The sequence below is a fragment of the Oncorhynchus tshawytscha genome, linkage group LG25 (genome assembly GCF_018296145.1).
Source record: "Oncorhynchus tshawytscha isolate Ot180627B linkage group LG25, Otsh_v2.0, whole genome shotgun sequence".
Classification (NCBI taxonomy): domain Eukaryota; kingdom Metazoa; phylum Chordata; class Actinopteri; order Salmoniformes; family Salmonidae; genus Oncorhynchus; species Oncorhynchus tshawytscha.
Genome location: NC_056453.1, coordinates 8869269 through 8983354, shown reverse-complemented (window position 1 = coordinate 8983354; position 114086 = coordinate 8869269). Strand labels below are relative to the sequence as shown.

The 114086-nt window shown below is 43.0% G+C and overlaps 3 protein-coding genes across 6 annotated transcripts in view; all 3 read left to right on the top strand.

The window, feature by feature from the left end:
* Positions 1-20516: 20516 nt before the first annotated feature.
* LOC112224748 lies at positions 20517-48164 on the top strand. 2 transcript variants are annotated; one of them, XM_042305917.1, is made up of 5 exons: positions 20517-22973; positions 28376-28493; positions 29119-29626; positions 30296-30787; positions 47685-48164. In XM_042305917.1, exons 1-5 carry the CDS (start codon positions 20682-20684, stop codon positions 47875-47877), a joined length of 3603 nt encoding a protein of 1200 aa, XP_042161851.1. In that variant the 5' UTR covers positions 20517-20681; the 3' UTR covers positions 47878-48164. The 2 variants fall into 2 exon arrangements, with proteins under 2 accessions (XP_042161851.1, XP_024244197.1); XM_024388429.2 differs by having other exon boundaries at positions 30296-30832.
* On the top strand, positions 48156-102636 carry LOC112224127 (PH and SEC7 domain-containing protein 1-like). 2 transcript variants are annotated; one of them, XM_024387448.2, is made up of 11 exons: positions 48156-48254; positions 48657-48769; positions 49833-49891; positions 51739-51828; positions 87344-87387; positions 94608-94801; positions 95115-95185; positions 96226-96383; positions 97387-97531; positions 97814-97957; positions 98165-102636. In XM_024387448.2, exons 1-11 carry the CDS (start codon positions 48190-48192, stop codon positions 98429-98431), a joined length of 1350 nt encoding a protein of 449 aa, XP_024243216.1. In that variant the 5' UTR covers positions 48156-48189; the 3' UTR covers positions 98432-102636. The 2 variants fall into 2 exon arrangements, with proteins under 2 accessions (XP_024243216.1, XP_024243217.1); XM_024387449.2 differs by lacking the exons at positions 48156-48254; positions 48657-48769; positions 49833-49891; positions 51739-51828 and adding an exon at positions 82137-83967.
* A 5930-nt stretch (positions 102637-108566) lies between these two features.
* Positions 108567-114086, top strand: part of LOC112224128 (inhibitor of nuclear factor kappa-B kinase subunit alpha) — a 24762-nt gene continuing 19242 nt past the window's right edge. Inside the window, exons 1-2 of one of the 2 annotated variants that reach the window (XM_024387451.2) lie at positions 108567-108973; positions 109200-109306. In XM_024387451.2, coding sequence (XP_024243219.1) covers positions 109202-109306 — 105 coding nt within the window. In that variant the 5' untranslated portion in view covers positions 108567-108973; positions 109200-109201. Of the gene's footprint in view, positions 109014-109199; positions 109307-114086 lie in introns of both variants that reach the window. The other variant, XM_024387450.2, reaches the window with a different exon arrangement.

Sequence of the window (114086 nt, the reverse complement as noted above, 5' to 3'; positions counted from 1 at the left end):
CTGAATGGATGCAAGTCCCCGCAGCAATGTTCCAACATCTAGTGGAAAACCTTCCCAGAAGAGTGGAGGCTATTACAGCAGCAAAGGGGGAACCAACTCCATATTAATGCCCATGATTTTGGAATGAGATATTCAACAAGCAGGTGTCTACATACTTTTGGTCATGTAGTGTATCTCTCTCAATATCACCATTATAGGGATTATATCAGTTTCGATGGAACTGATAGGCGCTTGGGGTAAGGATTAACGTGGCTGAACGACGATACGGAAAATATAGAGCTAGCGGGATTTTCCATGCACCAGCAGAACAGAGACGCTACCTCTGGTAAGACGAGGGGTGGGGGTGTGTGTCCATTTGTCAATAATAGCTGGTGTGCGATGTCTAATATTAAAGAAGTCTCGCGGTATTGCTCGCCTGAGGTAGAGTACCTTATGATAAGCTGTAGACCACACTATGTACCAAAAGAGTTCTCATCTATATTATTCATAGTCATCTATTTACCACCACATAACGAAGCTGGCACCAAGACCGCTCTCAACCAACTCTATAAGGCCGTAAGCAAAGAAGAAAATGCTCACCCAGAAGCGGTGCTCCTAGTGGCCGGGGACTTTGATGCAGGCAAACTTAAATCAGTTTTACCCCATTTTTACCAGCATGTCACATGTGCAACCAGAGAAAAAAAAAATCCTAGACCACCTTTACTCCACACACAGAGATGCATACAAAGCTCTCCCCTGCCCTCCATTTGGCAAATCTAACCATAATTCTATCTTCCTGATTCCTGTTTACAAGCAAAAACTAAAGTACAAGTGACTCGCTCAATACGTAAGTGGATGACGCGGATGCTACTCTACAGGACTGTTTGCTAGCACAGACTGGAATATGTTCCGGGATTCATCTAATTGAGGAGTACACCACCTCAGTCATCGGCTTCATCAATAAGGGCATCGACGACGTCTTCCCCACAGTGACTGTACGTACATATCCCAACCAGAAGCCATGGATTACAGGCAACATCCGCATCGAGCTAAAGGCTAGAGCTGCTGCTTTCAAGGAGACTAATCAGGATGCTTATAAGAAATCCCGCAATGCCCTCAGATGAACCATCAAACAAGCAAAGCGTCAATACAGTTTTAAGATTGAATCGTACTACACTGGCTCTGATGCTCGTCGGATATGGCAGGGCTTGGAAACTATTACGGACTACAAAGGGAACCCAGACACGAGCTGCCCAGTGAAGCGAGCTAAATGCCTTTTATGCTCACTTCGAGGCAAGCAACACGGAAACATGCACGAGAGCACCCGCTGTTCTGGATGACTGTGTGATAACGCTTTCAGTAGCCGATGTGAACAAAACCTTTAAACCTTTTCAACATTCACAAAGCCGCTGGCCCAGACGGGTTACCTGGACATGTACTCAAAGCATACTCCGACCAACTGTCAAGTGTCTTCACTGACATTTTCAACCTCTCCCTGACCGAGTCTGTAATACCTACATGTTTCAAGCAGACCACCATTGTCCCTGTGCCCAAGGAAGCGAAGGTAAAATGATTACCGCTCCGTGTCTCACGTCTGCCACACTGATCCTTAACACTGGGGCCCCTCAGGGGTGTGTACTTAGCCCCTTCCTGTATCACCCGTTCACCCACAACTGCGTTGCCAAAGATGACTCCAACACCATCATTACGTTTGCTGATGACACAACAGTGGTAGGCCTGATCACCGACAATGATGAGACTGCCTATAGGGAGGAGGTCAGAGAACTGGCAGTGTGGTGCCAGGACAACAACCTCTCCCTCAATGTGAGCAAGACAAAGGAGCTGATCATGGACTACAGGAAAAGGAGGGCCGAACAGGCTCCCATTAACATCGACGGGGCTGTAGTGTAGCGGGTCGAGAGTTTCAACTTCTTTGGTGTCCACATCACCAACAAACTATCATGATCCAAACATACCAAGACAGTCGTGAAGAGGGCACAACAAAACCTTTTCCCCCTCAGGAGACTGAAAAGCTTTGGATGGGTCCCCAGATCCTCAAAAGGTTCTACAGCTGCACCATCGAGAGCATCCTGGCCGGTTGCATCACCGCCTGGTATTGCAACTGCTTGGCATCTGACAATAAGACGCTACAGAGGGTAGTGCAAACGGCCCAGTACATCACTGGGGCCAAGCTTCCTGCCATCCAGGACCTATATAATAGGCGGTGTCAAATGAAAGCCCATAAAATTTCATGACACATTTTACTTCTGGTTAGAGGAACACGTTTTTATATTTTCTTGAATTATTAAAGTCACCCATATTCATTGCACAATATGTTTACATTATTTATGGTGCCTATGAATTGTAAATATGGCTATATTAACCCTAAACCTACAGCTCATGCTGAAGGTTTGTTATCATTTGTTTATTCAGGTATATTAGGTACATGTTTGGACGTGTGTGTGTTGAAAACTATTACTTTCCCGTAGTGAGTACCCTATACTACAGAAGCAGCATTGGTCAGGGTCTATCTGGCTATTGTTGTTCAAATCAAACAACAGGTGTAGACTTAGTTTAATGCTTACTTACGGGTCATTTTCCACCAATGCAGATTTAAACATAAATATTTAAATAATAATAATAATAATGACACGAGGAATAAATACACAGTGAATAACGAATAACAATAGCATGTAAAAAATAACATGGCTTTATTCAGGGAGTACCAGTACCGAGTCGATGTGCAGGGGTACGAGGTAATTGAAGTAGCTATTTAGAGTACATATAGTTAGAGGTGAAGTGACTAGGCAACAGGATAGATAAGAGACAGTAGCATTAGCGTATGTGGTGAGTGTGTGTGTGGCAGCATGCGCGTGTTATGTGTGTGTATGTGTGTGTTGGGGTGTCAGTTTAAGTACAGTCTGTATGCGTGTGTGGGTAGAATCCAGTGTGTGCATAGAGTTAGTGCAAGAGAGTTAGTGCAAAAAAGGTAAATGCAGGTAGTCTGGGTAGTCATTTGATTAGCTATTTAGCAGTCTTGTTTAGCCGTCTTATGGCTTGGAGGTAGAAGCTGTTCTGGGTCCTGTTGGTTCCAGACTTGGTCCACTTGTACCACTTGCCATGCGGTAGCAGAGAGAACAGTCTATGACTTGGGTGGTTGGAGTCTTTGACAAATTTTTTGACCTTCCTCTGACACCGCCGGTATGGATCCTGGATGGCAGGGAGCTCGGCCCCAGCGATATACTGGGCCGTACACACCACCCTCTGTAGCGCCTTGCGGTTGGGTGCCTTGTAGTTGTCTTACCATCACCATCCAGTCAAGATGCTCTCAATGGTGCAGCGTTAAAACTTTTTGAGGATCTGAGGGCCCAAGCCAAATCGTTTTAGTCTCCTGATGGGGAAGAGGGCACGACAGTGTGGGTGTGTGTGGGCTAGGGTTGCAAAATAAATTATCAGGTTTTCCAAAAATCCTGGTTGTAGGAATCTGGATTGCCTGCTTTTTTTTCTCTTTTAACCTATATTTAACTAGGCATGTCAGTTAACCTTGTCAGCTCAGGGATTCGATCTAGCAACCTTTCGGTTACTAGCCCAACGCTCTAACCACTAGGCTACCTGCCACCCCACTTATTTCCTCCTGATTCTGGGAACCTCCAACTGGGATTTCAGGAAAACCAGAGAATTTATTGAAAGTTCCAGGAATTGTGCAACCCTAGGTGGACCATGTTAATTTCTTAGTGATGTGGACACCAAGGATCTTGAAGCTCTCAACCCACGCCACTACAGCGCCCTCAGTGTGGATGGGAGCGTGCTCGTCCCTCTGTTTCCGGTAGTCCACGATCAGCTCCTTTGTCTTGCTGGCGTTGAGGGAAAGGTTGTTGTCCTGACACCACACTGTTCCTCTCCTAACTCCCTCCTGAACTCTATTCCACAAATCACTCTGCCCTTCTGCCCCAGTGCCCTCTGTGCCTAGAAATCAACCCTCAAACTACTGTACCCACCACCACACTCACTCCTACCCTTTACACAGTGTGTTTGGCAGAGTGAGAGAGCGGTCCAGCTGGTGTGCGTGTGCTGATTGGTTGGTGGTGCATTCGGTGGGTGTGGTCTGAGGCAGCGTTGCCTGCAGGGGAAAGCTGGCCAGTGTAGCAGCAGCCTGTAGTAGTAGTAATAGGGTAGTTCCATGGATCTACTGCATACTGCAGCCGGGTAGGGGAGGGAGGGAGGGAGTCAAGAAGACAGGCTAAGAAGTCATGTGGGAGGTGTAAATCCACTGTGGATGAGCGCGCTAAGAAGAGAAGAGGTGAGTATGTGATAGAGGAGAGACGAGAAGAGAGGCAGGGAGGAGTAGAGATTTGGCTCTGTGTGAGACTGCAGCTTCTGTCTCTGCCGCTGCTATTACTGTGCTGTGTGTGCACCGTCGATCAAGATAAGGCTTTTACTAGGAGAACAGAGAGCCCTGACAGAGGATGAAGTTGTATCTAATGTTTGGGCGTGATTATGATGACAAATGAAAGATACAATGAGATCCTATTAGTCAGAGCATGGTAAAGTAAGACTGCATGCTCCCATGGGTGTGTGTATGAGGTGTGTATGTACATGTGCGTGTGTGCGTGTGTGAGCGATAGAATGTGTTAGTGAGTGTGTACATATTCATGGGCGTATGCATGGGGCTATGTTTGTGTACACTCAGAATATGAGGCCATGTTAATGCATGCACTTTCAAGTAGTTTTTCTGTCCCACAATTATGGCTTTTACAGATAAACTGGGCAGGTTGAATACAGGTGTGTGTGAGTGTGTGTGTGTGTGTGTGTGTTTGTTATTGTCAATAGCAAACAGGTCAGTATAGGCATATACAGTGGGGCAAAAAAGTATTGTCAGCCACCAATTGTGTAAGTTCTCCCACTTAAAAATATGAGAGAGGCCTGTAAGTTTGCATCATAGGTACACTTCAACTATGACAGACAAAATGAGGGAAAAACATCCAGAAAATCACATTGTAGGATTTTTAATGAATTTATTTGCAAATTATGGTGGAAAATAAGTATTTGGTCACCTACAAACAAGCAAGATTTCTGGCTCTCACAGACCTGTAACTTCTTCTTTAAGAGGCTCCTCTGTCCTCCACTCGTTACCTGTATTAATGGCACCTGTTTGAACTTGTTATCAGTATAAAATACACCTGTCCACAACCTCAAACAGTCACACTCCAAACTCCACTATGGCCAAGACCAAAGAGCAACACCAGAAACAAAATTATAGACCTGCACCAGGCTGGGAAGACTGAATCTGCAAAAGGTAAGCAGCTTGATTTGAAGAAATCAACTGTGGGAGAAATTATTAGGAAATGGAAGACATACAAGACCACTGATAATCTCCCTCGATCTGGGGCTCCACGCAAGATCTCACCCCGTGGGGTCAAAATGATCACAAGAACGGTGAGCAAAAATCCCAGAACCACACGGGGGGACCTAGTGAATGACGTGCAGAGAGCTGGGACCAAAGTAGCAAAGCCTACCATCAGTAACACACTACGCCGCCAGGGACTCAAATCCTACAGTGCCAGACGTGTCCCCCTGCTTAAGCCAGTACATGTCCAGGCCCGTCTGAAGTTTGCTAGAGAGCATTTGGATGATCCAGAAGAAGATTGGGAGACACCCCCACACCCCCCTCCTTCTCCGTGGCCGACACAATGTCATATGGTCAGATGAAACCAAAATATAACTTTTTGGTAAAAACTCAACTTGTCGTGTTTGGAGGACAAAGAATGCTGAGTTGCATCCAAAGAACACCATACCTACTGTGAAGCATGGGGGTGGAAACATCATGCTCTGGGGCTGTTTTTCTGCAAAGGGACCAGGATGACTGATCCGTGTAAAGGAAAGAATGAATGGGGCCATGTATCGTGAGATTTTGAGTGAAAACCTCCTTCCATCAGCAAGGGCATTGAAGATGAAACGTGGCTGGGTCTTTCAGCATGACAATGATCCCAAACACACCACCCGGGCAACGAACGAGTGGCTTCGTAAGAAGCATTTCAAGGTCCTGGAGTGGCCTAGCCAGTCTCCAGATCTCAACCCCATAGAAAATCTTTGGAGGGAGTTGAAAGTCCGTGTTGCCCAGCAACAGCCCCAAAACATCACTGCTCTAGAGGAGATCTACATGGAGGAATGGGCCAAAATACCAGCAACAGTGTGTGACAACCTTGTGAAGACTTACAGAAAACATTTGACCTCTGTCATTGCCAACAAAGGGTATATAACAAAGTATTGAGATAAACTTTTGTTATTGACCAAATACTTATTTTCCAAATAAATTCCTAAAAAATCCTACAATGTGATTTTCTGGATTTATTTTCTAATTTTGTCTGTCATAGTTGAAGTGTACCTATGATGAAAATTACAGGCCTCTCTCATCTTTTTAAGTGGGAGAACTTGCACAATTGGTGTCTGACTAAATACTTTTTCCCCCACTGTACATGTATATAGGCATAGGCATCTGAAATCTTTTGCTTTGGCTCTCAGTAGGGAAATAGTGACCAGATGCTCAGTTTCCTTACCTTTGTCATAGCCAGTAGCTTTAGTCCCGTCATCAAGGTAGCGCATGTTCACTCTGTTCACCCAGATTAAGATCACTTTATTGGTCAATTACACACAAGGTCCAACAGATATTTGACCTTCGTTGTTAACCCAACCCGTCCAAAAGACACATACATATACAGGTAGTGGGGCCAACCAGATCCCTCGCTGGAAAACAGCGCTAATTGAAAACAACATAAACTCGTATTAGTTCTTATCGAGTCTTAAAAAATGCTATTGTTTAGGACATATTCACAGATTTTTTTTCTCCTGTGTTTGTCACATCTAAGAGAGTCAGTCTCCAAGGACTGAGTAGTTTTTCTTATGCATGAGATGTCTGTGGTACAAAGAAAGGAATAACAATTGAACACATTTAATCATAGTGGTGATGTAGATTCAATATGCGTTTTCACTCCTGCCTCCATATACAGCCACTAATAAAATGAATTTGACCCTCCTGGTAATAGCTCTGATGCTCCATGAATCAATAAATGGATGGACACATAATCCTCCTTTTAAACTGAACAGGTTAGTGCTGGCACAGAAAGAGCATTAAGTTAAAAAGGATGTTTCCTAGAAAGAAAATAGGTTTATTTGGACTGTGGGGTGTCTTGGTCACATTTTTACAAATATTTGTTTTTGTCATTCTTCATTATGTTTTTAAGAAGTCACTAAAGCAGGGAAGATTAGATTTTTAACTGCCACAAGGTCATGTACAACTTCATGACATTCCGCTAGTGAGTACTAATGGAAAACATGTATTTTCTCCATCTCTCTCTTTTCTCTATCTCTGACATGCACACACACACACAGACAGACAGACAGACAGACACAAAGACACACTCTCTCCCTGCAGGCATTACAGTTTTTGTAATGTTACCCGTAATGTTCCCCAAATGTTTGAGTGTTTTTCGTTGGTTTGGGGGAACAGTCTATGTTTGCAAAAAACCTTCTGAGAACCCTTTTAGCACGCTTTGGTGTAACAGTTAGAAGAACATTCCCTTAATGTAAAGCAGCTTATCTAGAAAGTGTTCACAATTTTCTCTGAATATACAGCATTAATGTTCTAGATGCCTGTTATGGGACGTTGCAAGAACATTCATGTGTCCAGTAACCTTCATTGTATCCATGACAAAGACCTAAGCCGGCGGGAGTACCGTTGAGGACGGTAGTGTCTCCGTATCACAGGTGAAGGATCAAAAGAGAGTTCTACAAGCAGCTGTGACAACAACAAGCTTCAAGTATTTTGTCCAAATACTGGTGGAGTCAACTAATAAAAGAATGGGCGACCTGACCAGAGAGGTCGAGGACCAGAAGAGCAGTTTACAGTTCTCCCATGGTCAGCTCGATGAGTTTAAACAGGACAACGGCAAGATGACAGCAATCTGTAAGTCATTGAGAGAGGACATCAGTTATGTATGTGAATCCATGATAACAATGACAGAGAAATCAGATTATCTCCAGGGACAATCAAGGCGGGAACAACATGATTGTGGACGGAATTGCAGGATCTCCACATGAGACCTGGACGGAGTCTGAGCACAAAGTGAAGGAAATGATCTTGGAGAAAGATGGACCACAGGAAGATTGAGGTGGAGTGCGCCCACGGGACTGGAAAACCCACCACCGGTGACAGCCCCAGGCCGGATAGTGGTGTCAAGTTCCTGAGGTTCCTGAGGTTCAAGGACAAGGTAGCTGTTCTGGAAAGAGCTAAGAACTTGAGAGGAATGTTAATCTTCATCAACAAGGATTATCCTGAAGCTGTGCACCAGACGTGGAAAGAACTTATCCCAGCCATGAAAGCCATGAAAGCTGCCAGAGCGCGTGCTTACATCCGCTATGAGAGGCTCATTGTCCACCCTCCCTCCCAAAAGCCTGGAAGGGATGAGAGAGCCAAGCCTATGGGATCGTAGCTTCAACCCTACAGCACAAACACACACTTACACACACCAACTGATTAATGGACTGGTGAATGTATTTAAAAAAAATCTTGCTATGTTTGCTATTTTCCATATTATGTCTATCTCTGATAGGCTAACCAGGAAAGGGAGGAAAATAGTCCATATGTAGCCTTAGAAATAAGGTTAATGAAATCAATAATTTGCTAACAACAGATAACTAAGTCAGAAATATAGGAATGTTAATTAATTTGATGATACAGCAGTAGCAATACAAGGATATAACATACAGTACCAGCCAAAAGTTTGGACACACCTACTCATTCCAGGGTTTTCTTTATTTTTACTATTTTCTACATTGTAGAATAATAATGAAGACATCAAAACTATGAAATAACACATGGAATCATGTAGTAACCAAAAAAGTGTTAAACAAGTCAAAATATATTTTACATTTGAGTTTTTTCAAAGTAGCCACAGCTATGCACACTCTTGGCATTCTCTCAACCAACTTCATGAGGTATTCACCTGGAATGTATTTCAATTAACAGGTGTGCCTTGTTAAAAGTTAATTTGTGGAATTTCAAGTTAAGTTTGAGCCAATCAATTGTGTTGTGACAAGGTAGGGGTGGTATACAGAAGATAGCCCTATTTGGTAAAATACAAAATCCATATTATGGCAAAAACAGCTCAAATAAACAAAGAGAAATGACAGTCCATCATTACTTCAAGACATGAATGTCAGTCAATTCAGGAAAATTTCAAGAACTTTGAAAATTTCTTCATGTGCAGTTGCAAAAACCATCAAGCGCTATGATGAAACTGGCTCTCATGAAGGCCGCCACAGGAAAGGAAGGCCCAGAGTTATCTCTGCTGCAGAGGATAAGTTCAATAGAGTTAACTGCACCTCAGATTGCAGCCCAAATAAATGCTTCACAGAGTTCAAATTGTAGAGTTTTGGTTCTAACCGTGTGTCTTTGTGAGACGCAGAGTAGGTGAACAGATGATCTCTGCATGTGTGGTTCCTACCATGAAGCATGTAGGAAGAGGTGTGATGGTGCTTTGCTGGTGACACTGTCAGTGATTTATTTAGAGTTCAAGGCACACTTAAACAGCTTGGCTACTACAGCATTCTGCAGCGATATGCCATCCCATCTGGTTTGCGCTTAGTGGGACTATCATTTGTTTTTCAACAGGACAATGAACCAACACACCTACAGGCTGTGTAAGGCTATTTGACCATGAAGGAGAGTGATGGAGTGCTGCATCAGATGACCTGGTCTCCACAATCACCTAACCTCAACCCAATTAAGATGGTCTACTTTCCTGGGGACCTGCATATTGACTGATTTTCATCAAGATGTCTGCTCAGGAGGAAGCTTCTCACTGTAACCAGTGCCTGTAATCTGGTTCAGGTTATTAGTCAACCTACCAGGGTGTTTACAAACACTACAGGAACAAGATCCTCTACATGTATTGATCACATTTTTACTAATACTGTAGAACTTTGTTCTAAAGCTGTATCCGTACCCATTGGATGCAGTGATCACAATATTGTGAAAGCCAAAGTTCCAAAAGCTGGGCCTAAAATAGTGTATAAGAGATCATACAATAGATTTTGCTGTGACTCTTATGTTGGATGATGATATTTTGTTGGTCTGGTGTGATTAAGCGGTATTCATACAATGCAATTGAAGAATTTATGAAATTGCTTCTTCCAATTCTTGAAAAACATGCGCTTGAAAAAATCCTAAGGGTCGACCTAGAGGAGGCTTTAAAAACATCCTGACCTTCGCAGCGAGGAAAAACATCCTCTTACAGTGGATTAATGACAAGGTCCCTTCTGTTAAGGATTGGTATGAGATACTACTTGAATGGGATCCATTAGAATATCTGACATGTACATTACATTCTAAAACAGATCAGTTCTACAAAATGTGGGAACCTTATTTAAATGACCTAGAACTTGATTTATCAGCTATTCTGCTGCAAGGATTTACTTACAATGGTGGTTGTTGACCTGTCTCAGGATTACACTGTAAATTCCATGTGTTGGACCCAATTCCTTTTTTAAACTGAGATTTTGTGTTTAATTAGTCTTAGTCTTTAGTGTTGTTTTTTGTTTCTTTGTTATTCTTATTTTATCTTTGTTACTATATCTCTTAATATGGGATAAAATTGTGAAATGTCAATAAAAATACTACTACAAAAACCATGTACTTTAAGAAACTGACTGTTAGAGCTGTTAAGGTTCCATTGTAACGGTTTTCTTCATCTGAAGGAGAGGTGGACCAAAATGCAGCGTGGTGGTTATTCATGTTTTTAATAAAGACTATACATGAAATAACTAACAAAAACAAGAAATGTGAAAACTCCAAACAGCCCTATCTGGTGCAAACACAGAGACAGGAACAATCACCCACAAACACACAGTGAAACCCAGGCTACCTAAATATGGTTCCCAATCAGAGACTAACACCTGCCTCTGATTGAGAACCATATCAGGCCAGACATAGAAATAGACAAACAAGACATCCAACATAGAATGCCCACTCAGATCACACCCTGACCAACCAAAACATAGAAACATACAAAGCAAACTATGGTTAGGGTGTGACATCCATGGATTGAGGAGGAATTGAAACTGTATGGTTGAAAGAGATTGGGCAAAAGGAGTGGCTAGCTAATAAAGTTACTGCAAATGGAGAAATTGTGACTAAACTCAAGAAAAAGAAGAAACACTTGAGTACTTTCAATTAAATTATGGGCAGAAAGACAAATTCTACTCCATCTTTCATTGAATCAGATGGCTTATTCATCACGAAACCATTTGATGGTCAAATCAAATCAAATTGTATTTGTCAGATGTGCCGAATACAACACCTTACAGTGAAATGCTTACTTACAAGCCCTTAACCAACAATGCAGTTTTAAGAAGAAAAAATAAGAAATAAAAGTAACAAATAAAGATCAGCAGTAAAATAACAATAGAGAGGCTATACACAGGGGGTACCGGTACAGAGTCAATATGTACATGTAGTTATTAAAGTGGCTATGCATAAATAATAAACAGAGAGTAGCAGCAGCGTAAAGGGGGGGGGGGGCAATGCAAATTGACATTTAATTAGATGTTCAGGAGACTTATGTCTTGGGGGTAGAAGCTGTTTAGAAGCCTCTTGGACCTAGACTTGATGCTCCGGTACCGCTTGCCATGTGGTAGCAGAGAGAACAGTCTATGACTAGGATGACTAGAGTCTTTGACCATTTTTAGGGCACTAGCTGGCACTCCTCTGACACTAGCTGGTATAGCGGTCCAGGATGGCAGAAAGCTTGGCCCCAGTGATGTACTGGGCCATACACACTTCCCTCTTAGGTGCCTTGCAGTCGGAGGCCGAGCAGTTGCCATACCAGGCAGTGATACAACCAGTCAGGATGCTCTCGATGTTGTAGCTGTTGAACCTTTTGAGGATTTGGGGATCCATGCCCAATTTTTTCAGTCTCCTGAGGGGGAATAGGTTTTGTCGTGCCCTCTTAACGACTGTTTTGGTGTGCTTGGACCATGTTAGTTTGTTGGTGATGTGGACGCCAAGGAACTTGAAACTCAACCTGCTCCACTACAGCCATGTCAATGAGAATGGGGGCATGCTCGGTCCTCCTTTTCCTGTAGTCCACAATCATCTCCTTTGTCTTGATCACATTGAGGGAGTGGCTGTGGCCCTGGCACCACACAGTGCCTGGCCATGCAGTCATGAGTGAACAGGGAGTACAGGAGGGGACTGATCACGCACCCCTGAGGGGCCCCCGTGTTGAGAATCAGCATGTGTTGTTATCTACCCTTACCACCTGGGGGAGGCCCGTCAGGAAGTCCAGTATTCAGTTGCAGAGGGAGGTATTTTGTCCCAGCGTCCTTAGCTTAGTGATTCGTTTTGAGGGCACTATGATGTTGAACGCTGAGCTGTAGCCAATGAATAACGTTCTCACATAGGTGTTCCTTTTGCAATAGAGATTGCATCATCTGTGAATCTGTTGGGGCAGTATGCAAATTGGAGTGAGTGTAGGGTTTCTGGGATAATGGTGTTGATGTGAGCCATGACCAGCCTTTCATAACACTTCATGGCTACAGACATGAGTGCTACGCGTCCGTAGTCACCTTAGTGTTCTTGGGCACAGGGACTATGGTGGTCTGCTTGAAGCATGTTGGTATTACAGACTCAGGCAGGGATATGTTGAAAATGTCAGTGAAGATGTTAGCTTGCCAGTTGGTCAGCGCATGCTCGGAGTACACTTCCTGGTGATCTGTTTAAAGGTCTTACTCATATCGGCTACAGAGAGCGTGATCACACAGTCGTCCGTAACAGCTGATGTTCTCATGCATGTTTCAGTGTTACTTGCCTCGAAGTGAGCATAAAAGTAATTTAGCTTGTCTGGTAGGCTCGTGTCACTGGGCAGCTGGCGGCTGTGCTTCTCTTTGTAGTCTGTAATAGTTTGCAAGCCCTGCCACATCCGATGAGCGTCGGAGCCGGTGTAGTACGATTCAATCGTAGTCCTGTATGTACGCTTTGCCTGTTTGATGGTTTGTCGGAGGGCATATCATGATTTCTTATAAACTTCCAGATTAGAGTCCTGCTCCTTGAAAGCGGCAGCTCTACCTTTTAGCTCAGTGCGGATGTTGCCTGTAATCCATGGCTTCTGGTTGGGGTATGTATGTACAGTCACTTTGGGGATGACGTCATCGATGCACATATTGATGTCGCCAGTGACTGATGTGGTGTACTCCTCAATGCCATCGGAAGAATCCCGGAACATATTCCAGTCTGTGCTAGCAAAACAGTCCTGTAGCTTAGCATCTTCTTCTTAGACACATCTGACCACTTTTTGTATTGACAGAGTCACTGGTGCTTCCTGCTTAAGCAGGAATCAGGAGGATGGAATTATGGTCAGATTTGCCAAATGGAGGGCGAGGGAGAGCTTTGTACGTCTCTCTGTGTGTGGTCTAGAGTTTTCTTCTCTCTGGTTGCACATTTAACATGCAAGTAGAAATTTGGTAAAACCGATCTAAATTTGCCTGCATCAAAGTCCCCAACCACTAGCCTCTGGATGAGCATTTTACTGTTTGCTTATGGCCGTATACAGCACATTGAGTGCGGTCTTAGTTCCAGCATCGGTTTGTGGTGGTAAATAGACAGCTACGAAGAATATAGATGACAACTCTCTTGGTAGATAGTGTGGTCTACAGCTTATCATGAGATACTCTACCTCAGGCGAGCAAAACCTTGAGACTTCCTTTGTCTTTAATAAAGAGTGGCTCTTCTTTTTTTAACATCACACTCCACAAAGCATGTCCTGCAGGCTCCTGTGTGACTGTATTGTGATGGAAGGTGTGTGGTTTTGTGTTTGGAAAAGTGTGGCATTAAGTGAGTGAGAAGGGAAATGGTTGCATATCCAAGAAGCAATGTGCGTGTGAGCAGGGTTTGTGAGAGAGAGCTTTCAATTTTGATGAGGGATATACATTTTAAAATAAATTATACATCTAATTTATTTATTTGTTGTCCTATCATTCTGGAACGGTCCCCAACCCTATACCCTAGACACCCACCTGAGCGACCCAGACACTAAAGATAAGTCCTTATCGGTTTTATGGGCCTGCTGTAAGTTGCATATAGTTTATGTAGCCAAAACAGAAAGTTAAATGTGATCAGAGACCTACTAGAGCAGCACAGCCCCTTTAAGATGCTGAGCCTGCCTGGCAGTGTTGGTCCTACAAAGCCAAATCCCTCTGATGGGAGAGCATAATATACAACAAAAATCTAAAAGCATTGACAACCTTGAATTCTGGTGGGGTATCCCCACCCAGGTAGTGGCAGTGCTGGCAACACCGGCTCCAGTAACCCATTGGGAGGGGGTCACACTCAGACATTCAGAGAGGCACAAAATAATCAAAGGTCTGACTGCACAGAGATTTTTGCGAAAATGGTCACAATGGGGGACCAGCATATATGTGTTTCAGGTGAAGGGGGTGGATCTGATTTTTGCACATTTTTGCTCAATCTTGCATGCTTTCTCGAACAGCTGTAACTGTATATGCATTCATAAATCATGTCCTTTCTTGAGTTGGGCTCTTGGATGTAACATCCGTTGAGCATCTGAGCTTAGGGTTGATTGTGAGGGAAAGGGGTTATGTATGTGTGTGTGTGTGTGTGTCCCACATCTGTTGCAAGAGGGTAAGGATGTTAGGGACAATATAGGATGAATAACAATACTTGTTTGCTAAATAATAATTGCTTAACAAAAATGGCGACATCATTACGCATATTAATTGTTAATGATGGAAATTATGACACGCAAGATTTTTGAATATATATATAATTTTCAGCACTATATATAAAGCAAATTGAGGTGAGAGCATTGGAAATACTTATAGCAGTTGATCTGCTTCTGTTCTGTGGGTGGCACTCTGTGCTCTTTTTGAAGGATGGGTCCTGGCCTCTCGGGAGGCCTATGGATCCGGGGGGACGGGTGTGGTCTGCCGGTCACTAGGATGACAACCCAACTTGGGATGGGGAGGGCTTTCGTGTGTGGAATAGTGGAGAACAATTGGAGGGTTACTTAGTAGCAATGCAAATATCATGGTACAGCTACTGTACCAGTACCAGTCAAACATTTGGACACGCCTAGGTAGCAAGTTTTAAGTTCCTCGGCATACACATCACAGACAAACTGAATTGGTCCACTCACACAGACAGCATCATGAAGAAGGCGCAGCAGCGCCTCTTCAACCTCAGGAGGCTGAAGAAATTCGGCTTGTCACCAAAAGCACTCACAAACTTCTACAGATGCACAATCGAGAGTATCCTGTCGGGCTGTATCACCGCCTGGTACGGCAACAGCTCCGCCCACAACCGTAAGGCTCTCCAGAGGGTAGTGAGGTCTGCACAACGCATCACCGGGGGCAAACTACCAGCCCTCCAGGACACCTACACCACCCGATGTTACAGGAAGGCCATAAAGATCATCAAGGACATCAACCACCCGAGCCACTGCCTGTTCACCCCGCTATCATCCAGAAGGTGAGGTCAGTACAGGTGCATCAAAGCTGGGACCGAGAGACTGAAAAACAGCTTCTATCTCAAGGCCATCAGACTGTTAAACAGCCACCACTAACATTGAGTGGCTGCTGCCAACACACTGACACTGACACTGACACTGACTCACTCCAGCCACTTTAATAATGGGAATTGATGGGAAACGATGTAAATATATCACTAGTCACTTTAAACAATGCTACCTTATATAATGTTTACATACCCTACATTATTCATCTCATATGCATACGTATATACTGTACTTTATATCATCGACTGCATCCTTATGTAATACATGTATCACTAGCCACTTTAACTATGCCACTTTGTTTACATACTCATCTCAAATGTATATACTGTACTCGATATCAGCTACTGTATCTTGCCTATGCTGCTCTGTACCATTACTCATTCATATATCCTTATGTACATATTCTTTATCCCCTTACACTGTGTATAAGACAGTAGTTTTGGAATTGTTAGTTAGATTACTTGTTGGTTATTACTGCATTGTCGGAACTAGAAGCACAAGCATTTCGCTACACTTGCATTAACATCTGCTAACCATGTGTATGTGACAAATAAAATTTGATTTGATTTGATTTGCACACTCATTCAAGGGATTTTCTTTATTTTTATATTTTCTACATTGTAGATTTATTGTGTGGAAATCAAAACTATGAAATAACACATGGAATCATGTATTTAACCCAAAAAGTTTTAAACAAATCAAAATATATTTTATATTTGAGATTCTTTAAAGTAGCCCCCCTTTGACTTGATGACAGCTTTGCACACAAAAAAGTCCTGCAGGCTCTTATCTTGATTATTGTCCAGTCATATGGTCAACTGCTGCAAAGAAAGACCTAGTTAAACTGCAGCTCGCTGAGAACGGAGCGACATGTTTTGCTCTTCATTGCAATCAGAGGGCTAATATTAATACTATGTATGCTCCGTGTTTTGTTTTCCCGCATAACTGGTGTTTTGTGTGTACTATTTAATGAAGCTGCCAGTTGAGGACTTGTGAGGCATGTGTTTCTCAAACTAGACACTCTAATGTACTTGTCCTCTTGCTCAGTTGTGCACCGGGGCCTCCCACTCCTCTTTCTATTCTGGTTAGAGCAAGTTTGCACTGTTCTGTAAAGGGAGTAGTACACATCTTCAGTTTCTTGGCAATTTATCACATGGTATAGCTTTCATTTCTCAGAACAATAATAGACTGACAAGTTTCAGAAGGAAGTTATTTGTTTCTAGCCATTTTGAGCCTGTACTTGAACCCACAAATGCTGTTGCTCCAGATACTCAGCTAGTCTAAAGAAGGCCAGTTTTATTGCTTCTTTAATCAACAGTTTTCAGCTGTGCTAACATAATTGCATAAGGGTTTTCTAATGATCAATTAGCCTTTTAAAATGATAAACTTGGATTAGCTAACACAACGTGCCATTGAAATACAGGAGTGATGGTTGCTGATAATGGGCCTCTGTACGCCTATGTAGATATTCCATGCAAAAGCAGCTTTTTCCAGATACAATAGTAATTTTCAACATTAACAATGTCTACACTGTATTTCTGATCAATTTGATGTTATTTTAATGGACAAAAAATGTGCTTTATTTTCTTTCAAAAACAAGGTAATTTCTAAGTGACCCCAAACTTTTGAACGGTGGTGTATAATATATGCCATTAGCAGACATTTTTATCCAAAGCGACTTGCAGTCGTATATGTAGCAATTGTCCCAGGAATTAAACCCACTATCCTTTCGTTGCAAGCACCATGCTTTACAAAGTGAGCAACAGAGGATAAGTAAGGAACATTTTAACCCACGTAACTCCAACATATCCCCAAGTTTTCATCATTATTGTAAAGCCCTAGTTATTTTGTTGCTTTGATATTTCATATGATATGGGATGTATTTACATTTTCCCCTAAGGTCATCCCTGTTACATGAACAGAACTTTCATTGTATAGATTTTTGTTTCTTCCAAAGAAACATAGACCATCTAATAGTCAAATCATAGTGTAAAATCAGGTGAGCTGGTTCTACTCTTTTTGGCCATTTCCTGTTGTTTTGTGGTTGAAAACTGAGTGTGTCCAGCATACCACGTCAACCCTGTTACCCATAGATAGAAATGTTTTGACAAGTGTAAATGTTTTGTTACGCTTGCATTTAATTGCTCCTCCCTGTTGCACACAACAAGCTTTTATTCCCCCTGTCACAAGGGGAGCTATAGCTAAATTAAGATGACATTTTCAACCTTGTTATGGTCAACCCTGTCACTTTTATAGTCATATTTCTTAATATAACCTCTTAAGTTGGGAAAACATGTTTGTTATGAAGTTGAACGTGTGCTCTTTATGACATAGGGTATAAAGTAGGTGAAATAATAGTTACCCAAAATGCACTCTTCATGGAATTACACTGATGTGGAGAGAAGTTGGGGTCAGAGAAGGGAGATAAACTATTAGTGGGATAGAGGAGTAGTTTTTGGAAAATGCTTTGTGTGTTTGTGTGTGTGTGTGTGTGTGTGCGCGTGCACGAGCTTTCATGTGTATGTTTGGCATGCCAAGTCTCAAATACATTCCCTTTGATCTGTCAAGTCCTATTTGCGCCCCACAAATGCACACTCTCTCAAGTCCTAACTTCAATTTGTCACTCTTTAGCTACCCTCTTCCTCTCGAGTTCATTGTCCTCGTTCTTTCTACGTAGCTTCTCAGAGTAACATGTGAAACAAAACTTCTGATAGTTTGACAGCAAGTATTGCTTAACTCAAAGCATTTTGTTCAGCAAATAGTTAGACTTGCTTTAAAACCTCTTACGATCAGACCCTTTTTTTTCCAATTTCCTCCTAAAATAACATACCCAAATCTAACTGCCTGTAGCTCAGGACCTGAAGCAAAGATACACATATTCTTGATACCATTTGAAAGGAAACACTTTGAAGTTTGTGGAAATGTGAAATTAATGTCGGGGAATATAACACCTTAGATCTGGTAAAATATCTAATATGTTTGAAATTAAAGAGAAAGGCCAGACACTGATGTAGGATTATATGTGTAATTCAGATATTGCCCACAAGATGGCAGCAGTGTGTGTACAAAGTTTCAGACTGATCCAGTGAAGAATTACATCACTACAGAATATTTTGTAACAAGTCTGCCAGGAGTTTGCCCAAATGTGCCGAATTTGTCAATTTATACATTTTGAAGTACATAACTATAGAGAACATGCAAAAAAAACTACGTTTACACACTCCCAGGAATGTCATACACGATGGATCATTAGCTTCCCTACAGAAAAGGCACTAACCTTCACACATCTGGATGGCCGCGCGGGGTGGTTGTGGAGCCAGAGACAGGAGTGGGGTCAAATTGTAGAACCCAGTTCCTACATTTGAATATAAAAATGTATTTTATCAAACAAAACTACACTACATTTTATCCCTCAGGATGACAAATCAGAGCAAGATTACTGAATGTAAGTACATTATTTACCTTCAGTGGTGAATGTATCAAACCAGTTGCCATGATACAAGTGTTTTGTTGATGTGCACTATCCTCAAACAATAGCATGGTGTTTTTTCACTGTAATAGTTACTGTAAATTGGACACTGCAGTTAGATTAACAATAATGTAAGCTTTCTGCCCATATAAGACATGTCCATGTCCCGGAAAGTTGGCTGTTGTTTACAATGTTATTCTAGTCACATTATCGCATACTGAGCAACAACTGTCCCGGTTTAGGGACACCGATCTGATAGAGGTATGGTGAGTTGAAACTTTTGTGATGACAGAGGGACAGCATGGTGTATGACATGCTGACATACATAGCCAGTTCTATGTTTTGAAGAAGAAGAATATCGGGAAGCAATGACAAAAGTTATAGAGTCCCTAGCCTCCTTCCCACTGCATCAATGTCAAATTGATTCCTCTGAAGAAAACCAAGCCTTAATTTCCTTCAGCTTAATGCTTCCTAAACTGAATCCCCTTCAAGTTGTCTTGTCAGAATATATACTGTGCTTTGCTCTGATTGGTTTTATTCAGTGTTCTGACTGCAAAGTGTTTCAGCTCCTGTGTTATCATATATGAGTCAGCGTTCAGGAGAGGAAGTGAGGTGGATGATCCACCTGGCTGACCCTCAATATCCTCAATGAAAACCACATAAATATATCACCCTATAATACTTAAGGCATCATCCTATATTTACAGTATATTTCTACAGATGTAACATTATTACTAAAGAGATGTTGTATTTGTTACAGTAGGTCCAACCCCCTCAGTATTTGTCATTTGGTGTGAAAAAAGGCATTGAACATGGGTGAGATAAGGACGAAAGGCAGGAGATGATGGATCTAGAGTGGTCATTCAATTTACTATAAATAGCATCTTACAAACTGACCTGACTGATCCAGGAGTTGTTGTTGTAGCGACCCCCATGGCAGTGGCCCTGACAGAGGGTCTGTGTAACAGCCAATCAGGATAATGTGTCATTCTCAATTACTAGGGCACCTAATCCACTGTTTTAAACTTGTAGAAAGCCAGAAGGGTGGCATTTAGTCATCAGAAAAATCAAATTTTCTTTGTTATTGATTAAGCCAATTATCTCAAAGTTGTAAAGTCTAGATTGGAAAGGTTTAAAGTCTAGATTGGAGGATCAGAAATGCTTGTTTGTACCTCTGTCTGCAGGAGTGTACAGTATTCTATAGCGATTATGGATTACTTTTCTAGGTTATCTGAGGCTGTTCACCCTTTATTGTACTACTGCTACTCTCACTCATTCACCTCCTTACTATCTTATTCAGTAATTTCACTACCTCAGTTCTTTACTCTTACACTTAATCCTCCAGTCATCGCTTCACTCATTAACAGACAATAGCTGTTCTCCATGTGTAACACACATGATCAGAAAAGTATGACTTCTCACTACCTACTGTTTGCTTTGTCTCTCTCTCTCCATCCATCCCTCCCTCTTTTACAGATATGGTGACTAGAGATCTGCTGGAAGCGACTTATGGGCCTGTTCGTCCCATTTGTCCACGATATCCTTATTCTTACTGAGTAGGAAAGAAGATATCCTCAATATACACTCCTCTCTCTTCTTTATCATTCTCTCTCTTCCTGGCCTCATGATGTGCAGAGTGTGAGGTCATGTCCCAGTCTGGAAAAGTCATTCATCTGTATGTGGAGGTGAGGTCAGCCCCAGAGCAGGATGGGAAGGGGGGCTTGGGAGGAGGAGTGGAGGGGCTTGGGACTGGGAGTGACTCAGCGTCAGCACAGGATCAGCCAGCGGGGCTTTTGTCCCAGCTAGCCTGCCAGACAAAATGCCAAACTCCTAGCAAAGCTCCAATACACCGCCTGGCCCATAACTTCACCCACACCCAGTCTCCCTCCAGACACAAAGTGAGCTTCCAGCTCCACCAAGGTAATGGCACCCAATCGCCTAGCATCTCCCAGCAACAGAGTTTACCAGCAGCACTGACCCACTCCCCAGCCTTTTCTGGGATTGGGAAGACCACCACCCCACACAAAGATCACCACCCCTCCAAAGGGCAGGGGGTGGGGGGCAATGGCAAACGGTCGGTGGTCACCTTCAGCTACATTGAGAAGGCTAACGTCAAGACAGTGGAGAGCCCACAGAACTCAGCCTGTCAGAGGAGGTGTGGGGAGGAGCTGTCGTCCCCACCTTCCCACCCCCGGAATAAACTCAGCGACCCCATCTGGTTGGGTAGTCCTGGCTCCTCATGCAGCTCCAGTCCCAAACTAGCGTTTCGTCCCCCAGGGGGTCACCAGCAGCAGCCGACAGCCTCCCCCAGCCTCCGCCACCCTGTCTTGGATCCTGTCGGTATTGCGGCCACCCAGCGTGCCCTGGAGGAGTTTGGGTTTGGTTCCCCCCTGTTCAGGAGTAAGATCATCCATGGGCTTGAGCAGAGTCCCAGGGGCTCCCGCCACAACCAGCAGGCCCGCTGCCTGTCCTGGGCCGGCGGTTCTCCTGTCCAGCACCACAGCGCCTGCAATAATCTCCACAATAATCACGCTGTGGATGCAGATAGAAACCGGGCTATTTGCGGGCCATTACCCAGGAGCTCAGCCTCTGTCCAGCTTTCGTCCCATGCTAGGCAGGCCACTCTGGGCATGTCTCCTTACTCAAGACCCAGGTCGTGCATGGGGCTCCAGGCCCAGAGCCCACACCACTGGGCAGGTCAGGACAAAGCTTTAGCAGGTAGTCCAGCCACACAGAGACAAGTGCACAAGCCCTGTAACAGTAGTTCCTCCTCTCAAGGGACCATCCTCCAACTTAAAAATAAACTAGGGAAGGGAACTGTACTGAATCAGCTAAGTTGTAGCAAACCCTCCTCCCCAGCCAACAGCCCTGAAGTGGCCCGGAGGCTAGCCGAGGAGGCTACTAAAGTATCCTCTATTTTAGCAGAGGTAAAGAGGAACTCATTGACATTGCACAATGCTTTAGACGAAGTAGAGAGACCCAACTCTGGATGTATGTCTGGAGAAGCTGACAGTTCTGTCTCAAAAGTACAACAGCAACATTTGCAGCATCAGACAGTTAAGATGAATATCCCTTTACACGGCCAACACACACCAGCGTCAAACGACATTGACTCTCACCGGGCTGGAAACTTTTTAGCATCGTCACGCACACAGGACTCAAACTCTCCAACAACAACCAATCACGGGACACAGCATGGAAGAGGGCAGGCTCAGAGCTCCATTCTATCAGACACAGTAGTGGGTGTAGGAGGGTCCCCTGCCCTGCCTTCACGCTTCATCCGTCCATCTCTTCCCCCAGCCGAGACCAGCTCCCCTCTGAAAGACCCCAGGCTGCTGAGAGCCCAGCTCAGAGTCACAGAAAGCCCCACACTGCATCGCTGCCAGCCCCCTCAGTACACTAGAGATTTCTGGTCCTTCGAGCCGGACGAGAGAGCCGACTTCTCCTGCTTTGATACAGGGGATAGTGCCGAGCTGGCCCGTAGGCTCTATATACGCCAAAGTGTGGTGGAAGCCCCTGTCAGCTGGACCTCCAGGCAGCCCTGGAGCCACCTGGTAGAGGAGGAGAGCAGAAACTCCAGTTCCAGCCCCATACACGGACCTGGACCTGGGGAGCAGCCCCTAAGCGTGGCCCAGCAGAAAAGAGCCGAGCATAGGAGGAGGGAGGTTCTGCTGCTGGGCCCTGTGGTGCTGGACTCGCCAGAGGAGGATGAGGGCCTGAATGGGGATGGGGAAGAGGTTCACGGACCAGGGCAACAGCGAGGCCTGCTGAGGGTTGAGGAGCCTCCAGAGGGGGAGCAAATCAGGGTAGCAGGATCCTCATCACGCAGCTCCAGCGGGGTGACCGGTAGCCTGGGGGAAAGGGACTGTGTGTCCCCAGAGTCCAGTCAGTCCAGTCACCAGAGCAACGAGACAGGGGCTGCCACCTCAGGGATACAGGTGAGACATTCTTCAAATAAGTTGCATTGAAATATTAATTTTAATATATTGATGTTAACTAAATATATTTTGTATTTTGTTAATTTTACCATGTGTGTGTGTGACGGTAAAAGAGTGCCACCAACCGATAGGCATGCCGGTTTAGATATAGGTGTAACTGTCCCAGCTCCCCGGTTAAAGGACAAAAATGACAGGTAGGAGACAGATGTACGGAACACACGTTTATTACCACACACCAAACAAGGAGGATAGACAACATCTGTTGTCTATGCACCCCTGTGTCCAACTAAAGAACTGTCAGGAAAAGGGGTCTGTTACCTCAACTAATAGGGCCTGTGATTGGCTGACCAGGTCAGCTGACTGCGTTCCTTGGCAACCTGGTCCCCAACACAGAGGTGTAAAGTGCCCTATGCCCCTGAACAATAGGTCGGGCTGAGGCAGAGAATGGTAGCTTCCTTGGCAGTAAAAGGCTACAAAAGGTGTCTCTCCAAATCAAATCAAATTGAATTGGTCACACATATTTAGCAGATGTTATTGTGGGTGTAGCGAAATTCTTGTGTTACTAGCTCCAACAGTGCAGTAGTATCTAACAAGAATACACACAAATCTAAAAGTAAAAGAATGGAATTAAGAAATATTAGATTTAGCAATGTCGAAGTAGCATTGACTAAAATACAGTAGAATAGAATACAGTATATACATATGAGGAATAGAAGAAGACCGAACCGAAGAATGCGGTTCATTGACTATAGCTCAGCCAATCACAGGCCCTATTAGTTGAGGTAACAGACCCCTTTTCCTGCCAGTTCTCAGCATTTAAACATTGTTTAAACATTATTAAAGTGACCAGTGTTCCATTTTTAAAGTTTCCAGTGATTCCAAGTCTTTGTATATGGGGCAGCAGCCTCTAAGGTGCAGGGTGGTGTAACCGGGTGGAAGCCGGCTAGTGATGGCTATTGAACAGTCTGATGGCCTTGAGATAGAGGCTGTTCTTCAGTCTCTTGGTCCCAGCTTTGATGCACCTGTACTGACCTCACCTTCTGGATGATAGCGTGGTGAACAGGCCGTGGCTCGGGTGGTTGATGTCTTTGATGATCTTTTTGACCTTTCTGTGACATCGGGTGGGGTAGGTGTCCTGGAGGGCAGGCAGTTTGCCCCCAGTGATGCGTTGGGCAGACCGCATCACCCTCTGAAGAGCCCTGTGGTTGCGGGCAGGGCAGTTGCCATACCAGGCGGTGATACAGCCCGACAGCATGCTCTCAATTGTGCATCTGTAAAAGTTTGTGAGGGTTTTAGGGGCCAAGCCAAATTTCTTCAGGCTCCTGAGGTTGAAGCGCTGTTGCGCCTTCTTCTGTTGTGTTTTCTTCACCACAATGTCTATGTGGGTGGACCATTTCAGATTGTCAGTGATGTGAAGGCAGAGGTACTTGAAGCTTTCCACCTTATCCACTGCAATCCCATCAATATGGATTTTAGCGTGCTCCCTCTGCTGTTTCCTGAAGTCCATGATCAACTCCTTTGTTATGTTGACGTTGAGTGAGAAGTTATTTTCCTGGCCCCACTCTCCAAGGGCCCTAAGTTCTTCCCTGTAGGGTGTCTCGTCATTGTTGGTAATCAGGCCTACTACTGTTGTGTCGTCTGCAAACTTAATGATTGAGTTGGAGACATGCATGGCCATGCAGTCATGTGTGAACAGGGAGTACAGGAGGGGGCTGAGCACACAGATGGGGCCCCTGAGTACAGGTGGGGCCCCTATGTTGAGGATCAGCAAAGTGGAGGTGTTGTTTCCTACCTTCAACACCTGGGGATGGCCCATCAGGAAGTCCAGGACCCAATTGCACAGGGCGGGGTTCAGATCCAGGGCCCCAAGCTTAATGATGAACTTGGAGGGTACTAATGGTGTTGAATGCTGAGCTATAGTCAATTAACAGTATTCTTCTATTCCTCTTGTTCAGATGGGATAGGGCAGTGTGCAGTGCGATGGTGATTGCATCGTCTGTGGATCTAATGGGGCAGTAAGCTAATTGAAATGGGTCTAGGGTGCCAGGTAAGGTAGAGGTGATATGATCCTTACCTAGCCTCTCAAAGCACTTAACGATGACAGAAGTAAGTGCTAAGAGGTGATAGTCATTTAGTTCAGTTACCTTTGCTTTCTTGGGTACATGAACAATGGTGGACATCTTGAAGCAAGTGGGGACAGCACACTGGGATAGGGAGAGATGAACATGCTTACTCACGTCGGCCACGGAGAAGGAGAGCCCACAGTCCTTGGTAGCGGGAAGCGTTGATGGCACTGTTTTATTCTCAAAGCGGGCGAAGAAGGTGTTTAGCTCGTCCAGAAGCAAGACGTGGTATCTGCGACGTGGCTGGTTTTCCCTTTGTAGTCCCTGATTGTCTGTAGACCCTGCCACATAAGTCTCATGTCTGAGCCGTTGAATTGCGTCTCCATTTTGTCTCTGTACTGACGTTTTGCCTGTTTGATTGCCTTACAGAGGGAATACAGTGGGGCAAATACAGAATACAGTCAGTCACCAATTGCGCAAGTTCTCCCACTTAAAAAGATGAGAGAGGCCTGTAATTGTCATCATAGGTACACTTCAACTATGACAGAACAAATGGAAAAAAAATCCAGAAAATCACATTGTAGGATTTTTAATGAATTTACTTGCAAATTATGGTGGAAAATAAGTATTTGGTATTTTATCACAATACTTTGTTATATACCCTTTGTTGGCAATGACAGAGGTCAAACGTTTTCTGTAAGTCTTCACAAGGTTTTCACACACTGTTGCTGGTATTTTGGCCCATTCCTCCATGCAGATCTCCTCTAGAGCAGTAATGTTTTGGGGCTGTTGCTGGGCAACACAGAATTTCAACTCCCTCCAAAGATTTTCTATGGGGTTGAGATCTGGAGACTGGCTAGGCCACTCCAGGACCTTGAAATGCTTCTTACGAAGCCACTCCTTTGTTGCCCGGGCGGTGTGTTTGGGATCATTGTCATGCTGAAAGACCCAGCCACGTATCATCTTCAATGCCCTTTGCTGATGGAAGGAGGTTTTCACTCAAAATCTCACGATACATGGCCCCATTCATTCTTTACTTTACACGGATCAGTCGTCCTGGTCCCTTTGCAGAAAAACAGCCCCAAAGCATGATGTTTCCACCCCCATGCTTCACAGTAGGTATGGTGTTCTTTGGATGCAACTCAGCATTCTTTGTCCTCCAAACACGACAAGTTGAGTTTTTACCAAAAAGTTATATTTTGGTTTCATCTGACCATATGACATTGTGTCGGCCACGGAGAAGGAGGGGGGTGTGGGGGTGTGTGCACTGTATTATCCTCAAAGCGGGCAAAGAAGGTGTTTAGTTTGTCTGGAAGTGTGACGTCGGTGTCCATGACGTGGCTGGTTTCGTTTTGTAGTCCATGACTTCCTGTAGACCCTGCTACATATGTCTCGTGTCTGAGTCGTTGCGACTCCACTTTGTCCCTGTACCGGCATTTCGCTTGTTTGATTGCCTTGCGGAGGGAATAACTACACAGTTTGTATCCGGCAATATTCCCAGTCACCTTGCCATGATTAAATGCAGTGGTTCGCGCTTTCAGTTTTTCGCAAATGCTGCCATCTATCCACGGTTTCTGGTTTCGGTAGGTTTTAATAGTCACAGTGGGTACAACATCTCCTATAGACTTCCTGATGAACTCAGTCATCGTATCCATGTATTAGTCTATGTTATTCTCAGAGGCTACCTGGAACATATCCCAGTCCTTGTGATCAAAACATTTTGAAGTATGGATTCCGATTGGTCAGACTGTCACGCCTGCTCAGGCTCCTATGCCTCAGCTGGCTCGCTAGGCTCCCACGCTTCTACCAGGCTGGCTTGTCCGGCGCCAGTGCCTCGGCTGGCACCCGTCATGCTCGACAAGGTGGGACGCTGAGTGGCGCCCCTAGAGGGGGGGTAATGTCACGCCTGCTCCTGCTCTTTCCCCCTAGTACTCGACTGCGCCTGGCTGCCCTGCATTACGCATTCCTGCCACCATCATTACGCACACTTGCCTTCCCTCGCCACGCGCATTAGGGATTTATTGGACTCACCTGGACTCAATCACCTGTTTATACCTCCCCTATATTTGTCAGTTCCCCAGCTCTGCTCCCCGCTGCTGCATTAATTGTCACACTTCTGTGTTTTACCCTGACGCTGTTCCTGTCCTGTTCCATGTCTGTTCCTTATTAAATGTTGACTCCCTGTACCTGCTTCTCTACTCCAGTGTCGGTCCTTACAGAGACAAGCGTTGACTACACCTTAGCACGGGTACTTCCATTTTGTGTTTCTGCCAATAGGAAGGGAGGAGCAAAATGGAGTCGTGATCAGATTTGCCAAAGGGAGGGTGGGGGAGGGCCTTGTAGGCATTTCGAAAAGTTGAGTAGCAGAGTTCCAATTTTATTTCAGCGCGAGTACTACAGTCAATGTGTTGGTAGAACTTCGGTAGCATTTTCCTCAAATTTGCTTTGTTAAAATCCCCAGCTACAATAAATGCTCCTCTGGATATGTGCTTTCCAGTTTGCATAAAGTCCAGTGTAGTTCTTTGAGGGCTATCATGGTATTGGCTTGATGGGGAATATACACGGCTGTGACTATAACCGAAGATAATTCTCTTGGGAGGTAATACAGTCGGCATTTGATTGCGAGGTATTCTAGGACGGGTGAACAAAATCACACTAATTACACTATGAGTAGTTAATTATGAAACATACACCCCTGCCTTTCTTCTTCCCGGAGAGTGCTTTATTCCTGTCTGCGCAATGTACTGAGAGCCCAGCTGGCTGTATGGACGGGGACAGTATATCCCAAGAGAGCCATGTTTCCATGAAACAGAGTATGTTACAATTCCTGATGTCTTTCTGGAAGGAGATCCTCGCCCTGAGCTCGTCTAATTTCTTATCCAGAGACTGAAGATTAGCAAGTAATGTACTCGGAAGCGGTGGATGGTGTGCACGCCTCCTGAGTCGGACTAGAAGTCCAATACAAATACCTCTTCTCCGCTGGCAATGTTTTGGAGCACCCTCTGGAATAAGTTTAATTGCATTGGGAGGTACGAACAACGGATCCAATTCAGGAAGTCGTATTCCTGGTCATAATGCTGGTGAGTTACTGCCACTCTGATATCCAAAAGTTCTTTCCGGCGGTATGTAATAACACAAAGTATTTTCTGGGCTAATAACGTAAGAAATAACACCCCCAAAAAACAATACTGAAAAGTTGCTTAGGAGCTAGAATAAGAGCTGCCATATTTGTCTGCGCCATGTCTCCTAGGGCTATAGAGAGGGTTAAGAAGAGGGTTTTTAACAGTGGCTTTTGTATATGTGTACATGTCTGTGTGTATGTCTCTTTGGTTGTTCCAGACGGACAGTGGTTCTGCAGTCCCAGGCCCCTCCCTCCACTCTCAGAGGATAGCTCGTGCCAAGTGGGAGTTCCTATTTGGGACCCCCGCTGAGGAGGATGCCAGCAGGGGGGAGAAAAGTGAGAGCATATTTACCACCCATACTCATTACCCATAGAGAAAGATACAGTATTAGCTATATACAGTATTTATGTCTATGACTATGTCTATGGCTCTTTAACTGTATAGAATAGACCAGTGGTATTCAAAGTCAGGTTGCAACCCCTAGTGGGTTTTCAGGGAACTGCAGTGGGGTCACCAAAATAAAATACTAATATTTAGAGTACAGATTATTGTAATGGGACAATATAGAGAAAGATAATAGAAACATTTTATTGTGTTGAGTAAATGTATTTTGTTTATTTATTATTTTAATTTCGATAAGAGTTGAAAATGCAATGAATTTATGGTTATTTGTTGATGTAAAAATCGAAATGTACCGATTTTAAGGTTGCGTCATTAGATTTGGGGAAGGGTGGGGTCGAGAGAAGTTCTTGGGAAAAAAATGTTGTCACTGGTGAAAAAGTTTGAATACCACTGGGGTAGACACTATACTGTACTATGTGAGTCAAGTGACATGAAACGTGTTAAAGCATGCTCAGAGGTCAGTCTTCAGCAACCTTACAACAGCATTAGGATTAGCATGGCAGCACAGTAATTTTCTGTTCCTTTTCATCAACTGCTTCTTCTGTTCCATCATGACAGATACCATCGAGGCCTCGACAGCTCCTCCTAGTGGCCAGTCCAGTGAATCCCCCACTCCCACGCCCCCCACCTCCCTCCCCCTCATCTCGGCTAATCATGAGGTGCAGCATGTGGAGGTGGAGCTGGTGACTCCTCACCCAGCTGTGGCGGGGGCGTCGCCCAAGATGGGCATCATCCGGATGACCCTCAAATACTCGGAGACGGACCTGGATGCCGTGCCCCTGCGCTGTTACCGCGAGACCGACATCGATGAGGTGCTTTTGGCTGAGCAGGAAGACGCCGACTCAGCATTTGGCAGTAACCGTAGCGTGAAAAGCACGTCGGGTACAGACAGCAGCCCCCTGGGTGTCTGTCCCTATGAGAGCACAAGCGCGGAGGAGGAGGTGGAAGGAGAGGAGGAGGAAGAGGAGCTGGAGGAGGAGGAGGTGGTGAGCTGGGCCTCAGTGAGGATGCAAGGGGACATTAAGAGACAGCAGCAGCAGCAGGTGATTAGTCAGCTGCTGAAGAGGTGAGATGAACATAGACACATAGGCATGTAGAAACACACACTCACAAATGCATACACACACGTGCACGCTCGCACACACACATTCCTAAAAATATACTTTAAAATATGCTTACAATCACACACACATATTCATACACAGGTATGTAATGCAGAGACACAAACACATGCTCACACATTTGAAGTTTGATTGTACTCATAGCAGTCTGTAATAAAAATCCTATCTATTTCTAGCATCTGTCCTTGTGAATAGAACAAAGGTGCTTTGAATGAAGATATTAATCAATGTGTCAGTTGGCGTCGTAGTTTTTCTCCCACAAGAACACTGCTGAAGCAGGATCTGGCAAGAGCTACAGTAGTATATGAATGTGTGTCTCTTTCCGCTACCTTATGTTGTATGTTTCCTTCTGCTACCTTATATCTTCCTAACAAACCTACTTGACAATAGACCTTTCAAACCAGTTTGATGAAATGTTTTGCTTTAGCATTCAGTTTTCTAAGGTCAAGCATTTAGAGTATACAGTGTGCCATAGTCAGTCACTACACTAATAATGCAATCTTTCAGCTGAGATCATTTCCAGGGTGACTCACTGAGAATATTAGAATGTTAGACTTCCACTGTATCATTCGTGGTCTCTCTCCTCCTTTCTGACTTTCACTCTCTACCTCTAGGCCGTTGGACAGTTTCTTTGACAACCTCCCGGCCCTCAAGTCGCCCGTCCTGTTGTCGGGGCCTCGCCTCGCAGGCACCTCCGAGGACAGCTTTAGCCGCCATTTTGAGAGCATCATGGAGTCACACCGCGCCAAGGGCACGTCCTACGGCAGCCTGGACCTGGACAGTGAGGAGCTGCTGACCTCCAGCACACAGACCGTCCTGACCTTTGACCTCCCCACGCTGACCCCAGAGATCCAGGGGGGTCAGATGATCTGTCAAAGCGCCCGGCAGATTGTCAAGCTGAGCTTCGCCCCATTGGCCCACTGCGAGAGGGGGACAAGCCTATCAGATTCCATCGTCACGGTGACGGGAGACTCGGATGCCACGCGTGCCCCCTCCAGCGAAAGGCTGAGTAGTAGCCCGGAAGACACGCCCCTGAGAGGGGGAGGGGGCGGGGCACGGATGCTGGGGAGCAGCTGGTACAGCAACCCCACATTCTCCTTCCCTAGGTCAGTGATGTCATACAGCAGCAACCCCTCCCTCTCTTTCCACAGGTCAGTGTTGTCATCATTACTATTCTGATGTAGTACTGTATGAAAGGCCAGACCTGATAGGCTACTGACATACAGTATGAGGTTATTCTTATAGATTAAATATAGCCAAGACAGAATCCCATTCCAAACATACAGTATGGTATAATGTGAGATGAAATTAAAAACAAATAACCACTATATTATAGTGTATTGTCTATGTACAATATTAGAGGAAAACGTGGTAAATACTGTGCATGTACTTTGAAAATATACTTTTTTAGTGTCGTCCCCCAACTTTGAATCAATGTCAGTTTCCAGACACCCCAGTCCCAGGCTTGTCTGCTGGGACAATCACCTGCTGCAGTGCGATTTTGAAGCAGAACTGTTAGTGAAGGTCGTTAGGAGGCTGCCTGCCTCACCTTACCACTGGTTTCCATGGCTGTGTGTGTGTGTGTGTGTGTGTGTGTGTGCGTGCGTGCGTGATGGCTGGAGCAGGTGACTGGTACTGACTGAGGCAGATGGCTCTGGCAGCACAGCTCTTATCTTCAACCATCCGCTCCTTAAACATCTCAACTACTGAACATATCAAAGTGATTAAGCTAGCTGTACTATTACTGTCAATAACAGCATAGCTGGAACGCACTCTTTACCAATCAGATTGCGTGGCAATATCTATCCGTTATATAAGTATAAATTATTATGTATTATCATATATTAGAATATATGCAAATGCTAAAATATTGTAATTTTATATAGAAATATTCAATATACACTTCTGCTTGTTCATTTAACATTTTCAATCATTCATCAACACCATGATAACAGAATTATGCTAGGGGTTTGGAACCCAGCACCATCTGGTAGGTTTTGTGGTTACTGTAGAGAGGAACTGAGGTGCTGATGAGGGAGAGAGGAGAGCCTTGTTGTTTGAGTGTCTGTATTTGTGTTTGACAGCACTGAGACACAGTCACCTTGTGGTACAGACCACTAGATGGTGATAAAGGACCATGTTGTAGGTTGTGGTTAAAACGGTCTGAACGTACACACATACATGTATTGTATTTTACCCCCTTTTTCTCTCCAATTTCAATCTTGTCTCATCACTGCAACTCCCCAACGGGTTCGGCTGGCAAAGGTCGAGTCATGCGTCCCCCTGAAACATGACCCGCCAAACAGCACTTCTTAAACACCTGCCCACTTAACCCAGAAGCCAGCCGCACCAATGTGTCAGAGTAAACACCGTTCAACTGACAACCGGGGTCAGCCTGCAGGCGCCCAGCCCTCCACAAGGAGTCGCTAGTGAGATGAGCCAAGTAAAGCCCCCGGCCAAACCCTCCCCTAACCTGGACGTCGCTGGGCCAATTGTGCGCCACCCTATAGGACTCCCGATTATGTCCGGTTGTGATACAGCCCGGAATCACTGTGATGCAGTGCCTTAGACCGCTGCGCCACTTGGGAGGCCCCAACATACAGGTTTTTTATAGCTGAACGTGTGGACCACTTATGGTGTCTACTGTAAGTGATCTTTTTTGGAGAAAATAGTATTATATTTGCATTCTTCAGTTAACATGGCAGAATTATGTTTATTGTTCAAGATCGACATTTTAGTCATTTAGCAGACGCTCTTATCAAGAATGATTTACAGTAGTGAGGGCATACATTTTCATACTGGTACCCCATGGAAATTGAACCCACAACCCTGGCATTGCAAACACCATGCTCTACCACCTGAACCACACAAGGTAGTAGTGACTGGTCAAGTTAGTGGGTGTGTGTGTCTGTGCGTGCCGGGTGCGTGCGCTCATGTGCATGCATGCGTGTGCGTTAGTGTGGTACTCGGGTCACCCACACCCGGCAGAAATTGCTAATAACCCATCGCAACCGCCCGACGATACAGTGAGTGTACAAAACATTAGGAACACCTTGCTAATATTTAGTTGCACCCTCTCTTGCCCTCATAGCAGCCTCAATTCATCGGGGCATGGACTACAAGGTATCAAAAGCAATACACAGGGATGCTGGCCCTAGTTGACTCCAATGCTTTCTACAGTTCTGTCAAGTTGTCTATATGTCTTTGGTTGGTGGACCATTCTTGACACTCACAAGAAACTGTTGAGAGTGAACACCCAGCAGCATTGCAGTTCTTGACACACTCAAACCGGTGTGCCTGGCACTTACCACCATACCCCATTCAAAGGCACTTAAATCTTTTGTCTTGCCCATTCACCCTCTGAATCCTTCTTTAACCTATCTCCATCCCCTTCATGTTCCCCTGAGTGAAAACGTTTGTGAACCCCTAGTCTATATCATGGAAAGAGCAGGTGTTCCTAATGTTTACACTCATGTACTGTATGTGCTAAAGTGAAGATCTGAGGCCTGCACCCTAATCTGCAAATATAGAAAATACACTGTTGGCTACAGTCAGAGATGATGGAACGATTTAGATATGTTTCTGCTTATAATTTGACATTTTGGTAGGCATTTGTTAGTCAACTTGTCTATAATTAGATACAGTACAAGCAGCTTCCCTTCTGTCATTATATGTTGCCTTAGAAGACTAAATAAACCCTTGCTCTTCAGAAAAATGTCATAAATCGATAGAATGAATCTAGAATCTAGATGACATCTGTAAATTTTTCTCTGTCATCTCCGCTTCTTTCAGGGGTCAAATATGTTTAGAGATTCAACCTGGTCTCAGAGATTTTCATATGATTCTGTATGTAAAGCCGAGACACTCCATTTAGTATGATATGTTATGTTTCGTATGGTATGTATTAATTTGTGGATGTCCATTACCCATTTTGAAGGATATATTACAACTCTGCAAAACATGCAATATGTTCCAAATTTGTTAAATGTACAATATGTTCCGAATTTCCAAAACGTATCATATGTTATCAATTCTAGCTAGGTGGCTAACATTAGCTAGGCTAAGGGTTAGGGTTAAGTTTAGAAGTTAGGGTAAAGGATTAAGGTTAGGGTTAGCTAAAAGGGTTAAAAAGGGTTTCTACAATAACACTACTAAAGGACAGAATGGAGGTATAAATTGTAGAATTTCAACCATGAGATCTTTTTCAATAATAATAGACACGATTTTGTGTATTTTACTCACAAAATATAATTTTAGTCAGTTTTCCACCATTGGTGACTCACATTAGGCAATTTCAATCATAAAATGACAACAAGACTGAAAGGAAATGCCATTTGGAGAATTTCAACATTGGATATCTTTTTCAACCTCGGAGATCTTTTTCAATATTTGAGGAAATCAATTTGACTTATTTTAATAGCATAACATAATTTCCAAAAGTTTTCAACCGCTGGTTGTTAACATGATGGAATATGACTTGAGGCAATTTCTACCATAAAACTACTAAAGGACAGAATGGAGGTATAAATTGGAGAACTTCAACCTTGAGATCTTTTTCAATTGTAGTAGACACGATTTGTGTATTTTACCCACAAAATATCCTTTTAGTCAGTTTTCCATCGTTGGTGATTAACATTAGGCAATTCTTTTCATAAAACAACAAGTCTGAAAGGAAATGCCATTTGGAGAATTTCAACATTGGATATCTTTTTCAATATTTAAGGACATCAATTTGATGAATAAAAAATAAAAAAATTAAAATAAAGACTCCCCCTTTTTCGTGGTATCCAATTGTTAGTAGTTACTGTCTTGTCTCATCGCTACAACTCCCGTACGGGCTCGGGAGAGACGAAGGTCGAGAGCCATGCATCCTCCGAAACACAACCCAACCAAGCCACACTGCTTCTTAACACACTCGCATCCAACCCGGAAGCCAGCCGCACCAATGTGTCGGAGGAAACACCGTACACCTAGCGACCTGGACAGCGTGCACTGTGCCCAGCCCGCCACAGGAGTCGCTAGTGCGCAATGAGACAAGGATATCCCTACCGGCCAAACCCTCCCTAACCCGGACGACGCTAGGTCAAATTGTGCGTTGCCCCATGGACCTCCCGGTCACGGCCGGCTGCGACAGACCCTGGGCTCGAACCCAGAGTCTCTGGTGGCACAGCTAGCACTGCGATGTGCCTTAGACCACTGCACCACGGGTGACAAATTTGACAAATTTTAACAGCAAAACATAATTTCCAAAAGTTTCAACCACTTGCTATGATTATATAATATGACTTTTGAGTCAATTTCTACCATAAAACTAATAAAGGACCGAATGGAGGTATAAATTGGAGAATTTCAACCATGAGAGATCTTTTTCAATTATAGTTGACATGATTTTCTGTATCTTAATACAAAATATAATATAATTTTAGTCCGTTTTCCACCATTGATGGTTAACATTAGGCAATTTCTTTCATAAAATAAGAAGTCTGAAAGGTAATGTCTTTAGCAGAATTTCAACCTTGGAGTTCTTTTCAATATGACATCAATTTGATGAATCTTAACAGCAAAACATGATTTCCAAAAGATTTCAACCATTTTTTGTTAACATTATATAATATGACTTTTGAGAATATTTCTACCATAAAACTACTTAAGGACAGAATGGCGGTATAATTTGAGGATTTTGACCATGAGAGATCTTTTTCAATAATAGAAGACACGATTTTGTGTATTTTACTCACAATATATCCTTTTCGTCAGTTTTCCACCATTGGTGATTAACATTAGGCAATTTCTTTCATAAAGTAACAAGTCTGAAAGGAAATGCCATTTGGAGAATTTCAACATTGGATATCTTTTTCAATATTTAAGGACATCAATTTGACAAATTATAACAGCAAAACATAATTTCCAAAAGTTTTCAACCGCTGGTTGTTAACATGATGTAACATGACCTTTTAGGCAATTTCTACCATAAAATCTTGAAGGTTAGGGTTAGCTAGCTTGCTAAGAATACTGAATAAAAATATAAAGTGTAAAGTGTTGGTGTTGGTAAAGTCAATCTCACCAGAGAAATCGAAACAGCATGCCTCTGTCTCAGTATGTGTAGTCCATGCTCTCTGGAACAAAAGAGTTGTTGCCGCAGTAGCATTTGATTGATTGATGCCACCAATCAACATTGAGCTGAGCTCAACTGTGGGCTGTCCTGGCGCAGAAAAACACCACCCCAAGGGAGGCCGGTTTGGATTTGGCTTCACACCATCAAATCACATCCTGAGCAAAATGTCATCATTGTCAGAAAAACGTGTCCGTTTCTGGTCTGCTTGTGTTCATGTCCAGCAGTAGCTAGCTTGCTCAATTTGTCCGTTCCTAAGCCATGGATGGAGATGGGGATTTGGACGTGTGGTTTTGACTTAATTCTCTGTACAGGTTATGATAGCGATGATCTAACTATAAACTAATATATTGTGCCACTGCCCCGAGGCGATTGAAGTTCAATATGTAGCCTAGATGTATCCTGGTAGGCTCACGATAGCTAGCTAGCTAACTTAACTGGTTTATTGTTGCCCATGCGAGGAAGATAGTCTTTTAAGTGTTTTAGCTAGGTAGCCTATGAAAACAAAAACTTAAAGGGTACACAGCCATAGACTGTTTTACCAACATGAAAGAGAAGAGGTCAAGATTGGCGTTTAATTAGGATTGGCGTTTAATTTTGAGTTCCCCAAAATAATTTTTACTTGTGCGTGCACATAAGCACGCATGCACACACACATAAATTAGTACCATGGACAGCCACATGATATGAAGCAACATTGATTGGACTAAATCGTTTTTGGTATCTTTAAGTTTGTTTTCACTGTATTAAACTAAGCATGTGCCTTGTTGATTTAATGATGTTTAAATGTTTAAGTTGAAATGGTGCTGGAATAGCGGAGGCAGTGCTCCCGTTGTCTTTGTGCCGATTGCTGTAACTCCATGCTTCTCAATCAGTAGTTGTCGAAAACATTAACTTGCTTGACCATGCTGCAGGTCCCATAACTGTTTGTTACATGCAATATTTGCTTTGTGGACTTCACCGGACAGATGTTGGTCTCCTGTTTTATGATCAAATCAAATTGTATTTGTCACATGCGCCGAATACAACAGGTTCACCTTACAGTGAAATGCTTACTTACAAGCCCTTAACCAACAATGCAGTTTTAAGAAAAATACCTAAAAAAAGAAGAAATAAAAGTAACAAATAATTAAGAGCAACAGTAAAATAACAATAGCGAGGCTATATACAGGGGGTACGGGTACAGAGTCAGTGTGCGGGGCACCGGTTATTCGAGGTAATATATATATATATATATATATATATATATATATATGTGTAGATGTAGATAAGAGTTATTAAAGTGACTTATGCAAAGATAACAGAGAGTAGCAGCAGCGTAAAAAGAGGGGGGGTAAAAGCTGTTTAGAAGCCTCTTGGACCTAGACTTGGCGCTCCGGTATTGCTTGCCGTGCAGTAGTAGAGAGAACAGTTTTTGACTAGGGTGGCTGGAGTCTTTGACAATTTTTAGGGCCTTCCTCCGACACCTCCTGGTAAAGAGGTCCTGGATGGCAGGAAGATTGGCCCCAGTGGTGTACCCTCTTGTAGTGCCTTGCGGTCGGAGGCCTAGCAGTTGCCGTACCAGGCAGTGATGCAACCAGTCTGGATGCTCTCGATGGTTCAGCTTTAGAACCTTTTGAGGATCTGAGGACCCATGCCAAATCTTTTCAGTCTCCTAAGGGGGAATAGGTTTTGTCGCGCTATCTTCACGACTGTCTTGGTGAGCTTGGACCACGTTAGTTTGTTGGTGATGTGGAACCAAGGAAGCTCTCAACTACACTACAGCCCTGTCATGAGAATGGAGGCATGCTCCGTACTCCTTTCCTGTAGTCCACAATCATCTTCTTGATCACATTAAGGAAGATGTTGGTGTCCTGGCACCACACGGCCAGGTCTCTGACCTCCTCCCTATATGCTGTCTCGTCGTTGTTGGTGAGTGAACAGGGAGGACAGGAGGGGACTGGGCCCCCGTGTTGAGGATCAGTGTGGCGGATGTGTTGTTACCTACACTTACCACCTGGGGACGGCGCGTCAGAAAGTCCTGAGACGTCATGGCTTCAGTTCATTTCAGGAGAAGGTTGACAATGGTAGTGGAGTGAAGTAGTCATTACCTCTTAATCATGGAACATCAGGGGACATAGCTGTAAATACAAATAGCAGATACATTCCATTACAGCTGCGCCATCGTAGCTTTGGATGAGTTTCTCTATGAAGTTGAACTCAGACATCTCAAAATTCATAGACTGCGCTTCTCGCCAACTTGACACATCAAAGTAGCTCAAGAAACATTCCTGAATGAAGCCCTGATAATCCACATACCTAACGATAACGGACAACTGCAAGCAGACTGGTGGTACCATAGGTCCCAGAGCAGCCCCCTAGGGCCTGGAGGTTTTCCTTATATGTTAACCTAACAAGGAAAACTCTGAGCCCTATAAGGTATGACCGTGATTATTCAGTTGTAAAAAGGTTTTATATGGGCTATGACGGGACCAGTTTTTCCTAATCAAGTCTCAAGGTTTTAAAAGAAATCCTGAAAAAAAGTGTCACTGCGAGGGGGGGGGGATGAACACATTCAAACTGCATCTACCTTATATTTGTTCATATAAATTATATTTAGACTAGATTCGGAGGGGGATTTCCTCTACCCAGACAACTGACAGACAATAGAACTCACAGGGCTGAGCTTGCTTTATGCATGTTTGCATCATGCAGGCCTTATGCAATTGTAGGCATTATTCTTTTAAATGACACATCTGCCATCACTATTATATTGATTGATTCATTCCAGGTAATAATTTTCTCCTGACAAACAAATGGACTACAAATACATAGCGTTACCAATTAGTTACCCTGACCAGATGGACAGGGCGCATAGTGTTTAGGTACCTCCTAAGAAGCGGTAGGTTCAGGAGCAGGAGAGCAAGGAAGTCCCAGTAGCACAATCATTTATTGAAAGTCCCAACACAACAACAACAGGTGGGGAAACACACCCACCGAAGTCGCCACACACAGGGAAATAACGTAACACACGGAGGAGAAACCTCTACTCCTAATTACAGTCCAAACGGTACCGTGAGAAGAAAAGAAAAAAACGTGGCGCAAACAGCAAATAATCCCGCACAAAGAGGCAGGCAACGGAGGTTAATAAACCCACCCCGAAATGAACTAAAAGGACACAAGTGTAAAACAAACCAAAAAAACAGACAGACACAAACGAAAAGGAAAAATGGATCGGTAGCAGCTAGTAGGCCAGCGATGACGACCGCGAGCACTGCCGAACAGGGAGTGGAGAACTAATAAGAGCAGCTGCATACAGCCTGTGTCACGACTTCCACCTCCTTCGGTGGAAGTCGTGACACATAGGCTGTATGCAGCTGCTCTTATTGGTAGCCTACAGTTGATCAGACTGAAAAATAGTATTGTTTTCATCCCATACAGCATGTCAGATTTCTAATGTTTAGGTGTCAACTGGGCTGCTGCAACATTTATGTCATGAGTTTTTGCTTATGTCTGTCCGGGGTGATTATGTGTTATCTTTGAAAGTGCAAAGCCTACTTGAGCCCACGCGAAAAAATGTGCTGCATCAACCTCTCTCTTTAATCTAACATTTAATGGATGAGGCGATGGAAGGTATCAAATAATTCAGCATTGTTTTCGGCATCCCAGAAATGATGTTCAGCATGTAAAGTATCATAACATGCAATTACAGGTGGCTTGATAATGGGCTCCCTGTATACATTTGATACCAATTGGTATTGAACGCCCTCACCTTTTCATCGTTCTTCATTAAACTGATCTCAGGCAGAGGTAGACCCTCACTTTTAATTCACTCCTTTTCTGTGTACCCCAGTGAATGATAGGGGTTCTTTAAAAAAAATGTCCACCACATTTTTGGTAGTGTTGGCCATTCTGGCAGAGAAAACTGCACACTCGCGCTGGTAGCTAGAACCCCCATAATGCTCTGTGGCACAATCCCAATACAACATACTAGGTTCATCCTACATCTATGATTGGATGGACAACATGTCAGCTCATACTGCAAAAGCTTTGATTGATTCCTGACATTTAATCCCAGTAAGAATTCCCTGTTTTAGGCCAGTTAGGATCACCACTTTATTTTAAGAATGTGAAATGTCAGAATAATAGTAGGGAGAATGATTTATTGCAGCTTTTATTTCTTTCATTACACTCCCAGTGGGTCAGAGGTTTACATACACTCAATTAGTATTTGGTAGCATTGCCTTTAAATTGTTTAACTTGGGTCAAACGTTTTGGGTAGCCTTCCACAAGCTTCCCACAATAAATTGGGTGAATTTTGGCCCATTCCTCCTGACAGAGCTGGTGTAACTGAGTCATGTTTGTGGGCCTCCTTGCTCGCACACGCTTTTTTAGTTATGCCCACAAGTTTTCCATAGGATTGAGGTCAGGGCTTTGTGATGGCCACTCCAATACCTTGACTTTGTTATCCTTAAGCCATTTTGCCACAACTTTGGAAGTATGCTTGGGGTCATTGTTCATTTGGAAGACCCATTTGCGACCAAGCTTTAACTTCCTGACTGATGTCTTGAGATGTTGCTTCAATATATCCACTTAATTTTCCTTCCTCGTGATGTGAAGTGCACCAGTCCCTCCTGCAGCAAAGCACCACCTGCCACCCCGTGCTTCACGGTTGGGATGGTGTTCTTCGGCTTGCAAGCCTCCCCCTTTTTCCTCCAAACATAACGATGGTCATTATTGCCAAACAGTTTTATTTTTGTTTCATCAGACCAGAGGACATTTCTCCAAAAAAGTACGATCTTTGTCCCCATGTGCTGTTGCAAACTGTAGTCTGGCTTTTTTATGACGGTTTTGGAGCAGTGGCTTCTTAATTGCTGAGCGGCTTTTCAGGTTATGTTGATATAGGACTCGTTTTACTGTGGATGTAGATACTTTTGTACCAGTTTCCTCCAGCATCTTCACAAGGTCCTTTGCTGTTGTTCTGGGGTTGGTTTGCACTTTTCGCACAAAAGTACATTCATCTCTAGGAGAAAGAACGCGTCTCCTTCCTGAGCGGTATGATGGTTGTGTGGTCCCATGGTGTTTATACTTGCGCACTATTGTTTGTACAGATGAACGTGGTACCTTCAGGCATTTGGAAATTGCTCCCAAGGATGAACCAGACTTGTGGAGGCCTACAATTCTTTTCTGAGGTCTTGACTGATTTCTTTTGATTTTCCCACAATGTCAAGCAAAGAGGCACTGAGTTTGAAGATAGGCCTTGAAATACATCCACAGGTACACCTCCAATTGACTCAAATGATGTCAATTAGCCTATCAGATGCTTCTAAAGCCATTACATAATGTTATGTAATTTTCCAAGCTGTTTAAGGGCACAGTCAACTTAGTGTATGTAAACCTCTGACCCACTGGAATTGTGATACAGTGAAATAACCTGTCTGTAAACAATTGTTGGAAAAAGGACTTGTGTCATGGACAAAGTAGATGTCCTAACTGACTTATCAAAACTATAGTTTGTTAACAAGAAATTTGTGGGGTGGTTGAAAAACAAGTTATTGTTATTATTATTGACTCCAACCAAGTGTATGTAAACTTCTGACTTCAACTGTATGTACTGTCACTGTGGGGACGACATCATTGATGCACTTATTGATGAAGCCAGTGACTGATGTGGTGTACTCCTCAATGCCATCGGAAGAATTGTGGAACATAGTACAGTCTTTGCTAGCAAAACAGTCCTGTAGGTAACATCTACTTTCTTATTGACTGAGTCACTGGTGCGTCCTGCTTTAATTTTTGCTTGTAAGCAGGAATCAGGAGGATAGAATTTTGTGATGAAACAAACGTATGTGTAGTTGAATTTATTCTGGCACTGTGTGACTGTTGTCTTTTTGCTGTCGCTGCCTTATTGTATTTCACGGTGGCAAATGAACGAATGTGAGTATAGAGCAAACAACGCAATTATCACAACATAGGTTGTAATATGGCTTTTTATTGGCTTGGCTTCCCCAGTGACGTTACCCACACACCGTTACTGCCTATTCTATGTGTCTGGTAAATATTTACATTGTGCTGGTATTGCAAATATTGCAGAGGGCTTGTCCACTCCATAATGTGATAAGAGTTGGAATTTCACCCTTTGCCACCCCCCCCCACCCCTCACAACTCCCAAGTGGCGAAGTGGTCTAAGGCACTGCATCTCAGTGCAAGTTGCGCCACTGCAGTCCCTGGTTGAAGTCCAGGCTGCATCACATCCGGCCGTGATTGGGAGTCCCATAGGGCGGGGCACAATTGGCCCAGTGTCGCCCGGGTTTGGCCGGGGTAGGCCGTCATTCTAAATAAGAATTTGTTCTTCACTGACTTGCCTAGTTAAATAAAGGCTAAACAAAGGTAGAAATCTCCCTTTTGAGATGTTTTATGCCATTAAACAGATGCCCATTGTGTAGAACTGCTCATGTAGACAGACGAGGGGGTCCAATTATGTGGCAATGGCCCCTTGAAGCGGAGGCTGACACTAGTGGGAATTCTAGTGGGAATTCTCTTATGGCCTCTGAGCAGCATTGTGATAGCTGAACAATTAGTCCTAACTACTGTAATGTGTTATGGTGTTTGTCACCTGCGGAGTTCAAATCAAATCAAATCAAATTGTATTTGTCACATACACATGGTTAGCAGATGTTAATGCGAGTGTAGTGAAATGCTTGTGCTTCTGGTTCCGACAATGCAGTAATAACCAACAAGTAATCTAACTAACAATTCCAAAACTACTGTCTTATACACACAAGTGTAAGGGGATAAGAATATGTACATAAAGATATGTGAATGAGTGATGGTACAGAGCGGCATAGGCAAGAAACAGTAGATGGTATCGAGTACAGTATATACATATGCGATGAGTGTGTAAACAAAGTGGCATAGTTAAAGTGGCTAGTGATACATGTATTACATAAAGATGCAGTAGATGATATAGAGTACAGTATATACGTATACATATGAGATGAATAATGTAGGGTATGTAAACATTATATTAGGTAGCATTGTTTAAAGTGGCTATCATTTCCCATCAATTCCCATTATTAAAGTGGCTGGAGTTGAGTCAGTGTGTTGGCAGCAGCCACTCAATATTAGTGGTGGCTGTTTAACAGTCTGATGGCCTTGAGATAGAAGCTGTTTTTCAGTCTCTCGGTCCCAGCTTTGATGCACCTGTACTGACCTTGCCTTCTGGATGATAGCGGGGTGAACAGGCAGTGGCTCGGGTGGTTGTTGTCCTTGATGATCTTTATGGCCTTCCTGTAACATCGGGTGGTGTAGGTGTCCTGGAGGGCAGGTAGTTTGCGCTGCTGCGCCTTCTTCACGATGCTGTCTGTGTGGGTGGATCAATTCAGTTTGTCTGTGATGTGTATGCCGAGGAACTTAAAACTTGCTACCCTCTCCACTACTGTTCCATCGATGTGGATAGGGGGGTGTTCCCTCAGGAAACAGCAGAAGTCCACAATCATCTCCTTAGTTTTGTTGACGTTGAGTGTGAGGTTATTTTCCTGACACCACACTCTGAGGGCCCTCACGTCCTCCCTGTAGGCCGTCTCGTTGTTGTTGGTAATCAAGCCTACCACTGTTGTGTCGTCCGCAAACTTGATGATTGAGTTGGAGGCTTGCGTGGCCACGCAGTCGTGGGTGAACAGGAAGTACAGGAGAGGGCTCAGAACGCACCCTTGTGGGGCCCCAGTGTTGAGGATCAGCGGGGTGGAGATGTTGTTGCCTACCCTCACCACCTGGGGGCGGCCCGTCAGGAAGTCCAGTACCCAAGGATACTGCACAGGGAGGGGTCGAGACCCAGGGTTTCGAGCTTGATGACGAGCTTGGAGGGTATTATGGTGTTAAATGCCGAGCTGTAGTCGATGAACAGCATTCTCACATAGGTATTCCTCTTGTCCAGATGGGTTAGGGCAGTGTGCAGTGTGGTTGAGATTGCATCGTCTGTGGACCTATTTGGGCGGTAAGCAAATTGGAGTGGGTCTAGGGTGTCAGGTAGGGTGGAGGTGATATGGGCCTTGACTAGTCTCTCAAAGCACTTCATGATGACGGAAGTGAGTGCTACGGGGCGGTAGTCGTTTAGCTCAGTTACCTTAGCTTTCTTAGGAACAGGAACAATGGTGGCCCTCTTGAAGCATGTGGGAACAGCAGACTGGGATAGGGATTGATTGAATATGTCAGTAAACACACCAGCCAGCTGGTCTGCGCATGCTCTGAGGGCGCGGCTGGGGATGCCGTCTGGGCCTGCAGCCTTGTGAGGGTTAACACGTTTAAATGTTTTACTCACCTCGGCTGCAGTGAAGTTGAAGCAGCATGTTTTGGTTGCAGGCCGTGTCAGTGGCACTGTATTGTCCTCAAAGCGGGCAAAAAAGTTATTTAGTCTGCCTGGGAGCAAGACATCCTGGTCCGTGACGGGGCTGGTTTTCTTTTTGTAATCCGTGATTGACTGTAGACCCTGCCACATACCTCTTGTGTCTGAGCCGTTGAATTGAGATTCTACTTTGTCTCTATACTGACGCTTAGCTTGTTTGATTGCCTTGCGGAGGGAATAGCTACACTGTTTGTATTCGGTCATGTTTCCGGTCACCTTGCACTGATTAAAAGCAGTGGTTTGCGCTTTCAGTTTCACGCGAATGCTGCCATCAATCCACGGTTTCTGGTTTGGGAATGTTTTATTCGTTGCTATGGGAACGACATCTTCAACGCACGTTCTAATGAACTCGCACACCGAATCAGCGTATTCGTCAATGTTGTTGTCTGATGCAATACGAAACATATCCCAGTACACGTGATGGAAGCAGTCTTGGAGCGTGGAATCAGATTGGTCGGACCAGCGTTGAACAGACCTCAGCGTGGGAGCTTCTTGTTTTTAGTTTCTGTCTGTAGGCAGGGATCAACAAAATGGAGTCGTGGTCAGCTTTTCCGAAAGGAGGGCGGGGCAGGGCCTTATATGCGTCGCGGAAGTTAGAATAGCAGTGATCCAAGGTTTTGCCAGCCCTGGTTGCGCAATCGATATGCCGATACAATTTAGGGAGTCTTGTTTTCAGATTAGCCTTGTTAAAATCCCCAGCTACAATGAATGCAGCCTCAGGATGTATGGATTCCAGTTTGCAAAGAGTCAAATAAAGTTCGTTCAGAGCCATCGATGTGTCTGCTTGGGGGGGAATATATACGGCTGTGATTATAATCGAAGAGAATTCCCTTGGTAGATAATGCGGTCGACATTTGATTGTGAGGAATTCTAAATCAGGTGAACAGAAGGACTTGAGTTCCTGTATATGCTTTTGTGACCACACCACGTCTCGTTAGCCATAAGGCATACGCCCCGCCCCTCTTCTTACCAGAAAGATGTTTGTTTCTGTCGGCGCGATGCGTGGAGAAACCAGCTGGCTGCACCGACTCCGATAGCGTCTCTCCTGTGAGCCATGTTTCCGTGAAGCAAAGAACGTTACAGTCTCTGATGTCCCTCTGGAATGCTACCCTTGCTCGGATTTCATCAACCTTGTTGTCAAGAGACTGGACATTGGCGAGAAGTATACTGGGGAATGGTGCACGATGTGCCCGTCTCCGGAGTCTGACCGCTACGCTGCATACAGTAAACCGGCACTTCAACAATGGCTGGTGCTCACAATAGGCCTCTCTAATCCATGTATGTATTCCATGTGTGTTTATCAACCAGGATTCACACCCAGCACTAACACACCTGATGGAAATACTGTCAAAGGATTAATGATAAGTTTAATAGTTGGATCAGGTGTGTGAGTACGGAGCTGGAACAAAAATGTTTCACCCTGTCGGTCTCCGGGGCTGAGGAATATAACCTAATTCCTTTCCCTGGATACTAAATCATTGTTGTGGAAAGAGAGAACAATAATATTTGTTGTGATTTGTTAATAATATCATCATATTCATATTATAGCACCATAGCCACAGGAAGTAGTTTGGGGGTGGCGATGCTGACATTTGTTTTGGTCTGTGCTCCAGATGGCTATATTGGTCTGCTAATACAGGACTAGTAAAGGCCCAGTGCACTACTTAAAAAATATATATGAATATTTTTTAATTCCAATTTTTCAGAGGGTGCTGCAGCATCCTCATCATCCCTACTTCCCGCGGCTATTTATAGCACACACCTATATAGTTTATCAATGGAAGTTTTCCCTGGCACTATTTTTCTTTGTTTTACTTTGTGTGATTATATCTCTATTACGAGTCAAGGTGGACAGAATGTATACCTCATCCAAAGGATGTACCTATTGACTATGAGTATTTGGGATGAGGGAGAGTGGGATGTTGGGAGAGAGAGGGAGGAAGAGATTTTGAGTGAAAGGCAGTCCAAGTTCCGTGCCATGCTTAGATCCCAAGGTCTGCAGGGGACGTTGCAAAAGTTTACACAGCGTGAGAGGGGGGTGATAAAGAGAGAGAGCGGGCGGAGTGAAGAGGGGAAACAGAAACAAACAGAAAGAGAAAAAGAAAGACGATAAGTTTTGTTCAGCAGTGCCTCTTTATCTTGTCTTATCTTAGGAAAGGAGAGAGGGGAAAAAACAAAAATGAATGAAACAACCCAGACTTACTAATCACCTTTGTACAACTGTGGGTCTTTGCGAAAACTAATGGGAGTGACTTGCTAGATGACACTTAGGGCTTCTGGGGCTATAGATTCCAGGTGATGCACTGTACTAGCACTAGCTATCACATTGAGGTTGAGGGAAGGTGGTGATGCAATCAAGCCGGGGGGCCTGGGCAGGGACAAGGGGGGATCAGGGAGGTTGGTAGGGTGACTAATTTGAGACACTCAAACAGGGAGGGGAAAAGGTACGACAGTGAAGAACCGCTCTGTGTTCTGTTGCCGTGGCTCACTCGAAGACGATATGTACCTTTGTACTCGCCACTCAAACTCACAGTCGAGGTGATAGCCCTGTACCGGCCTGCAGCTCCAACTGTGTGACTGACTGATTTTCAACTTTTCTTAGAATGCTTTGTGCTTTACAGTTACTGTAGCTGCTGTCCAGAAAGCACACCATAGTACACCAAAATATTTAGTAGCTGATGTGCTTCTTTTGCCTGGCTCCAAATAATACAGGGGTGTCTGGTCATTGATCAGTAACGTTGCCATTCATTCAGCTAATAAAATGGCCTGTTTGCTCTGTGGAGGTAAGTGTGACTCAGGGATGATTAGAAAGTCTGGATGTGCTGTGCTTGTGTTATTTTCCTGGTAGTCTGGGTAAAGTATGTGAGTGTGTGTTTCAGTGGCATGGTCCTCTATATCATTTTAAAACCATTTATTACTAACAGATAGAACTCACGGGTCTTAATTCCGTTATCTTCCATTTTTTAAAGTTCCATCCTTGTTCCAAGGTGACATAAAATGCTTCAATTATTATCACAGTATATTTCAGATATAGTATGGCCTGCACTCCTGAACCTTCTAATACTTTCAAGGGAGCTTAATAAGTGGGAGAAAGAGACAGGGAGTTACAAGCAAATATCGATTTGAAGAAAGAGGTTGTATAATGTATTAATATACTGTATTATCATTGTGTCATACCAAAAGTAAACATTGCCCTACAATAGTGAAGGTTCTAGTTATTTTCTTTTTCAATAGACCTGACTAGACAGGATTTCTGTAAGCATTTACAGTGCTGCTGAGAAGAAATTAACCACATCCTCATTCATAAACCCATCCCCTCACTCTCTCTCTTCCTCCCACTCCCTCTCTCTCTCTCTCTCTCCCTGTCCTCTTGTTCTCTACCCCCTCCCTCTTTATCCCCCTCCATCTCTTTCTTTCTCTCTCTCTCTCTCTCTACTCATCTCTCCTTCTCTTTCCCCCTACTCCTTGTAACCCCCTACTCTTTTTCTGTCCCTCTCTCCCCCTTCAGGGAAAAGGCTCGTCTGGCGACAGACTCAGAGCTGGACCAGGACCTCAGTGAGCTGCTGGGCCTGGGGAGCAGCGACACCCTCACCAATGGTAACCGTGCCAACGGGGAGGCCGCTAAGCGCCTGGCCAAACGCCTCTTCACCCTGGACGGCTTCAGGAAGTCCGACGTGGCCCGCCACCTCAGCAAAAAGTGAGCACCTGGCAACTAGCCTTTGTGTGTTATCAATCACTCTCTTTACTATGCGCTGCTATACATTGTCAATGTATATAGCATATACTGCTATGATAAGCCTGGTTTGGAACTTATCTTAAACCTCTGTCTTCTTCCGCGGCCCTAAGTTTTCGTCTCCAAGGCTCAAACCGACTGCGCTGTGTGACTGGGAAAGCTGGTATCTGATTAACATGGTTTTTTTTCTCTCTCTCTCTCACTCACTCACTCACTCACTCACTCACTCACTCACTCACTCACTCACTCACTCACTCACCCCAGCAATGACTTCAGTTGTATGGTTGCAGAAGAGTATCTACACTTCTTTAACTTCAAGGGTCTTGCTGTGGACCAAGCTCTGAGGTGAGGGGTTCAGACTGACTGACTTGATCAATGTGAAAAACAAACACGTTTTCCATAAATTGGTTCTTGATGACTGGATTTCTAGACATTACAAACATTGTTTTGGATACGTTGCCTTAAAAGGGATACTGGGCTTCATTTTGTGTGCCATTGATCCAGTCACTGTAGTTAGTATATGGTTACTGCTCTCTGGTGGCAAGTTGAGTGATTGCAGCTTAATAGGCCAATAGTGTTTATAGCACATAAATAACACTCCTAAATCAATTAATCAAGGGCTTGGTGATTAATTAAGTAGTTGAATGAGATGAATAAGTGCGTAATGAGGTGCGTTTCCACTGGTCTAGAACTTAAAAATGGCCAAACAGTGTAATCCTGCTTAATGTGTGTGTATGTGTGTTCCAGAGCCTTTCTCAGACAGTTTTCCCTGATGGGGGAGACTCAGGAGAGAGAGCGGGTGCTGGCTCACTTCTCCAGGAGATACCTGCACTGTAACCCCAAACTTATACCCTCTGAGGGTAAGAGGACAGTACTGTCTAATGTCTACTATATAAGTTACTATAGAAATATGGCAGCTCATTCGTCATGTTAATAGATGTAGTGGTGTAAAGTACTTTACTTTACTATTTATATAAAAAATATTTTACCTCACTACATTCCTGTTTTATCCCCAATTTCGTGGTATCCAATTGGTAGTTACAGTCTTGTCTCATCGCTGCAACTCCCGTACGGACTCGGGAGAGGCGAAGCTCGAGAGCTATGCGTCCTGCGAATCACAACCCAACCAAGCCACACTGCTTCTTGACACAATGCCCACTTAACCCGGAAGCCAGCTGTACCAATGTGTCGGAGGAAACACCATACACCTGGCTACCGTGTCATCGTGCACTGCGCCCGGCCAGCCACAGGAGTTGCTAGTGCACGATGGGACAAGGACATCCCTGCCGGCCAAACCCTCCCCTAACCCGGGCGACACTGGGCCAATTGTGCCGCCGCCCTATGGGTCTCCCGATTGCGGCCGACTGCGACAGAGCCTGGACTCGAACCCAGAATCTCTAGTGGCACAGCTAGCACTGCGATGCAGTGCCTTAGACCACTTCACTACATTCCTAAAGAAAATAATGTACTTTTTACTCCATGCATTTTCCCTGACACCCAAAAGTACTTAAGTTATATTCTGAATTGCTTAGCAGGACTGGAAAATGTTCCAATTCACGCACTTATCAATAGAGCATCCCTGGTCATCCCTACTGACTTTGATCTGGCGGACTCACTAAATACACATGCTTCGTTTGTAAATTATGTCCAAGTGTTGGGGCGAGACCCTGGCTATCCGTAAATAAAATAAAAAACATGAAAATTGTGCCATCTGGTTTGCTTAATATGATCAATTTGAAATGATTTATACTTTTACTTTCGATACTTAAATATATTTGAAACCAAATACTTTTAGACTTTTACTCAAGTAGTATTTTACTGGGTTACTTTTCATTTTCTACAAAGGTATCTGTACTTTTACTCAAGTATGAAAATTGGGTACTTTTTCCACCACTGAATATGATGGATATGTTTCTTATCCAGATGGTGTCCATACCTTGACCTGTGCCCTGATGCTGCTAAACACAGACCTGCATGGCCATGTAAGTAGAGTTCAGTCTGTGTGTGTGCGTGTGTGTGCGCATGTGTGTGTGTGTGCGTGCGTATTTAGGTGAGTTCAGCCTAGAGTTTAGAGTAGAGACAATTTTCAGAGATCCATCCCCCCAGGCTCCACTGACTCAGTACAATGGTAGTTATGGGGGGAAAGCCCCAGACTGATTGAAGGCTGATCTGGGACCAGCCTCCTGATTACAATGTGTTCCACACACTATCATAAATCCAGTCCATATCAAGCTGTAGACTGATTTCAGAACAACTCTAAATCTAGGCAATCTACAGCTGCATGGTGTGATGTGCAGCCTCTGCAAATGATTACAGATAGTTAAGTCAGAGCCATTTATATAATTTATGGATACATTTAGCTCTGATTGAAGGGGCTAGAGCTAGCTGGATGAAAAACCCACTCTCTCTATTGAGAGATGCCAGGCTGATATACAGCCTTCAGTGTATTCACCCCCCTCGACTTATTCCACATTTTGTTGTCTTACAACCTGAATTCAATTTGCAGTCAATATATACTTATGTAAATTAGATATTTCTGTATTTCATTTTCAATACATTGCAAACATTTCTAAAAACATATTTCCACTTTGTCATTATGGGGTGTTGTGTGTAGATGGGTGAGAATGTTTCAGGCTGTAACAGGCTGTAACACAAACAAATGTGGAAAAAGTGAAGAGGTATGATTACTTTCTGAAGGCACTGTAGCGCTGTGCTTCATCATCATCATCATTCATCATCGTCACCAATGTCGTCATCTTCTTCTTCATCATCATCATCATCAATGGCGTCATCCTGATCATCATAGTCTCCTGCATCTTCTTCTTCCTCTTTATCGTCATTGACTCTTTTCATCAATATTTCCGCTATCTGTGAAAGTCCTCAGCCTGAAGTGTCTCCACTTGCGCTGCCGAAAAGCTAGATTTTTGATGACAGGACTGAGTAAGACACTTCAGGAGGGTGGTGACGTGTGTTTGTGAGGCAGAGGTCCTGGGTTGAGCCTCGGTATGAGCCGAATCAGGAGGAAGTGATACTCGCTCAGCAAGCAGTGTGACGTCCTTTGCACAGTCTTCCTCTTAACACTCTTAACACTCTCAGCTCAGCTAGATTAAATCATTTGGATGAGTTCCCTTAAAATAATTTCTTCCCATAACATCCTTCAAAGATTAATTCTACTATAGCTGTCAGAGAGCTGCAGAAGGTCTGATGAATTATAAAAATCTGTGAAAGTATTTGTGGTTCAAATATTTTTGATGACTGATATTAGTGATACTTTTAAAGATTATATGTATATATAGCATAGTAGTCTCGGGAATCCCAGAGCTAGGGCAACAGTACTAGGTCTGGAAATGGTCTGGATAGGTCTGGATTTTCTTGGCCAATTCAGGGAGGGGGCTCTTCAGGCAGACAACTCTTCCAACAAATCACACGTTTGGCGTAGACGGGCTTCAAAATAATCCCCTCTGAAACATGACCGAGGTGGACATGCAATGCGGACGCAGATGGCTAGGCACATTTTTTCCACAGTCAGTCAGTGGTTGTTAACTTGTAATGCTAACTTCATGGCACATGCAAACTACTCACCTGCAAAAATACACTCATTGAATATATCCTCCGCGAGCTCCATCTAGTTAACTACTGGAAATGTTTATAGCAGAGCTCTGGACGGATTTTGAGGCACCCAACTCCGCCCTTTCGTCTCTCTCAAATTGGCGTTGGCTTAAGTACAGACATGTACTATATGCTGGAAAATTGGTACATTGTGGGAGGCAACCCGTCTGTCTCGAGAGACTAATAGCATAGAGTAAGTACTGTGTGTCATATTTTTCAGAACATTGGCAAAAGGATGTCCTGCACACAGTTCATTGGCAACCTGGAGGGTCTGAATGAGGGTCAAGACTTTTCCAAAGACCTTCTGAAGGTGAGTCACTGTACTGTACATTGCTATAAACACACACACAAGCACACACACATACGCATACACACATGTGCACATGCACCCAAGCACACACACACTGATGCACATGCATGCACACGCACATGGATACACAGACACATGAACACACAGACACAAGCCACAGCGAGTGTGTTTGTGTGTCCTGCTGAGTGCTTTGTGTTGTTGTGCCATGGTACAGTAGCTCGGCCAGCTGGCCTCCGTGTGTCCCATGAGTCCACCTACCACGGCTCTGCCTCGGTCACCATTTCCTGTAGCACACTTCGGCATGGCGCGGGGCGGGGTGGTGTGGGTTGGTGGAGGCTAATTGTTATGTTGTCTATAAGACATACTGCACATCCCCTCCGGGGCATCTGCGCTCAAGATCAGACAATATTAGATTATGATATTAGGTTATTCCTGTTGTTGGCAACATAATGGGATTAGGTCCATCTGGGGGACTTAATTTAGAACCCACAGGCCCACTAGTGGATGCCAGATGAGCTAAATCAGTGGGTTGCCTGCTGTTGACATGGCTAATGATGATGCGTTTTATTAATTTTGTCTGCAAAGTGTTCCCTCAACACAATTCCCCAGAGCATAAGTCAACAAGTTGAAATTATGTATCTATAATACATGAGAGGGTGTATGGAATATTTTTTGCCCAGAAATTAAGGGGTATGAATTCTAAAACTGCTTTTTGCATGTGAGAGAACTAGAGAGACATACAGAGACATACAGAGAGACATAGAGAGACAGAGAGACTTCTTGTTGCCACAAGTAAATAGCAACCAGTGAAGAACAAACACCATTGTAAATACAACCCATATTTATGTTTATTTACCCTTTTGTACTTTCACTATTTGCACATAACATAATATGACATTTGTAATGCCTTTATTCTTTTGGAACTTTGTGAGTGTAATGTTTACTGTTAATTTTGGTTTATTATCTACTTCACTTGCTTTGGCAATGTTAACATACGTTTCCCATGCCAATAAAGTGCTTAAATTGACATTGAATTGAGAGAGAGACATCGAGAGAGGATGACATTACTTTCAGACAAAATTACAGCTTACTTGAACAGAGCAATACTCAAACATGAGGCATCAAAGCCCAACAAACTGCATGCTATTAAGAAATGCTATAGATTAAAGAAATAGTGTAGAAATCTACCAAAGAACAATTGGCCAAAAACAAATCCAATCCCTCCTAGATGACATTCTGGGCAAAATGTTTATTGTAATAGTGAAGGTGTTAACTTAGCAGTTGAATGCTTGAACAGTATATTTGTCATATCAAATGTTTTAAAAAATACTAGCAGAATTTTTTTTTTTTTAAATGACAGCATATTTAAGGGCACAAGGCGAGACCTAAATGCAGACACAGGAGGCAGATGGTAGAACTCCGACATATATTATAACAAAGCAAGTGGCGTGTCGTGGGCCTGGGGCCTAGGCCTTCAGTGAAGTCCTACACAGTCCCACCCGAATTAATCCACCTCTTATTACCATCATTATGATGCCATGGCTCTAGACACTATACATTTAGACAGAAACGCAGTATAACCAGGCGTTGCGTCACCTTGAAATTGACATTTTTATTCAGAGAATTGCAGGGGAAGAGTACAATACCTTTTCATTGTGCAGCTTCGTTGCCCTGCGCGCTTGTTCGTTGAGCTGTAGATTCACTCGGGTGTCCCCAAAAGTTTTCAAAAGCACCATTGCTTGTAAGTGCCCAGCCGTACTTTGGTGTCTCGTTGCTGCCTTGGTTAGACAACTCAAGTTTGCAAAGCCAGTGTGGCTCCAAACACCAAATCGATCACTTGCAAATAATAGGCATTCCCAGCAGTACAGTTTGCGGTGCTTCTCGGAGTCTGTGAGCCATTGATAGCGCTCGTAGTTGGAACTTTGAAAGTGGCGAACAAACCCCTTTCCCGCCTGTGACAGGCTTTAGCAATACTCTTTAGCAATGTAGCGTCGGCGTCGACCTCTCCTGACAATGTCTAACTTTTCTTGAAAAGTTTGTCTTGAGAATGGCGTTATAATTATATCTTCGACCAAATCGATACCTTCTCCTTCCGCCATTGTGGGTTGAAAAAACAGCTTAGTAGTACGTGAATTAATTTGTTTATCAAATTCAGTTTCCTAGTTCTGAGATTCTGCATAGACCTGCCTCTCAATATTGGTAATCCAATCAAAAGACGTGCACGCACTACGCCTGCTAGCTGGCTCCTGTGTAACACTGGAGCCAGCCAGCAGGCGTACAATAGCCAACTCTAAAGCTGATTGGTTGACACAAAATTCTACTTTCCATTCACTTTAAGCTACAAGCGCCCGCACTGTTGATTCTGAAGGCCTGAGGGCAGATTTTAGACCCCTGGCAACACATGATGGCTGAATATGATTGGATAAAAGATCTAACATAAAGACCAGCCCTCCAAATCTCAACCTGGGGCTGGAAGCAGTGCAACCAAGAGGAAAGCTATGAAATGAAGAGTATAACTCTTACTCTGGGGAATAATTTAATACATATTTGTGGGAAAATATATTTAAAAACAAATTATATTCTGATGATGTTTAGGCCAGCAGAGAAGGCCTTGCTGGCCCTGACGGCCCACCACTGTAACAAAGGACGTAGGCAAAAGCAGGTCGGGGACAGGCGAGAGTTCAAAAACCAGGTCCAAACAGTACCAGACGATAGGTAGTCTCGAGGTCAGGCCAGGCAGGGGTCAGAAACCAGATCCGAGTCCACAACAGTACAAGAGGATAGGCAGGCTGTTAGTCAGAACAGGCAGAGTGGTCAGGCAGGCGGGTACGCAGTCAGGACAGGCAAGGGTTGAAACCAGGAGGACTAGAAACAAACAGAGATTGGGAAAAACAGGAGCAAGGAAAACCGCTAGTTGTCTTGGCAAACAAGACAAACTGGCACAGAGAGACAGGAAACACAGGGATAAATTCAAAAATGCTTTTGACTCAATTTGGCATAAATGAATTCCAGACACCATTGCCCTAGAGTATACAAACAATCACACATACCTCAGCCTAAACATCAGCACCATAGGTAACTAGAAAACATCAGCACCACAGGAAACTAGCAAACATCAGCACCAAAGGAAACTAGCAAACATCAGCACCACAGGTAACTAGCAAACATCAACACCACAGGTAACTAGCAAACATCAGCACCACAGATAACTAGCAAACATCAGCACCAGAGGTTACTAGCAAACGTCAGCACCACAGGTAACTTCCACAAGGCTGTGAACAATCTGAGCGGCAAGAAGGGCCTTCTACGCCATCAAAAGGAGCATACAATTTGACATCCCAATTAGGATCTGGCAAAAAATACTCCAATCAGTTATAGAACTCATTGCCGTCTATGGCAGTAAGATCTGGGGTCCACTCACCAACCAAGAACGAACTAAATGGGAAAAACACCCAATTGAGACTCTGCATGCAGAGTCCTGAAAGATATCCCCAGAGTACAACGCAAAACCCCTAATAATGCATGCAGAGCAGAAATAGGACTATACCTGCCCACTAATTGTCAAAATCCAGAAAAGAGCCATTCAATTCCAGAACCACCTAAAGGAATGCGATGCCCAAATCTTCCATCACAAAACCCTAACATTGAAGGAGATGAACACCTCAGCCAACTGGTTCTGGGGCTCTGTTCACAAATACAAACAAACCACATGGAGCACCAGGGCAGCAACACAATTAGACCCAACCAAATTAAAAACTACTTCAAGACTGTTGGAAAAGCATTCCAGGTGAAGCTGGTTGAGAGAATGCCAGGCATGTGCAAAGCTGTCATCGAGGCAAAGGGTGGCTGCTTTGAAGATTTTTTGGTTACTACATCATTCCATTATGTGTTATTTCATAGTTTTGATGTCTTCACTATTAATCTACAATGTAGAAAATAGTAAAAATAAATAAAAACCCTTGAATGAGTAGGTGTGTCCAAACTTTTGAGTGGTACAGTATATATAGATATATATGTCAGTATTACACTCAAATTACACAAGCCCACAAAAAATTTGAACACAAACGGGATCTGTTAGGTTGGATGCAGTCTATCACAGTGCCATCTGTTTTGTCACGAAAGCCCAATATGCTACCCACCACTGCGACCTGTATGCTCTCGTTGGCTGGTCCTCGCTTCATACTCATCACCAAACCCACTGGCTCCAGGTTATCTACAAGTCTTTGCTAGGTAAAGCCCCGCCTTATCTCAGCTCACTGGTCACCATAGCAGCACCAACCCGTAGCACACGCTCCAGCAGGTATATCTCACTAGTCACCCCCAAAGCCAATTCCTCCTTTGGCTACCTTTCCTTCCAGTTCTCTGCTGCCAATGATTGGAATGAACTGCAATAATCACTGAAGCTGGAGACTCATATCTCCCTCACTAGCTTTAAGCACCGGCTGTCAGAGCAGCTCACAGATCCCTGCACCTGTACATAGCCCATCTGTAAATAGCCCATCTAACTACCTCATCCCCATACTGTATTTATTTATTTATCTTGCTCCTTTGCACCCCAGTATCTCTACTTGCACATTCATCTTCTGCACATTATCACTTCAGTGTTTAATTGATATATTGTAATTACTTTGCGACCCTGGCCTATTTATTGCCTTACCTCTCTTATCTTACCTCATTTGCACACACTGTATATAGACTTTTTCTACTGTATTATTGACTGTACGTTTGTTTATTCCATGTGTAACTCTGTGTTGTTGTATGTGTCGTACTGCTTTGCTCTATCTTGGCCAGGTCGCAGTAGTAAATGAGAACTTGTTCTCAACTAGCCTACCTGGTTAAATAAAGGTGAAATAACAAAATTAAAATAGGTGAAATACCGCAGTGTGCAATCCCAATCGTAAAATGTGTTACCTGCTGCCACGAGAAAAGGTCAACCATTGGCTCAGAAACACCAATGTGAATATAACCTATATCAAATCAAGTCAAAGTTTATTTGTCACGTACGCCGAATACAACAGGTACTTCACCTTACAGTGAAATGCGTACTAACAAGCCCTAACCAACAGTGCAATTTTTAAGTTAAAAATAAGAATTACGTAAACAATAGAAATAAAGAAATAAAAAAAATCTGTAAAATGACAATGAAAATAACAGTAGCGAGGCTATATACTGGTGGTACCGGTATAGGGTCAATGTGCGGGGGCACCGATTAGTTGGGCTAATTGAGGTAATGAGGGGGGGGACACACAATGCAAATAGTCCGGGTAGCCATTTGATTACCTGTTCAGGAGTCTTTTGGCTTTGCGGTAAATGCTGTTGAGAAGCCTTTTGGTCTCAGACTTGGTGCGGTAGCAGAGAGAACAGTCTATGACTGGGGTGGCTGGGGTCTTTGACAATGTGTAGAGGTGCTGGATGGCAGGAAGCTTAGCCCCAGTGATGTACTGGGCCTTACGCACTACCCTCTGTAGTGCCTTGCGGTCGGAGGCCGAGCAGTTGCTGTACCAGGCAGTGATGCAACCAGTGCTCTCAATGTTGTAGCTGTAGAACCTTTTGAGGTGCTGAGGACCATGCCAAATCTTTTTAGTTTCCTGAGGGGGAATAGGTATTGTCGTGTCCTCTTCACGACTGTCTTGGTGTGTTTGGACCATTCTAGTTTGTTGTCGATGTGAACACCAAGAAACTTGAAGCTCTCAACGTGCCTATTTATTTCCCCCGTCGTTTGAAATACTTTCTAATATTTGCGCATTGTCACAACAACACACAACATTTAAAATGTTATGCTACATTTTTTAACCACAAATATTATAATATTTAAAATGTTGTTATTCTCTTGAAACTTTTTCTGTGTGTAACGTTTACTGTTAATGTCACATTTTTTTTTGGTCTTTGTTTTGTTTAATTTGCCTTGTTGGTTTTTAGTCGTTGTTTTGTTTATTGTTTATTGCACTTGCTTAAACACTTTTCCCATGCCAATAAAGCCCCTTTGAATTTAATTGAATTGAGAGCGATAGAGAGAGAGGGAAAGCAGAGGAATAAGCCCATTGACTTGGGGTAGCTTTTTTATTAATGCAAACGTATAGATCAAGGAAGTCTTTTAAAATCAGACTCTCCTGCCACTCTCTCTGACTTTCCTTTCTCTCTCCCTCTCTTTCTCTAACTCTTCAAATGTTTTCCCTGCCCGCTCTCCATCTCTCCATTTCTAAATCTTCTGGTCACTTTTTTTTCTCTATGCTTTGCTCTCGTTTTCTGTCTTTCTCACCTTTTGCTTTGTCACTGTAAATGCTCCCTCACCTACTTGCACACCCACTCCCACTTCTCTGCCCCATCCCCCTCCTGGCTTATCCTTCAATAACTTCCTTCTGACTGAATGAATGTCATGCCGATTCCCTGTTATCTGCTTCATATCCCTAGTTTCCTTCCCTCCTTTTCCTGCTTTCTCATTTCCCCCTCCATATCTGGAATGCATCCCTGCTCAGCACAGAGTTCACATAATCATAATAATTTTCCATTACATACACACAGACACACACATGAACACACACACACGGGCGCACTTGAATGCACACACACACACACACACACATATATGTGCATGCATAGACACACACATACAAACACACACACACACGCTACTATGTGTCTCATACTGGGCCAACCTGAGCCTGACATCTGCACCAAGTGGGGGCTCAATCCATCCAATTTCACTCATTCTCTCATTCTGTCTCTGTCTCTTTATTTCATACTCTCATTCTGTCTCTCTCCACTTCTAGCTCTCTAATTAATGCTCTCTCTTTCTCACTAACTTTCTATCTCCTTCTCTCTTCCCCCCCTCTCTCTCTCTCTCTCGTGCCTGCTCTCACTCTCGCTCTCCCTCTCGTTTCCATTTTCAGTATAGCACCATTTTGCCAGCAACGCAGCACCACACACCATGCCACCCTCTCACTCTTTGCCTACTCTCTTTCTCCTCCCTCCCTCCCTTTTTCTTGAGATTCAAAGAGTTTTATTTCCGGCGGTATGAAATAGCAGTGACCCCCGGAGGAGGCAAACCTATGTGCTGCTCTTCTCTTCTCTTCTATCTCTGACATTACACTCTCTCTCTCTCTCTCACCATCTTTCTCTTTCCCTGCTACAGTACTTCCATTCCTCAACCCCCTAATACTAAGCAGCTCATGGCCAGTCTTCTGTTTTTTCCTTTCCCCCTTTCCCCATACGCTCTTTCTCTCCTCTAACTCTTTCTCCTTTCTCCTTGTGCACTCATTCTGTTATGCATATTTTATTTATCGTGAAGTAAGGCGGCATGTTGTATCGTTGTTTGTTTATTTGTTTATGTACATATATATTCATGTTCAACTATTTTATAGAGACTCTGTCTTGTATCTAGAGTACTGTAGAATCGAATATAAAAAATCACATAGATCTCATATCTCCAAAAATACATAGTTATATAGAGTATAGAGGTGGGTAAGGTGATAAACATGTGCCATATGTGGTACAGTATATGGATGTACAATATAGCATGGAGAATACCTTTGTCACGTCCTGACCTTTATTTTCCTTTGTTTTGTCTTTATTTAGTATGGTCAGCGCGTGAGTTGGGGTGGGCAGTCTATGTTTTGTGTTTCTGTGTTTGGCCTGATATGGTTCTCAATCAGAGGCAGGTGTTAGTCGTTGTCTCTGATTGGGAACCATATTTAGGTAGCCTGTTTTGTCATTGTGGGTGGTGGGTAGTGGGTGATTGTCTATGTTAGTTGCTTGTGGCAGCACAATTCTTATAGATTCACAGTTGTTTTTTTGTTTTGTGTTCAGTGCTGTAATTAAAATATCATTGTGAACACATACCACGCCGTATCTTGGTCCGATCCTTACTCCTCTTCAGACGAAGAGGAGGAAATCTGCCGTTACAACCTTTTGCATCCAAAATACTGGAAAAACACAAACGGATCACATTCAGTTATACAAATAACAGACAAATGTGAGGTGATCTTTTGGGGGGGGATTTCCATACGTGCTGTATGTTGAGGTATAGCTGGGAGGGACAGTGTACACAGAGGGGTACTAAACTGAACCCTCCAACTACAGCTGAAATCAGGAACCAGGTGGCTTATTTCATTCATTCTCTTATTCTCTCTCTCTCCTTCTTGCTTTCTATTTAACTCTCTAACTCTATCTTTCTCACTAACTTTCTCTCTCCTTCTTTCTACCCTTCTCTTTCTCTCTCACTCTCTCTCCATCCCCCTCTCTCTCTTTCTCGCCCGCTCTCTCTCTCGGCAATGCAGCTTTCTCAGATTAAACCCAGTGATATGTTTCCCGTTAACATTACAATAAAGGGACAGAATGGAGAAATCTCCTGTACTGTGCAAATAGCTGGCTATGGTGTCACACTGCTCTCATTTATTTTTGTATAAAACAAATAAAAGCATGAAAAAGGTGACATGGCTGGTGGCCCATGGGTCTGTTAAGAATGTTTTTAAAGATTTTGGCTCAATTTCTCTGTTATACTAATCTGTAATGAGCCTTTGACTGACCAGTGGGCAATGGCCAGCCCCCCTATCAAGATGGGCTGGCCTGGTTTTCTGATAGGCTGAGTTGAGGTCACGCAAACTCACATTCAAAGTAAAAATGTAGGATCAGCAAAGAGACCTGCTCCAACTCTGTCATCAGTTAGACAGCCAAGATCATGGATTGAAAAAAACAGAAAGGGTGCCTATAAACTTAGAAAGTGCACATTGTGCATGGTCACCTCACTCAAAATGTCATGTTTTTGGGGTGGCTAAAACCATGATTTGGTCAAACAGTAAAGTGCATTATCCTGAAAGTGTCTGCCCTTCCCCGCCCCTCTACCTGTGCACTCACTGGGGCCTGCTGCTGTGAAAAACGAGCCACTCTCCTATCCCCACCAGCGCTCAAGAGAAAAATGTTTCTGATCGTATAACATTTCAAAATGCAATTGCAGGATAAACACAGCTTTGGAAGCTTTGTCCTCTTGTCCCTGATGAAGAGAGGAGGGTGTCAGCTTTCTGTAGGTAGGGTTGAAGTCGGAAGTTTACATACACCTTAGCCAAATACATTTAAATTCCGTTTTTCACAATTCCTGACATTTAGTCCTAGAAATAATTCCCTGTCTTAAGTCAGTTTGCATCACCACTTTATTTTAAGAATGTGAAATGTCAGAATAATAGTAGAGAGAACGCTTTCTTTCAGCTTTTAATTCTTTCATCACATTCCCAGTGGGTCAGACACTCAATTAATATTTGGTAGCATTGCCTTTAAATTGTTTAACTTGGGTCAAATGTTTCGGGTAGCTGTCCACAAGCTTCCCACAATAAGATGGGTGAATTTTGGCCCATTCCCATTCCTCCTGACAGAGCTGGTGTAACTGAGTCAGGTTTGTAGGCCTCCTTGCTCACACACACTTTTTAAGTTCTGCCCACAAACTTCTATAGGATTGAGGTCAGGGCTTTGTGTTGGCCACTCCAATACCTTGACTTTGTTGTCCTTAAGCCACTTTGCTACAACGTTGGAAGTATGCTTGGGGTCTTTGTCCATTTGGGAGACCCATTTGCCACCAAGCTTTAACTTCCTGACTGATGTCTTGAGATGTTGCTTCAATATATCCACACAATTTTCCTACCTCATGATGCCATCTATTTTGTGAAGTGCACCAGCCGCTCCTGCAGCAAAGCACCCCCACAACAAGATGCTGCCACCCCCGTGCTTCACGGTTGGGATGGTGTTCTTCGGCTTGCAAGCCTCCCCTTTTTCCTCCTAAAATAACGATGGTCATTATGCCTAAACAGTTCTATTTTTGTTTCATCAGACCAGAGGACATTTCTACAAAAAGTATGATCTTTGTCCCCATGTGCAGTGGCAAACCGTAGTCTGGCTTTTTTATGGCGGTTTTGGAGCAGTGGCTTCTTCCTTGCTGAGCGGCCTTTCAGGTTATGTCGATATAGGACTCGTTTTACTATGGACATAGATACTTTTGTACCTGTTTCCTCCAGCATCTTTACAAGGTCCTTTGCTGTTGTTCTGGGATTGATTTGCAATTTCGCACCAAAATAAGTTATTCTCTAGGAGACAGAACACGTCTCCTTCCTGAGCGGTTTGACGGCTGCGTGGTCCCATGGTGTTTATACTTGCGTACTATTGTTTGTAGAGATGAACGTGGTACCTTCAGGCGTTTGGAAATTGCTCCTAAGGATGAACCAGACTTGTGGAGGTCTACAATGTTTTGGCTGATTTCTTTTGATTTTCCCATGATGTCAAGCATAGAGGCACTGAGTTTGAAGGTAGGCCTTGAAATACATCCACAGGTACACCTCCAATTGACTCAAATGATGTCAATTAGCCTATCAGAAGCTTCTAAAGCCATGACATAATTATATGGAATTTTCCAACCTGTTTAAAGGCACAGTCAACTAAGTGTATGTAAACTTCTGACCCACTGGAATTGTGATACAGTGAATTATAAGTGCTATAATCTGTCTTTAAACAATTGTTGGAAAAATTACTTGTGTCATGCACAAAGTAGATGTCCTAACCGAATTACTAAAAATATAGTTTGTTAACAAGAAATTTGTGGAGTGGGTGAAAAATTAGTTTTAATGACTCCAACCTAAGTCTACGTAAACTTCCGACTTCCACTGTACATGTTTTTTCTTCTCAACTCTCAATACTCAGCTCAATAGCAACTATTTTACAGCCAAGGTACAGCATTTGATATGGCTTTGAGACACAGTTTGGAGCGGCGTACGTGTGCGAAATGGGCACTGGCCACTGCGAGGGCATAGGCCTATATGCAACTGCAAAGTTTTTTTTAGCACATACATTTACTGTTGGATGAATACATATCTACCAGCAGTGGGCATTATATTTAAAGTTAGCGATCTAGTTTGTGTGTTTTGAGTTTCCACTTCCTCAGGTGTTGAACCCCAAAGGAATTAGCCTATGCTATTAGTTAGTGCACATAAATATCTCAATTGAACAACAACAGAAATCTGGAAATTCTGGAGTCCTATTATGACAGTAAAATATAGCAACTATAGTTGCCCAAAATTCACAGCCATCACTGGATTAGGTTTCACATCAAAATATCTTGAACCATGCATTCCTGCTTGGACATGTTGGATAAAAACAAACATATTTCTTGAATACCTCAGTAGTCTATTTATTATACTTCCTAATAAAGCACTATGAATTACTGTATAAGAAGGTCACCTGACCTAATCATGGGCTGGTGCCACCAACTGTAAAAGTTAGTGGCACCAGTGACACGAGGGGAAAATGTTAGTCTGGAGCCGTGTAATAATAATTAACACTTAGGTTAGGTGTTGATTCAGAGGAACACATACAGTATGACGGGTACTGATTTGCAATATAGTCGAAGTTGTTAGCGTGGTTTTCATAAAGCATAAGGCTTCAGCAGACAGACAGACAGACAGACAGACAGACAGACAGACAGACAGACAGACAGACAGACAGACAGACAGACAGACAGACAGACAGACAGACAGACAGACAGACAGACAGACAACAAGAAGATGCACAGAGCGACAGCAGAGAAGATGCTGAGACAGAGACAGAAATAGTTGAGAAATTCTGTACTGTACTTGTTGTGTGCCAGCACTACTGCCTGTATCTAAAGAGGGTGTGTAGGGTCAGGGTATACAGTGGGGCAAAAAAGTATTTAGTCAGACACCAATTGTGCAAGTTCTCCCACTTAAAAAGATGAGAGAGGCCTGTAATTTTCATCATAGGTACACTTCAACTATGACAGACATAATGAGGGGAAAAAATCCAGAAAATCACATTGTAGGATTTTTTATGAATTTCTTTGCAAATTATGGTGGAAAATAAGTATTTGGTCAATAACAAAAGTTTATCTCAATACTTTGTTATATACCCTTTGTTGGCAATGACAGAGGTCAAACGTTTTCTGTAAGTCTTTCACAAGGTTTTCACACACTGTTGCTGGTATTTTGGCCCATTCCTCCATGCAGATCTCCTCTAGAGCAGTGATGTTTTGGGGCTGTTGCTGGGAAACACGGACTTTCAACTCCCTCCAAAGATTTTCTATGGGGTTGAGATCTGGGGACTGGCTAGGCCACTCCAGGACCTTGAAATGCTTCTTACGAAGCCACTCCTTCGTTGCCCGGGCGGTGTGTTCGGGATCATTGTCATGCTGAAAGACCCAGCCACATTACATCTTCAATGCCCTTGCTGATGGAATGAGGTTTTCACTCAAAATCTCACAATACATGGCCCCATTCATTCTTTCCTTTACACGGATCAGTCATCCTGGTCCCTTTGCAGAAAAACAGCCCCAAAGCATGATGTTTCCACCCCCATGCTTCACAGTAGGTATGGTGTTCTTTGGATGCAACTCAGCATTCTTTGTCCTCCAAACACGACGAGTTGAGTTTATACCAAAAAGTTCTATTTTGGTTTCATCTGACCATATGACATTCTCACAATCTTCTTCTGGATCATCCAAATGCTCTCTAGCAAACTTCAGACGGGCCTGGACATGTACTGGCTTAAGCAGGGGGACACGTCTGGCACTGCATGATTTGAGTCCCTGGTGGGGTAGTGTGTTACTGATGGTAGGCTTTGGTCCCAGCTCTCTGCAGGTCATTCATTAGGTCCCCCCGTGTGGTTCTGGGATTTTTGCTCACCGTTCTTGTGATCATTTTGACCCCACGGGGTGAGATCTTGCGTGGAGCCCCAGATCGAGGGAGATTATCAGTGGTTTTGTATGTCTTCCGTTTCCTAATAATTGCTCCCACAGTTGATTTCTTCAAACCAAGCTGCTTACCTATTGCAGATTCAGTCTTCCCAGCTTGGTGCAGGTCTACAATTTTGTTTCTGGTGTCCTTTGACAGCTCTTTGGTCTTGGCCATAGTGGAGTTTGGAGTGTGACTGTTTGAGGTTGTGGACAGGTGTCTTTCATACTGATAACAAGTTCAAACAGGTGCCATTAATACAGGTAACGAGTGGAGGACAGAGGAGCCTCTTAAAGAAGAAGTTACAGGTCTGTGTGAGCCAGAAATCTTGCTTGTTTGTAGGTGACCAAATACTTATTTTCCACCATAATTTGCAAATAAATTCATTCAAAATCCTACAATGTGATTTTCTGGATTTTTTCCCCCCATTTTGTCTGTCATAGTTGAAGTGTACCTATGATGAAAATTACAGGCCTCTCTCATATTTTTAAGTGGGAGAACTTGCACAATTGGTGGCTGACTTAATACTTTTTTGCCCCACTGTATGTGTGGGGATGGGTTGTGTGTGTGCTGAGCTGAGTGTTGTGCATTGGGGTTGTGCCGCAGAGCATCATGGGGGTTCTATGTGTTGAAATGAGCAAGTTCTAGATAAATGGTTGAAATAATTCCTGTCTCCCATCTCATCATTTTTGAATTGTTATAAAGATGTTCTTATGAATCCCCCCCAGACATAACAAAATATTGGTGAGGAAGTCTGAACCTACGGAAATGATTATATCCAGAATAAGTTGTTTTTTACACGTTTTAAACTGTTATTTTACATGGTACAGTCTAGGCTAATGTTAGCACAGTGTATTGCTAGCAGAGACAAGTGCATAGTTGAGCTAGCTAAAGGCCTGCACAGACTGTAAACATTTTGCCGTCTTATGACATGATTTTGCTGTCCCAGATAAAATTTCCCGTTGTGGGCCAATTCTTTCGTCGTAAACAATTGCTGGAAATGTTGGTTTGTTCAGTGTGACAGGGTTTGGGTCTGCCAATTAAGTACCACTTCGTGCAGTCGTAGTCTCCGACAAAGTTTTGGCAGAAGCCAATCCCAGTGACTGACCAATAGGAACACGGTAGCACTGAGTATTATTGTGAATAGTCAGATTAATATAATAGTTTGATTTAAATGTTTACATATTTTTCAAAAAAGAAAGAATAAGAAATAAGAAAGATTTCCCTAATAATCTTGTTTACATGACACATTCAAAATCAAGTTACCCGGTGGGATTTAATAAATGCACAAAATTGACTAAATAAATGTTCTACCACAAATTACTATGTTATTTTTGGGACGCCTATTTGATGCTGAGTTCGGACATATAAAGTTTGTATTTGAAAACTATATCTAAGACACTTTTTAAAACTAGATACTTTTAGTTTTTCACTCGTCCATAAGCAGAGAGGGAGGCTTGCGCTGCCTGTGTTGACAAATACTAAGCTCAAAAACACCCCTGCACAAACATAATTTCCTGAGTTCGACTGTTGTACTCAAGGCATCAGTTCTTCGTTCACAGTATTTCCCATTATCAAGGGCCATATTCAAGGGATGTCCAATGTCACCTCTGTTTTTTGCCCTGGCGATAGAACCCCTTTCTATTAAGCTAAAGGCCACACCCTCAATACATGGTATCTACAGATGCGGACTGGAACACAAAGTTTCCTTGAATGCAGATGACTTGCTTTTATATACCTCAGACCCTGAAGCGTTTGTCCCTGAGGGACGTACTGCGTAGGTTTGGTGTGTTTCCGGCCTATACATTGAATTTCTCAAAAAATGAATGCTTTCCTATTAATGAATTAGCATTACAAATTCCACAGGATACTATTCCATTTCGTATGTCAAAGTCTGGCTTTAAATATTTAGGGATCATTATCTTCCGTACCTTGTCTTCCCCCCCATGATGAGAACTTTACTCCCCTAATTAACAAACTTAAACTGGACTTTCAGAGCTGGAGTATTCTTCATTTTACTTGAGCTGGTAAAGTGAATTGGATCAAGATGAATGTATTGCCCAGATTTCTGTACTTGTTCCAATGTCTCCGTCTTTTTTTACCAAAGTCTTTTTTCACTTCAGTGGATAAACTTATATATTTTTTTCTATTGGGCGATGGGAATCCAAGAATACGTAAAGCATTTCTCCAGAGAGATAGAACACACGGAGGACCAGCCCTTCCTAACTTGATGTATTATTACTGGGCAGCAAATATACAAAGGATTATTTACTTCGCTTCACACCCCAGAAACTGACTGGTGTCAAACAAAAGCCAATTCCTGTTTCTCCTCCTCTTTGTCAGCCTTAGTCACCTCCAATCTCCCTCTTTCAGCTTCGTGCTACACATCCAATCCAGTTGTTGTCAATATTTTTATATTCAAGGTCCTATATGTAATACTCACCTCTTCCTTCCAGGCAAACTGGATTCAGCTTTTAGGCTGTGGCAGATGAATGGCCTTACTAAGTTTAATTACATTATATTGATGGCACCTTTGCCATTTTCGAAGACCTCACTATCAAATTGATTCTACCCCATTCAAGTTTATTTAGGTATTTCCAATTCCGCCGGTTTATTCGCACTCGAAGCCCAACCTTTCAAATTCTATCACCCAAAACACCTTTTCAACTAAAGTGACTCATATCCTGTATTTTTTAGATAATCATGTGCCTTGATAACCTATCACTCAATAAAATCCGATCTAAGTGGGAAAGGGAACTTGGTGGAGAGATCACTGATGAAGTCTGGAATGATGCCTTACTTACTGTAAATGGAAGCTCCTCTTGTGCCCGGCTAAGCATTATACAGTTTAAGGTACTTCACCGTATCCGTTTCAGCAAGGCCAGATTATCCAAATTCTACCCAAATATTGATGGGTCATGTGACAGGTGTCAAGGCCCCTTGGTGGACTTGACCCACATGTTCTGGTCCTGTCCCTGTCTGACAGATTAATGGTCCACTATATTTAAAACCTTTTCTGAAGCATTTGATATCAAGTTGCTCCCTAGTGCAGAAATTGCTATTTTTGGAGTACCAAACAACAATTGTTCTCAGACCAATATCAATCAAATCAATCAAATGTTTTTATAAAGCCCTTCTTACATCAGATGATGTCACAAAGTGCTGTACAGAAACCCAGCCTAAAACCCCAAACAGCAGGCAATGCAGGTGTAGAAGCACAGTGGCTAGGAAAAACTCCCTAGAAAGGCCAGAACTTAGGAAGAAACCTAGAGAGGAACCAGGCTATGAGGGGTGGCCAGTTCTCTTCCAATATTGAAGTGATTGACAATATTGAGAAACAAAAAATGGCTGGAATTGTTGGAAACATTGGACAGTTTGATTAAAGTATTGAACAGTGGAGCTCATAGACAGAATGGTTTGAATATTTTGTTCTTGCAAATGACATTGATGAGGACAATATTTGTTGTGTTATTCTTTAGGCTCAGTAACTTGAGGACACGATGGGTATAATTTTGGGTAAGTTTACTCGGCAAGCTTAGCACTACATCACAGCATACATCATCAGCACATGCATACTCTTCTTCTATATAACTACATCCTTAGTAGATACTTATGTTCTGTATGTAATAGGTATGTTATAGTGCATGTATGTCTCTAGTGGTAGAGTTGAGTAGTGCAGCAGAGCACAACATATTTCCCTCTTGTGAAAGTAAAGAGCTCTCTAAGCATAACCCAAATAAAGCAATTCACAATGCTTGAATTTAACCATTATTATTTTGCCAAGCACATAATAATAACAATGTTAAAAGACAGCACAGTAGCCATAATAACAGTAACATCAGAATATCAAATTTACACTTTAGCAGTTTTCTTTTTACTTACAACTTTCCAGATTTACTGAATATAGTCCTTTAGCCAAGCCGGGCTTCGTCTGACCATAAATTGACTCTGAGCATCAGTTTGAATAGTCTGTTGCAAGTGCAAGGAGATGCGCATCACTGATACAGTGAGAGATGCGACGCCTTCCGGCAGGTAGGCTAGCCCACTAAGCCATCATTGAAAATAATAATTTGTTCATAACTGACTTGCCTAGTTAAATAAAGGTAAAATTAAAATATATAGATATTGTTAAACAACGTAGGTTGGTCCTTTAGTTTGGATAACTTTCGGTGGCGCACTGTACTTCGGTGTACCCTTTTAGACATAAAATGGGAGTTTTACATGCACACACAACCTCCCTCTTTGATGATTGTTTTGCCCCCCGTTTGGCCACTGTGTAGGATTTCACTTTTCTTGAGTGGCACGCACTCTGTGTCGGACAGATAGTTTCCAAGGCTTTCCCTCTCAGATCGCGGTTTGGATACAGTCTTTTAAAACGTGGTTCCAACATTCCACCTCGCCATTTGCTCGTTGGTAGTACACAGACACTTTGGAGTGTTTAATGTCTCTGTAATGTAGGAACGAAATCCATTCATCTAAATTGAGCACCTTGGGCACCATTATCACTTACGATTTCTGTGAAGTTTTCATTGCGACTGAACATATCAGTTAAATACTTACTGACATTCTGGGTAGATTAGTAGAACATTAGGTACATATTCTTAAATATTAAATTATTAACCTACCATCATTAATATAATATTTTATTTACAACGTACAAATACAACTAACGGTGTCTTTGCCTTTTCTTGTTTTTGGCAAAAAGTAAACAAATAAAATGCCAGGGAGGAGTTATTGTGACAGGGTAGGAACTAAAGTGTTGATTCGTGTTTCCTAGGGGACCCTATAAGCTTTGGCTACATTGCATGTTTTCCCTTAGCTACTTCTTGCTTTGCATATTCCTCTTTGATTTAGAAGACACTGTTGCACAAACAACATGCTGATTTAGGTCTACACCATTACTGGTATTATCATGCTGTATTAGCTAGCTACGTTTGCTTTTTACTCAGTACAGTTATTAGCTAGCTAGCTATTTGCATTATCGGTTAACAATTAGCGTCTCACAAGATTTAGGGCAACTTGCTAAGAAAAGACGAACTAGCTGTTTGCTGATGTAAGAAACACAAACTAATAGTTTCATTATAGAACGCTAGTGGATTTATATTAATAAGCAAAGTGAAAATAGCATTGTTGTCATCAACATTGTTGCAAGTGCTGCATTGACCATGCAGACTGAATGCAAGGGTCTCGTGGTTGAACATCAAATGCGCTCCTTGAGTGAGGGCGTGGTTAGGCCTGTGTGGGGAAGTGGCGCAGAGGTGACTCAAGTAGCGAAGTAAACTATAAAAATTGACATTACACTTGGCGTATCACATTTAACAAATCAAACATTCAAATACCGGTATAGAAGGTAAAGTAAAAACCCAAACCGGTCCCTGCATCAATTCTGGTATATCATAAAATAAGATATACCACCCAGCCCTACTCACAAGGTCCCGTTCACGTGGTCTCAGCTGCAGAACGGGCATTCTTGGACCTCAAACACCAATTCACTTCCGTCCCAGGCAGTTTGTGGTGGAGGTCGATGCCTCGGACGCCGGAGTGGGGTCTGTCCTGTCCCAGCGTTTGACCCAAGACCAAAGCTGCATCCCTGCACTTTCCTCTCCCATTAACTCAACACCACGGAAAGGAATTACAAAGTGTGTAACCGAGAACTACTTGCGGTGACAATGGTGTTGGAGGAGTGGAGGCACTGGTTAGAGGGGGGGAACACCCATTGATAGTATGGACAGATCACAAGAACCTGGAATATCTCTGCACCAGCAAGCGCCTCAACTCCAGGCAAGCTCGATGGACCCTGCTATTCACTCGATTCAACTTCACCATCTCCTACCGGTCCTAGAATGTGATGCTCTTTCACGCCTCTCTAGCCCCACTGCTACACCAATGGACCCAGAGACCATCTTCCCTACCTCTTGTCTCTTGGATGCACTCATCTGGGGTATGGAGAACCAGGTCCGTGAGGCGCAGCGTTCCCAGCCGGTACAACAACATTTTTGGTGTCCCACCTTGGTTCCTGACGTCTCCGCATTCATCGCCGCCTGCACCGTGTGTGCCCAGAATAAAACTCTGCGGCAAGCTCCGGCTGGCCTCCTTCAACCTCTTCCCATTCCTTACCACCCCCAATCCCATATATCCCTGGACTACGTCACAGGTCTCACTTCATCAGATGGCAACACCACTATTCTCACTGTGGTGGATAGGTTTTTCCAAAACCTCCCATTTCATTCCCCTTCCTTACCCGCAGCCAAGGAAACGGCCCAGCTCATGGTGCAGCACATCTTCTGGATCCATGGACTTCTGGTGGACAAGGTCTCCGACCGCGGTCTTCTCGTCCCGGTTCTGGAAGGCATTCTGAACCCAGATTGGAGGCTGGCCGATGCCCCAATGAAACGGCCAGACGGGGAGAGCCAATCAGGACCTGGAGACGACCCTTCATTGCCTCGTCACCGCCAACCCCACCACCTGGAGCCAGCACCTCGTGTGGGTCAAATACACCCAAAACACCCTTCCCTGCTCGGCCACTGGTCTCTCACCATTCAAGTGTTCCATGGGTTATCAGCCTCCACTCTTCCCTGAGCAGGAAGAAGAGGTCAGCATACCCTTGGCCCAGATGTCCGCCCGCCCTTGTGGCCTTAGCTGGAAGAGAGCCCGGTCTGGGACCCCAGCTCCCCGCTATCATCTCGGGCAGAGGATATGGCTGTCCACTCGGGATCTGCCCCTCTGGGTGGAGTCCTGCAAACTTTCACCCCGTTTTATCGGCCCATCTCTAAGGTCTTTGGCCCCTCTGCTGTTCGCCTTCTGTTGCCCTGCACTCTCCGTATATATCCCACTTTCCATGTATCCAGAATTAAACCCTTCTCTCACAGCCCTTTGTCTCCTGTTTCCAGGCCCAACCCTCTCGCCCATCTCATCGAATGGCCATCCGACTTACACGGTCCTGAGAGTTCTACCTCGGGGCAGGGGATTCCAGTACCTGGTTGACTGGGAGGGTTATGGCCCGGAGGAGAGGTGCTGGGTCCCCGCTAGGAACATCCTGGACCCAGCCCTCATCGCTGAGTTCCGCCGCTGGCACCCCGGTCAACCAGGTATGTGCCCGGGTAGGATGCCAGGTGGTGCCCCTGGGGGTATTTATACCTGTGTTTTCTGTTTGTCTGTTGCCAGTTCGTCTTGTGGAAAACAGAAAGGAAAACGCTGCACACTGATACATTGAATGTTAATATTGTGACACTATGTTATACATTTTTTTACCTCCTGTTTCAGGAAGTGATGTCACTGAGTGCTGCCCCTATATATAGGACCCTCCACCCCCACCTGGGATATGGATGCCTGATGAAGACCTAAGGGTCGAAACATTGTAAATGTTATCACCTAGGATCATGAGCAGCAGTGTTTTCCTTTCTGTTTTCCATGAGTTTACCTATAACTCCAGCACCTGCGGAAAGTTCCTGGATGTGCATATGTTCTTCAGCTTTGCCAGTTCGTCTTGTCCCGTCAAGTCCTACCCGTGTGTTTTCCCATTTTTCAAGTTTCTATAGTTTCTGTTTTCTAGTCTTCCCAGTTTTGACCATTCTGCCTGCCCTGACCCTGAGCCGGCATGCCGTTCTGTACCTTTCTGACACTGCCCTGGATTACTGACTTTTGCCTGCCCTTACCCTGAGCCTGCCGTTCTGTACCTTTCTGACTCTGCCCTGGATTACTGACCTCTGCCTGTCCTTGACCTGCCATTTGCCTGCCCTCTGTTCTGTAAATAAACATCTGTGATTCGAACTGTCTGCATCTGGCTTCCACCGGACCTCTGATGTCCTGATAATAACAGTTAATGATAACTAGGGATAGAGGATAGAGTTCATTCAAGGGATCTCACTCTCTCTATATATTTATAAACATTAATGGTGCCCCACCTTTGATTAATTTGGATAAGATAACCAAATGTATGACAATATATTAGATCAACAAATTATTCCACTAATAAATCAGAAAATTATCTGGAATATCCATAGCCAAAGTTACAACACTTCCTAGCATCTGGCCACCATTTCCTGTAGCATTGATAGCCACCAAGTAGTTGTTGAAGATTTGCAACCACATGGCAGACGGCATCATAGATTGACCAGGGGGGCAGGAATGGAGTAGGTAATGATGCTAAAGCTGCCGCATAGGGCCAAAGACATTTAAGTTACTACGCAGCCTACTACAGCCAGACAGACCAAGTAATAAGATGTATGGGGATATTGTGGAAATACTGAAAGGACACTTTTCACCTAAACCAGTAGTTATTGCTGGAAAGGTTCCACAGAAGAAATCAAGAAGAGGGAGAATCAGTGACAATGTTTTCTGCTGCATTAAATAACCTATCACAGCACTGTGAGATTAATGATGTACTAAATGACACCATTAGAGACAGACTTGTACTCAAAAGAGGCTATTGCCTGAAAGTAATCTGACCTTGGCAAAGCCCATTGAAGTCAGTGTGTCCATGAAAATAGCTGCTAAAGAGGTTCATCAGTTGGGTTGATCAGGACAAGTGCACAGAAGAAATCAAGAAGATTGCTAGTGAGAGGTTGATAGACGTCGTCACAGTCTGCTAGAACCGAGGAGCTCGGTGTTCTACCCCAGAGGAGACAGCATTCCCCAAAGCCCAGAACACGGTAACCCAGAGGAGGTCTCCTGGAGGAGACCTGGTTCTTTTCTTTTTCTTTAATGTTTTAAAATAAAACACCCTTGAAACTGAGTTATCACACTTGTGTCTGATCTGCGTAAACATTTAGATCAAACCTCCTGGTCTGCCACAATGCATACAATGACACATGGAGACACAGGACTACCCCCCATCTTAAAGAAACATGGATAAGTCTTTAATGGAAAGTAGGGTAGCATGAAAGACATTACAGTGACGCTTAGCATTAGCATGAAAGACAATTACAGTGAAGCTTAGCATTAAGCCAGACAGCAAAACAAAGTTCCTGAAAGGACTACCAGTACCGTATGTTATCAGACCAAAGGTTGAGGCTGATTTGGACACTTTAGTCAAGAAAAAAGAACTGGAGCCGGTCAGCATGAGTGAATGAGAAACAGCCACCGTACCAGTCCTTATGAAGTATGGTGGAATCAAGATATGTGGAGACTTTAACAGAGTTAACCTTGTGTTGTCTGCTGAGCAGCATCCGCTACCACACATCAACAACCTTTTCGCAGGCATAGCTGGGGGTCAAAAGTTCAGCAAAATTGACCTCTGCCAAGCCTACTTGCAGATGCACGTGGATGAAAAGTCAAAGGAGCTTCTGACTGTCGTGACACAGAAGGGACTCTTCGGGGACTGTCATCTACCGTTTGGAATCACAAGTGTGCCAGCGCTGTGCCAGAGGGCGATGGACCAGATCTTGAGTGGATTGCCAAGAGTACAATGTTACCTGGATGACATTCTCAATACTGGGAAAGATGAAGAGGACTATCTCCAGAACTTGGATGTGACCTAACAGAGATTGAAGGACTGCAAGTTTGTAAGGACAAATGTGCATTCTTCCAATCATCGGTTGAATACCTTGGACACGTCATCAACGCCACGAGCCTGCAAAAGGCTCCATCCAAGATCAAGGCTATCAGAATGTCATCCAACTACGTTCTTTCCTGGGGTTACTGAATTACTCCGGACACTTTATTCCGAGCTTAGCAAACGAAGCTTAAGCCGCTGCATGAGTTTACAGAAAAAAAACATGATTTCACATAAGGAAAATCAAATGATTTCACATGAAATGTTACATATGAAATCTTGTGAAATGTGTTTTTGGAACACTTCACATGTGATCACATGTTTTCATGTGTATCACATGTTGCTTTACACGTTGTCACATGATATCACATTCATTTCACATGAAGTATCACATTAACTTCACATGATATCACAAAACTTCACGTTTTCATGATCACATGAAAATGTGTGACATTCATGGGGTTTTTACATAAGGGATGTCAGGTACTGCCCTGTCAGGACAAAACATGGAAATGGATTGAACAATGCAAGGAAGCATTTGGGAAAACCAAGGAAACACTTCTGAAATCTGAGGCATTGACACACTTTGACCCATCATTGCCCATCCAACTAGCTTATGATGCTAGTCCATATGGTGTGGGAGCAGTCGTGCCCCATATCATGCCTTCTGGTAAGAGAAGCTTTCACATTGAGGACATTGAAATAAGCAGAAAGTAACTATGCACAGATAGAACGAGAAGCCGTAGGGATTGTTTTTGGAGTATCTGTACAGGAGGAAGTTCCCCCTTCTTACAGATCATCATCTGCTGACGAGCATCTTTGGACTACATACTGACATTCTGTCACTTGTTGCAAGCAGAAATGCAAAGGTGGGCTTTGTTGTTCTCAGTACACACCTACGACATCAAGTGCCGCATGTCAGAACTGCACCGCAATGTAGATGGACTTTCCAGGTTACCACTACCTGTGGTCAAGCCAGAGTCACATCAAGTGGACATCTTCTACTTCAGGCAAGTGGAAAATGCAGAAGTGCGGAGAAACACCAGAAACAGTGCTATCTGAAGTGATGGACATTATCATCAAAGATAGAACCGCAGGAGATGGTCCGGAACTGAAACCCTACCTTGCGATGAGAACTGAGCCGTCAGTACAGTCCGGTTGTTTGCTGTGGGGGAGGAGAGTTATCATTCTGCCTTCGCTGAGGAAACCAGTATAAAACAGCTACACCCAGGTCACTGTGGAATGGTTTGCATGAAGGAAATTGCACAAAGCTACTTCTGGTGGCCTGGATTAGATGAAAGTATTGAGGAGAAAGTGAAAACATGTTCCTCATGTCAGAAGGTTTGCAACATACCTCATCTTGCACCTCATCTTGCACCTCTTCATCTGTGGGATTGGCAGGAGGATGCGTGGCAACAAATACACGTCAACTTCGCAGGTCCATTTGAGGACAGAATGTTGCTCGTGGTCGGAGATGCAAATATCAGGTCAATGGCGTACAGCACATCAGGTCTGCACTGTATCATCCATTTACCAATGGACTGGCAGAGAGGTTTGTACAGACCACGAAACAGGCCTTAACACTAGAACCCGCCATAGGCCAATGCCCCCTGCCATATGATTTTGTATTTTAAATAAATCTGCCATTTTGAAAGCAACGTCCTCCTCCTTTCCTGACTTTTTCTAAATAGTTGTATTTGAAATTGCTCAGTTGTCAGCATTTCTTGATTACAAAGAGAAATATATTTAGAGCATGTTAACCAGTTTTTTCACATCCATTCCTAATTTAAGGGGCCATGACAAATGTGCTACTGGGTGTTAGTACCATGGCGCTAATATGTCTCTCCTCACTGAATGAATGCCGTCAATGGATGAATGGGCGATAGAAACTGATAATCGTGCATGTGACTTAATATCGATATTTGAATTAACTGGATAATGAGGGCGAAGAGGGTGATTTCATTTAGAACAATAGTGTGGTGATGTTGAAGAATTGTGAACACCAAGAAAGCAGCTACTGCTGCCAAGGAGACAGCCAAAGGAACAGAGCGTCGTACTCCTCCTCAGCATAGTGCTCTAAAAAACTTAACTTGCTAGTTTTCCTGTCTGTAAAGAGAAGGGCGGACTGAACATTGATCCCGCTGCTCTGATTGAATAGAGCGAAGCTGTCTCTGTTCACTTCTCATGTTTTGGTCTGATCATTTAGAATGCTGCTGTCTCCTGTTAGCCTGCTACTATGATAAATCAATAGGCGAGGACGTTTGCTAGAAAGCTATCAGTATGCGTAATATCTAACAAGCGACGCAAGAGTAGGGAAGGAAGAAGAAACGCTGATGCGGACTCTGACTGAGTGACAGCAAACTTGTCTGCTCACTGCAAGTTTTGAGGACAGGACACACAGACACAGACACACACACACACAACTCCACGCCCTGCTCCTAATCTGCATCTTTTTTGGTCCATAAACCTGCAGGGAGATAAGTAGATGTTGGTACAATACATAGGCATAATTAAACACTAAATTTAAGTAGTAAAGCCATGTTGTAACACCCATAATACAACACAGTAGATTAATCTGATACATACTGTAGGTTAAAGGGGATGCCCGACACACGCGTTCTCTAGGGGGTACTTGGAGGCTGAGAAGCCCAGTGGTTCTAGTGCTAAAAGTGTCTCAGGGTCAAGGGACACTGCACCAATGCTTTAACAGCTTCTTGCTATCCTACAGGAACATGCCTCATGCAGCCACCAAGGCTTTGCCTGCATCGAAGCTTTCCCACAAGCTTCAACCTACTCAAACCTCCCAACACAACGGAGACAGTGCAACGTTAACAGGAGAGCCAAGTCAAACGTTGTGAACTGAGAGCAAAGGGCAGAGCTTTCAATCCTGGAGAAACCGTCTTAGCTAGGAACTACCTCAACGGACCAAAGTGGGATCCTGCCGAGGACGTCATCTGGTAAAGGCACACAGATCAGTTACTGTTGAGTAAAGCGACACCGACATAATCACCAGTCCACATCAGGAAGTGGTCCAGTACTTTTACTGGGTGACACCCTGACCCAGCTGTTGTCACCTTGGGGCTGACAGTCTCCTTCTCAGGACTGTTGTTCATAATGGGGACAATTTAAGTAGGAGGGGAGGAAATGTTCTGTATTGAGGTTGTGCAACAGAGCATAATGAGGGTTCTATGTGTTTAAATGAACACGTTCTAGATAAATGGTTGAAATAATTCCTGTCTCCTGATTATTTAATTGTTATAAAAACGTGGATATGAAACCAATGACTCATAACAATTAGGATTTGGGGCCCTTGTGTAGCACATGGATAAGATTTTCACCTTGAGGCTTTAGCTACTCCTTAACTCCTATAGCTGCTCAGTCTTAGAAAAGCTACTTTAGCTGCTATTAAAATACCTATTTTAATTGGTTGTCTGCTAGCCCAAGCCAGTGAGTCATTGTGCACTGTGCAGAGGCCAGGGCCAGGGACTATAAACTTGCTCGCTCATTCTCTACTCTACAGTTGCTCTAGCTCAGAGGTTTTAAAAGCAGTTAACGATGCACTGAACTAGGTTACACTTAGAGAGGAAATATGCTGAAAAGGGGACAAGAAACATCAGGCATATGTGGGTTACATATGTTAGGGAACTCTTAAAACAGTAATCATTTATATCATTGGTTATCTACTAGCAGAGTTTATCATATTTTGTTCTCTGTGGAATTTGAGGGTGAACTGTGCTTTTGCTTCTACATTTGGCTGTGTGTCTGTCCCCAAAACCTCTTAGAGACACTCGTCCAGGCCAGGATATCTTATGCCATGCTGCTGGGTGCCAGCCTTGCCAGTCTGGGCTTAGGGAAAGAGGTCATGTCTGAGAGGGGTGGGGAGGGGGGACACTGGTTGGCTGCTTAGATCAGCAGAGATGTGGGCTGTAGAGTGCACCCCCCCTGCTCCCCAAGCTGTCTCACAAGTGAACATAAGAGAGAGTGGACGAGAGAGTGAGAGAGTGTGCGCGTGTGTGTGTGCTCACTCATTCGTGTATGTGAGAGTGAGAGAAACAGAGAGGCTCAGGCTTTTACTCACGACTAAAGTTGTCCCTCAGACTGTCAGTTTTAATGCAGGCTGCTTTGGACTTCACTTAAGCTCCACTAAAGGGTCATCTCTGCTCCCCCTGTTCATTTGAGACAGACGTCTCAGCTCCACCACCTTTGATAAGGTCATACAAGGCATTGGCAAGGGCAGTGCATATATGAAAAGACAAGGAAAGATGTGTTGGACAAAGCATTATCTCGTTGGATGCCTACTATAAGTTGTAGCCCTTTTCTCTTTGTCCTTTCTGCCCCTCCCTCTTCACGCAATATATTCCCCTAGTCTACCTTGTTTCTGTGGTATTTTTTTGCATCTGTTCTTAAGCATACAGAGAATAGATCTGGCTCTTAGTCCTTTGTCTTGCCTCCCGGTTAGATATACAAACCTGAGATGTTTCAGTCTTGCAGTCCTACCGATGCATCACAAGCTGTGTGAGTGAAACCCTCATTAAATCTCTCGTCAGCCCAACGGCTGTAGATTTGGTGATTAATCCTGTTCCATTGTCCCTCTTACTGATTCTTAAGTCAATACATCTATCTGACACATTCTCTGGAGGCTAGTCCTCCTCCTTCATCACTCTTCTCAGCACAGGTTCCTGACAGGTGCTCCATTTTCTCCTCCATCTCTTTTCTTTCCATTTTTTCTACTTCATATCTTGAGTGGCTGGGTGCATGGTGGGGATCAATTGTAGAGCATACAATACATATGAATTGTATTTTCTGGCATTGGTGATACTGTTTTAAATTTCAGGTGTGCGATTGTAGCTATCATACTCTTGGGAAAGCGTTAGTACTAAAACTCAATCATTTGTGCAGCAGTCAAATGCCTTGACTGTAAGAACAGGAGCAAAAGCCATATGCTTTTATAAATGGTGTTACTGCATTTTGTTTTGGGATGTTATATTATTAATTCAATAGCGGTTGTCTTGGATGTTAACCTCTAAAATTCTAAGCAGTTGGGGGGGTACTAAGTTAACATATGGAATTGTTTTAAGATGGTCATACCATGGATCATTTAGCTATTTGATTTAGAATTTTTAGGACCGCTTTAGGTATTAAAAAATATTTTTATAAAATATTGAATTTGGCCTTCACTACTATAGTCCATATAAACACATTGAATATCACATTCATAAATGTGGGGCCTGTGGGGGTTGTAGAGCAAAACAGAGAACACCATCGAACACTGCTGTAGCTTGGTCCCTTTCCACCGCAGATGCCGAAGGCCAACGTAGGCGGATGCGATGGATTGAGATGCAGCCCATGCAAAAAAAAACGATATCTCCAGTTTAAACTACTGGGTTTTGACGGCATTTTTTGTACTGTGTTACTTATATTGACGCACGGGTGCATCAATAGACTGTTATTAAACACACGCTTGTTGGTGACGCATGGTGTGGTTTGAGCTTTTTCATTACTGGTTAAAATTATGGATTTTTACACTCCACACACAAACACACACATTTGTACACACACACACTCACACACACACACACACACACAGGGCTGGGGAGTAACGGATTAAATGTAATGGTAACTGTAATCCGTTACCAGCAAAAACATTGTAAACAGATTACAGATACTTTTGAAAAACTAGGTGATTACTTCAAGGATTCATTTTAAATTCAGAAAGGATGTTTTAGAAAAATAATCTTTGACACTTCTCTGTTTTCGCAATGACATTCAAATCATAATTGAAAAAAGGCGCAAATTGAAGTTTGTCCCACCTCCTGAACGAATCTGACCACGATGTTGACACACCAAATGTGTTTGATAGATCGCGGGAAAAGCGCAGGAATAGGCTTTTGTAGGCTACAGTCCAAGGTATGTCTTCCAATTGTGCGACTGCTGTCTGCTTCCAAAGATTATCCACTTTGAATAAACGCTTGGAGGTAAGGATGACAGCAGTTGTGTAGTCTACGGCGATACGGATATCACTTATTATTGTTATCTACATAGCGCATTGATGTGAATCACACTGCTGCTCTCTCATTTAGCTATTTGCGCCTTACAGATTGTGGTTGTTGTGGATGGCTGTTCACAAATCTAAATGTGTATTTGAGCCCAATAATGGTTGAATTCAAGAAGTTTAAACTGCCTATCAATCACTGTTTTTGAAACCAGCGGACAGACAGTGAAAAATTCGCTCATGCAACATCTACATAGTGCGAATCCCAGGCTATGGTTTTTATTGCAATCAATCTAATTCAATCTGATAAAAAATATATCCATAGGCCTAATCTCGCACACTTTTGATAGATTTAACGGGGACATCTTTAATCTCATCATTGAGTTATAAATGATATCTATTTAAATCAATTGATTCTTGAATAATATAATTTATAAATGCCTCATGAGTTTAGTTCAACTGAGAACCCAACATGAGAACCCAAAATATAAGCTTGTTTTTCTCCATTGTTTGTAAACATTGTAAATATACACAAACACTGTATAGCCTCATAACATGGTTAAAACAATCATTTTGATATCATGGATGGTCAGCTTTGTCTATTCATCTGAGAGTGGTTAATTTTTCCAGGCACATACCTCAGCTTTTTACCAAAACAGAGGCAGTGCAACCATTTTGTTATTGTTTTATCTGTGGATTAGCCTTTAAACAGCTTCATATTATCAAGATATCAAAGTGTCACCAACAAAAAGGTAAACAATAGGCCTATAGCAAATGCAGCATATGGAATTCCTATTCACATGTAAATAGTGCTCAAAGCGTGCCATTCCATGAGTGCAGCATTTATTTTTCAACTCGAATCATTGAGTCCAGTCAGTCCTCCATGACAACAAAATCATAAACAACAGAGTAGGGCTGGCATAATAAATCCTTCGTTTTGGGGTTATGCTCAGGTAAAACAATTTGGCTAATGTATAATCTATCCATGTCCTATTCTTGAAGTTCAAGGGGAATAATATTTATTGGATTGACTGTAATTCAGATAAACTTTGTTTTTTATACAGGTATAATTTTTATTTTATTAACTTTTTTGAATTTTACCCCTTTTTCTTCCCCAATACGTGGTATCCAATTGTTTTAGTAGCTACTATCTTGTCTCATCGCTACAACTCCCGGACGGGCTCGGGAGAGACGAAGGTTGAAAGTCATGCGTCCTCCGATACACAACCCAACCAAGCCGCACTGCTTCTTAACACAGCGGGCATCCAACTCGGAAGCCAGCCGCACCAATGTGTCGGAGGAAACACCGTGCACCTGGCAACCTTGGTTAGCGCGCACTGCGCCCGGCCCGCCACAGGAGTCGCTGGTGCGCGATGAGACATGGATATCCCTACCGGCCAAGCCCTCCCTAACCCGGACAATGCTAGGCCAATTGTGCGTCGCCCCACGGACCTCCCGGTCGCGGCCAGTTATGACAGAGCCTGGGCGCGAACCCAGGGTCTCTGGTGGCACAGCTGGCGCTGCAGTACAGGTATAATTTAATCAAATTATTATATGTAGTAGAAAGCGATGTGTTAGAAGAATCCTACATAACCAACCCATAAAGTAAAATTCAACATCAATATATGGCCAGCTATGTAAACTTTAACATTGATTCATCCTGAAATAGATGTTGTTCAATGGTAACATACATTTTTGTCTTCTTCTAATACCTCTTAAGTAACGTAAAAGTAGCTGAATGTAATCAGATTACATTACTGAGTTTGGGCAATCCAAAAGTTACGTTACCGATTACAATTTTGGACAGGTAACTAGTAACTGTAACAGATTACATTTAGAAAGTAACCTACCCAACCCTGCACACACATACACACGCAAAAGAAAACACACATGCTGATTCCAATCATCTCTCACCTTCCCTCACCTTACCGCTTTCTCTCCCACCTCACTGAGGAAACAAGCACTGAATGCTAGTTACCATTCAAAGTATATTGAGGCTTATGTGTGTGCTGCGCGCCTGAGTGTGTGTGACTGGAGGAGGGAGTTGGAAGGCTGTGATTTGCTCCCGACAGAGAGGGGAGGGATGGAGGGAGGTGCGCATACGAACGAGAGAGTGAGAGAAAGAGAGCACATTCACGGTCGCTGTCTGCTTTCTTTCCTCAGTACGACCCTGGCAGCTCTCCTCCACAGCAGCAGAAAGACACAGAACCAAAAACAGAACGGTGAAAGATAGACAAGCGAAAGACGGAGAGAAACAAGGTGTGAAAGACAACAGCAGGAGGACAAGCTTTACTCTAAACCTCCCCCTCCAGATGGCACAATGGGAAGAGATTTGGAACCAGTGAAAAGTGGGAGCGAGACAAGACATGTGATCTAGAAGAACAAGGTGTTAAAAGTAGATGCTGAAAAGGGTCCTGGACAGATGGACGGATGCTGATCTCCTAAAATAGAGGGGTAGTCACCACTCCATTCTGACAGACAGAAGGGTGCCCATTTTTACACTGGGAGCAACAGGATATAGCCCCCTTTCCTCTACTGGATAAGACTGTACCTCTGTACCTACTGTACCTCTTTCCCTGACAGTGTCATTCTCCTTTTCTCTTTTATTTGGATTTTGGCCTAGTCAGTCAGTCAGTCAGTCAGTCGTTCATTACATTTTTCTCCTGTTTCTTCATTTCTTTTTTTTCATCTCTCCGGGGCAAGTGACGCAACCGAGAGTGCTTTTTGGAATCTTTGCTGAAGAAGACTGTCCTCTATTGACCCTTTACATTGTGTGTGTTTGTTTGTGTGTGTGTTTATATGAGCATAAGGACGTATGTGTGTGTGAGCCTGTGCCCTTTTACCTCTTAATTTCCACCCTTTGCACCCATCTGTTTCATGCTGGCTGTCCTTTCACACCTCTGCAAGTGTCGCGCACCATCTGCGAGCGTGTCATTGTGTGTGTGTGTGTTTCGGTGTGATTGTGTGTACGTATCTGTCACCCGCAGTTACGCCACTGGTCAAAAGTTGGCCAATTGGATCAGAGCCATTTTTGGAGGCAACGTGGCATGCTGTTTTAGCTGGACAGGAGGGGGACAGAAGGCCGGCTGTTTAGGGATCAGTTTGAGAGATTCTACTGTGTTCTCCCGATAGGACTCAAGACTATCAAACCTCCTGGAGGATCAATTCAATCAGCATCTGATCCAACAAGTGTTAACTGATCACCTGTGGATGGTGTACCTTGGGAATACAGTGACTGGCAGTGAAGGAATCATCCAATCGGCACATGTTTTATAGATGACCTGTCCGATCATCCATTATTAAAGCCCTGGCACTTTGGGTTTTGCCTGTGAGGTGTTGATCAGATTCCGGATTACCTGATGTGTGTGTGTGTGTAGAGGATATAGATTGATGATCTCTGGCACCGTGGCTGTCTGCTTCCTGTGCCGGTCATTTTGGAACTGTCACTCAACTGCTTGGCCATCAGTCTCTCTATTGTACCTAGGAGCTGCCAACACAGACTGACAGACCTTTTTTTTTTTTCTCTCGGCCATGCTGTATTGTGTAACTCTCTGAACGAAAGAAGACATTTTGCGAAGAAAGAAAGAACGTTCTGACTCTGTCCCGTGTGTACCGTTCTGTGTCCACATTAACGGACTGCCTAAACTGAGGCAATTGGCCTCTAGTCCCGTGCTACCTACTGTGTTTCATCACCCCCAGGGGCCATGATTGGTGTCAACAGCTTACACTCAGCGGGGCGCCTGCGCTCACGATCCCTGTGCTCGGTCCGCTATGGGCGAGACTTCCGTATGATTGACCCATTCCGCTACCCCCGAACCCCCCGCTCACGCTCCCTGAAGCCCCTTATGTTCCCAGACCTGCTGGGCAAGGCCCAGGATGGACAGAACCACCCGCAGGCTCGCAAGAGGAAGAAGGTACAATGTGCCACCCGGGTAAGACTCCAACTAACATAGCCCAACCTGGTGTGGACCATGTTTCACTGTTCAACACTTACTTTGGTTGTGTTTGCATGGGTTAAAGTGAGTGGGGTTGGGTTTTAAGCATTCAGAATCATAGGGTTTTCTTATTTCTGATTACATTGTGCACTGCTGTCATGTCAACATAATGTAAAATGCCATGCCTAGTACTTTACATACTATAAGTGTGTGGAATTTAGGGAAATAGACAATCATAGACAATGCAACCTTGTACATCCACAGATGCATTAATTTCTATATACAGTTTATGGACCAAATGTGGTTGTGAATAATTTGTTAGTTGAGCACATTGCATTTTAGGTGTTCACCAGGCTGACAGGCCCTTATGTAACCTAGGCTACCGCATTTTGTGTGTAGTAACCGGTGCTAACACCAGCCCTCAAGGCTAACTCTCATTTGCTGCCCTGGTGCCGTGCGTGTGACGCTGACGTAGCTCGTAGGTGAAGGTGACGAACATCCATCCTGATCTGAATGAGGCCAGTTGCTCCTAATGGCACTCATTACGCCTCTCCCACCACTCCTCACCCTCTCTCTCCCCCCTCCTCACCTCCTCTTCTGGTTCTGACAGGTTCTCCCCATACGTTTCACTTATTCCACCATTAACTCCCCCCTCATCTCCATTACATTAGACTCCCTTCCACGGTCTCCTTGGCAGTCAGGACCAGTGTAATGTGTTTATCAGCATCAGTATCTCTTAGCTTGATCTCATTCCAACATACTACTACAGTAATTATGTATACTTCCCGAATGAAGATATAGCCTTTTTGGAAAGAAGGCGTATTTTGGACCCTGGGTTTGAGATAATCTGTCTTGCTAGCTAATGGAGTTTGGATGAACAGTACTGTATTCTGAGATATACATAGATATAGTGAGCTCCAAAAGTATTGGGACAGTGACACATTTCTTGTTGTTTTGGCTCTGTAGTCCAGCACTTTGGATTTGAAATGATTCAGTGACTATGAGGTGAAAGGGCAGACTGTCAGATTTAATTTTCAGCCATATCGGGTGAACCGTTTAGAAATTACTGCACTTTTATACATAGTCGCTCCATTTTAGGGGACCAGAAGTATTTGGACAAATTCACTTAAACATTAATGTGGATGCTATCATGATTACAGTCCTAAATGAATCGTGAATAATGATGAGTGACGCATATAATATATATTAAAGCAGTCAAAAGTTAAGTATTTGATCCCATATTCCTAGCACACAATGATTACATCAAGCTTGTGGCTCTACAAATGTGTTGGATGCAATTTGCTTTTTGTTTTGTTTGTGTTTTCGATAATTTTGTGCCCAATAGAAATTAATGGTAAATAATGTATTGTGCCAGTTTAGAGTTACTTTTATTGAAAATAAGAATAGAAAATGTTTCTAAATATTTCTACATTAATGTGGATGCTATCATGATTACAGTCCTAAATGAATCGTGAATAATGATGAGTGACGCACAAATATCATACACCCAAGGCATGCTAACCTCTCACCATTCCAATAACAGGGGAGGTTATCATTTTGGGGGAGTATGATATCTGTAACTTTCTCACTAATCATTATTCACAATTCATTCAGGATTATTCGTAATCATGGTATTATTCACATTTGTGTAGAAGTGTTTACAAAAAGTGCTGTAATTTCTAAACGGTTCACCCGATGAAAATACCCTCAAATTAAAGCTGACAGTCTGCACCTTAAAATCATAGTCATTGTATCATTTCAAATCCAAAGTGTTGGAGTACAGAGCCAAGACAACAAATAATGTGTCACTGTCCCAATAGTTCACTGTGAACAGTACGTCTGAGATATGAGATATACAGCTTACTTCTTATGTTAGTATATTGTGCTTTTGGTTCAATTTGCCTGGTTTTCCAATCAGAAACAAATTAACAGGAATTGTAATTACAAGTGTATATATGTAGAAACCAATAATTGACTAAAACATAACCATGGTAATGAGATTTCTCAATGAGCCACTATAGCTGTCGTCACTGTTGCTACTAGCAACAGCAAATCAATCCATCTGTTTTTCAGGTTCACAAATTCACCCCCAGATTTTATGTTGAAGAGTTTTGTGCTACAAAAGATTGCATGTAAATGAGACTTTGAAATGTGCCAACGCCGGCTTCTCACAAAGATGGCCCGTATCTGCGCTGAATATTAATATTCATGAAGCTTGGAACACAGTTTGATTTTCAATTTGATACAGTTTGTCTCCATAGCAATGGGAAATTTGAGTCGGCCCAGAACCGAAAATCTACATGGTCTGGCTGCTCATGAATACTCATAAACTCTGACATTCAAGTATTTCAGTTAGGGACAGTTTAATAGGGAACTTAGAACACTTGTTTTATTTGACACACTGCATCAAACACATTGTTCATTTCAATGGGTTTGACTGAGAAACCACACCGCAATATTATTTCTAGAATAGTTGGTGAAATCCAACGCCAACAGTCAATCAACTCGAATGATTCAATTGAATTGAACATCATCAGCATCAGTTTCTTAATCAGACAGAATGTATTAATAAATAAAGTCAACACAGATTTAAATGGCAGATAAGACCTACTACCCATGACAGCCATTTGTCCTGTCCTTTGTATCAACACTGGTGTTAGAAGTGGGATCCGAACCCACTATGTATTGATAATGGTGTCCTGTCTCCTTAATCGGTACACCATTGTATATTTTTTCCCAAATTCAGAGGATGTGGGAGGGACAGTAGTGGTGATGATGTACTTCCTGCTAAAGTCCTCTCCATCATGTCAGCTGTCACAGTTGTCCATCAGTCCCATCCCTACTAGGCCTTGATATGAATTTACCATCAGGGGCTGATAGCTCTGCACTCCACTACATCTACAGTCCTTTCACAGAACCTCAGTGCTAAACGGTTGATCATATTCCGCTGGCATATCCCATTTGTCACTAAAGGGGCTGGATTTGAATAGGAATGTCTAAATCGCTTGGCTGTCACAGGAGATTTATGGGAGAGCGAAGCGAAATGCAGACACTCTCCAAAAGCCTGTTGCATTTATCAATGAGGATGCACACAGAAACACTTGCTTTTCTTAAAAATCCTATTTTGCCTGCTGCGTTACTCAATAGACTCAATTTAATTGAGCATGCAGTGCTCAAACTTAATTTTGCCCTATGACAAAGGATTCTTGAAAGGAAGGAGGAGCCAAAACTATTGATTGATTGGTGATTAACTGGCTTTACGACTAAATAGTTTATTGATTGATGGATTCAGCCATTAGTTTCTACCAGGTGAATCTGTGTACTATTTGTCATTATTATCTAACTGGTGTATTACTCTGTTTTTCTTCCACAGGCCCTGTACAACTCAATCAAGAATGAGAAGCTTCAATGGACAATGTGAGTTCCACTTCAATGCCTGCATGCCTTGTTATCTACAGTACCAGTTTGGACACACCTACTCATTCAGGACTTTGTTCATTAAAATGTTAATTAAAATGCATTCCAGGTGACTAACTCATGAAGCTGGTTGAGAGAATGTCAAGAGTGTGCAAAGCTGTCATCAAGGCAAAGGGTGGCTACTTTGAATAATCTCAAATATAACACTTTTTTGGTTACTACATGATTCCATATGTATTATATCATAGTTTTGATGTCTTCACTATTATTATGCAATGTAGAAAATAGTAAAAATAAAGAAAAAATATGGAATGATTAGGTGTGTCCAAACTTTTGACTGGTACTCTACATACAGTATTTGTGCATTTAGGTGTATTTTGAGTGTGTGAATGGGTATGTCTGTGTTCTGACACACACACACACACACACACACACACACACACACAGTTCACCCAGAGTCCACACACACTCAAATAGTATTTGGACAGTGAAGAGTATTGATAGATTTGTTAGCATCCTTATTAATGATGTGCATGTTGTCGGGTTGTGATGGAAACATTTGTGTGTCAAGGGTTGCTATTCTGGATCTCAGCCCACTGTGATTCAGAGATGCCAATTCAGTTGCTGGCTTTCCAAGCTTTGTTGCCATAGTTACAGCACCATGGCTACAGCTCCATAGCTACCATTCTGCTCTTGCCTCTGTGTTCCAGCGCAAGCATAAACACGCACTTCTGAACACACACACTCGCGCACATGCACACACCTATCATTCCATTAAAGGGTCCTTGTTGCATCCTGTACAAAGGTATGACCACAGCCTCCCACTAACTTCCCCAAAATAGCAGCAATCCTGGAGTAGCTGACTGAAATGTGGTCAAAGAAACAGGTCTGGGAACAGATCTACAAAGAGAGAGGCAATCCAGTTCAAACATCTCTATAGAAACAGACTGCCAATTAAAATACATGGCCAAGATGCCAGGGACAAGAGGCCGACGATAGAGTAGTCATTTTTAGAAACATCCATACAGATACATCCATACATGTAGTAGGCACATAAACCCTTGAATACATGAATGCATAAACTATCACCATTGAACATGTGTACATGTGATTACACAAACACGGATAGATTTGCTGCACCACTAGATAGCCGACAGAGAGAGAGAGAGACAGCGCACATACCCACTCTTGCCAATGCAGGTGGATGCGCCCACATGTTCTGATCACACGCACAATCAAACACACACATATTTCCTCATTCAGCACGGGAGTGGGCGTGGGGAGAAGCTCTGGGGGTTCCGAGAGAAAGGAGGGTGGGCATCAATGTTCCCCATAGAAAGAGAGAGAGGGAGGGATAGAGATAGAGAATGAGGGAAACAGAAAATAATGAAAGGGAATGGAGAGGAAGTAGAGAGAGAATACAGAAGGAGAGAGAGAGGGAGAGAGGGAGATGGAGAGGGAGAGAGAGGGGAAGAACAATATAATAGAAGAGGAAATAGAGAGAAAGGGAAACAAGGCCCATCTGCTAATCTTGCTCTCCTCCCTTATTGACTCAAATCTAGGGTTGCAAGGGGAGAGTATATTACTGGAAACTTTAAGTTTACCAGTAAATTAACAGAAATTTGGAAACTTTCAAGGAATATACGGAATTTTATTGGTCTTTTTGGGTACTTCAGATTATGTCTGTAATTAACTCTAGCCCTCTGTGTGGTCTTATCACATGTAAAATATATATTTTTCAATCTAAAAAGATTATATAAAACAATATAGAATGACAAAACTGTAAAACATTATCCTAAATATAAACCATCAACACCATTCATGTTTAATATGAGGGTTTCAGCATGAAATATCCTTTATATATTTGACACACTTTGGTTTATTTAACTAGGCAAGTCAGTTAACCTGTCTGGGAATGGGGCACCCCTCGCCAACAGCCAGTGAAATTGCAGGGTGCCAAATTCAAACAACAGAAATCTCATAAATCAAATTTCTCTAAATCAAGTATTAGGCACCATTTTAAAGATCAAATTCTTGTTAATCCAGCCACAGTGTCTGATTTCAAAAAAGCTTTACAGCGAAAGCGCCACAAACGATTATCTTAGGTCACCACCAAGTCACAGAAAAACACAGCCATTTTTCCAGCCAAAGAGAGGAGTCACAAAAAGCAGAAATATAGATAAAATTAATCACTAACCTTTGATGATCTTCATCAGATGACACTCATAGGACTTCGTGTTACACAATACATGTATGTTTTGTTTGATAAAGTGCATATTTAAATCCAAAAATCTATTTTTACATTGGTGTGTTATGTTCAGTAGTTCCAAAACATGCAGTGATTTTGCAGAGAGCCACATCAATTCACAGAAATACTCATCATAAACATTGATAATAGATACAACTATTATACATGGAACTTTAGATAAACTTCTCCTTAATGCAACCGCTTTGTCAGATTTCAAAAAAACTTTACAGAAAAAGCACACCATGCAATAATCTGAGTACAGCGTTTAGAGCCCAAACAAGCCAAAAAGATATCCGCCATCTTGTGTAGTCAACATTAGTCAGAAATAGCATTATAAATATTCACTTACCTTTGATGATCTTCATCAGAATGTACTCACAGGAATCCCAGTTCCACAATAAATGTTTGATTTGTTTGATACAGTTCATCATTTATGTCCATATACCTCCTTTTGTTAGGGCGTTTGGTAAACAAACCCAAACGCGCATGCAAGTCCAGCGGAAAGGTCAGACGAAAAGTCCAAAAGTTATATTACTGGTCGTAGAAACATATCAAACGAAGTATAGAAACAATGTTTAGGATGTTTTTAACATAAATCTTCAATAATGTCCCAACTGGAGAATTCCTTTGCCTATAGAAAAGCAATGGAACGCGAGGTAACTCTCACATGACCGCGCCTCACGAGCTCGTGGCTGCTGGCAGACCTCTGACTCATTCCCCTCTCATTCAGCCCCCCTTCACAGTAGAAGCCTGAAACAACGTTCTAAAGACTATTGACATCTTGTGGAAGCCCGAGGAAGTGCAAGATGACCAACCTCAGATTTCCCACTTCCTGGTTGGATTTTTTCTCAGGTTTTTGCCTTACATGAGTTCTGTTATACTCACAGACATCATTCAAACAGTTGTAGAAACTTCAGTATTTTCTATCCAATACTACTAATAATATGCATATATTAGCATCTGGGACTGAGTAGCAGGCAGTTTACTCTGGGCATGCATTTCATCCAAAAGTGAAAATGCTGCCCCCTAGCCAAACAGGATTTAAGAACAAATTCTTATTTACAATGACAGCCTACCGGGGAACAGTTGGTTAACTGCCTTGTTCTGGGGCAGAACGACAGATTTTTACCGTGTCAACTCGGGGGATTCGATCCAGCAAACTTTCAGTCTCTGGTCCAACACTCTAACCACAAGGCTACACGCCTTACTATGTCAATATGTCTGGCGTCAGTTGTGAAAAAATACAATATTTGGAAGAGCTTCAGAGTTCACTGAAAATATGCCATTGCTGATTTTTTCCCCCCGTTAAAGCTGCAATATATAACTTTTAGAGCAACCCAACCAAATTCACATAGAAATGTGAGTTATAGATCATCATTCTCATTGAAAGCGAGTTTAAGAAGTGGTATGTGTTCTATGTGTGCTATTTCTATGCATATGGTTCTTAAGTTTTGTTTTTGCGTCTTACTTTCAGTTTTGTACACCAGCTTCAAACAGCTGAAAATATAATATTTTGGTAATTGAAAATATATTTCACAGCAGTTTTAGATTGTACAATGATCTCGACATTCTCTATGCTTGTATTGTCACATAAACTGAAATTAAGCAAACTGTTAGAATTTTTGCAACCACAAAATGGTGGAGCGATTTCTGCATAGTGCACCTTTAATTAGGCTATTTTTTCTATAATCATCCTGTCTTCCATTGTATCCTCTCCTGCTGGCTCCTATCACCTGTTAGAAGAAGGAATAAGAAGAACCCATTTCACTGGCATTAGAATATAGACACCACCAGGCTTCTGAAAAACATTCTCATAATAATACCAATATACCAGTCCAATGATTTAAATGATTTATTTATTCATTTATTTATAAGGGACCATGCAAATAGCACCTACAGCTACATCACTCATTTACATAATGATGATTTTGATAGATTTTGGTTACGATAATGATTATTTTGAGGACTAAAATAAAAGCTGAACCATTTCCATGGATGAAATGCTTTCTAACATCACGGTAATGTACGTCAGGCGTTGTGATTACTTCTGCTCTGCATCGGGTGCCCTATTTCACCTGACCACAACAGTATACAGGAACACTGATACTGTATCTTGTCACGCATCATATGTGTTTTAATGGGAAAGTGTCATAGGTGTGACAAGACTATTGTGTCCACTTTAGCTACTGGTGCAACAATGTCATCACACTTCCCAACATGCCGTGCAGGTCTGCCAGCCCAGCCCCAGACCTAATCAACCTGTTCCCGCTCTTCCCCCTACACATCACCACCCTATCCTCCTCTCCTCTCCTTCTATCTCACCTATCCCCTCTTTATTATGGCTCCTACCTCTTATATCAGCTTTGTCTTTCTAGGCTTTTGTTTTCTGTCTATCTTGCTCGCTCCCCCATTTCCGTCCATCCCCTCTCACGTTCTCTCTCTCTCTCCCTTTACTTTGTCACAGTGTATAGTGAGATTCACGCAGGCCAGCAGTTACCAGGCAACAGGCTAGAACTCTGAGACACATGCTCACCAGCTCTCACTAGCTCTCCATCCTGCTCTGTCTCTCACTCATATAGAGCTAACTGTTGTTGTGTACTGCTGGTTACTCATATCTTAATCTCAAAGGTTTCCAAGGGAGTCCATTTTGATGGTGGTTTGCACGTCTGTTTTGTGAACTTCTACACAGGTGAAACTGAGGTAACAAGTGTAGTCCTTGTTTTAAACTGGGTTTGGCTGATATTTGGTGGATTAACTGACTAGTATTGGGAAACATTATAGGAAAGGTTCAGCTCTTAAAATGAGCTATCCTCTTAACTGCTGCGTCAGGTCCAGATTATCCCACATGTAAAAATATGTTAGCAACAGCCCAACCATGTTTGTAGGATTATCATATAAGTAAGGGGGGATGTGGTGTAAATGGTTTATACTAAGTACAGTATCTTCATCTTGAGTGGAACTGGAGTGGATCATTATTTGAACCTGCCTCAAAATTCCAAACTACACTCACCGGCCAGTTTATTTGGTACACCCATCTAGTACCAGGTTTAAACACCCTTTGCCTCCAGAACAGCCTAAATTCTTCAAGGCATGGATTTTACTAGTCAGAAATGTTCCACAGGGAAGTTAGTCCATGCTGAGGCGATAGCATCATGCAGTTGCTGCAGATTGGACGGCAGTACACCACCGCCACCAGCCTGTACCGTTGATACCAGGCAGGATGGGTCCATGGACTCATGCTGCTTACGCCAAATCCTGACTCTGCCATCAGCATGACACAACAGGAACTGGTATTTGTCGGACCAGGCAATGTTTTTCTACTTCTCAAATGTCCAGTGTTGGTGATCGCGTGCCCACTGGAGACGCTTCTTCTTGTTTTAACTGATAAGAGTCGACATAGTGGACGAGTTGTGCGTTCAAAGATGCCGTTCTGCACACCACTGTTGTACTGCGCCGTTATTTGTCTCTTTGTGGCCCGCCTGTTAGCTTGAACAAATCTTGCCATTCTCCTTTGACCTCTCTCATCAACAAACTGTATTTGCTCACAGGGCTGCCACTGACTGGATGTTTTTGTTGTTGTTGATTTCACGTTGAATTCACATTAGTTGACAACTCAACCAAATGTATATCAAAACTAGACATTAAACTGATGTCTGTGCCCAGTGGGACCTAATGTGACATCGTTGGACTAACTCGTCTATAATAACACTCAGATCGAGAGTTGAGAGAGCTGATCCTCAGCTGCTAAGCTCTCGTTAAGAGAAATGGCTCCTCATGGCTGCTCTGATGGGGTATGTAACAGAGTGCTGAAACTATCTCCAAATCCTAGGATTAGTAGGAAGCCAAGGTTTGAATACATTTAGTAGGCAGTGCCTACAGAGTTTTTCCTGACCTTGTGACATGAAGAAGAAAAACTCTGGGCCCTATAATTATAGCCTATGTATAACTACGAACATAGTTTTTCCTGTCAGGCCATGTGATCAGGAAAACCTCCTGGCTCTATGTACAGTATGGAAGTGTCACTTCAGTCGGAGGTCATGCTCTTTGTAATGGCTGTAATGGAATGATATGAAACACATGGAATGGCATCAAACACATGGAAACCAATTGAAATGGAAACCATGTGTTTGATACCTTTCCACTCATTCTGTTTCCACCATTACAATAAGCCACCCTCCTTCCACCAGCCTTCACTGGTATAGGGTTGACAATCAACCGTATACTAAGATACAGACACAGTTCTATTTTCATCGTGCACTGATAACCACAGACATTGTATAGTTTTCTAATAACACATCAATTGTAACCCATTTATTTGTTTTGTTTGAGCTAGTTTCGCATTTGGGAAAGTACTACTTTTCACCATTTTGGAGGGGTTCCTCTCACAAACAATGGGGAAACATGCCACGGAAAAAGTCAGTGACAAGTCTGAAATTTATCTCAGAGATAGGAAGTCCCTAGTGGAACAGAATGCCCTTGTTTTTCACCTCAAAGCTGCCATGCTATCGATCGTGTCGCTCTCCTGCTGCGGTGTGTTTTGATCAAGGAGAGTGGACTGGTTCTCTAGAGACCAGGAGGAAATCACAAAGAAATGGTGGAGGGAAGGAGGGAGGAAGAGGGGAAGACAGCAAATTAAGGCTTTGAAGAGGAAGAAACACTATCATTCACTCAGGTTTCCCCTAGGTAGAATTGTGCTTTGTAAATATGTTATATAACCAAGGCTATACCCACACACCACTTTAGAAATGTTGGTAGATGACAAAATGCACATTATAACTGGGAGAGGGACTTTGAATAGGCCTATGTGTTCTGCTATGGAAACTACTCTGTCTCATCCTATCTTATAATGGACGGTCACAGAGTGAGATTGATGGAAAGTGATTGGTTGAACGTGATTGGTTGATGTGTTGCCAACGGAGGCGTGGTAAAATAGTAACCAGGTCTCTCACCCTTCTGTTTATTGTCGCTATAGCGACGAGGAGGAGATGCGGAAGTCTTTCTCAGAGCTGGGGGACACCAGCCAGGCAGACTCCGCCTCTAAACACATGAAGAGCATGGCCAGCGGCGGGAAACCACTAGTGGCCATGGCCCAGCCCTCAGGAGCCCTGCTGTACAAGAACGGCTTCCTGGTGCGCAAGGTGCACGCTGACTCAGACGGCAAAAGAAGTACGTGCCAAAACCATATACATACATTGATAGCTCTGGTAAAAAAATATATAATATTGACCACTATAAGTCATCATAGAATGTGTCAAACCCCCTATCCCCTCCCTATCCGCATCGCTGTTTATTTGTTAATCCTACTCATTTAGTCTTTTGCTGTTACTTTAGCAGCAGCTACAGTATACTTCTTGTGGTCCACATACAGCAAATCGTATAATTCCTACCACTTAGTATGAAGCAATGTATTGAGGTCTGATGTTAGTATGGACATTTGAAGCTGACCTGAGTTTTGACCTAACTATTCTCCTGGTCACAGCACCGCGTGGGAAAAGAGGATGGAAGACGTTCTATGGCATTCTGAAAGGGCTGATTCTCTACCTACAGAAGGTGAGCAGCTCCTGCCGACGGGAGCAGGTGTGACGAAACTTCTGCCACTTCTGTCCCACTTTATGAACTCACGAGACTTTCACTGTTCCACACCACAGAACATGGCAAAATGTTCTGAAAAGTCTCAAAAAGACTTCCAAGTCCAATCACTTTTTACATACTCGTATTCAGTAACGATACAGTTTCTGCACCAAAGAAAACAAAAACAAAAGATTGCACAAAAGATCCCACTTTGTTACATACCCATATACAATAACATTTGTGATACACGTATACCAATATTTGATTGACACAAACTGAAATACTAAAACTGCTCATACAGATGCACTCTCCAACCATGCGGATGGATTTTCATACCCTGTTGAGTGTGGACATTATCAGAATGAGATCATTCACAAAGGTTGAGTCTTTTGTTCAGTGCCTTCAGACTACAGTCCTCAGACCTGGCACTGCCCTCTATGCCCATATAGACCAGTGGTCCTGGCCTTTGCTACGGGCAGCCCTGTCAGCTTCTTGGGCTTGTGTTCCACTAAATTTGAACGGAAGCAAGGGTCCGTCCAGAGATGTTACCATTGCGACGCAGCTGTGCCAATGATTTATGTACTGTATGTCTATGGGCACTGGTCTCTGGTCCAACAGTCAGGTCTGCTTTGGGGAGAGGCAAGGCCCCTTACTGGGGTGTCAAAAATACCCCTTTCCTTAGTATGATTTGTTTTGTAACATCCCAACAACAAGTCATCCTGCAGAAAGAGAGGTCGGGACACAGTTACCTACTAGAGTGTCCTGATTCAATCATCCACAATCCAGTTACAATCAATTGCTGTGTTTTATGATTGATGACATTTCACACCATAACATCCATTGCCAACTTACTGATGCTTAACATTCTCACATTACAACCAAATTAGATTATCGGTACTTAAAGTACCATCTGGGCATTGAATACACTACCCTGCGGTTAGAAGAACTACTGCGATGGTCAATAATGACATAATGACGTATTCACACTTTATGACGATTGTCATTGTTTGACCATTCAGGGAGAGTACCGGCCAGATAAGCAGCTGTCGGACGAAGATCTGAAGAACGCTGTATCCATCCACCACTCTCTGGCCATGAGGGCTGCCGACTACAGCAAGAGACCCAATGTGTTCTACCTCCGCACCGCCGACTGGAGGGTCTACCTCTTCCAGGCACCGTGAGTCCCATCCCTCACTTCACTGTTCTTGTCTCATTCATTCTTAACACACCTCAAAGACTGACTTATACCTTGCTTTCTCACACTCCTGTAAGATCGAGCCATCCCTCGTTTTTACGAGTTCGGTTCACACACTTTCAATTGAATGCTAGAGGGTTCATTCTTTGTCTTGGAACCATATCCTGCAACTTATTCTTAATTGCACAGCACACATCCACCTCAGTCAATAAACCTGGGCTTGAATTTGCAAGGTCGCCCTCCTCCTCTTGCCTCCTTGTTTGAGCACTACCTGTCTCGCCCCAGTCTCTCCCCTTCTCACCAGCCAAATAATGGCTGTTGCTACCTCCTGCTGTGTCTGTGTGCGTGCGTGTGTGCTTGTGTTTGGGAGGAGGAGGGCAGTGGGGGGGTGTAAATTCAGGATGCAGAGGCACATGACGTGGCCACATGTCCTAGTCCCCCAGGAGGACCGGCTCTTCTCCAGTTGCAGCCTGCATTTGTCCCAGATACATTCCTCTCTCTCCCTCACTCTCTTCCCCTCCTATATTTTTCTCTCCCTCTCTCTCGCTCTGCCTCCTTCTGTCTCTCTCTCTCTCCCTCCCTTTTTCTCTTTTCTCTTTTCTCTTTTCTCTTTTCTCTTTACCCTCCCTCCCTCCCTCCCTCCCTCCCTCCCTCCCTCCCTCCCTCCCTCCCTCCCTCCCTCCCTCCCTCCCTCCCTCCCTCCCTACTTCTGTCTCTCTCCTTTCTCAGCCAGTGTCCAAGGAGTTGTGGCAGAGCTGTCTGAGAAAAGCAGCATTTTTTTGTATTCAGCAGCCGTGATGATAATCACTAAGATGTCTTAGTTAGCACTGTGCGGTGGGGATTGAAATGTGTGTGTGTGTGGGAGGAGGTGCGAGTGTGGTGTGTGTATGTTGTGTATATGCATGCGTGCAAGTCCATCCTTGGTTTGTGTTTGTGCAACACGATCTCACAAACTCACTGTGCGTGTGTGCTTTGTCCACCATAGAAGCACAGAGCAGATGCAGTCGTGGATCACACGCATCAATACGGTAGCAGCCATGTTCTCGGCGCCACCTTTCCCTGCAGCCATTGGTTCACAGAAGAAATTTGCCCGACCTCTGCTGCCAAGCTCCACCTCCAAACTGTCACAGGTACCCTCCTTTACACCATATCATCATATCACCAATCAAATTGACCATACCATATCACCACCATAATTTTAAAAATCCCTGAAGGCACTCTTTAAAATTAATGAATAAATGTGATTATTTTAAATGTCCACAAGGACAAAACTCAAAACTCTCTCAGGCCTAGAGAGTTGACATGAGTGATGATGATGTGCTGGGAGAAAATGCATGGACGTCTATCTTCCCATCACCCTGGTCAGGTGACATGGGTGGCGAACTCTGAACTCTGAGTATCTGTGCCTACAGGAGGAGCAGGTCCAGTCCCATGAGACTCGGTTCCGGGCCATCTCCACTGAACTGGCTGAGCTGCGCTCATATCCTCCAGACCGAAAGGTCAAAGGCCGCGAGCTGGAGGAGTACCGCCAGCGAGACGAGTACCTGGAGTTTGAGGTGAGCCCGAGGCGACAGTGTGTGAACTTTTAAAAGGCAACAGAAAGGAAAAGAAAGAAATTGGAATTTAGTCGAGCGTTAAGTAATTATGCAGCACTGCATTTCTGTCTCATTCACTTCCTCTGCTTCCCCTCTTTGCATTTCTTGCCTTCCCTCCTCTCCCTCTGTCTCCTTCTGCCTCCATCCCCTCCCTCTTCTGTCATGTAGAAAACACGCTACGGTACATATGCCATGCTGCTGCGGAACAAGATCCGCTGCGGCGAGGATGACCTGTCCGTATTCGAGGTTCAGATCCTGGAGGACAACGGGCTGCAGCGCGCCCATTCCAGCCCCACGCTGCAGGACTTCAGCCAGGCAAGCCAGGCCTCCCAGGGCAGCAGCACCAAGGAGCCGGTGGGCTGCAGTGGCATGGGAAAAGGCTCCAAGCACACTGAGGCCCAGAGATACAGCTACCGCCAGGCCGTCAAGAAGTGAGGCAGGGCGGGGCGCCGGGTGGTGATGACGTGGCAGGTTTGTCTCCCTGCGCAAGTTTTTATTAGAAATCCAGTGGAGGGGGCTTATAAGAGCTTGAAAAGGAAAGGGGTGAGAGTGTACTGTATACGCCATGGCGCAACCACCCGGCACCCCCGATCTCCTCGGCTAATAGGGGAGGTGCAGCGGTGCAGATCCTATGACTGGCCAATGCCAGCAGTGCGTTGGGGCAGGAGGGAGGGAGGAGCGTTGGAGAGGTCATGCAGCTTGGAAAGAAGGTATTCCAGCGAAAGCTTGCTGCATACGGTATGTTAATAGACGGTACCATACTGTATGGTAAGACAGAGGTTCCTCCCGTAAGCAATATCACCGCCGTACAAGGACTCCCATCCAGCATCTTTTTCTTTCCTTTTCTTTCAGGGCATCTCTCCCACAAACCCCTCCTCCAGCCTTTTTTCTTGAAATGTTTTCCTCTGATTTGGGACCAAACATGTTTACACATTTGATACATTAAGTCTCAGATGACTGTGCTATTGATTTGAACACGTGTTACAGTACTGTAATACTGTAGTAATAGGAGCTAGATCCTCGACTCATTGCATTGCTGTTCCCTTTTTTTCCATGACATCTGTGTGTGTCCACATCCATGAGGGAGCCTAACGACAAGGGTACTTGTAGCTCCTGAACTCTTCTTTGGGGCAAATGTGATGGCAACAAGGTGGCTCTAGTGGATCAGAATGGCAGTGCACTACACACCCGGATCTGCAATGAAGGCTCAGTTGCAGCTCTCCCTCCTGGCCCAAGTCAGGGCGAGAGACTGTGCTCTCATGACTTCAAACCGCTCCAATCTCTGCCCCCTCTCTCTCTGCTCCCCTGTTCTCACATTCTCTGTCTCAGAGAGGGGGTAACTGTGGCTCCCCTCTCTACCATCTATTCCAAATGGGTTGTCAGAGTGGTTGATGTCATTTGAGCCACACTAGTTTACTACTGTACAGCTACACACGAGTAAAATAAAATGTACACTTGTACTTAATAATCCTCTCAGCAAGAGAGGCCCATGGTTTCTTAATTGCTTTTCCTTAAAGGGGCAATCTGCGATTAATAAAAATGGCCATTGATTTTTGAAGAATAAATCTATCGATGCCTCATGAGCTTAGTTCAACCCAAAATATAAACTTGTTTAACTCCTTTGTTTGTAAACAATGTAATTGTAAACAAACATGGTATAGCCTCAAAACGCCAGCCTCATCCCTCAGCTGTTTACCAAATCAGTGGTAGGGTAACCGCTATGTCATTGTTCAAAACTGTAGATTGCCCCTTTAATAACAGTTGTTAACCCTCCTACCTAGCCAGTTGCTTTAGCTTTGTCTTGCAGCAGGCTTCTTTTTACTACTCTGTGCGTGAATGTTGTTTTTTTCTCAGCATGCCTGCATCGAGCTCTGCCTTTTTCTTCTTCTTGGGGAAAAAAATGTTTTGGTTATGTTGTCTTTGTACTAATCCTGTTGTATTGACATGTCTTCCCTGTTACTCCCTGTGTAATCACTCGTTTATAAGACCTGTTTTAACACTCACCAGGCAGACCCTGAATGTACTTGTTTTTTCAATATTTGTACAGCATTTTACAATAACCTGTTGATGTTGGACATTCTCCCCCTCCTCCTGTGTACTGTTACAAGTGTCATTATACATAAGTGTTATTATAGTAAACCTATGGCATATGTTTTCTAATAACCTGCCAACTACTATATTATGCTTATATTGTATGATACATTATATATGTCGTTTTACAATATATCCTGGTGAATATGCATAAAATAAACATACAGAGTTGATATTATACATTCCCTGTATTTAAATGTCCTGAAAGCGATCTATGATAATCATGTGTTTTTACATAGTATTCTGTATGTAAAGGGTCAACAAAGGCACCAGCACAATCTTGAGTATTGTCTAAATGCCTATGTATCTATCAAACAATGATGAGATTGAGAAAGGAGATCTGGCGAGGTGGGACAATACCATAATCAAATTCCCATCATTATTTCAACTCCCTGGCCTGAAGTATTCTGAAGCGAGTGAGAGAGGCATTCTTCTTTAAATTGGTAGCATGATTCACTTTGAAGGTATTTGTTGATGTTGATGTTGTCACAGAGTAATGTTTTGCTGTTGTTGCTACATGAAAAACAGACATATGGAATAATGTAGTGGGTGTATGTGTAACGTGTGAAATGCGTGAGGAGGGCCTTGTAGGCTAATAGACGGGGGAAGCAGCAAGACATTTATTGACAGAATATGTATGGAAGCATATCCATACCATATCCTCAGTCAATGTAAAGAAAAATAATCAACATAACTATTTCATGACATACCTTCAGTTTCAAGCTACTCAGGCTTTCAAATGTCGGCCTTGAACAGCTGTAATGCCAGCATCGTACCAGCAGAGAGAGCTGTTTAGCAGGACATTCAGTTACCTTTCAGCCATAACATTGCTGCACCTGCACTGCACAAGCTTTTTAGGGTGGCCCATTGGCAGTCTCTGGATATGGAGCACTGCTGAGCTATGTGTGATTGGTGACTGAGAGTTCTTTGTGTGCGTGTGAGTGTGCGTGTATCTGAGGAGATGTGTTTCTGTTCTGCTGTAAGTTTGTGAATGTCATTGAATGCAGCATGCTGCAACCTGGCTGACCTGCTGTTCTACTAAGGAGCCTATTTAAGGAATGTGGCTGAGGATAATGGTCTAGCCAGTGCATTCATGTGATGTTGTAAAGCAGCAACGGTTTATCTAGCTGTGTCCATTAACTTTACTTACCTTGCTGGAAATGGGGTTTTTTTTGTACAATTTTAGTACAGATAATTGAATGTTATGTCTAAGTTTAGCATGGTGTATTTTGCCTCTCATCTTTTCCTATCTTACCTCAGTCATTTTCAAATTCTTCTCCTTCCTTTTCCATGATCTCTTCTCCACTCCAGTCTCCTCTGCTCATGCTTTCTTTCCCTCTCTATTCTCCCCTCCACTCCTCCTCCTCTCTCGCATCACTTCACTTTCCCTCTGTCACTGATATTGTCAGTTTGTTCTGCCCTCTGTCTCTGTCATCATCTCACTAATCTTTTAGGGAGCTGCCTTTATCAGATAACTGTATGTGTTTATTGTTACTATAACTGATGATATATACCTTTAATTGTATTGTAACGATGTTACAGCTGTGATATTACTGCTTGGTACTTGTATTTATCGATAGTGTTTGACACTGGTGGCATATGTTGCCAGGGTAGTCTACCACAGAATGACATGTCCCCTCGGACATTGGAGGGAACAGGGTAAGGACTGAGGGCCTTTTACATACAAAGGGACATTGTGTTGTTCAATCAACAGGTGAACAACTGAAAATCTCATCTCTCACACACTATTTGTTCATATCATAGGGTCTATGCAATACATGCCCTGTTCTCTGTGTCCCAGGCACTAACCATGAGGGAGAGAGGCATACGGTATAGAATCTGTTATAAAGCAGTATGATAGCCGGGACTAGCCTCAGCTTCAACCTCAGCGAGCTCTCTATGCCCAATCTGCCACCCCGCCCCCTCTGACATCATCACAGAGCAGCTGCAGGGTCTCCATGGCACTGGTTTGCATTGAAACCACTAGCTCCCAACAAGTGTTCGCTCTATGATACTGAAATTAAAGCCTAGGTGTTACTGTATGTTCAACCCATTCCTAGCCAGCACTTCTGAATGTGACATGTGTGTGTATATATATATATATATATATATATATATATATAAAACAGCATGAGATAATATTATTATGGTCTGCTTTCCTTTGTATTATGTTTAGTGTATTTAATGAATGGTTAATATACAGAACAACATTTTTGTCCTTCAGTTCATTGTCATGTTTTTTGTTTTATGAAGCTGAATAAAGTCAATGTATTTAATGCTGTTTTATGCTGATGTGTTGTAGACACCACACCAACGCTTTCAAAACTGTGATATAATACACTACAGTGGGGTTCTGACTCATTTCAGTTTTCTTAGAATGCTGCCAATGAGAGACATTTAAAATGTTTTTACTTGAATTGTTTTACTCATTTTAGCTGTACACATGTCCACCACCTGTTAAAACCTCACCTCTGTAAGAACACATTGTTTGTATAGGAGCTTTTCTTTTGGGAAGCATAAAGGAAAAATAAAAGTGTTCCAAAAAGTGACTCAAGTCTTTGCATTTCTTTCTTTTGCCAAATATCAAAGTCAAACTACGTAAAATAATATACCACCACATATGGAGCCAGACTGTTTGCACCCGTCATTTCAAAAGGGAATTAAACATTCAACATATAAACATACAACATACAACATACAACATATAAACTGGGTGGTTCAATTCCTGAATGCTGATTGTGTCACGTTCTGACCTTTATTTCCTTTGTTTTGTCATTATTTAGTATGGTCAGGGCGTGAGTTGGGTGGGCAGTCTATGTTTGTTTTTCTATGTTTTGGGGCATTTCTATGTTTCGGCCTAGTATGGTTCTCAATCAGAGGCAGGTGTCATTAGTTGTCTCTGATTGAGAATCATACTTAGGTAGCCTGGGTTGCACTGTTTGTTTGTGGGTGATTGTCTATGTTAGTGGCCTGTGTCAGCACAGGTCTATTTTGTAGCTTCACGATTGTTTTGTATGCAGTGTCAGTACTTTCTTTATTAAAGATTTACCATGGACACTTACCACGCCGCATTTTGGTCCGACTCTCCTTTTCGCCTCTCCTCTTCGGAAGAAGAGGAGGAAGACCGTGACAGATTGGCTGACAGCCATGGTCTTTCAGACCGTATACCATGGATATGATAAAACAATTACTTGTACTGCTCTAATTACGTTGGTAACCAGTTTATAATAGCAATAAGGCACCTCAGGGGTTTGTGATATATGGCCAATATAACACGGCTAAGGGATATATGTCCAGGCACTCCGCGTTGCATCATATCTTGGCCATATATCACACCTCCTCGGGTCTTATTGCTTAAGTATAAAGTGGGTAAGACATGATCATGATGTCATTATAGTATCCTTCACAGCCGTGTGTGTGTGTGTCCGTTACAGACCTTTTAAACACGTATCACTTTTTAATAACAATATCACAGTGATCTAGGTCTTTGGCATGATGTCACACATTTAAGCAGCAATGTCAGTCAAGGGTGTCATGCCCCAATTATTTTAGATGGGGAACGAAGTACGTGAGGATATATATTTGAGATTCTTGAAAGTAGCCACCATTTGCTTTGATGGCAGCTTTGCACACTCTTGGCATCCTCTCAACCAGCTTCATAGGGTAATCACCTGGAATGCATTTTATTTAATAGCTGTGCCTTGTTAAAAGTTAATAGGTGGGATTTTCTTCTTAATGCGTTTGAGCCAATCAATTGTGTTGTGACAAGGTGAGGGGGGTATACAGAAGACAGCCCTATTTGATAAAAGACCAAGTCCATATTACGGCAAGAACAGCTCAAATAAGCTAAGAGAAGTGACATTCCATCATTACTTTAAGACATGAAAGTCAGTCAATACGGAAAAAATTCAAGAACTTTGAAAGTTTCTTCATGTGCAGTCGCAAAAACCATCAATCACTATATTGAAACTAACTCTCACGAGGACCGCCACAGGAAAGGATGACCCAGAGTTACCGCTGCTGCAGAGGACAAGTTCATTAGAGTTACCAGCCTCAGAAATTGCAGCCCAAATAAATGCTTCACAGAGTTCAAGTTACATACACATGTCAACATCATTTGTTCAGAGGAGACTGAATGAATCAGGCCTTCATGGCCCAATTGTTGCAAAGAAACCACTACTAAAGGACACTGATAAGAAGAAGAGACTTGCTTGGGTCAAGAAACCCGAGCAATGGACATTAGACCGGTGGAAATCTGTCCTTTGGTCAGATGAGTCCAAATGTGACATTTTTGGTTCCAACCACCATGATCTCCGCATGCGTGGTTCCCACCGTGAAGCATGGAGCAGGAGGTGTGATGGTGTGGGGGTGCTTTGCCGGTAACCCTGTCAATGATTTATTTAGAATTCAAGGCACACTTAACCAGCATGGCTACCACAGCATTCTGCAGCGATACTCCATCCCATCTGGTTTGTGCTTAGTGGGACAATCATCTGTTTTCAACATGACAATGACCCAACACACATCCAGGCTGTGTAAGGGCTATTTGACCAAGAAGGAGAGTGATGGAGTGCTGCATCAGATGACCTGGCCTCAACAATCACCCGACTTCAGCCCAATTGAGATGGTTAGGGATGAGTTGGATTGCAGAGTGAAGGAAAATCAGCCAACAAGTGCTCAGCATATGTGGGAACTCCTTCAAGACTGTTGGAAAAGCATTCCTCATGAAGCTGGTTGAGAGAATGCCAAGAGTGTGCAAAGCTGTCATCAAGGCAAAGTGTGGCTACTTAAAATAATATAAAATCTAAAATACATTTTGATTTGTTAATAAAATTGCTAGGTAGCTAGTATTACTGAGAAGCAACAAAACATTTCATTTAAGTAATTTAGCAGACACTCTTATCCAGAGCGACTTACAGTAGTGAGTACATACATTTTTCATGCTTGTCCCGCATGGGAATCAAACGCACAACCCTAGTGTTGCAAGTACCATGCTCTACCAACTGGGCCCCACAGAAAGGCAATTTTTGTCTTGTTTATTCATCAAGAAGGAATCAATAGGCTACATAGCTTGATCAAATTAATTTGCAATTTTACACGTGTATGCTAAACAAAATCTGAGGGGGCACGTGCCCCCTATGGGCATGACGCCTCTCTCGGGCACACCTGTTTCATTTTACTTTCCCTTCAGAAAAGCAGCTGTGTTTTTGAGTGAGTCCTTCCCATCACTGGCAGCAAATCAAACAAATCAAACACTGTGTGTCACTTGCCAGTCTTTCTCATCCTCCACTGACAATACTGTCTGGAGTAGGTGATCTAGTGTCCTGTCGGCCAAACCAAGATTTCATTTCAGAATTGATTAAAATTAGGTTAGGTTTAATGGCAGTGTTCCCTCAAAATGTTTTCGGCACTGAGCAAATTTCAGGTCTGCTGAGCTCAAACTTCAACTTGTGAAAATTCTGTACAACTTCCCGCCGAGCGTTTACAGTGAACACTGAGGCTGTACCCACTTTAAGTTACAGTTTTAACAGTGGCCAAGTAGGCTACTGTGGCTATTTGATCATAATGAAGGCCTACCAGAGAGGCCTACCGTAAGAAATAATGGAGAAAAACGCATCCCATAACATTTTAACATGGAAATAGCTGTTCTATCATTCAGCCTACAGCAGCAGCCAATAAGTGGTGTTCGTTCCATGTTTTTTCTAAGAAGTGACTGAAAATAAATGTGTTTGACGCAAGAAACCACTTTACAAAATAAAATGTATTATTATTCCCATACCATTATTACAGAGAATCAGGCAAATTATGCTATGCTCTGCCTATTGGCTACATAGCTTATTCAATACTGTCTCAAAATACTGTAGCTAAACACAGTACAGTTCAAAGGGAATGGCACAGATCCACATATGGCAATGGGTATTTGCATATAGACCTACTACAACTCTGATTGGTTATGGCGCACTGGTCTGTGTATAATAGGGGCCTGAGTCGTGTCTATCATTGCAATAGAATCCTACTCCAATGCGCTCTGCCTACCAAGAACATGTCTTGCACAGTTAGTTTTACATACTAAATATTGCATATTTGTTATGTTTCGGTATATTACATTAAAAGTGGCTAATATTGTGTTGGTTCGATCACATTTGCCACAGTAGAGCGAAACTTTGATAGTGTTAACTAAAGGAGAAACTGTAGAAAGTTGAGTTCGATCTTGTACTTCTCTCTAGGGGCTCCTATTTCTTCTGCTGGGCAGTCCGAGGTGAGCTGCATGCTTAGAAGGAACATTGGTTGAGGGTTTGGTTAAGGGCAGGGTTAAGACATTGGCAATTTTAGCATGTAAATCTTGGTGGGGCCAACTCTTAGATATATGCCAGCAAAGCCATTACACAACACAACACTAAAAAGTACATTTGTCACTATAAAGGTGACAAACGGTGCCCACAAACTGTTAGGGCCTACGTAAGTCCTAACAGCAGTCCTAACAGCAGTCCCAACACACCTTACCACTGTTACACCTGGCTATCAGCAGAGCCTTGTCTGGCAGTGAAACAATTCATTCAGCCCCATTTACTACCTTTAAAAAAAAACATACATGACCGATCAAAAGTTTTAGAACACCTACTCATTCAAGGGTCTTTCTTTATTTTTACTATTTTCTACATTGCAGAATAATAGTGAAGACATCAAAACTATGAAATAACACATATGGAATCATGTAGAAACCAAAAAAGGTTTAAACAAATCAAAATATATTTCATATTTGAGATTCTTAATTCAAAAGGCCCTCGCACATCTGAGCAATCTTTTTTGCAGGTGTATGGTAACAGTTGAACAAGGAAGGAAAAATTAAACCGCACACTGCTCTGACGAAGGCCGTGAGGCCGATACATAAGCTTATTAAAGATCAGTGATAGGATCAAGAGCAGTGTGAGGTTTCCTTTTTCCTTCATATTTGAGATTCTTCAAATAGCCACCCTTTGCCTTGATGACAACTTTGCAGACTCTTGGCATGATATGGCTGACTTGCTTAAACAAATGTGGCTTCTACTGACAATTCAGATGTACAAACTATGGAATAAGGGGACAACGAGCGGATAAGAGGCAATCTGTAATTTCGATTAAGACATTAATGAGCAATCTAGGATGGACGTACAGTAGTCAATGTAACTATTAGTTCAGCACTTTTGAAATGTTACAGCGCCAGCATTCAGAACATGGGATACTCTTACAGTATTCTCCCTGTACACAAAGTCAGAACCGTAGAATAAATAAAGGGTATAAGCAGACAATGAAAGCTCTTACAATATTTGATGATGACATTTCAGGCTATAGGCTACATGTGCACCACCAAGTCAGAACAGTAGGTTAAATTATGAGGGGAAAAGGGACCAAATTATTAAGGTGAGCCACATGTGCTACTAACAGCTTACTATATAATAAACACTTTATATTACTTTCTTAGCTACAGTATACATACACCCTGGTATATTACATACTTTATGTAGCAGCATACAATACATTTTTTCGACTCACCTTGTTGTGCTGTGCTTACTTGAACAGGAAGATGGCATGGCGGTCCTTCGTGGACAAATTTTGTCATCAAAGTCTGTAATTCTCTGGATTTATGGTACTTTCAAGACAACTGAGAATTCTGAAATAATAAAGGCAGAATCATGACATTAGTGATCTTCAGGCCCAAGTCTCCCTGTAGATTTTGCTGTGATGTAGTGTTCCCGTGAGTGACAGAACACTGAACTAATCACAGCGCAACTAGAGAACATTACCAACCCCAACACTTCGTATTTTCCAACATTACCAACCCCAACACTTCGTATTTTCCCGGTGGCTGCCCCACCACCGCAGAAAGCACTGAGCTAGGCTGAAACACCTGCATTTTGGAGCTGCCTTACTCAAGAAAGCAAAAAAAGAGACCATGTTTTTATGCTATATATATATATATATATATACATTTTGTTTGCCTGTTTTGCATGTTATTTGGGCATTAATACGTGCCACATTTCAGTCTGCAAACAATGTAAAAAATAAATAAATCATTGAGTTATTAAAGCTGCATAAAAACATGGTCTCTTTATTTTTATTTATTACTTTTTTCACTAAACAGGTGGGGCTCAAAACAGGTCCCATCTGCCCTGAATGGCAGGTCGCCACTGGGTGAAGGTAAGGGTCAGTTTTGGTAGGCTAGTCACTTTAAGCATCAGCTGTTTCCTTATAGTCCGTGGTGCACCTTGGAAGGAACCACACACTGTACATGGGCGAAATACAACTGACAAAATACAACTGGCAGATCTTTTTTATTTTTACAGATAATTATGACAAAACGTTGGCTTAATACTAAATGTATCATTTTTTAAATAAAAAATAATTGCTAAAATCAGAGTGGGCACGTGCCTTTGTGCCCCTTATGGGCATGATGTCTCTTTCGGACACACCCCCATATCATTTTTTTTCTCCTCAGAAAAGCAGCCGGGTTTTTTGGCGACGTCACATCTAGGAAAGTACACATTCCTGTCATAGTGCATTACTCGAACACAAGAAGATCTTTCTTTTTATGAAAAAACGGCCGCTGACTGTCTTATGAAATATCGTAATAATTAGCTATTGTTACACCAAGATTTCTGTAATAACCAGCTGCATTTTTTTTTTCAAGCAAATAGCGTTAGCTGGCTGTCCAACGAGCTAACTGTGCTATCTAACGTTAGCTAGCTATGTTTACTTTCGTCTTCAAGCTTCGTTGATCAGTCACGGGTGCAACAATCCTGCAAGGGAAACATGGGCGATTGTGAAGTTTAAACGTTTATCTTTATATTGCCCATTGATCAATTTTGTTTACGGACATCAGACAGGGGAGCTAAATTAATAGCTAAGGTTAGTTAGCAACGCTAGCTGACTAGCAACACTAACGAAGGTATGGCAAACTTGAAAGTTGTTTAGCTAAATAGCGAACGTTAGCTAGCACTAGCTGTAAACAGTAGCTATCAAGCTAACAGTTAGCTAGTAAATGCTTAATTTACCGCATATGTGGCTAGTTAGAAATGTTGACAATTTGCATAGCCAAATGTAACATTAATATTCCTTGTTATTACCGTTACAGCAATGGATAAGCCTCCTTTCAGACAAAACCAAAACTGCGGGAACTGGGAATTGAAAGAGAGATTGGGCATGGGCGGTTTTGCCCATGTCTACCTGTATCAACATCATGTAAGTATTTAACTAACGGCCACATTTTCATAAGTAACCCCTAGTACTCTAAGCTGTTCCAGAGTCCAGACTTGAATCATGGTAGCTGAATATCCTACCAAATCAGACAAAGAGTTGGATGTAATGTTTACATATAGTTGAAAGGAAGTTAACCACTTCCTAGATATGAATACTAAGCATGACTGGATAATATCACAGCTCAAATTTGCCAGAAGATACCTACCCTACTGTTATACTGAGATGCACAGGGATGTGAATGCAATCATGATTACTGTGAAGCTGGTGTGTTAATGGGTTGGAAAATGTACCTCAATGCAGGGATGGGATATGCGCTGTTTTACAAATTGTACCTTTATCCACAATGCTTCATGGAGAATGTTGGAATAATGCTAGTTTTTCTGAACACTGCCCTTTTTGTCTTTGTGCTAGCTAGGAGTAGACACAGCAGCCATTATGGAATGGCACATCATGTTGAACAACAGATGAGCTGATTGGCAAACACTGCCATTCCAAAATGGGTCACCGCAGCCGTGGCAACTACTAGCTAGTAGGGCCGGGACGATACTGTATCGCGATACACGTTAGTATCGTGGTACGGAAACACAACACGAAGCTAATTTAACTTCTTTAGTAAAAGAGGCTTAATGTTGGAAACAAACACCATTATGTTGTCATCCAGAGTCGAATGTATTTATTTTCCAAGCTAAAACACACAACATTTTAAAGCAGGTTTTTAAAGGACCAATAGAATTTGGTCTGCTTCATGTTAAAAATGTTGCATTTGAAAAAATATTGCGAAATGGTATTGTCCTGGCCCTACTAGCTAGCATGAGGATGAAAAATGGCAGTTTTCCGGGAAAACTAGCAGTATTTAAGTCTTCTCGATAGAGCAGTGTGGGTAAAGGTACCATTTGGAGTAGTGGCACATGCCATTGCTGCATTGATGTACGTTTTCCGATTTATAGCTCTCACGTGCTCCACGGAGAAGCTCATTGTAAACAAATATAACACTGAACCCAAACCGGCTGCGTGCGATCGTGCATACAATAATTTTTTCCTCCCATGCCACGGTACCAGGTTAAAATATCAAAGCAAACTCTGAACCAATTACACAAATTTGGGGTCAGGTCGAAAGCATTAAACATTTATGTCAATTTAGCTAGCTAGCTTGCACTTGCTAGCTAATTTGTCCTGGGATAACGTATAAACATTGAGTTGTTATTTTACCTGAAATGCACAAGGTCCTCTACTACGACAATTAATCCACACCTAAAACGGTCAACCGAATCGTTTCTAGTCATCTCTCCTCCTTTCAGGCTTTTTCTTTTCTGGACTTCATATTGCGATTGGCAACTTTCATAAATTAGGTGCATTACCGCCACCGACCTCGTTCGTCTTTCAGTCACGCACGTGGGTATAACCAATGAGGAGATGGCACGTGGGTACCTGCATCTATAAACCAATGAGGAGATGGCAGAGGCAGGACTTTCTGCGCGATCTGCATCACAAATAGAACTGACTTCTATTTTAGCCCTTGGCAACGCAGATGCTCGTGAGCAGTGTGGGTGCAATAATAGAATAATATAGATTTCTGAATGTATTTTATAACGGTAGGGTCAGTATCTTTTGGCAAAGGTCAAATGCCACCACTTGAGAAAAACACCCTGTAGCTTAAAAATACCTTGCTGTTTTGTGTTCTTCTCACTGTGAATTCATAAGTGCACATCTGTTGAGTTGACAAGATGAGATAATAGATGAGACTTGACTGTACCCCCCTTGTTTCTAAGGACTGCGGTGGTTAATTTCTTTACTATCAAATGAGGAGAGACAAACTTATCACACAAGTCAGTTATACTTAAACTAAATCTTTAATCACTTATTAATAAGGAAGCAGGTCAATACAACACACACATTTTAAAGTGAATCAAATTAGTTTGATGGATACCCTAGGCTTTGTACGACATTATAAATTACGTCGAGATTCCATCTTAATTCGCTCTAACTTTATGGAAAAGGTTTTAGTCAATAAATCCAGCAACTCCTCTCATGCAGTTTTATTTCAAATGTAGTACCCAGACAGAGAAAATCCAATAAGCGTTTTATAGTTACATCGTTAGGGTAAGTTAGGGTAACCAAAAGTGGACACACTCCAATCAGTTTCTGAGACAGTTTCCCAGACTTTGTAGACAGTTTAATGCTTAAACCTCATCTTTATCAAATTATCCATTAAAGATACCAACTCAACCTACTCACGTCTACATATGGGTGGTTTAAATTGTATCTAATTATATTCCCAGAATTATTTGATCAAATCTCTAGTAATCGATTATACACACTGTCGTGTCTTTGGTTATGCCGGATTAATTGCTATGACATGCTATTCTATAAAATAATTTCTCCGTAATTAATATCACCTGATTGAGCTAATCATGTACATGTAATTAACTAGAGTTGCACCACAAAATAATATTTATAGACCTGTTATCTTCCAAATAAACTCTTAAAGGTTTAGTAATATTTTACATCAATAGCAGTCAACATTAATCGTCATCTTACTTCAGTCTCATAATCTGAAAGTTGTTAATTCTAGGTTATCTTCAAGAACCCTGGCTAACAATTTGAATCAGCAATACAAAATTGGGTTTTATTATTTATTTACTAAATACCTAACTAATCACACAGGATTACATATACAAAGAATGAATTATACCTAGATAATTCTTTACGTCATAGGAAAACGTCCCTAGCGGGCGGAACAGATATGACAGCTTGTTACACAAAGGAAAAGGGGCGGGGTTTGAGTGAAAGAGCGGGAGACTGGGGAACAAAGGGAAGAAGTTGTGCTATCGTAAATACAGTATCTTATGCATTCTAAATTACCGCCCATTTGGAAAAGGAAAATGCAATAAATATTTACTCTGAGCTGCGCTTCAGTAGGTTGGTGGTAGATGGAAGACCGTGTTGCCAAACCGAGTCCTCTGTCCTTTGAAGAATGTTTCTGGTGGTCACTTGGATAAGTTATAGTAACGTCGTTGTGTGGGATACTCTGTCTGTTCCTTCCTAACCTGCGTTTGCAGCAGCGGTGGCTAACTCAACGGCTAGGAGGTATCACTTCTGTCGTGAATAAGAGTTCAAAGTTCATACCATTCGCAACCAAAGCTCATGCTGATGTTGGCTTCGTTCTGTAGTTTTTTCTGAACCATTCTGACATAGGATCGTCACCCTACCTCATTGGAACAGAGTTATGTTGTCGTCAAGGCTTTATATAGGAAGGGAGAAAAGAGGTGTGTGTCATAGTTTATAACCTCTGTCTCTTCACGTGGGCGGCCCACTGAGTGAGCAGCCCTAATTTATGAAAACCCACATCTCACATTTTAGAAGGTAAACTCACATTTCATCCCATCACAAATAATTTCATATACAAACATTTAAATTGAACAACAATTCCATGTGAATCTGATAACTCTGATGTATAGACTTTCCACTGTAGAGTTTGTCATCTTATCATTGATGAGAATGTCTCAGATGACAACCGAACTGACATCATATTCATTAAGTACCACTGCACATGTTCAATTGTTCGGGATTACCAGAATATAGTTAATTTCCCCCCCACATACTGATGTTCCCAGAATCTCTATGTTAAGCAAGGTTTTTTTTAAATGTAACCTCAGTAGGTTAGAGAAGGAAAAAGGGGGGAAGAGGTATTTATGACTGTCTTAAACCTAACCCCCAGGCCAACATCATGACAAGACATACAATTTATCATATTTTCATATATTCACAGAATCCATATAAAACTCACAACAACCATTCCATTTGCTTTTTCAAGGATTCTCCATAGCTACGAAGCAGCTCTCCAAACATACTCCCAGCAGAACAAAAAAATACACTTTTGTTTCCTAAACAATGACTATGGGATCCTCAACGGTTCTCTAACCTCCCCTCTCAGTACTACCACCCCGTGATATTCTATGATGGGCAGTGAATGAACAGAACCCTAAGATAACGTTATATTAAAACTTATCCACATTTCAAGCATCTGATTAAGCATATTTCTATGTGAATCCAAACGTCAGATTAAGACTCATTTCCATATTCACACAACTCTCATATCCTAGTCACACACTGCTATTCTCAAACATACCTAATCAATTAGTTTATCAACAATATTTTAACCTGCATTTAACCTATCTCATGACTTATTCCTAGGATAATGCAACTCATACATTTACATCTTTCAATACTTCTAAAATGTGGTACAGGTTTAAAACAATTACAAATGCACCTTACTATCTTATACTATATCATAAATGGTGTTAACTAGTTCACACAGATTCCGGATGTTTTTAACATTAAATGGCCAAAACAATTTCACACAGATTCTAGATATTTAACGCTAAATTACCAAACCCAGGGCATACCTGGCTAGCACATTTAAAATAATTGGAATTCACCACTTCTGAGGATCACTTTTTTCAGAATGAGGTCCTTCTTCCAATAGGGTTTCACCAGGTACCGTGTTTCACACAGAACCCAGAGTCACCCTGGCCACTCACCCCTACAGACCGCACCAATCCCCACTCTGATCAATTCAGTGTCGGGACGTACCCTCCTCACACATGAATACCCACTCAGAGCCTACGTAACAGAGGCTTTTCTTAACTCGACCTCAATTGTTTTGCTCACCTCTTTATTTAAAAAAAAAAATGTTTGAGATGTGGTATCCACTCGGCTCGCTGCATCTCAGAGCAAAGGTGGGTCCATCTGCTTTGTTCCC

What these genes read in the sequence shown, in the direction of transcription:
- LOC112224748 (XM_024388429.2), top strand. Translation starts at nt 20,682, where the DNA reads ATGTCCCAGTCTGGAAAAGTCATTCATCTGTATGTGGAGGTGAGGTCA. An exon ending in ATTAGTCAGCTGCTGAAGAG is followed by an intron (nt 29,627 to 30,295) that starts GTGAGATGAACA and finishes CTCTACCTCTAG; the next exon opens with GCCGTTGGACAGTTTCTTTG. An exon ending in CCCTCCCTCTCTTTCCACAG is followed by an intron (nt 30,833 to 47,684) that starts GTCAGTGTTGTC and finishes CTCCCCCTTCAG; the next exon opens with GGAAAAGGCTCGTCTGGCGA.
- LOC112224127 (XM_024387448.2), top strand. Translation starts at nt 48,190, where the DNA reads ATGGTTGCAGAAGAGTATCTACACTTCTTTAACTTCAAGGGTCTTGCT. An exon ending in TTTCCAAAGACCTTCTGAAG is followed by an intron (nt 51,829 to 87,343) that starts GTGAGTCACTGT and finishes TTTCTTCCACAG; the next exon opens with GCCCTGTACAACTCAATCAA. An exon ending in TGATTCTCTACCTACAGAAG is followed by an intron (nt 95,186 to 96,225) that starts GTGAGCAGCTCC and finishes TTGACCATTCAG; the next exon opens with GGAGAGTACCGGCCAGATAA.